The sequence below is a fragment of the Myxine glutinosa genome, chromosome 3, assembly GCF_964187855.1.
Source record: "Myxine glutinosa chromosome 3, kmMyxGlut1.1, whole genome shotgun sequence".
Classification (NCBI taxonomy): domain Eukaryota; kingdom Metazoa; phylum Chordata; class Myxini; order Myxiniformes; family Myxinidae; genus Myxine; species Myxine glutinosa.
This window is the reverse complement of record NC_136263.1, coordinates 112,272,068-112,416,246: the sequence shown is the minus strand read 5'-3', so window position 1 is coordinate 112,416,246 and position 144,179 is coordinate 112,272,068.

Genomic DNA, 144,179 nt, shown 5'->3' with positions numbered 1-144,179 from the left:
GGAGTGTGTGTCTTACTATAATTCTCCAAATGTCTGTCTGTCTGTCTGTCTGTCTGTCTGTCTGTTCGAAGGTACCGTAAAATCTGCCGAACCGATCGCAAAGATATTTTGGGTGGATAATCCTGGGATCTCCAGGAGTAAAATAGGCTGTTTAGTTTTCCCAATTTCAGCTTTAGTCTCCAGCATTCTCAGGTTTGGACTCCCACATAACATTCGCGTTCGCATAACGTTCAATGTTCTCATTGTGACGATGTTGCTTTCCCGGGTGCCACACAAACGGCTGCACCGATCACTGCATGGACTAGATCGAACTTGGTGACCTCGGACAAAGACCTTTTATAAGGACACGGGTTGAATCCCTGCTTGGGAGAATTCTAACCCATTTCAACTGAAGGAAACACGTATCGGGAGTACATACGACATAGCGATTGTGAACACGATTATCGATCACGATTCACGATCATCACGATCATAGTGTATTGATCAGTGTGGGACATTTGGTGAATTATAGTAAGATACTGTTTAGATTTTGATGATTTGCGTGTGATATGATTTAACGGATGTTTATATGAATCGTTTAAAATTTTAAAAAGCCTTCAATTTCTGATATTTTACCTTTTCATTTGGGCCTCCCAATTGAAGCCCCGCCCACAGGGCGGCGGGTACCATTGTGGGCGTTGAATCCCTGCTTGAGAGATTTCCACCCCCCTCGCTGCCATCACGGCCGTCTATCCAACTTACAATCCCACGAGATATGCGGAAAGGACGACTCAGAACCAATATAAACATCATTAAACATCATTCGTATATAAACATCATTAAAAGTAAATAATGACCTCGGGAAAAGTTCAAAGACATTTAATCTCTTCAAGAGAGAATTCCACATAGCTATTTGGGCGGTGAATATGCTAACAGATCGCTGTCTCCATCGATCTTGCAAAGGCCGTAACACCTAATGGCTCAAAATCCTTTTAATTGTTGACTTGGTAGTTTTTAGAATGAAGGAAACATTAACAATGTTGTTAAAAGTTTATTTTGTGATTATTTGGAGTTATGTTGTTTGGAATTTAAAAAGAGATATCGAGTTCACGTAAATGACGACATGCCGTGATGGTTTCTACTTTCTGAATGTGAACTTCGCGGATCGCCATATGCAGATTCGCCATGGACCCACGATCGATGTTTCTCTACGTGAACGTACTCGTTTGTTTGCGAACAGGTACGTTTTTCATGGAAGTCCTTCACGAACTTGCTGTCCATGTCTGACGTGCGACTGAAGATGCTACAGGAATGTGGAATTTATTGGTTTCATGCTTTCGCTTTCACCGTATCTGCATTGCCTGTTTGCTTCTGGCCTCCCACCCATGCGTAGCATCCACACACGGCACGTGTACGGCACACACACACACATAACATCCATACACGTGATTGTGTGGATGTGTGGATTGTGAGACATTTGGTGAATTATAGTAAGATACTGTTTAGATTTTTATGATTTGCGTGTGATATGATTTAACGGATGTTTATATGAATCGTTTAAAATAAAAAAATGCCTTCAATTTCTGATATTTTACCTTTTCATTTGGGCCTCCCAATTGAAGCCCCGCCTGCAGGGCGGGTACAGTTGCTAGTTGATATAAATGGGAATTCAGTGTAAATATCCAGTGAGCATATGTCGCAAATGGGTGCAGCTGTTAACCTCGACAACCTTGACCCATTCTATCAGCTATGATCTCCAATCGATGCTTGCTGTACCTCCAAAGTACTGCTCAGGGGTGAGGGTGATATTATGAAAGCTCAGCTGGGAAACAGCTTTAGGCATGTTTTGGGCCTACAGCCTGATGGATGATCACCGAAGTTATTTCCATACCAACCGACCACCTACAGGCACCTATCCCTCTCCACATCGTTTCTTAAGCAATGACCTTCCCCCTCTCTATATATTCCCCATAGCTTTGCTTTCAGGAATTTCCCATATAATTTCATTCTGTTTTCCCATTTTATAATCCATAAATCAGTAGTTTCACTTTCACGTTTCAACATCAGTTTCACTTTGAGATATCAGTTTAGATTCATCATCGCAACTTGTGATGCGATGCGAATAGTGCACTGAAAAGGTTGTCAAAACCAATTTTGGGAGGAAATTTTTTCGAATAATCTAAGTGGTCTAAAGTTTTTTTTCGGGTCATAAAGGAGTCTAAAGTGTTTAAAGAATCAAGGATCATAAAAGGGCCAAATTGGATCAAAGGGATACAAGGGGAGGATAGGGTCTATGCTATGGGGTGGAAAGGGTTTAAGGGGTGGAACAAGAAAAAAAAAAGAACCACTTTTAGAGGCCATTTTTCCCTGCAGAGCAGGGGTTGTCCTTTTTCGGGCACCTTGGCCCCCCTTTTGAAGCAATGTTTTATGGCCGGATGCCCTTCCTGCCGCCAAACCTGTTTGTCGCCTCTTGCGACACACAGGGAATTACCAGTGAACTGATACTCATTTGCCGACCTCGGAAGGTATGACAGTCTGAGTCAACCCCCTTGGCGTTTGGGTCAGCGATCAACCGGGATTCAAACCCAGGAACCTAGTATCCCAAGCCGGCGCCCTAACTGCTCAGCCAACACCAGGCTGAAGAGGTGGAAAGGGTCAAAAGTGTGTAAAGGAGTGAAGGTGTCGTAAATAACTTACTTCGGGTTCGTAAATATAATTAACTCGGGAGTGCAACACGACAATAACGGGCCAATGACCTCCTCATCACCGTCACTCTGTAAAACCCATTTTCAGGTATATCGTGTTCAAAAATCTGACGGTAGAAAGTTTCGTTGTGATTAACCTAGCGAGCTCAACGCAGTATGATCCCAAACAAAGCAAAACAACAACTCACCTTGTTGTGAGGATGAGGTAATCATTGGAGGCCTGGCAGAGTTCACCCGTTGGGAAGTTGACACCCGGCAGAGTTCACCCGTTGACAAGTGGCGGTTTGTAATTGTCATCATGTGGGTCCTTTTTCGTACAAACTTTTTTCACCCACCTTTGAGGCTGATGTTGTTAGATGGGCAGTAAAATTACTTTTGAAACAAGGTATAGGTTGTGTTTGTACTATTTTTGGTTCTTGAATAATTCGCGCATTTGAGAGGTCACATGACTCCTTCTTTGCCGAACTTACCGATCATGGTAACGTCTTAATTAAGAGTTGTTTCTCACATCTAATGACATATTTGATGATCAGAGCTCACCATAAAACTAATTATATCGATATCCGTGTTTTTGAAATCCGATAAAAATTGGCTTTTTATAAAGATTTGTGTATGTGGATCGACCCTCGTAGAGCATGGGGACATGTGGCGGCTCGGATGGTTTTAAATTATGAATGGTTTGAAAATAACTGTTTTAAAACCCCTATTTAGGTGCAGGGTGGTGAAATATGTTATCCTATTAAAATTCGTGCCGCTTAACCTTGGAAGCTCAGAGGAGTAGGTTCACAAACAAACAAACGGACATTTCGCTTTTATATATGTAGATATTAAGCCTGGTGTTGGCTTAACAGTTAAGGTGGCTGGCTTAAGATGTTAGCCTCTTGACTTTGAGTCCCTATCGTGCGGTTGAAATAACATCAGGTGGGTTGACTGACTCAGCCTGTCATCCTTCGGAGGTCGGAAAAATGAGTACGGTACCAACTCACTGGCAGCAGATGCACTGCATCAGCAGCATAGCATACCAAACAACAAAGCCACAACATACAACATAGCCACAGGCTACATACGAAACAACAGCAACATTCATTTCTTTATTTGCAAACAAAGTCGAGGCTTGGGGAAGAGCTAGAACACAGAACAGACCAGGACGCACCAGAACAAAGGGAACAAAGAACATGTGGGACAAAACAGACAGAGATGGACAAACAAGGGATGCAGTTGAGAATGAGGAGTAAGGGAGGATGCAGGGTGTGGATAAGATGGCGACTGGATATCAAAAAAAACTCGGGAAGGAAAAACAGGAAAAGCTTTGGGGAGAGTGGGGTCTTTAACGGGGGTATAAATCAATGATCATGGTTTTGGATGGGGTTGATCTGAGATGGCGATTAACTGTCTTGAGGATCTGGAGGGAAGAGTGAGATTGAAGAGGATGTGGAAGTTGGTTCCACAAGTGGGGAAAAAGAGAAACGAATGAGTGAAGGTGAGCAGTAATTCTGGATTTTGGTTGTTTTACCAGAAGGGGGCTGCTGGTGGACCACGTGCACCCTACAGAAACCGGGGGGAGTGGGGGAGGGAGCGGGCAGGCTGCTGGCCACTGAGCCAGTAGGTTTTGACTCTGTGAAGGGAGTCGAAGTTGAGGTTCCCCTGCAAACCTCACCTTGGGAGAAGGACTCTTGAGGTTCCAGCAACAGAGACAGTTGCCTGCCTCCTACATGAGAAGGCGGGGTGACCAGTTGTCCAATATTCCCAAAATTATTTTTGTTAAAATGGGAATCATTTCGGCAATTTGCAAGAGCTGATTGGTCTTACCTAAAATCTCCTCTCTCCAGTCTCCTAAAACCACCTTTACTGGTCCACAACGACATCATCTGCTAATATTGACTGCTCCTGTAATTTTTTAAAAACAAACTAATTTATATTCACAAATTAATTAAATCCCACATTCAACCTTTGTGGTTATCATCTTAAACCAAGTAACGAATGCATATGGTGAGACCATCGGAAGAAAACTGCCTGCATTCTCCTAATGGAAGACATAGCCTACCAATGGCAAACTGTACTCTCTCTTCATAGCTTAGAACTATTGGCTCTCTGTCCTACAAAGAGCCAGGATGTAACACCAGGCTCACCTGTGATCCAAATTCTGCAGTATTTCACTAACCTCCAAAGCCTGGTGGGAGATAGTCAGGTCTGTGACGCAAACACATTCCTCTTTGATTCCTTCCCACCTAAAGTACATTGTCATGCTGGACACGGCTGGAGAAAAGAAACAAACTTCATTAACTCTGACTTCTCTCAAAACGCCAAGGTTCCAAATACAGACTTGGCATTTAATATGGAATATATTTTTGTGGGGGTGAACTTACTTTTCAAGATGTCTTAGAACCAAAAGTTCATTGGAATTATGTTGAAATTATTCTAGATTTTGTTAATGTGACCTTTAAAAGAAACAAAAACCACATTTGACATTTCGAAACAAATAAATTGATCCTTGAAAATGATGTAAACTGATATCGAACTCAATTCACGGACAGTACAGTGTTAAACTTCTGTACGTTTTCCAGAAGTATCTCTTTATTTTGCACATTAGCCCAAAAAAAATTCAACAAAAACAAAAGCCAAATTATGACTGGGATTACGGACAGTAAAATTACAGATCAGTACTTCGGGTAACCCCCACGAGCAGTCAGGAGAGCACGTACACGTCGAGGCATGCTGTTCACGAGATTTGCCAAGGTTTGGACAGGAATCGCTTGCCAGGCAGTGACAATAGTCTGCTACAATTCACGCACAGAGGTAGGCTGCTGGTCCAAGTTGTCGATTTGACGCGTTAATTCTGCCCACAAGTTCTCTATCGGATTCATATCCGGGGACATGGCAGGCCACTCCATATGCTCTACACCACGGTCAGCAGGAAATTTTGGATCATGCGAGCACGATGAGGCCGTGCATTGTCATCTTGGAAGACAAAGTTTCCTCGAAAGGCTGCACGAGAAAATGGAAGCAATGTTTCTTCCAGAATGACCCTGTACTTGAGCTGGTTCAGGTTTACAGTCAGAACAACCAGGTCAGTTTTGCCCCCTGCATGAAAAGCAGCCCAAACGGTCACCCCACCACCTCCAGCTTGGACTCTTGGCACTATACAATCTTCGTTGTGGGCTTCATGCACTTGTCTGCGCACTCGGACACGGCCATCTTGATGATAGACCAGAAATCTAGACTCGTCACTGAAGGTCACGTGATTCCAGTGTCCTGGCTGCCATTGACGGTGCTCTCTGGCCCACTGCAATCGGCGCTGGCTGTGTTGTCTGGTCAGGCGTGGCTTTCTCAGAGGACGCCTGGCACGATAGCCTGCTTGAACCAGTCATTAGTTGACTAGCCTTCTGGATACAGGCAAATTTGTCAGTTGCTGCCACTCAGCCCTAAGCCGATTAGCTGACTTGGTACGGCCATTGCAGACTAACCAGTGCAGCTGGCTATTATCTCTCTCCTAGAATCTCTAGAATCTTCGCTAGAATCGCTAGAATCTCTCCTTGTGGTTCTGCGTGGACATCCTGGCCTCGGTATTGGAGTAGGGACACCCCTCTGAGCATTTCGTTTCAGGATCATTGACACCTGACCTTGAGTGATGCCATACTGCCGAGCAATAGCACACCGTTTCATGCCAGAATTTCGTAAAGCCACCACTCCATGACAAACAGCATTGTCAAGTTGATGGACCATCTCCAGAGGAAGCGGCAATAACTTTTGTAGACGTGCGGCAGTTGTTTTCCACTAATACAGAACGCAACAACCCTTATATACCTGATTGTGAAGCCAATCGTCAAATGTACCTGTCCTTACATTTTGTCACGCCACCTGTGATATAATCCTGTTATTGACTTCTTGCTGCGAAAGACAATCAGTGACATGGTTCTTTCAACAAAGACATCACCGAAGGGTAAAAGAAACTCACCAGATTGATATACTGAGTTCAGAGAGTAAACCCAAGTCAAGAAAAAAAAAAATTCCATATTAAATGCCAAGTCTGTATATTCCTTTCTGTACCCATACCTTTTCCCCACAAAATAATGTTCCCAACATCATGTGGACCTTTCTGCCAGAGTGAAGTTCTTTCCAGCTCAACAACTCCTCCCTAACCGGTCCTGATGGCATAAGTGCTCTACTCTACTCCCGAGCAAAATAATGCTAATTATTTTAAATAGGACTATTCCTCTGCTAGTGGGTGGAAATATGCTGAGTTTTCTATTGTATACAACCTTACATATGGACTTGTTCCTCCTGTCGTGTCCAGCCTCTTCCCTTCTCAAGATACTCCGGGGAATGCTTTCCCCAAGAAGCTCTTACATGCTCATCCTCGCAAAGACCAGGCCGGTTTATCACCTGCATTCGTGCATCCCCTTATTTCTCTTCAGCTGGTTTACCACCTGAATGTGGAATGGTCTCCGTGTCCACTGCCTCCTCTTGCTCAATCCAGTCTTTAAAATCACTACCTTAAGCACTCGCCCTTGTAAATTGAAGGTCTCTTCTAAACACCGATTATTTCCCCTTCAGTTCCTTTATGGGCCACTGTGACTTGCTTTTGTGTTATTACTTCTTTCCTAATTGTCTACGTTGAGTCACACATGGCGTAAAGTACTTTGTGAATCTGATAACCTTTCTAGCTCACCTGCAACATAGTTCTGGTGAGGTATTAGCATCGTAATGTGTCGTCCATCATTTAGTTCCTGTGAGCCTTGCCTGTTGTATAAAGCAGAGTATTCCTTTCCTCAAGTTCAAAAATTGCTGTGTTTTTTTTTCAGGTTCCAATCTCCATTTGCAGTGAGCCATGCAAACCCGGTACTCGAAAATCAGCTCTTGTTGGAGAACCTTTCTGCTGCTTTGATTGCATTCCTTGTAACGAGGGAGAATATTCCAATACAACTGGTAAGAATTGTGGCATGGGAGAATTGTATTTCAAGTGGATACATGGCCACTTCAATGTTACTTTTGGATTATAGAAACAGGCGATAAAATCCAATATGTTAATTCGATAAAACCAAATTCACATTGCCTCATGTGTGAAACTACTGGGAAGATAATTTTTTCCTCCATAAATGTTTTTTTTTTCATTTTAACTCAAAATCGTTTGTTGTTGTAGATACACATATCAGTATTGTGTAGTACAAAAATGACAGCTTGTTGAATCATCATGCTGACAGTTGAGTGTTGAGGAATACACAAGCATTAGGAGTGCAACAAGTTGAGCTTGAGAATCAAACAAAGGCGCAAAGCGCCCCTCCCTTTGTACAAGGGATCATTTCTCTGTGTGCATCTTTAACATGGGGACTGAAAATTCGTTTCTCGGCTTCTACTGGACGAAATCGGCTGCAAATTGCAGAAGTATGCTTTTTACATCGAGGCAATATGCTCCAATTTTCAGCAACGTCGTTTTCTGCATTCTTGAGTTTTATTTAGAAAACCCTCGAATTAACTTGGTGTCTGTCTGTCCATCCTTCCGTCCATCGTCCACCCATAATGTGTTGGCGCTCGTATCTCAAAGGCTATACAATGAAACGAGCTGAAACTTGGAATATACATCGACCAGTAGGTCTAGATAATGGCTTTCAAAACAAATTCAAAATCTGCGCTCATCAATGGGATCTACGGGGTTGGAGGGGGGAAACTCAACAATGCGCAACCCACTCCCAAAACAAAAAAAATTCGGTATTTGCTCTCTTCTCTGAAACTACACACACAATGTTGATGAAACTTCATATTTTTCTTAATTTTCCTATTGACCAGAACACAGTGATCTCATTCTCTGACAGTTCATTTTCCTTTTTACCCCCTTGGATCCACCCAATTTATACAATAAATGGTCTGTAAATTTACCTTTATATCTCCAGTTCGGGCTACGTCCAGCAGGAAAGTCAGACCAGACCACCAGATAATAGCAAGGTACTTTGTCAATAGATTTTAAAAAGGGTATCTCACATTCTGGATGACTTTGGCCGGCCAAGTGTTTTGCGATTCACCTGGTGGCGAGTTCACCTTCCCTCATCCTGATCTCGTAGACCCTGCTCGCTACGCTAATCTTGTGGAAGCAATACATTTACTTCAACAAATTAAATGAGCTTCACTTTACTTCAAACGACCATTTATTGTGAATTACATGTGTGAAAAGGGTTGCTTGTCAAACACCAAGCTCGCCTCTGGTCCAGCGAGGTTCAATCCAAATATTTATGCAAAAGCTCTGAGGTAGGATTACAAATCCCTCAGTTATCAGCACATAGCAGCTTCTGGTTGTATCTTCACCACTCTTGGTTTCAGCTGAATGTCAAGCCACAGAATCTGATAATAATGCATTGGTTGCAGCAAGCTAAGCAAAAATCTTGGTCAAAAGATAAATTTTGAAATGTACATACAAGCTGATTTTTGAGAAGAATATGTGGCAAGGCTTGCCCACTCCACGCATGGCTTGCCAACTTTCTCTCTGGTCGCAGTCAACGTGTGGCCCTGTATGGAATTCTCTCATCTCCCCTTTCTGTTCAGGTTGGAGTTCCCCAAGGCAGTGTTCTGGGCCCTATGCTATTTTTGGTATTCATTAATGATCACTCCAACTCTCTGAAAAATCCTTTCTCTTTGCTGATGACTCCACTCTCTGCCGCTCCATATCTCAACCCTCAGATCGGCAGTCTGCAGCCTCCTCACTCTCTGCAGACCTGGACAAAATCACAGACTGGTCAAACAAGTGGAACACGTCTTTCAATCCTGACAAATCTCACACTCTTACTATGTCTCTCCGAAAAGACCGACTGGAAAACCCTCCCATCTACTTTCTCATCAATCCTCTCCAAGAAGTTCTGTCACTCAAGCTTTTGGGTCTCACGATCTGCCATGATCTTTCTTGGGAAAACCACATTTCCAAGCTGGCCTCCAAAGCCAGTCGCTGACTGGGCATTCTCCGTCGTGCAAGGTTCTTCCTTGGCACACCTGAGCTCTTCACCACATACAAGGCTTTCATCCGCAGCTCAATGGCATACTGTCCCCCCCCCCCCCCCCCCCCCAGGCCGGTGCTCCTGCCTCACACCTAGCTCGGCTTCATGCTGTTGAAGCCAACGCTTTCAGAATCATTGGAATCTCCTGCGATGACGCTAACTCCGAGGGCCTTTCACTCACTCACTCACCGCAGGCAGGTTGGTGGTCTTTCTGTCTTCTACCGACTCCTCTCCGGCCTTGCTCCCCCAGCTCTCTCTGTGCTCTGTCCCCCAAATATTCCTACAGGTTGCACAAGATCTGCCAGCAACCCTCTTATGGTTAAACTGCCAAAATCTAGGCTCTCTGCTCACCTTCACTCTTTCATTCCCCTTTTCTCCCACCTCTGGAACAAACTCCCCCACTCCCTTAAATCCCACTCCTCCCTCCAGGTCTTTAAAACAGCTGTTCACCACCATCTCTTATCTTCCCCCATCCAAAACCTTGATCTTTTCTACCCCCGCTAATTCACCCCAGATACACTTTTTCGAAATTCCAACTTCTTTCCTGGAAGTCTTTGCAGTGTCCATATGTTTTGTACCTCTCCCATTTCCCCCCAAGCCCTCTCCCTCCCACAGTTCTCTCGATGTCCCTGCTCTCAAATGTTGTGTTTGTGTGCTTCCCCCTCTCTCCCCATCTTGTCTACCGCACCCCTTATTTTGTGTTTTATGTGTCGGTTTGTGTCGGTTTGACTTTTTGTGTGATTAATGTTAGCTCTTTCACGAGCCTCGATCTTGTATACAAAAAAAAAACAAAAAAAAAAACACATCGAATATTGGAGAGCCCATTGCCCAAACGATTTGTTTTCTCTGGTACGTTTATCAAGTATTCACATGTACATACACGTTAATCTTACAGCCGCCATGTTGGTGCTCGTCGTCACTGCGATGCGAAGCGAATGTTATGCGGGAGTCCAAATCTGAAAATGCTGGAGGCCAAAACTGAAATTATAAAAACAATATGGCCTATTTTACTCCAGGAGATCCCAGGATTACCCACTGTTGAAGATATTTTTAGATAGTATGTAATTGATGAATCAAGAATTCAATGTCCAAAAACTTTTGTCAGAAGAAGAATCACAAATTTTAATTCCCGACGAGGATATCACTTTTTGTTTACAAGGAAATACACAGCAAGGAACATCAAACCATTGTCAAACCAAGAAGAACATACTGCAATTCACGAAAAGGCACATTGCAAGATGCACTACAAAATCCTAAATCAAAGTCCGAAGTGAAAATCCTGGTACAGTAGAGATGTACAAAGGAAACGTCTCACCAAAACACCAGCATGCATAGTATACAATATCAACATACAGTCTCGACAAACCAAGTGAGCAATATCAACATACTGTATTTACAAACCAGGTGCAATCCTAAGTACAATATCAACATACAAAATAAGTGAAATCCTAAGTACAACATCAACATTCAGTATTTACAACCCAAGTGAAAATCCTAGCATTTGATGTTGTCCACATGTCCTTTATACTGGCTGGAATTGGGAGGAGCAAGTGAAAAGTGAGGAGCGAAGATGGGATTGGTCGCATGAAGAAAATGGGAGGAGAGCAGTAGGATTGGTTGAGCAAAGTGTCGGTGGGAGGGATGAGGGCAGTGGGGATTGGTCGAATGAAATATTGGGGTGGGAGGGAGCAGAGATCGAGGGATACAATGTGATTGGTCGAATGAAATATTGGGGTGAGAGGGATATCCTGCTGAGTGGGTAGAGATTGAGGAATGCATATTAAAATATCCTTAATGAGGAAGATACTCGTATGTCCTTCCTTTGTTCGCACCAGGCTCTGCGGAGCCAAGATTCTCCCAATTCTGCTGGAGATTTCAAGGACATGTAAAAGTCATTCACTTTATGTGAATGTAACTACAAAAAAAACTTTATATATTTACTGATTCAACTTTAAATATCAAATTCCAAACCTGCATGTTATCCGTAATTCATTCATCTTTAACATTATTGTTTTTTACAGGACCTGAGTATTCTGCTAAGGGTTATCATATTGTATTGCAAATTTACACAATAGTAACATGAGAACTTATTGAAGCATAGTTTGTCAAGATTTTAAAACTCAGAAGTCCAATTGTTGCATGTGGAAAACTGCAAACTAATCTTTTCCTCAGTAGTCAAAAGATCATTATAATATATATATATATATATATATATATATATATATATATATATATATATATATATATAAATATTAAAAAACCTATGTATATATTTTGCAGTGTTGACGTTCCAAAAAAACCAGGACGTTCTCAGTAAATCTTTTATAACGGTATAAACTCATATATATTGTTACGGATCTCAGAGACGGCACTCTCCTTAGCAAGGGGGGGTTAATCCCCTTGGCTTGTTAAGCTGGCCGTCTCTGGTCCTGGTACCTGTAACGCTCTTTTGCGGGGTGGAATTGATCAGGGTTATTGGTCAAGGTGTTCTCCCGAATACCTTTACCAATCCCTCCGCAAAACAGGGAGACAAGTACCGCTCGAACCACGGACAAGATGGTATTTGCCGAGCGGTTTAGCAATCCCCGGTTCGAGCCGTTATCAAGAGACTAAACCCGATTATAAAGCGTTGGCCAAATCGTGCCACAGGTACTCAATCAAAAGAAATCACGAAAGCGAACGGACGAGAAAGAAGAAACCAAAGGTAAGAAATAAGACATTTATTAATTATGTACAAAAAAAACCAAAGGAAGAGGAAACGAAAGTAATATACAGGACGAAGAAGAAGAAGATACACAGGGCAAGCTTTAAAACAGTCTTATATTATACCCCAGACAACACGAACAGACTTACACGACAGGCAGAATGGCAATGGGAGGGATGCGCCAGGGAGAGAAGGGCCCAGGCAGATGGTAAGGATGCGCCAGGGAGAGAAGGGCCCAGGCAGATGGTAAGGATGCGCCAGGGAGAGAAGGGTGCAGGCAGCGGCACAGCGTTGAGGTTCACTCCAGGTTCACGCTCCGGGCTCAAGGCGAACAGCGGCCGGCAGCTTCGCGTCTCAACAACCGGCGACAATAGGGCCCTAGAGGGTCTCGAACTATTTCCGCAATGCCAGCACCCCCACGTCTCTCTCTCTCTCTCTCTCTCTCTTCTCGGTTCGGCTGGATCACTCATCTGCCAAAGCAGTCCCCTGCCCCCGCCTTTATTGCTGTGTTGGAAATCAAGCCGCCGGCTCTGATGACCCGCATACCGGTTGGCTCACCGCGGTGATGGTTGGCCGGTAATGGCTTGCAGACTCCACCTCTACCGATGCATCGATGTGCCACGCCCGTGATCTGGCGGCTCCTCCCCCTTCTTCTCCGAGATGGAGCACATGGGCAATGGCGTCTTGTGGGGAGATAGCAAACTACTCGCACCGCTTTTGAAGGGAACGTTGGAGCCTACTCTTATTTCATTAATGCAATGCAGATTCAACTACTGGGAACAGATCCTTAACTGAAACACATAATAATGAAATAACTATGAAGAGGTCCTATGGGTCGCTACGTGTTGTTCATGGACTAACTAGGGTGTGATCTTTAACAAGCCAATTGATGGGAATATTTACAGGGGGACATTTATAAGGGATACATTTACAAAAATTTACTAGTGAAGGTTCTAAAAACCATAACACAGCACGTGTTTTTCCTCTAGGGTCGTCTCGACCCGAACTAACTGTACTTAATGTGACACTCAGGTGTAATAGCCCTCTACTATTAACCTTACCCTTGAGTGCGACAGTTTTAAAACAACTACGTATGTCCCGGCTGCTACGTTGCAGCCTACCTAACAGACTCACGCCCACAGAATAACCGAATTGCGGAATTATTCTCAAACTATACATACATCCGGTGGGGAGCATTATTTACAAAACACTAATTTGTATTTACACGGCAAACCCTGGACCTGTCATTTTGGGAGACAAAAGATGTTTCTGAAAAAGAGGAAGAGCATGCATTGCACTGCACCGATACACCATACTCAAGTGCCCGGGGATGCACAATTGATATTGAGGTGCACCCCCGAGCACAAGAGCACCACAAAGCACCAAAGCACCATCAGCACCAATAAGCACCAGAAAACACCCAAAGCACCATCCAGTGCTCATTGCACACATTTCAAATAAAAAACAAACAAACTGTTGACCGGGTTCCTCTTTCTGCTCCTGCTCTGCTGGCCGATGTTTCTTCCAGATGTTGTCTTTCTTGATCTTGTGGCTTTCTGCCTAGTTGCAATAATAAAAAGGCACACAACGCGTCCATTTTTATTTATGGCCAACAGGGGCCAACCATGGGTGGTCCACCTGTATGGCAAAAAGGGGCCACCTTACCATGGTCCGCAAGCCAACTCCTCTCTGGCCATCATGGCTGGTCCCAGCAGAGGGGCCAGGCCCCAACACGTGGGGTCCATCAGTGTGTGGTGCTTAGCCACAGAAACGTGTGGTCCATATGGTGGTGCCATGCCGCAAGTCGTGCGGTCCATCTGGTGGTGTATCGATTCAGGCAGGCTGTGCAGCGGCGGCTCGGGCACACAAGTGCGGCTCCTGCACGCTTTCCCCTCAGTGCCCAGAGAGCACCGTCCATAGGTGGGAAAGGAGGACAAAGCAAAGTTAGCGGGGTGCAAGGGCGCAAGGGTACACATCAATACAAGGCAATGCAGAGGTGAGGTGTGCATGGCAGCGAGCGGAGAAATATCATCCCTATCGTACTTCACCCCCCCTGTCACCTAATCTACCCTTGCCCCTTACCCCATATTTACACAACTCTACACATTTACAAATTCCGTCACTACTGTCTCGTCTTCCCCATATCTCCCCTAATTCCAAATTCCTCAACAATCCCTCTACCAAATTTGCCATCAATTCCAATTTCTCATCAATTCCTCATAAGGAGGAAGAGATGGAACAACCAAGCACAATGTCACCCCCACGTCATAATGCGTCTCACCATTCCCAAAACATTTGCAAGAATCACAAAACAACCATGGTGTGGAGTCATGTCATCACCTCAGGTGAGTGGCTGCAGATGGTGCGAAGGGATTTCCATCCTAACTATCCTCTAAATGACTTTAACACTTTTACTCTACCGGGGTCTTTCCCTGCAAAACCATTGGCCACCTTACTCTATGCGGTTCTAAAAACCAATTCCCACTGACCATCTGTGGCGCTCACCAATTTGGGGTCTCACTCCCCCGATTCAACTCCCTGTGCCTTCGCACAATTTCCGGGCTGGGTCGTGTGGCTCACCAGCAGGTCTACTCACCTGCACCCCTCCGCCACTGTAGTTGCCTCCGAGCTTACCTGCTCCTTACCCTAACCTATCTACCTGGGGAAGGCCCTCTGGCGCTCTCCCCACTCAGTGCCCTCTCTGGCACTGGGCTACCCGGGTCCATCCTCCGGATCCTCGAGCCCCACTGAACAACTCTACTGGCTCCCAGAGCCCACCTACGGCCTCACCTGGCCGACATCCTGACAGTGGCGGAGTGCCCATTCAAGTACACTCACTAACAGGCCACACGCCCAGCCATTTCCACTTCACTAATGCACCCATCCAACCACCATTCTACCACACGCACCACAGATGCCAATATCCACCACAATTTACCTATACCCTCTACCTACTCTTAAACTACCCTCCCCGGGTATTCGTGAAAGGGGTCCATCTTCCCCATCCACTCCTTTCGCACCAACCACTCCACTCCACATATTCCACACCACCCACTCCACACCATCCATTCCATACTCCATTCCATACTCCATTCCATACTCCATTTATTCCATGCTCCATTCACTCCAGACCATCTATTCCATACTCCATTCCATCTATTCCACACAACCATGCTCCATACACCTGTGCTTCACCTGCACTTTCTCACTCACCTGATGCTCACACACACCTGGTGGCTCTTGCACCCATCTCTCCTCCAGGACCATTCATTCAATACTACGCACTCAACTCACACTTTTCACAATACGCTGCTCAATCACCTCCTTCACACACACTGCATCTCTAAGCTGACTACCCCCCTTCTGAAACTCGCGCTTCCAGTCGCCCCTTATACTATTGCGCTCCCTCGTCGTTATAATCCATCTAATCTATTATATGTCCCCACTACAGGTATCATGTCGATACTTAACCCTACAGTTACCTATGGTCATCTTTCTAACTCCTATCAATTAATATAACCCTCCCTGGCTAGGTTTTCACCGCCATAACCCCATAAACTATAGCTCATGTGCCCGGGTGGATGTGAGGGATGGTGGATTCACCATCCCTCTACATCAGGCATCTCTCACTATTAATTTTGCCCATCCAATTTTTTTGCCAATCAAAATTGCCAATCTCCGCCAATCAAATTTACCAATCCAATTTGCCAATCATATTCCCTATCCCTACTATCGTCCATTAAACTTCGAGCCTCGGTGCGTCATTACATGTTCAAAGCTCGGCTTCGCAAAGCCCAGCAATGCATACGGGTGGTTTGGTCGCCTGCAGGTTGGGTCCGTCCGGCATTCGGTTTAGGGGAGGAGGTTCGGTTGGGCCGAGATTCCAAGGTCCACCTCGGTGCGGAGCCTTTCGGTCTCCCGCCCGATGGCCCAATCTTGCCCGGCCGGCATGCCGCAACCACAAGGGGGCGCCCGCCCGACCCTTCCTACCTTCCCTCGCACCAGGCCGCTCGCTCCGCTTAGCAGAGCGCGGACGCGATCGTGCAGGGCGAGGCCCGGCGCGGATCGCGCACGGCGGTTCTTTTGAAACCGCCGTGATTACGACCCTCGCCGGTTCCCGCAGTACTCAAAGCCCGGCACGGATCGAGGGCTCGCGTCGGCCAAACGTCGGTCTAACCGCTGCTCCGTTTAACGTCGATGCCTTACTCGCATGCTCACACACATACGCGACCCCTTTCACACTCACCAAGCCCGGTGCTCCAACGCCGCTCGAACAACCCATGTACTTTGTTATTGCACTTCCTCTCACACACCACCCAGGTACACTCATTCCACTCACAGACTTCGTTACACACCAGACCACCTCACACCTTGGCACACACTCGTCGTTCGCACACTTCATCAACATACCTTGCGCCCACTCCTCGGTCACATCCTCTGTGACAACCATGTGCGTGCACTCTTTTGCACACCCAATCACGTGCTTCGCCCCCAATTCAGGTGTGCAATCCCACACGCACTCAACCATTCCAGGTGTGCATTCTTCCATTCCAGGTGTGCATGCTTTCTCACTTGCCACAACCAACTCGCACTCCATGTCACTCTCACCACCACACTGTCGTGCATTCACTCTCACTCTCGACAGCACACTCGCTCCTCGGCGCACACTTTTTCCTCACACACACCTTTGTTCCACACCTTTCTCACACACATTCTTGCGCACCCTCTCCCGGTACATCCTCCGTACCACTCATGGGGGTGCATTCTTGCACACACCCTCTTTCCACACACTCTGCACCAGTCGCACACCTCACCAGCAGCCTCTCATGAACGCCCGGGTCTGGACCAACACCCAAGCTCGCCGAATCTCCCCTCACACCATATACATTACCGAGCATATCGCCACTCACCTCGGCGCCTCTTCTCCTTCACTCCACACGCACCTGCAAATCTTTATAAGGATTAACAAGCACGTCATCACGCTCTGAATTTGATTGCCCACGTCCTCCAATTGGCCCCCTAATTTGCCTTCGAGCCACCCTATTTGGTTCAACGGGTTCCGTTCCCATTCCGTTCCCATCCCTTCGTTGACCTCCACACCCCTTCTGACCTCACTGACTACTACAACCACACTCTCTCCTCCTGCCTTGACCAGCTTGCGCCTATGAAAACCAAAACAGTTTCTTTCACCCAGTTCTGCTCCCTGGTTTACCCCTGAACTCCGCCTGATGAAAACTCGTGCTCGCCAACTTGAAAGACTCCGCAATAAAACAGGTCTCACAGTTCACTCCCAGGCCCACAAGGACCACCTACAACACTATAAAGATGCCCTCTCCCGTGCCCGCTCCGCCTACTACTCTCAAATTATCCACTCTGGCTCCGGAAACCCAAAAGCACTCTTCTCTACAATAAACAAACTCCTCAGCCCCCTGAACACCACCACCCAGTCATTCACAGCAGACAACTGCATCTCCTTCCTTTCATTCTTCCAACGCAAAATTGAAAACATCTACAACAGCTTGACCACCGCCGCACCCGCTCCCCTCAAACCACCTGCCCCCCCTTATCCTGCCATCCCCTGTCTCAATTCTCCCCAGTCTCCCCTACTGACCTCTCTGAACTTCTCATAGGAATGAAAACTGCCACCTGCACTCTTGACCCCATCCCCTCCATTTTTGTCAAGGCCTCCCTTCCTGCTCTCTCTCCACTTATCATTGCAACAATAAACTCCTCCCTGTTTACAGGCATTGTCCCACCGTCCCTCAAAATTGCTGCTGTTACCCCCATTCTGAAAAAACCTGGACTAAACCCTGACACCCTAAATAACCTCAGACCTATCTCCAACCTACCCTTTCTGTAAAAAGTTTTGGAACGCGCTGTAGCCACTCAACTCAAACATCACCTCTCTGCCAATAACCTGTATGAAACATTCCAATCCGGAATCCGCTCCAACCACAGTACTGAAACTGCTCTCCTCAAAATCACCAACGACCTTCTCCTCTCCTCTGACGCTGGCAACCTCAACATTCTCATCCTCCTCGACCTCAGCACCGCCTTTGATACCATCGATCACACCATCCTCCTCACCCGACTTGAAACCACCTTTAACATTACCGGCACTGCCCTCTCTTGGATTAAATCATACCTCTCTGACAGACGCCAGTTCATCTCCATCAATAACTGCAAATCCCCCACTGCTCCCCTCCCCCAAGGTGTCCCCCAAGGTTAAGTTATTGGCCCCCTCCTCTTCATCCTTTACCTGTCCCCCCTTGGTCACTTAATCTGCCGTCATGGTCTCCAATTCCACTGCTTCGCCGATGACATCCAGCTTTTCATCTCCACCAAGTCCATCTCCACCGCCAACCACTCTATCCTGACAAACTGCATCACTAAAATAAAATCCTGGCTTCAAATCAACTTCCTCAAACTTAACTATGATAAATCTGAAATAATCATCATTGGCCCAAAAACGCTCATAAAATCCACCCATAACTTTGCCCTCAACATCAACGGTATCCCAGTATCCACCTCCCCTCACATCCGGAATCTTGGCATCGTCTTTGACCAAACCCTCTCCTTCGACAAATACACTAAACAGATTACAAAGACAGCCTTCTTTCACCTGAAAAACATCGCCCGTCTCTGTCCATCCCTCTCCTCCGTGGCTGCAGAAACCCTCATCCATGCCTTCATCACTTCCCGTCTGGACTACTGCAATAGCCTCCTTTATGGTTCACCCTCAACAATCACCAATAAACTCCAATACATTCAGAACTCCGCTGCCCGTATACTCACCCATTCCCGGACCCGTGACCACATCACCCCCGTCCTTTACAAGCTTCACTGGCTCCCCATCTCCCAGAGAATCCAGTACAAAATCCTCCTCTTGACCTACAAAGCCCTCCATAACCTGGCCCCATCCTACCTGGCTGACCTCTTCTCCAGACACACTCCCACCCGCAACCTCCGCTCTGCTGGTACCAACCTCCTGCCCCGCCCCCCCCCCCCCCCCCATCTGGACCAAATTCAGATCCTGGGGGGACAGGTCCTTCTCCATCGCTGCTCCCACCCTCTGGAACTCACTACCTCACACCATCAGATACTCCTCCTCACTCACCACATTCAAAACATCACTCAAGACCCACCTGTTCAACACTGCATTCAACATTTAACCCACAGCATCTAACCCCTGACTATCTCCTCTCCTTCTCCCTCCTTTGTGCTTTGAATATTTCCCTATTGATTCTTCTTTTTTTTGCAAATTGTTTTTATGTTTTGCTATGCATTATGTTTTGCACTCTGTCAAAGCGTCTTTGGGCTTCCTGAAAAGCGCTATATAAAATAAATGCATTATTATTATTATTATTATTATTTGGCTTCCCATGTCATTTCTCAATTCCCCAATTTGATTTTCAAATCCCTCAAATTTGTCCCCTAATTCTTCCAATCGACCGCCCATTGCATCCATCCTCCAATTTATTGTCCCCCGTCGCACAGCGGAGCGAAAGGGCGACTATAGTTTTCCCGTCCGTCCGTCTGTCCGTCCGTCCGTCCGTCCGTTCGTGCGGGTGTGCGTGCATGCGTGCGTAAGCGAAGGACCGCATTCGAATTGGGTGTGTGGGTGCAACCCACGTCAAAATCCATGATGGCCGCCGCCATGTATGTCTGATGCCATGTATGTCTGAACCTTGTGAGCTGAATATCTTGAAATATAAGCGAAGTACTAACTTATAATTTGGTGTGTGGGTGTATCTCGGCATAAGGAAGAACGCTATTGAAAATTGGGTCGCCACGTCAAAATCCAAGATGGCCGCCGCCATGTATGTCTGAACGTTGTGAGATGAATATCCTGAAAAATAAGCGAAGTACCAACTTCTAATTTGGTGTGTGGGTGTATCTCGGCACAAGCAAGAACGCTGTTTAAAATTGGGGCGCCACGTCAAAATCCAAGATGGCCGCCGCCATGTATGTCTGAACCTTGTGAGATGAATATCTTGAAAAATAAGCGAAGTACCAACTTCTAATTTGGTGTGTCGGTGTATCTCGGCATAAGGAAGAACGCTATTGAAAATTGGGTCGCCACGTCCAAATCCAAGATGGCCGCCGCCATGTATGTCTGAACCTTGTGAGATGGCTATCTTGAAAAATAAGCGACGTACCAACTTCTAATTTGGTGTGTGGGTGTACCTCGGCATAAGGTAGAACGCTGTTGAAAATTACGTCGCCACGTCAAAACCCAAGATGGCCGCCGCCATGTATGTCTGAACTTTGTGAGATGAATATCTTGGAAAATAAGCGAAGTACCAAATTCTAATTTGGTGTGTGGGTGTATCTCGGCATAAGGAAGAAAATTTTTGAAAATTGGGTCGCCCTGTCAAAATCCAAGATGGCCGCCACCATATATATGTCTGAATATTGTGAGCGAAATATCTTGAAAAATAAGCAAAGTACCAACTTTAATCTGGTGTGTGGGTGTATCTACGCATAAGGAAGAACCCTATTGAAAATTGGGTTGCCACGTCAAAATCCAAGATGGCCGCCGCCATGTATGCCTGAACCTTGTGAGCGGAATATCTTGAAAAATAAGCCAAGTACCAACTTCTAATCTGGTGTGTGGGTGTATCTACGCATAAGGAAGAACGCTCTTGAAAATTGGGTCGCCACGTCAAAATCCAAGATGGCCGCCTTACGTCTTCCACTTTGTCAATTCGCATCACTTCACCGACGGGGGACCTCGGCGTAACGCTTGTCTCCACTTGCACCCCATGCAAGTCAATTCACGCAACACAAATCCATTCGTCCTCAATACACCACTCATGACACCACCTCTGGTCATCCACGACCAATGCCTCATTTGCTCAAGCCCATGCACACTGTGATTCCCATTCAATTCCTCATTTGCTCAAGCCCAAGACACACCCAATTCCTCCACACTACTACACACACACAGCATCATCTAACTAACTACTTCCCTCTAATACTCGTGCTTTCCCATCTTCCTTTACACTAAGCACTCCCTCATCATTAACATCCTTCTAATCTGACTACGTCCCCTCTACCTGTACAAATGTCACGACTTAAATCTCGTCCCTACTGTCATTTCTAAATCCCTAACATTATCCCAGCCCGCCCTCGGCTAGCTTTCTCTGCCATCCCCATAATCTATTGCTCATGTGCCCCCAATGAGGGATGGTAAAACGACCATCCCTCCACACCGGGCACCATCCTCCAACACTATCACCCCCCAGTCCTCTGCACTATGAGTCCCCGTTATTCGAGGTACTGGGTCCTGCCTCGGCCTCTAAAGCCGAGGCGATCCAGGAGGGCGCCTGCTCGCCGGTGTAGGGTCTTACCTGTTCGGCATGGACGATCCGAGGGAGGGCTCGTGGCCTCATCTTGATCTTAATGACGTCACAAATTTGCGCCAGGACGACCCCCGGCCTTGCCAGGGTGAGTTGAGTTTGGGACACCTGCCCTTCCGCCTCCGGGGATTGAAAAACCAAATCTTCATCCCCGGAGAATACTGACTCCCCTGGCTCCGGTGGTCGTACCTGCGCTTCATTTTGGCACCCGCCAGCTGAAGCTGGCGGCGTGTGAAGGCATCGACCCTCTCAATGCCTTCCTCTAGGTGACGTGCATAGCCCTCCCCCGGCAGTCTATTAGAGGTCTCTGGCACGGGACCGCATAGCAGGTCTGCAGGAGCCCGCAACTCCTGCCCGTACATAAGCAACGCTGGACTGCATGCGGTGGCCCCGTCCTGGCTGTATCGGGAGGCCATTAACAAATACGGGAGATGTTCCTCCCAGTCGTCCTGACGGGTGGTGGTAAATAACACCACATATTGAACCAAGGTTCGATTGAACCTTTCCACCATCCCGTCAGATTGAGGTCTTAAGGGCGTTGTTCTAGTTTTCCTAATTGACTGGAGCCTGCACACATCTTTTAGTAATTGACTCTCAAAATTTCGACCCTGGTCCCTGTGCAGCTCCTCAGGAATCCCATGCCTACATACAAATCCTTCCACGAAGGCCTGTGCTACCACCCCAGCTTCTTGGTTGGGGAGGGCATAGTCCTCCGGCCACTTGGTGAAATAGTCCATTACAACGAGGATGTACTTATTGTCCCCCGTCGCACCGCGGAGCGAAAGGGGGACTATGGTTTTCCCCTCCGTCCGTGTGTCCGGCCGTCCGTGCGTGCGGGTGTGTGTGTGGGCGTGTGTGCATGTGTAAGCGAAGGACCGCATTCGAATTTGGTGTGTGGGTGCAACCACGTCAAAATCCAAGATGGCCGCCGCCATGCATGTCTGATGCCATGTATGTCTGAACCTTGTGAGCTGAATATCTTAGACAAGTAAAAATTTGAGAATTTTCGAATAGTGTAGGCATTTTGTGTTAAAAGTGATTAAACACGTTTTTAAGGATAATTCGAGGGTGCTGAATTCAAAAATGCTGTTTAACCGGTTCAATTTTGGAGTCTTAACCTTCAAATTGTAAAAAACAAAATGCCCGCCATTTTCAGCATATTTTTTGCCATAACTTGAATTTTAAGCAACATAGAAGGCTCAAAATAGTGGCAATACCCATGTTTGTGATACTGAGGATTCCAAATTTACTGTTACCTAAGTTGTAACTAGTTTGCTTTCGCCGCCATGTTGAATTCCAAGATGGCCGCCATATTTTTGGTAATTTCTGGGGTGTATTTTTTTATGTACATCACTTTCACTGGTCAAATGCGCTTTTAATTTCTTTAGAACAACAAAAATGATATTAAATCATTTCTAAAGTGCATTTAAAAAAGGGGTAAAGTTCCAAAATGGCTGCCTTTTAGTAATTATACTTTATATATACCGTATAGCTCAATATTGGCATTCTCAAATGTTTACCTGTCTATCTTAGTCTGTTCTGTTTCTGCATTCTAGTTGTCTGTTGTATGCACATGCACATCCTCCTGTGCATGTTAGCCCAGCTTTTCTGCAGCTGCAACGGCCATTTATACATCTTTTGGTACATCCGCATGTTACTATCTCGCGACACGCCTTAGGAATTGGAGATAGCGTCATCAACTTCGGCACCAATTTCCCATCGATGTATGTCCATCCCATGTCTGTTACTTGGGGGAGTACTGGAGTAGCGATGGTTGCGCGCTTCCAAATAAAAGCCTGGTAATGTGCGCGCCTTATGTGTAATCTCACTGCATCTGATGTTGGTGGCAGAGTCTCCTGTGGACAACCCTTAGAGAAGAGTATTACACGTGCCTTGTCGCATCTGTCCACATCATCGGGTACCTTGTAAAGACGGCATATGAACTTTTCTGCATCGTTGATTACTTCTTCAGTGATATCTTCTGTGCCTAGATCTGTCAACAATTGGCTGTGTGTTTGAAACACCTTCCAGGCTGTCTTTTTGCCGTGGCCAGCAAGCTGTGACACACTGTCACAACCAGTAATTGCATGGAATGGCAGCAACGCTTCCACTTGGCAAGGTGGCAGTTTCTGGTGGAGTTTGTGGATGGGAATGTATTTTGGTTTCTTAAGAGTTCCTGCCTTCATCCACAGCTGAGTGCATGGCATCTTATCAAAATGAGCAGCTAACAAGACCAGCACGTCAGTGTCACGCACTAAAACCACCACTGTTTCAGCATTTGTGTCGACGCAATGAAGAACAAGTCGTGTGTCCGCCTCCTCATGGTTGGCCTGTAGGGATGATGTGTCCATCTCTGGATCTGAAGATTTCACGTCTGTGATCTGTGCAAATCCTCCAGCCACTACAAGTGTTGTGGGTGCAATAGACACCGCATTTGTCATGAGCTGCTGAGAAAGAAACTCTGCTAGATTTGCCTTATCCTCTCCAAGTGAGAGAAAGTTGGTCCATTTGTCTGGTAGAGGAACGTTTTGGTTTTCTATTACCCGACGTATTGGTCGAGAGGCCCGGGTACGTTTCATTCTGGTTCCAGTCTTGATGGAATCCTGCTGGTATCGGTCGAAAGTTACGTCAACTCTCTCAAAATTTTTCCCCATGGCAAACACTGAATTCACAAACGCATCTGCATATTCACCAAATGTGGTTAATCCGCTGGGCTTTCCAAGAGCCATCACCAGTGCTTGACCCTCAATTACTAAGCAAGTACTTCCAGTTAATGTCACTTGTTCTGGGGTTGAGACATTTTGAATCAACTCATTTGCCAGTCGAGATTTACCGCTACTGCCTGTATGTAGACTCCCATTCATGGCAGCAAGTGAAATTGGCACAGGCAGAAGCTCATGCTGCAGAATCAGGTCCAGGTTTATCACACGCCCTGCTTTGGAAGCTGTCACAAGTCGCTGTAGAATGTTTCTATCTGCCTTGATGGTCGTTTCTTTGCCTTTGCTTTCTTTGCAGTCTACAGCATACAGAGACGAGAAAGTCTGTGCTTTGTTCCTATGTAAAGCGGCATTGAAATTGATATGACATGTGCCATCAGGAGGCTGAAGAAGGCGCTGATCAACAAACTCATCCAGCTGCACTTGTCCAAGTTTTTCTGCATTAAGCAAAGAATGTTGAATGCTCTCCGATGCCAAATCCTTGGTAGCAATATTCTGCAGTACAGAAGATGACATTCCCTCGCTGAATACATCGAATCGTCGGAAAGCTGAGACGACTTTCTCCTCATCAAGGTTGTCACGCCCTTTCCTGGAAGGTGTAAGCTCGTTGTACACATACTCACTTTCCTCCCCTTCGATCATCAGCATTTGTCTAGTTTTACTCGATATGCAAGTTCTCAAGTTATATGTTAGTGCCCATCTGCCTAATGGAGAGATACTTCTTGTGATGCCCACAATGCCACCGCTCTTCTTTCCAGTGCCATTCAGCCATTCTTGGCTATGATCAGGTGATACTTGATTGAATTTCCGGCCGGACTCCTTTACAACAAAATTTCCTGCCTGGAATTCCTGAAGGACTTCTGGTGGAAGGCAGTTCATTTCTGCCAGGTAAATGGTTCCCCATCTAGCATAATGAGTGTGGTCATACCTAAAGAAGAAAGGTAGCATCCTCCTGAAGGCATACATGTGGAGGTCCCAGACACCACCACGCTGTGCTCTGATGAAAAGGTGTACTATATTTCAATTTGTTTCTTTGTATTTAAATCCAACATTGTGGCCATCTTGATGATCAATATGGCGGCCATCTTGGAATTCAACATGGCGGCGAAACCAAACTAGTTACAACTTAGGTAACAGTAAATTTGGAATCCTCAGTATCACAAACATGGGTATTGCCACTATTTTGAGCCTTCTATGTTGCTTAAAATACAAGGTATGGCACAAAATATGCTGAAAATGGCGGGCATTTTGTTTTTTACAATTTGAAGGTTAAGACTCCAAAATTGAACCGGTTAAACAGCATTTTTGAATTCAGCACCCTCGAATTATCCTAAAAAACTTGTTTAACCACCTTTAACACGAAATGCTTCCAACATTTTATATAAGCACAAATTCTCAAAGTTTTACTTGTATATCTTGAAAAATAAGCGAAGTACCAACTTATAATCTGGTGTGTGGTGTGTATCTCGGCACAAGGAAGAAAGCTATTGAAAATTGGCTCGCCACGTCAAAATCCAAGATGGCCGCCACCATATATATGTCTGAACCTTGTGAGCGAAATATCTTGAAGCGTAAGCGAAGTACCAACTTATAATCTGGTGTGTAGTGTGTATCTCAGCACAAGGAAGAACGCTGTTGAAAATTGGGTCGCCACGTCAAAATCCAAGATGGCCGCCGCCATGTATGTCTGAACCTTGTGAGATGAATATCTTGAAAAATAAGCGAAGCACCAACTTATAATCTGGTGTGTAGTGTGTATCTCAGCACAAGGAAGAACGCTGTTGAAAATTGGGTCGCCACGTCAAAATCCAAGATGGCCGCCGCCATGTATGTCTGAACCTTGTGAGATGAATATCTTGAAAAATAAGCGAAGTACCAACTTCTAATCTGGTGTGTGGGTGTATCTAGGCATAAGGAAGAACGCTATTGAAAATTGGGTCGCCACGTCAAAATCCAAGATGGCCGCCTTGCGTCTTCCACTTTGTCAACTCGCATCACTTCACCGACTGGGGCCCTAGACGTAAGGCTTGTTACCTTGGCGGGTGCGGGGTCGTGGTCCTAGAATATCCATAGCCACCTGCTCAAGGGGGGCCCCAACCTGGTGTAATTGAAGGGGGGCCCTCGCCCTCATCCTCCATGCTGGTCTCTTTTTAGCAGTACAGGCGTCGCATCTCCGACACCAGTCCTGTTTATCGCGCCCCATATTTACCCAATAGAACCTCCGGTGGACCCGAGATGTTGTCTTTGTCCTGCCCAAATGGCCGCCGGGGCGGGTACCATGCACCTGCTGTAATATGGTGTTTTTGAATTTGTCTGGGACTATCACCAGCCAAGAAGTTCTCTCAGAGGGAATCTCTACCCATTTGCGGTACAAGATGTTACCTTTCAATTCCAGGGTTTGCCACTAAGCCCAATATGCCTTTGTTGGCGCCATGAGGGGGGTGACCTCTTCCCCATTAGGTTTTTTCCCTAATCGAACCCATTCGTACACCGGTCCCAGTACGGGATCCTCCCGCTGGGCCGTGCTCCAAGCCAAAGTTCCAAATTCTTCATCGACGGTTAGTGGCAAGATTGGCCCTCTCACCCGGGTTGCACGGACTACAAGGGTAGCGGCGGAGTCTGCCAATTGCTCCCTCTCCTCGTGTCTCGCACAAAATTTACAGTTTTCCCCCAAACAAGGATGTCGAGATAGTGCGTCGGCATTCCCATGAGCCTTGCCGGCCCTCTGGGTCACACTGAAATCGTACTGCTGCAACTTTCCCAACTACCTTGCAATTTGGCCCTCAGGTTCCTTGAACCAGAGGAGCCATTGCAGGGAGGAATGGTCAGTTCGAACCAGAAATTTCTGCCCGTACAAGTCCGGGTGGAAATGGCTCATGGCAGCCAGCATAGCCAATAACTCTTTAAGAGTGACGCAATAATTTCGCTCCGGCCGACTCATGTTCCGATTATAATACGCGATCACTCTCTCCACGCCCCCCTGTGTCTGGGACAAAACCGCGCCCAATCCTTCCTGGCTTGCATCCGTGTCCAGCGTAAATGTCCCGTCACTAGTTGGGTTAAGCTTGAATGGGTGCGGATGTCAAACACCCCTTCAATGCTAGGAAGGCCTCCTGGCACTCCCTTGTCCAATTAAATCTCGTCCCCTTCTCCGTAAGCCGATGAAGGGGCCGGGCCAACTCTGCAAAATTTGCCACAAAACGCCGGTAGTAGGAGCAGAGTCCCAAAAATCGCCACACCTCCTTGATGGTACGTGGTGCGGGCCACTCCTCTACCGCTGCCATTTTGCCTTGGTCTGTTTTTGCCCCCTCGCGACCAATGACATGACCTAGATAGGCCACCTCTTTAGCAAACAAAGTGCACTTACCCGGGCTCAATTTTAACCCTGCCTGTCTGAGGCACCCAAACACCTGGTCCAAATTAGCTATTGCTTGGGGGAATGTTTTCGCATGCACTAGGACGTCATCCAGGTACACCAGGCATGACTGCCATGGCATGCCGCCCAGTACATGCTCCATCAATCGTTCAAAGGTGGCGGGGGCGTTACACAAACCAAACGGCATCACAGTGAACTGATACAGCCCCTTCCCTGTGGAAAATGCCGTTTTCTCCTTCCCTGCCCTATCCATCTCCACCTGTCAATACCCACTCTTGAAGTCCAAGGTTGAGAACCAATTTGAGCCCGCAACGGCATCGAGGGTATCGTCAATTCTTGGCAGGGGATATGAGTCTTTGAGTGTCACATTGTTTAGTTGGCGATAGTCCACGCAGAAACGCATGGTCCCATCTTTCTTTTTGATCAACACAACAGGTGACATCCAAGGACGTCCCGAGGGCTCAATGATACCTGCATCGAGCATATTTTCGACCTGCTCATCAGCCTCCTCCCTCTTGCTCCAAGGGAGCCGTCGGGCGGGCTGACGAATAGGCCGGGCCTCACCGGTGTGGATCTGATGTTTCACCAGGCCCGTATGTCTAATATCCTCGGAGGACAAGGAGAAGATGTCCAAATGGGTCTCAATTAATTTGTGCAAGGCCTCCCTCTGGGTTTCCTCCAACTCTACGCTACTCCGATTTACCATCTCACAAATGGGATCGGGCCAATTCCTAGTACTTTATAAAGACTCCCTCCGGGGCCGGCTCGGCTGGACGTTCTCGTCCCTCACTGGCGCGACTTCATCAACTGGGGTGCAGCCGGCTATCTTTGTGCCCCATCCTATAGTGCGTGATTCTGTAGTAATATTAATTACTCGGACGGCCACCACCGGCCCGTCCGTTTTTACGAGGGTGCGGCCCATGACTAAACCTGGGATGGACTGCGCTGCCACCGGTTCGACTAGGCTGCAGGACTTCTGCAATGTTGGGCGAGCTGGCCATCGGGCCGGCACTATGGCCTCGGCCCTTGGGGGAATGGTCATGGCCTCAGAAGCCTCCAGCTCCGTCCTCTCGGCCGTGCTCACCCCGCCCAATGGCAGCTCATCTATTCCCACTTGCAGGGTCCCCCGGCACAAATCGATTTTACAACCGCTGGCAGTCAACAGATCCAGCCCGATTAGGCATGGGTCGCACACTTCCTCCACCCAAGCTTCTATCCCCCTCTTTACTGACCCTAACTTGAGGGTTACAAAACCACGCCCTATGATGGGGGTCGTTACCCTGGTAGCCAACTGCAAACTATAATTTTCCAGATGCTGGATTTTATCCCAGCCGTCTGCACTCGAATTCAGGATCACAGGGCTGATGATCCTGGCGCTAGCTCCTGTGTCCACTATGGCATCTACCCCCATGCGGGCAATTTTGCACCAAATTGTCAAACTACCAGTACCAATTTGGCCACAATAGATGACCTGTCGTGTCAATGAGGTCTCTTCACCATCCCCGACTACCGAACACGGCCCTGCATGCTCGGCACATATTAGTTTCCCGGGCCCTGGCGGGGGGGGGGTGTCTGGCATCGGCTCGGCCGACCCGTTCGAGGCGGAGTTGATGGTTCTGGCTGCCGGAGTCCGTCCCGGCACAGGGCTCGACAATCCCACACACCGTGAACCACCCGGCTACAATTAAAGCACCTCACCTGGTAAGGTGCTTGCCTCCGGAATGCAAAATTGCCCCCCCCCCCTGTATGTCCTAATTGGGGCATTTGTCCGTGGCCTGCCGTGCGCCACCTCTGGAGCCGCCTGCCATGGTCCAGATCCCGCCAGGCGCTGGTCCACCAGCCTTCGGACCATGTCCTCCAGGTCAGGGTCCCTTTTGGGGGCGGACCCTCTCAGGGGCCCGCCACCAGCCACGTGCCCCACCTGTCTCACTGCCACTGTGTGGTGCTCGCTCCCCCGGACCAGGGGCCTCGCTGCTTCCCAACGGGCTGCAGGGTCGGCCGCCTGGCTCAAGGTCCACGGGCGCCACATGGTGAGCTGTTGCCGAAGCTCGGGGTCCGGGAAGGCCTGGATGAAATGGTCCAGCGCCAAGCTTTCCTGGGAGGTCATGGCCATGTCCGCATGCGCTATCCCCACTGCACAGCGAATGTCATAAACCAGCTCCCCGATGGTCTCCTGGGGTTTTCTCTTTCGCACTGCGAGCTGATAGCTGATTTTGCACCGCACCGCTTTAGCAAGCTCGCTCTGTTGTTCAACACCAAATCAATTAATTAGGGCTGCACAGAGATCTGGCAGGGTGATAGCACCCGGTGGTAAGGCCATCAGAACCTCCGCCGCCGCACCGCGCAGTGCTCCCAAAAGGTGTACCCCACCTTCGTCCGGGTTCCAACCGTTTCCCCTACACACGTGGTCAAATTGCGCCAGGTACGCCCTCAAATCACTCTTGCCGTCATACGGCGCGAGTGGAACCTTATGGCCGCCCGAAGGCCGGACCCCGGGCGCCGCTCCCTGCGGAATTAACGTGGGGCCGAACCGTTCGGGCCCTCACAGTACACTACTCCCTGGGGGCTCGCGTGTGTCCCCCGTCCTTCTCAAGACTACCCCGGTCAGTGTCGATGCTTGGGTCGCCTCGTCGCAACCCGCTACCCATTCCATACTCGCACACCCCGGCTCACCAACACCTCTCGCACTCCCCATGGTCGGACATCCCTGCGTACACTCTCTCTCCATGCACTCCAGAACAGTCGCATACCTTACCATCAGCCTCTCACGAACGCCCGGGTCTATGCCAACTCCCAAGCTCGTCGAACCTCCCCTCACACCATACACATTTCCGACATTGTCATTACTCACCTCGGCGCTTCTTCCTCTTCGCTTATCCTCCGCCACCTGCAAACTCTTTATTTGGTTAGCAAGCACGTCATCACGATGTGAACACAGACCTTGCACATACTCCATCACCTCCTCCTTTAATTCATTTTTAGTCTCCTTCCATCTCTTTTTTATTTCACTCACCCCTTCTTCTACTTCCTCCAACTTTTGTTTCACCTCTTCTATTTCCCGGTGCGCCCCCACAATTTCTTCTTCTAGAGCCACCCTGGTCGTCTCTATATGGGTCCTAACCTCTCATTCCCTTGTCCCCAACGTCTGTACCACGTCATCTAACCTCTTTGTCAGCCCTTCGTGTACCACCTGACACTCCTTCTTCGTCGCTATTCCCTCCCTTCTTATTTCCTTTTGTGCTGCTTTCAGCCCCCCTATCACGTCCGTGTTCTTACCCACTTGCTCCCTTAACTCCTGCTGTCCCACCGTCAGCTTCTCTATTTCCCACGTCAATTCCTCTATGCCCCCATGTAACCAAGCCGTGCTCTTCCTCAACTCCTTCTCCACGCGCTCCTCGCCCTGCTTTACCTCATCGCGTACCAATGCGACCTCTTCGCTCAACTCGCGCCTTATGTCCTCCCCCATCTCTTCTATTTCCCTTTTAGATGCCACCCTCATTTTTTTCATTTCGTTCTTTTGGACGTCCATTTTGCTTTCCAGCCCCTTTTTATACCTCTTCCAATTCCCGGGTGGATTTGTCCCCCATTCCTTTCAATTGGTCGCCCATTTCCTTCAATTGGCCACTCATTTTGCTTTCCAATTCGTTTTTTACTTCTTTCAATCCCGGGGTGGATTTGTCCCCCAATTCTTTTATTTCCCGGGTGGTTTTGTCACTTTGGGTGTCCATCTTTTTTTCTTGGATGTCCATTTTCCCATTTAATTTATTTATGTCATTCTTTTGGGCAACCATTTTCGCATTCATCTCTTTCTTGTTACTCCTTGCTTCATCCCTTATTTCTTTCATCCTATCCTCTTGGTTGTTCATTTTTTCCATTAGTTGACTTAGGGCTCGGCTGCCATGGACACGTGCGAGGCGCCGCCATTTTCTACCCCTGCTGCCGGCTCCTCATTAATGCCCTCTTCCATTTCTCCCAATTCTTCCCGGGGGTCCTGGGTTATTAATTCTATCTCCTCTACCTCATCATTTAACCCCACTGGCATCCGATCGCTTTGGCTAGCCATGGCACGAATTAAATTTGGATCTTAAAACTAAATTTCGGCCGCTCGTAATTTGGAGTGCGTTAAGCGCACTTCGGGTCCTATCCCACTCCTGACACCAATTGTTGCGGATCCGCCGCCGGCCTTCTCCCTTTACCAAGGGGGGATTAGTCCCCTTGTCTTTGACTGGCCTGGCGGGACCCGGGACCTATGACGTCCCTCCCGGACAGTGTGAAATAGGGTTTTAGGACTAAAATTGACTATTACCTAATTACTCGCGCTGCCCTGAAACGAGGAAATAAGCCCCGCACGAACCACGCATGTTGAGACGCCGAGCGGTGCATACACGCAATCCGTGCCGTTTAGATGGTGAACCCGGTTCTAGCGGTCTTATTCGTGCCACGCCTACCTCGTGTTAGTCGACTAGTAAGCGAGCAAAGGGCAGCAAACTGAGCGTGCAGCCAAAGCGTAACAAACTGAGCGGGCAGCCAAATGGGGCACGGGATGGATTCTGCCCATCCAGGTGGAATTGGAGGGTGGACACAAAATGAACGGGACCTAATCTCATGTCTTTACACAACGCAAATATTAATAGGGGAAATGGCCTATACTTACACATACTATGACATAACTAATACTACAAGTGGGCCTACGTGTTGCTCATGGAACTAACTATGGGGGGCAACCCTTTAACCTTTAATGATCAATATGTGCAAATCTCAAAACCGTAGCAATATATATATATATATATATATATATACAGTATATATATATATATACACTCAACCCTCGGCTGTCGCGCCTAATTGGTGCCGCCATCGGTGCGCGTTAGCCGAAATCGCGATAGCCGAACTGAAGAGCGTATGGTAATAATTCTAATTGGTGCCAGGACCCCCAAGTTGAACACATATTTACCCTATTTTTGCCACTTTTTTTACCAAGTGTTTCTACCATATAAAGAAACATTAACATATAAAGAAACATTAAAACAAGAATCACAATATGTAAATAAAAATAAAATGATAAAAAAACGTACTTTCTTTAACCATTTTATTTACTTTTTGGGGACGATGAGGGGCTTAGATGGTTGGGTAGGTTCCGAGGCTTGGGTGGAGTCTTATTGACCACCCCTATGTGCCTCTAACTCATCCAGGATTGCGTCAGCTGTAGCACCAGAGAAGCCCTCAACGTCAGAGGGCTCGTCAAAGACAGAGGGCTGTGCCCCGTTGCGACGCTGTAAGAATTCGGTGATCTGGCATTGGCGGAGGGAGTTGATGTGGGCGTGATACTGCTCCTCGTAACCTGCCAGTGCCTTATTAATAAAGGAGCACCTTGCTTCGCTGTTGATTGTTAAATCTTGTTCAAGGAGGTGGCGAAGCTGGCAACCCAAGTCTATCATCTTCTTGATGTCGGCCATGGATAATCCCTCACGCCTCACATTTGCACCTTCCTCATCCTCTCCTGAACTGTCCTCTTCTTGTTCCACATCATCTTCCTCAATTATTTCGTCGACAGTAACTGCAGCAGGCTGTATCATTTCTCGGATGTCCTCACCATTCGTCTCAGCAAAACCAGCTCCAGGGATTTGGCGTGCCACTTCCGCTGCTGCCTCTACTTCTGCCTCAACAGTCTGTGGCGTACCTGGCACAGCCACCTGGCGGTCCTCAGGGAGACCTTCCAAAATGATACGCCAGGCATGATTGATAGTGGCTGGGGTAACATTGTTCCAGCAGTCTACCATTAAGTCGATAGCCTGTTTCACATTGTAGTTTTTCCAATCCCGAATCACTTTTTGTTCTGCCTCAGTATCCCATTGAACCATGTCATCCTCATCCTCACTGTCGAGCAATTGCTGGATAACGGCGGTGTCTTTAGTTGCCTGCCGCATCTTCCTAAATTGTCGTGTGGAATAGGACGCCTTCACAACTGATATGACCTCCTGATCGAGGGGCTGGATCAAGGAAGTCGTGTTTGGTGGCAAAAACTCGACCTTCACATTAGGATGCTCGGCCCTTAGAAGTGGCGCATGTCCAGGCGCATTGTCGAGGAGCAGGAGAATGTTCAACCTTATGTTTTGGGACTTGCAAAAATCCTCAACCTCGGGAATGAATGCCTCCTTGAGCCAGTCCTGGGAAAGTTTGGCCGACATATACCCCTTCTTTGATGTCAACCAGTGCACATTTAATTTGTTCATGTTGCATCCTTTGTAGGCCCTGGGTCGTTTAGCTCGATGCACAACTGTGGGTTTAAGGCGGCACGTTCCTGACACATTCATAGCGAACAGCAGGGTGAAACGCTCCTTTATGGCCTTCCTTCCACGAACTTTGGCTGACTTGGTCGTGATAAATGTTCGCCGAGGCATTGCTTTCCAATAGAAATTGGTTTCGTCCATATTAAAAATTTGATCGGGAGTGTACTGGCCTTCATCAATAATATTTTTTAGAGATTCAGGGTACTCACGGGCTGCAGACTTGTCCCCACTTGCTGCCTCGCCAGATATCTTAACACTTTTCACTTTATGACGGGACATGAACTTATCTACCCACCCTTTGGATGCAAGAAAGACTGGAGGTTGTTGCACACCCATCTTACGAGCCACAGCAGCATAAATGTCCTTGGCAGTGTACATAATTTCACGAGTATCAATCGCCAAGTTTCGCTTTGCTTGCCTCTCCAGATATCGTCCGAGTAATTGTTCTGTCTTGAGGAGCAATTGATTACGGCTTCGCATAGCTTGGGCACCTGCATCTGATGAGGCAAGATTCATATGGGCCTTGATATGGTCACGGTTTTGGTAAATACCTCGCACTGTTGACTCATTTATCCCAAATTTCTTTCCAACACTTCGCTTTGTTTCACCATTGTCGATCAACTGCACAATTTCGCATTTCTGAGCGTATGTTAAGTTCTTCCTCTTCTTGATTTCCCTTGCAGGTGCCGCTGCATTACGCTGGGCAATGGTGGGGGGTCGGGGTCAGGGTATATCGGCCATTGTTATATCACAAAAAAAGGTTTAGACACTGCTATTACAGTACATACAGTATTCACTCTGAGGCGACGCGCACTTGAATGGTGCCGGGCAGACAATCACAGTGCCCCTGACGTCCTGACGTCACAACCAATCAGCACGTGAATCACCCCATGCTCGGTGATGACGCAGCACCCGGACTGTTTGAATTTCTTTTTTCCCACCATTTCCGGTGCGCTATAGCGCGTATTTGGGGCGGGATAGTCGTGTTTGTGCAGTTTTTTAGGTAGCCGCGATAGCAGATAAAAACGCGATAGCTGAGTTCGCGATAGCAAAGGGTTGAGTGTGTATATATATATATATATATATATATATATATATATATATACATATATACATATATATATATATATACATATATATATATATATATACATATATATATATATATATACATATATATATATATATACATATATATATATATATATATATACATATATATATATATACATATATATATATATATATATACATATATATATATATATATATATATATATATATATATATATATATATATATATATATATATATATATATATATATATATATATACATATATATATATATATAGATATATATATATATATATATAGATTATATATATATATATATATATATATATATATATATATATATATATATATATATATATATATATATATATATATATATATATCTCAGGGATCGCTCCCTAGAACTCAAGAAGAAGCACCTTGAAGCAGCAAAATGTGGTTTAATACAAAATCGAGCAAACACAATATAGACCATGCAAGTCCAAGCCACACTCCAAATTCAGCAAAATACAATTTGTTATATACATGTAATAACAGAAAAAACGCTGTGCTGCAGTGTGACCTCAGACAAGAGAGATTAAGTTTAAAGGCACAGATGTGTGAAAATACGATAGTTCTCAGGCTATTCCTCCCAACAACCTGGGCTTTCAAGGACCAGGGATGCATTCCCATAATAAAGTTCAATGGTATTTACTTTTGGCAGTAAAACACATACAAATCAAAGGAACAAATCAAAGGATACATCTTACATCATCCCGTTGTTCGAGGTTAACTTACAACTATTCCCACAACTTTCTTCCTTTAGAAGATGCTGAAAAAACGTCTCTCCAGGCTGGATCTGACCGAGCCATGGACAACATGTTTTGCAATTGAATCTAGCTTTTTTGAAGCAAGTAAAAGGAAGACACAATTAAATATATATTTTTCAGGTGCCCTGGGTCACGTGGTGCCCCCCATGGCCCCCCATGCCCTGCCCCCGACATATTTTTCCCTTTTGTCTTTACGACAACTCTTCGGAAAGACAACGTATTACCCCAGTGGGTCAGCATCCCCCTCAGTCACATGCCAGGCACGCCATGCGTCACGCATGCTCAGAGAGGGATACCGGCCCCTAATTGTGGCCGTCTGACATTTGACGCATAAATTGTTAGCCATAATTCGCGACGACGACGCCTGGTTAGGAGATAGCTGCCGCCCGGCCGGGTTCTGAATCCACCCTCGCTGCAGCGTAGGCGTGACCCAGTCGCCGGCCTGATGAGGGGCCCCCCTTATGCAGGTGCAATCCTCGCGAATCAGGGCAAACAATCGACGTCCAATGCCATCAAGCCTTGTACATGTGATTGCTCTGTGGGAGAGAAGGTGACACATCCATCATCACAAATCTCCATCTCCTCATAGTCACAAATCTCCATCTCCTCATAGTCTGCATCAACGTCAGTATTCATAGTGTCGGGTGCCTTAAGCTGAAACGACCCCAAATTGCTTACTACAGGTGGTGTAAGTGGTGGTGAAAGTGGTTCTCCCGGATATCCCAGATATTTGTTTGCCATCCGCTCCTCACTACTTGCATAATAGCAATAGCTCTTAAAGGAACCTACACTACTTAAATCACGGGTAAAAGAATCCCAATCCCAATGAAGTGAACTAAAATCATAATCGTCATCAGAATCCCACGCATCAGCAGGTTCGTTGATTTCAAGCCAGGAATCGTAGACCTCTAAAGCCACATCCTCTTGCCACGAAACGTCTAGGCCGTCGACAATCCAGTCGTGGGTGTCCGAATCTTGCCATGAGACGATAGAGTTGGCCGGTTATCCTGTGAAACATTTTCTCACACACACCATGATCAAATTCCTAGCCCCCCAATTATGATCAGTCAATGGAGAAACTCACTACATTTTCTCCATCCTGCTTTGTTGTCTTCCTATGTGCAACCGTCATTTTTTGTAAACACATATTTGTAAACATCATCTCGTATTGCTTCCATCCCAGAAGTGTCTCAAAATCTGAAGCACAATTTTCCTATACATCTCATCTCACCTGTGTAAGAAAATTATTTACATTGACCCATATCACTATTTACATTATTAGCAGCTCGTAGTTAAATATCAAAATACATCAACTGGTATTCTTCCTTTGATAACCTCTCCCTTATGAGCAATAATTCAATTGCCCAATGTACCTGGTGGAGTTTTGTTCACCTGGTCTGCAGAGCTGTGATCCAATCTGCACCAGCACCCAATGACCTCTTCGATTGGGGTCATCCTGCCTGTAGCAATCTAACGCAACGTTATTAAACGAAATTCACAACTTTACATTCATTGGTCCCCCCAGTGCAAGCCAACCCCTTGTATCACCTTCTTATCACAAAAACAACAGTCCATAACTAACCACTTTCCTTTATTTCCTGCCTTTACCATCAACTTTTTCCATCCTTCTCCCTTTTCTCAGCAAATCCTGCAGATTCACTTGTCATTGACAAATAATTCATCTGATCCGACTTTCCTATATCATCTTTGCATTTCCAACAACCTTCTTCAACACTTCCTCCCGAACTCTTTTCTTCAGACTCAACCCACATCAATACAATGTCCTCTTCCAGGCGCGTCTGTCTAGCCACTCACAAATTGTCCACAAGACAAAATCACCATATTTCACACTTCAGCTCCCGAGAGCTCAATTTTGAACAGGGGTAAAACCAGCAATACTCAATTACCTTCTGCCAAGCAAGAGGCCAGAGCAGTATCACTCCCTCTTCCCTCTGCCCATCATAACTGGCAGACAGACAATGGCGAGCCACAAGCCCCAACCCTACTAGGCTCCAGCTCCCATCCAAAGGATACAAACTCCCTCAGACGAGGAGTCACGGCGAGGTCACGTCTTTTCGAAGCTGCTCCATGCGCTCACGCTCTCGAAGCTAAGTGATCCATCACAATCGTGTTTTTGTCGAGACTGTATCTATCTTTCGGTGTGTGTACCTATAGTGTATCTTTTGGAAAATTTTCGGTGCTAATTTTTCGTACATGTATACACAATCGTCGGTTAATGGTATCGAGTATTCTGCGGCCTAGTACTCGTAGGCTTAGACTACCGTACCGTCTCCGACCTTGTGGTTTCGTTTTTCTCTCAGCGATTCGTCGAATGCACTGAAATTATTTTTCGTTCTCTGTTTCATACCAGTCGTTCACCCCGTACCTCCTTGTTTAATATCTGTACTCACAAAAAAAAAAAAAAAACCCCAAAAAAAATATTTCCTTCCCAGGTCTTATTCGTTTATTTGTTGTTCTTTTTGTTCGTTCGTTCTTCGTTCGCGATCACGCGGTTAGAAATGTATAATCTCTCCCCTGAACAACTATTTTATCTCATATATTATAACACCCTTTTCTTCTTTTCCTACAAAAGGATGCTTTCGTCTTGCTCACCAAATCTATTCATTCCAAAAAATATATATAATACCATCTCTTACAGTTCCTCCTTTCTCCATTCCCTAAACTATCCAGAACTCCACCCCTCCTCCAGTGTCCTCAAACGTATTTTTGACTCGAAGGTCTCAAACTCATTTTGCAAAAAATGTTTGTTTCCCATGAATCGTACACTTTTCAAAATCCAATCTCACCCCTCCCCTCCAAATCCTCCCCATCACCCATCCCTTTCAAATCTCCCCCCTTGCCCCTTCCCTCCCCTCCCTCCTAAACTCCCCCCACACCCCTCCCCTCCGAGACTCTCCCTCGCTCCTCCCCTCCTAGACTCCCCTCTCACCCCTCCTCCTCAAAGCATCCTCCCTGCTTCTTCCCCCTTCCAACTTTCACCTTCATCTCCCCAAACCTTCTGCCTCGCTCTTCCCCCTCCTCAAATAACACCTCACTGTGCCTCACCCAAACCTTTTGTCCGCCCCATTCTTCCCTTTCTCCAAGCTATTCTGAAATCTCTGAAATCTCTGACACACCTTCAACAGCTCTCCCTACCTCTTCCTCCTCTTCCACATCTTACCCTACCCCTCCCCCCCCCTGTTCTGGACCCGATGCTCCCCCTTCCTCTTCATTAACGGTATGGACCTCAAACATCCGGGGCCTTCGCTCAAACTTGACTGACCTCTCCATACAGGTTGCTTCTGACAAACCAGATGTGATCTGCTTAACAGAAACTTTCCTCCTTCATGATGTCTCTGATGCCTTGGTATCTCTCCCAGGTTACTCCCTCCTCCGGTATGATAGACCTGAGCCTCGTCCTGGAGGTGGGGTTGCTATCTTTATAAAAAACTCTCTTGCTCACTCGCCCTCCACTGCCCTCTCTCCACCTCACCCCCAGGAATACCTTTGGCTACGGCTTCCCCTTCGCTCCCACCTTTTGTTCATATGTGTGTTGTACCGTCCACCAAACAGCGATGGCTCCATCTACATCTCACTGTCTGATAATATGGACCAACTTCTATCTACCCATCCCAACTCTCTCTTCCTCATATGTGGTGATTTCAATTGTCACCATGCCAGTTGGCTGGGTGTGGGTACCTCTCTCACCAGCCATGGCTCTTCAGCAATGGACTTCTGCGACTCACTGGGACTGACACAATCTGTCAATTTCCCGACCCGGATCTCAGTCAACGGAGCATCTTCTCTTCTGGATTTGGTTATGACAAACTTCCCTGAAAATGTCTGCTGCTCTTCTTCTGCTCCAATCGGCTCATCTGATCATGTACTTGTCAAAGTGGACATCTCTCTGACCATTCTCAGAGAGCCTCCTCAGCGTCGACGAGTCTGGCATTTCACTCAGGCCAACTGGCACGGTCTTCAAGCAGCCATCAATCATCTGGGCTGGTCTCCCATCACTACCGCCTCTGACATCAACTCATCCTGGGAATTCTTTCAAAGTAAATTGCTCTCTCTCATGCACAGATTTATACCATCTGGTCTTCAGTTGTCATACCCTTCCTCCCGTCCATGGTACACGGAATCTTGTGGTGAGGCTGTTGCCCTGAAACAACTTGCTTTCGTCTCCTGGAAAGCAAATCCAACGGAAGGAAATCTCATTTCCTTTCACAAAGGCTGAAACAAGTGTGTGTCCACCCTCAGGAGAGCCAGGAAACAATATCTCACCATTCTCAAGACCGAACTCTCTTATCTGTCTCCCTCTTCCAAATCCTGGTGGCGTCTGGTCAAATCTGTTTCTGGTGTTTGTTCCCCCTCCATCCCCTCCCTCACCTCAAACGGCTTAACGGCTGCCTCTGCATGTGAAAAAGCTGAATGCCTCAACTCTGTGTTTGCCTCTAAATCTTGTGTCCCAAACCCATCCCTCTCTGTACCCACCGTACCCAGTCGTACCCAGCTGCTCCTGGACTCTGTGTCCTTTCCTCCTGACAAGGTGGAAAAGTTTCTGTCAACCCTCGACTCTGATTCTGCAACTGGTCCTGACGGCATCAGCCCCCGGGTTCTAAAATCATGTTCTTCTGCTCTTTCACTCCCTCTTTCTGTTCTCTTCACCCTCTCTTTTGCTCAAGGTCATCTGCCATCTGCTTGGAAATCAGCCAACATCACCGGTTTGCACAAAAAAGGTGCAAAAACAGATCCCAGCAACTACAGACCAATCAGCCTTCTCCCAATTATCAGCAAAGTCATGGAATCCATCATTGCTTCAGATATTAAATCTTTCCTCTTCTCCAATGGCTTGATCTCTGATCATCAATTTGGTTTCAGACCTGGTCACTCTACTCTGGACATGCTGCTTCTGCTTTCTCAACAATGGATGGAGGTCCTCAACGCCAAACAGGAAATTAGAGCTGTCTCCCTTGACATTTCACATGCCTTCGATACGGTCTGGCACCCTGCTCTGCTCACCAAACTCTCCTCCTTTGGTATCCATGGAAATCTCCACGCATGGCTGGCGGACTTCCTCTCTGGTCGTAGTCAACGTGTGGCCCTGAATGGGTTTCTCTCATCTCCTCCTCCTGTTCAGGCTGGAGTTCCCCAAGGTAGTGTTCTGGGCCCTGTGCTTTTTCTGGTCTTCATCAATGATCTCTCTGACTCTCTTGAAAATCCTCTCTATATCTTTGCTGACGACTCTACTCTCTGTCGCTCCATTCCTCATCCCTCAGATCGGCAGTCTGCAGCCTCCTCACTCTCTGCAGACCTGGACAAAATCACAGACTGGTCAAACAAGTGGAACATGTCTTTCAATCCTGACAAATCTCACACTCTTACAATGTCTCTCCGAAAGGACCGACTGGACAACCCTCCCATCTACTTTCTCAACAATCCTCTCCAAGAAGTTCTGTCGCTCAAGCTTTTGGGTCTCACTATCTGCCATGATCTTTCTTGGGAAAACCACATTTCCAAGCTGGCCTCCAAAGCCAGTCGCCGACTGGGCATCCTCCGTCGTGCGAAGTCCTTCCTTGGCACACCTGAGCTCCTCACCACATACAAGGCTTTCATCCGCAGCTCAATGGAATACTGTTCCCCCCTCTGGGCTGGTGCTCCTGCCTCACACCTTGCTCGTCTTCACGCTGTTGAGGCCAAAGCTTTCAAAATCATTGGAATCTCCTGCGATGTAGTCAACACCGAGGGCCTTTCACTCACTCACCGCAGGCAGGTTGGTGGTCTTTCTGTCTTCTACCGACTCCTCTCCGGCCTTGCTCCCCCAGCTCTCTCTGTGCTCTGTCCCCCCAATATTCCTTCAGGTCGCACAAGATCTGCCTGCAACCCTCTTATGGTTAAACTGCCAAAGTCTAGGCTCTCTGCTCACCTTCACTCTTTCATTCCCCTTTTCTCCCGCCTCTGGAACAAACTCCCCCACTCCTTTCAATCCCACTCCTCCCTCCAGGTCTTTAAAACAGCTGTTCACCACCATCTCTTATCTTCCCCCATCGAAAACCTTGATCTTTTCTACCCCCGGTAATTCACCCCAGAGTCCTTGCAGTGTTCATATGTTTTATTCACCTCCCACCTCCCCCCAAGTCCTCCCGATGTCCCTGCTCTCAAATGTTGTGTTTGTGTCCTTCCCCCTCTTCCCCCTCTCTTTTGTGTCCTTCCCCCTCTCTCCCCATCTTGTCTGCCGCTCCCCTTGTTTTTTGTGTTTTGTGTGTCGGTTTGTCTTTTTGTGTGATTAATGTTAGCTCTTTCACGAGCCTCGATCTTGTATACAAAAAAAAAAAAAAAAAAAAAAAAAGACTGGCATAATCTCTTTGCCAGCTTATGTACGAACCAAGACTGCAAACAAATAGTTTTCCAATAAAAATCAATTGTCACCCTATTGCACCATATTGGCAGAATTCACTTCAGCTCTCCACCACTCTTGTGTCGAGTGGTGCCCCAAAATGATATTGCACGAACCCTTTCAATACCTGTCTAAACCTACTGCCATTATTCCTATGATTATTCTAATAAACCCATTTGCCTAATCCACCTTTTCAATTTTCATTTCAATTTAAAGTCAATCCAATGTCCTCTAATACCTCTCTTAGCATCCCATGCACCTGTTGCAGGCACCTGTTTTAGCCTCTGGCCCAATAGCTGCCCAATATTATGAATATTCCCAATATTCCCATAAACAAATAAAAAGAAAATAACCTGATCTATTTATTGAAATAAAAAATAGTTCTCATATGTCTTACTGTCTGGCCAATTTTTCTCACCCACTGTGACTCACTCAAAATAGATTCTCACTGTTGTTATGTCTGAAATTCGTCTCATGAAAACCCATCCAAGAGTCCAGTGTAACAGACAGACAAACACATAGACACACTGAAGATCCCAGGGTCCCATCGAACCAGCTTGTCCCCAGATCCACAAACAAAACATGTAACTTATGTCAACAACTGAACTCCCAAGACAACAACGATAAAACATCCATCCACCTCAATGGCTCGCCAAGTAGCTCATTGTGTCCCTGTCTCTCTTCTTGCATCTACACTGTTCACAATCACCATTACTCACTCATACACTGCTCCATCACCTCCTTCCCTACACCCCAAATCTCCACTTGCATCCTATGCAAATCATTCACTCAACACCATTACACTCATCCACAATACCCTCACAGTACATCACTTCTCCAAACCATTGCCTCATTCGCTCAGATTTTCCCACGCTCCAATTCCTCATTTCAACATGCTCACCAGCAAGACTCATTCAATTCCTCATTTAATAAACTACACCACAAACACACTGCATCATCTAACTAACTACTGCCCCTTTAAAACTCGTGCTTTCCCTGTCATCCCTTTATACTACTGCACATCCCTCGTCATTATCATCCATCTAATCTTTCTACGTCCCCTACTACAGGTAACTTTCCCTCGGCGAGCTCACACTGCCATATTTCCCAACCACATTTCCAGCGAAGATGACGTCACTATTTCACACCTTTCCTCCATGGAACAGCTGGTGGTCCTCCAAGAGATGCATTCCGATGTAAATCACTTCAAAGTGCCTAATTGGCCCTCCCTGGAATCGCACCTTTAACATTACCGGCACTGCCCTTTCTTGGTTCAAATCTTACCTATGACAGACACCAAGTCATCCCCATCAACAACTGCAAATCCTCCAGTGCTCCCCTCTATCCTGACAATCTGCATCACTGAAATAAATCCTGGCTTCAAATCAACTTTCTCAAACTTAACTATGATAAATCTGAAATAATCGCATCATCTTCCTTCAAACTCAGAGCACACCGACACAGTATACATCAAACATTGGATTCATATTTCCACCGAACTCCACCACTCTGTTAAATTTAAACATGCCCAATGGGCAATCCACTCTGCTCAGGGCTGCAAAATGCTGGATTCTAACCTTCCCAAACACAGCTCTTGTCCACCAGGCTGCAAAAATCAAAGCATTTTCAGTCCCCCTTTTTCCCATACACTAGCCAGTGTAAGCCAGCCAAACATAAACAAAGAGGTTCCAGCGAGCTGTGACCTCCATAACTCTAAACAAATCCACTGGCACTTTTAAAACAAACTTTCCCAGTCACTTACTAAAATAAAGTGCAGCTCTTGTCCGTAGATATACGTTAACCAAGATCACATGAGACTTGACAACAATAGTACTGCCCCGTGGAGCAAGGCACCAGAGACAACTCCCCTCTCCTTCGACAAATACACTAGACAGATCACAAAGACACTAAACAGCCTTCTTTCACCTGAAAAACATCGCCCGTCTCCGTCAATCCCTCTCCTCCTGTGAAACTGTAACCTTCAACCACACGTGCCAGCCACACCTCCACCATGCGTGCAGCCACCCAGATCCCTAGCAACACGCCATACCTTTAACACAAGGCCTCCACCACGAACAACACCGTTCACACCACCTTCCAACCACTGCAGGTGCACCTGAGCTCCGTGGCACACCCGCAACTCCCTCAAAATCAGTGTTCAGAAACATGACTCCATGGACGGCCAGAAAATCAGACAGACACACACACACACCCACACACAGGGATAGACACAGGTGGGTTATCGCCTGCATTCTGTACAAATTCCCTATTCCTGCCCATAAATCGGCCCATCAAGTGGAACCCCTTTCACGAAACCGTTTCCTCCGATCTGGTTACTCAGAATTAATTTTTACCTTACATCATATAAATAATATCATTCCAATACTCATATATACACAAGTGGCCAGTTCTCAACCGCATTGGCTAACGCCTGCAGGCAATGTAGGAAACCCCTTGTCAACTGTCAATCACACATCCATCCGCATTGCCTAACGCCTGCAGGCAATGTAGGGAACCCCTTGTCAATCATTCACACGTCAATGCGTCGGCCAAATACATACGATAAACACAGATACACACATCAATGACAGAAAAATTCGATTTAAATGCAGATATGAGATCGTCATGCCATTCTTTGATTCGGTGCGCACTTTCACCGTCACTCCCATTCCCACCTACCTGTGAACTTACCTGGCCCCTTGCTGTGAGCCTATCTATCCCCTTCAGGCTCACCTGTTGGTTTCTACCTGGATTTCTTTCTTCCTGTGCTTTATCTGCTTCTTCCTCTGCTCTTGAAGTCTCAGCACTTCTACTGCCTTTCTCCTATCTGGTACCTGCGCTCTTCTTCCAGTTTAATTTAGCCTTCTCCAAAAATCACATAAACATTTCCTATTTCCAAATATAAGAAATCACCGATATCTCCCTCGAAATGCAAAACAAAAACGCTTCCAACTCTGGCATTCCACAGTCCTCCTTGGAAGCATGCTTCACAATGCAGCACCACTTCCACTCAGCGCACAACATACATGTGCTCACCACAACACATCACTTCAAGCCACCTCATCACTCGCATTGTTCACAAATGTGCAACCACAACGCCTAGCTGCATCATTTTCTTTTATATCTCACTGTTTTCAATCATAGACTCTGGCTTGTTATAATCCTCCCACGCCTGCCTCGGCCACGCGAATGCGTCCCATGCTGTGCACAGCATGGGATATCGGCATTCCTGTCTCGATTCCGTCCCGCGAGGGTTGTTACCACATCACCATGGCAACCTGCCTGCACGTCTCGGCTCGCGTGATTCCACGCGCCTCGTGCATTATAATCCTCCCTGTTACTTCTACAGATCTAACCTCATCTCTTGTCCAGAAAGAGCTAATTCCTGCTGCCTGTAGCATATATTGTCAGAACCACTGGATGTGCATGCCTTAAATCCTGAGACAGGACGAAGAGGCCTTGGGGGGGGGGGGGGGGGGGGGAGGGTTTATCAGATACACACATCCAGTGCGTAGCTTAACTTACTTTTCCAAGCCCTCGCCGGGGGTCTAGTCTTTATACCTATGACCTATTCTTATCCTTATTCTTATCCTTATCCACCCAAGGCCTGGGTCTAGTCTTCTTCCCACGCCGGGGTCTAGTTACCTACTCCCACGCCGGAGGTATCTTAACCTGAGGGCTATCCCTTGAGGGCTATCCCTCCTAACCTAGGGCGCCCTCCTTGCTCGATTCATTAATCCACTGGTTGCTGCTTCAATTTGGTTCGAGATACATGCTCAGGTACAGTCGACAATAGCTCGCCCTATCCAAGGGGAAGGAAGAGGCATTAAATTTAGGTGCAAATATGCTTACCCCAGCCTTATTATTGCCAGCGCTGGCCTTGTGCCTCCTCCCGACCTGAGGAGCGAGCCCTTCTCGACCTGTAGCTGGATGATCCCACCGCTGCCACCAAAATCTCGGGGATTGCTCCCTAGAACTCAAGAAGAAGCACCTTGAAGCAGCAAAATGTGGTTTAATACAAAATCGAGCAAACACAATATTGTGGAGCACGTCTTGAAATCGCAAGGCCTTGCCACACCAGACCATGCAAGTCCAAGCCGCACTCCAAACTCAGCAAAATACAATTTGTTATATACATGTAATAACAGAAAAAACGCTGCGCTGCAGTGTGACCTCAGGCAAGAGAGATTAAGTTTAAAGGCACAGATGTGTGAAAATACGATAGTTCTCAGGCTATTCCTCCCAATAACCTGGGCTTTCAAGGACAAGTGATGCATTCCCATAATAAAGTTCAATGGTATTTACTTTTGGCAGTAAAACACATACAAATCAAAGGAACAAATCAAAGGATACATCTTACATCATCCCCTGTTCGAGGTTAACTTACAACTATTCCCATAACTTTCTTCCTTTAGAAGATGCTGAAAAAACATCTCTCCAGGCTGGATCTGACCGAGCCATGGACAACATGTTTTGCAATTGAATCTAGCTTTTTTGAAGCAAGTAACTGTAGCTGGATGATCCATCCGCATCCGATGCGGATGATCCATCCGATGATCCATCTGATGATGATCATCCGATGACATCCGATGATGATCCATCCGATGATCCATCCGATGATCCAGATGATCCATCCGATGATCCATCCGCATCACCAAACTCTCCTCCTATGGTATCCATGGAAATCTCCATGCATGGCTTGCGGACTTCCTCTCTGGTCGTAGTCAACGTGTGGCCCTGAATGGATTTCTCTCATCTCCCCTTCCCATTCAGGCTGGAGTTCCCCAAGGCAGTGTGCTGGGCCCTGTGCTTTTTCTGGTCTTTATCAATGATCTCTCCGACTCTCTGGAAAATCCTCTGTATCTCTTTGCTGATGACTCCACTCTCTGCCGCTCCATTCCTCTTCCCTCAGATCGGCAGTCTGCAGCCTCCTCACTCTCTGAAGACCTGGACAAAATCACAGACTGGTCAAACATGTGGAACATGTCTTTCAATCCTGACAAATCTCACACTCTTACTATGTCTCTCCGAAAAGATCGACTGGACAACCCTCCCATCTACTTTCTCAACAATCCTCTCCAAGAAGTTCTGTCGCTCAAGCTTTTGGGTCTCACCATCTGCCATGATCTTTCTTGGGAAAACCACATTTCCAAGCTGGCCTCCAAAGCCAGTCGCCGACTGGGCATCCTCCGTCGTGCGAAGTCCTTCCTAGGCACACCTGAGCTCCTCACCACATACAAGGCTTTCATCCGCAGCTCAATGGAATACTGTTCTCCCCTATGGGCTGGTGCTCCTGCCTCACACCTGGCTCGGCTTCACGCTGTTAAATCCAAAGCTTTCAGAATCATTGGAATCTCCCGCGATGAAGCTATCTCTGAGGGCCTTTCACTCACTCACCGCAGGCAGGTAGGTGGTCTTTCTGTCTTCTACCGACTCCTCTCCGGCCTTGCTCCCCCAGCTCTCTCTGTGCTCTGTCCCCCAAATATTCCTACAGGTCGCACAAGATCTGCCAGCCACCCTCTGATGGTTAAACTGCCGAAATCTCGGCTCTCTGCTCACTTTCACTCTTTCATTCCTCTTTTCTCCCGCCTCTGGAACAAACTCCCACACTCACTTCAATCACACTCCTCCCTCCAGGTCTTCAAAACAGCTGTTCACCACCATCTCTTATCTTCCCCCATCCAAAACCTTGATCTTTTCTACCCCCACTAATTCACCCCAGATCCACCTTGTTTGAAATTCCAACTTCTTTCCTGGAAGTCTTGGCAGTGTCCATATGTTTTATACCTCTCCCACCCCCCCCCCCTTTCCCATGCCTCCCCCCAAAGCCCTCTCCCTCCCACAGTTCTCTCGATGTCTCCATGTCTCTCGGTCCCTGCTCTCAAATGTTGTGTTTGTGTCCTTCCCCCTCTCTCCCCATCTTGTCTACCGCTCCCGATGTTATTTGTTTTGTGTGTCTGTTTGTCTTTCTGTGTGATTAATGTTCGCTCTTTCACGAGCCTCGATCTTGTATACAAAAAAAAAGTAAAAAAAAAAAAAGTAAAAGGAAGACACAATTAAATATATATTTCTCAGGTGCCCTGGGTCACGTGGTGCCCCCCATGGCCCCCCATGCCCTGCCCCCGACATATATATATATATATATATATATATATATATATATATTATATATATATATATTGTTACGGATCTCAACATCGGCCTTTTCCCCTTACCAAGGGGGGGTTAGCCCCTTGTCTATAACTGACCGACGTGAGTCCTGGAAATCCCAAAGCTCCCCCCCGGTCGGGAGCAGCCAGGGTAATTGGTCAATGAAAACTCCCAAGGACCTGAGTGCCACTCCTGACCACGATGCAGGGAAGGGATACCGTTCGAAACCGCAGACAAGATGGTATTTTGCCGAGCGGTTTTAGCAGCCCGCGGTTCGAACCATTAACAAGGACTAAACCCGAGCTCCAAGCGCGCGCTCCGATCCACGCTTTGTGGTCGAGGCGAAAACCCGGCAAACACAGCTTCGCGTTTCACCGACCGGCAATAGGGCCTAGACGTTCTCGGCCTATTGCTGCAATATCAGCTCCCCCTCACGTCTCTTTCTCTCTTGTCTCCTTCAGCTGGATCATGCATCTCCTTCGAAAAGGCTTGTGTGCGCGCTTATATTGCGCATGGCGCGATGATCCGCCAACTCCTATGCCACGCCTCCGGTTTTTGCTCACCTCGGCGCTGATTGGTGGGCGAGGGCTCTTTGGCTCCACCTTTGATGACGAGGTGGTGCCACGCCCATGATCCGGCGGCTCCTGCCCCTTGCTTGGCCTCATATGCGATGGAGTCTTGGGGTGAAAATGATGGCAATGAAAACCGCCCAATGCAACGGCGGCCAACGCCGCCGAAAACAGCCCAACTGTCACTTGCACTTTGAGGAGACGATTTGGGGGAAACTTGAAAGGGGAACTATCTTATTTAATTTGGTGCAATGCAATGTCAACTAGTGGAAAACAGATCCTTAACTGATACACATAATAAAGAAATAACTACAGAGAGGTTCTATGATTGGCTACGTGCTTGTACATGGACTAGCTAAGGGGACGACCTTTGACCTTTATGCAAATGGGGGTATTTACAAAGAATCATTACATTTACACAGGGTGATATTTACAACAACTACCAATGTGCAGGATTCTCAAATCCGCAACACGGCACCCTCATCCCCCAGGCACGTCCCGGGCCTATAAAACTTCACTTAATGTGGCACGTAGGTGTAATTCCCTCTACAATTACTCTGACCCTGAGTGTGACAGTTTTAAAACACAAATAAGTATGTCCCGCTGTTGCATTGCACCCTGCCTAAAAGGTTCACGCCCACAGGATAACCGAATTGTGGAATTAATTCGCAAACTAAACATTGACGGTGGGGAGCATTATTTACAAGTGATGCTATTTCGACTATTTACAAAACTGCAACCCAGGACCTGTGATTTTCCTCTTAAGGGAAACAAAAAGAAAATCCTGTGGGAGGGGAGGAGACAGCATGCACTGCATTGACGCACCAGCACCAATAATCACCAAAGCACCATAAAGCACCAGTCAGTGCACAGTCATCATAGTTATACAAAAAAACAACAGCTGGTGGTCTTGCTCTTCTGCTCCCTCTGCTGGCCGTTGTCGTACTTGATGTTATTTTTCTTCCTTCATCTTCTTTGCTTGCGGCCTATTTGGACATAATAATAAAAAGCACAAAACGTGTTCACTTTTTTTAATTTAGAGCCCACAGGGGCCAACTGGTGGTGGTTCACCTGTATGGCATAGGTGCCACGTTACCGAGGTCCGCAAGCAAGATCTTCCTCTGGCCAACCTGGCCGGTCCCAGCAGAGGGGCCATGCCACAAAGCTTGTGGTCCATAAGTGGTGCTTGGCCACAGACTGTGGTCCATAAGTGGTGCATGTATGCAGGCAGTTGGTTGCAGAAATTTCTGTTTCACAGACGCAGCCTCCCGCACGCTCCCCTCAGTGCCCAGAGAGCACGATCCATGGGTCGGGGAAGGAAGACAGAGAAGACAGGTGAGTCATGGGTCAGGGTGCAAGGGTACACATCAAACAAGGCAATGCAGAATGAGGGGCGCATGGGAGCGAGCTGAGAAAGGTTCGTCACTACGTACGCCCCCCACATGTAACCTACACTGCCCCCCTTGCCCCTCCCCGTATTTACGAAAACCTACACATTTACAAATTCGTCACTATGTCTCGTCCTCCCCATATCTCCCCTACTACCAAATTCATCCACAATCCCAATTTCTAACCAAATTTGCCATCACCAATTCATCATCAATCCCTCTTAAGGAGGAAGAGATGGAACATCAACACAATGTCTCACCCACGTCGTGATGTGTCTCACAATCCAAACATTTGCACAAAATAAAACAACATACCATGGCACGGTGTGGAGTCCTGTCACCTCAGGTGAGTGGATGTAAATGGTGCGAGGAGATTTCAATCATAACTACTTCCTAAATGACATTAACACTCTTTACACTACCCGGGGTCTTTCCCTGCCAATCCATTGGCCATCTTACTCTCTATGCGGTTTTAAGAACCAAATTCCCATTGACCAAACTGTTGTGCTTCATCGATTTGGGGTCTCACTCTCCCGGTTCAACTCCCTGTGCCTTTGCACAATTTCAGGACTGGGTCATGTGGCTCTCCCAGCAGGTCTACTCACCTGCACACCTGTGCCACTGCAGTTGCCTCCGAGCTTACCTGCTCCTTACCCTAACCTATCTACCTGGGGAAGGCCCTCTGGCGCTCTCCCCACTCGGTGCCCTCTCTGGCACTGGGCTACCCGGGTCTGTCCTCCGGATCCTCGGGCCCCATCCACAACTCTAACGGCTCCCAGAGCCCACCTGCGGCCTCACCTGGCCAACATCCTCACAGTGGCGGAGTGCCCATTTAACTACAAACACAAACAGGCCACACGCCCAGCCATTTCCTCATCACTAATGCACCCATCCAAACACCATTCTTCCACATGCACCACAGATGCCAAAATCCAACCACAATTTACCTATATCCTCTACCTAACTCTTAAGCTACCCTCCCCGGGTATTCGTGATGGGGTCCATCCTTCCCATACTCACTCCACACCATTCATTCCATACTCCATGTATTCCAGACCATTTACTCCACACAACCATGCTCACCTGTCTTTGCACACCTGTGCAATCACTCCTACACCTGTTGCTTCCTGCACCCTCCTACCTCCAGGACCATCTGCTCAACCCAACACACAATCACCATTACTCACTCATACATTGCTCCATACACTTCCGATTCTCAAAACCATTGCCTCAGGCACAGATTTTCCCACGCTCACACACACATCCTTCCCGAGCATTGCCTAGCAATTCCTCATTTGCTCAATACTAAGACTCTCACACACACGGCATCATCTGATCTACCTGGTGCCCTGCTAAAACTCACGCTTCCCCATCGCCCCTTATATTATTGCACTCCCTCGTCGTTATCATCCAAACTAATCTACCTACGTCCCCGACTACAGGTATCATGTCGCTACTTAACCCTACAGTTACCTTTGGTCATTCTTCTCTAGATCCCTATACAATTATCCAAACCCTCCCTGGCTTGGTTTTCACCGCCATAACCCCATAACTAGTGCTCATGTGCCCCGGTGGATGTGAGGGATGGCAGAGTTGCCATCCCACCACCTCGGGCATCTCTCATTATCAATTTTGCCGATCAAATTCCAATTCTTGCCAATCCAAAATTTGTCAATCACTGCCAATCAAATTTTTGCTCATCAATTTTTTCCAATTACCAATTCCCTATCCCTACCAAATGTCCATTAACTTGAGCCTTGGTGCGTCTTTACATGCTCAAAGCTCGGCTTTGCAAAGCCGAGCAATGAATTTGGGTTGTTCGTCTACCTGCAGGTTGGGTCCGTCCGGCATTCACAATTCTGGGGAGGAGGCATGCTCGGGCCGAGGTTCCACGGCCCATCGCGACGCGGAGCCTTCTGGTCTCCGGCCCGATGGCTCGATCCCGCCCGGCCGGAGCACCACAACCACAAGGCGGCGCCGCTCCGGTCCCTCCTACCTGCCCTTGAACCGGACCGGTCGCTTTGCCCGGCAAAGCCCGGACTCGACCGTGCGGGGCCAGGCCCGAATCGTGCACGACGCTTCGAAGAGAAGCGACGCAGCACCGATCCGTGCCGAGCCTCGCATCCAACAAAGCGCACCGCGCACCGAGTGCTCGCGTCAGCTATCCGTCGCCCTAAACGGTGCCCCGTTTAATGTCGATGCCTTACTCGCCTGCTCACACGCATACGCGACCCGTTTTACACTCACCAAGCCCGGCGTTGCAACGCCGCCAGTACATTCCACACACTCCGTCCATTCCACCACCGCACTCCCTGTTACACACTACACCTCTCACGCACACTTGTCGTTCGCACACTTTGTTCCACACCTCTCCTCCGTTACATCCTCCGTAACACTCACCATGGGCGTGCACTCTCGCATCCACCCACTCACGCGCTTCAATGTGCTCTCCCGCACCCGCGCCACAACCAACTCAGGTGTGCGTTCTCGCACACTCTCGCCGTCCATCCCAAGCATGCATCCTCACACCCGCTCCTCCACCAACTCACTCTCCTGGTCACTCTCACCCTCGCACATACACTCCGTATCGCTCTCACTCTCTGTGTCACACTCCGTACACTATGACGTGCATTCCCGCTCGCACTCGGTTTTACTCCCACACTTTATAACACACTCACTCGCCGACGCACACTTTTTCCTCACACGAGTGCCATTCTTTCTTACACCACACACCACGGACCTCCCACAAACGCCTGGGTGCCATATCGACCCCAATCGCGCGACAATTCTTTTCGCGCCAAACACTTTGCTGAAAAACCTCTTAGCACCATACACAGCCCTTCTCACCTTCGGAGTTCTTCTTGCTCCCTGCTCCAACACCTGCAAATCTTTATAAGGATTAGCAAGTATGGCATCAGGATGTGAACACGGACTTTGCACATAATCCATTTCTCCCTTCAATTCCCGGGCTACCTCCGTCGTCTTTTCAATTTCAACTATACCCATTATTTCTTTGTTCACCTCGACGACCGTTGGCTTTAATAAAATTTTCTCTCCTACCTCAGCGGTCGCCGGCTTCCCTAAACCCCGGGTCGCGATCTCTATACCCGTCATTTTACCCATGCTTTGCTCCGCCTCGCTCCCTGCGCGCTCCTCAAGTCGCGCTACCTCGTCGCGTACCCTTGGGACGTGCTCGCCCGACTTGCGCCTCATGTCCTCCATCATTTTTTTATTATCCCTTCTTGCCTCTGCTATCCGTTTTTCCACTTCACACCTGGATTCCTCCCTCAATTTTTCCCGATCACACCCAGATTCGTCTGACATGGCGTCCCTCTTCCAATTATACATTGACTCTTCCATAGACGCCCTCATTTGTGCCAGAAAATGGACCCAGCCCATTGGTGCTGCGGGCGTGGCCGCCGCAGCCATGTGCGAACCGCCGCCATTTTGTGCCTCTGCAACCACGTGCGCAAGGCCGCCATCTTGTGTGCCTGCAACCCCCACTACCGAATGCGCATTGCCTTCCTCCATTACTCCCACTGCCTCCCGGGGTCCTGGGTCGACTCTACCCCCCTTCTAGCTCCCCTACCGGCATCCGGTCGCCTTGATTATCCATGGCATGATTTTAAATTTGGATGTTAAATAAAATTTCGACCACTCGTAATTTTGAGTGCGTTAAGCGCACTTCGGGTCCGAATCTCGCTCCTGACACCAATTGTTACGGCCAATAGCACAATTGGTGTCCAGAATTTGGGCTAAATAAATTTAATCCCAGGTTCCAGATCCCACTCCTGACACCAATTGTTACGGATGTCAACGTCGGCCTTTTCCCCTTACCAAGGGGGGGTTAGCCCCTTGTCTATAACTGACCGACGTGAGTCCTGGAAATCCCAACGCCCCCCCCCCCCCCGGTCGGGAGCAGCCAGGGTAATTGGTCAATGAAAACTCCCAAGGACCTGAGTGCCACTCCTGACCGCGACGCAGGGAAGGGACTCCCGTTCGAAACCGCGAACAAGATGGTATTTTGCTGAGCGGTTTTAGCAGCCCGCGGTTCGAACCGCTAACAAGGACTAAACCCGATTCATAAAGCGTTGGCCAAATCGTGCCACAGGTACTCAATGGGGGAAATCACAAAGACGATCAGATGTGGAAGAAGAAGCCTAAGTAAGGGGGAACAGATTTTTATTAACCAATTATGTGCACAATCAAAGAAACCAAGGGAGAAGGAAAGATACGAAAATAATTACAGAAGGAAAATAGAAGAAGAAGAAGAAGACAGTGCAATTCTTAGCTTATCTATGCAGGCTTAACTTGTTCCCCAGACAGAACAAACAAGACAAACTCAGGTACACAAAACGAGAATGAAGCATGGTATGGGCAGGCAGGGAAGGGTCCAGGCAGATGGTAGGCATCGAGGTCCGGCTTCAAGCGCCCGCTCCGATCCACGCTTTGGGGTCGAGGCGAAAACCCGGCAAACACAGCTTCGCGTTTCACCGACCGGCAATAGGGCCTAGAGGATCTCGGCCTATTGCTGCAATATGAGCACCCCCTCACGTCTCTTTCTCTCTTGTCTCCTTCAGCTGGGTCATGCATCTCCTGCGAAAAGGCTTGTGTGCACGCTTATATCGCGCATGGCGTGATGATCCGCCAACTCCTATGCCACGCCTCCGGTTTTTGCTCACTCTCGGCGCTGATTTGGTGGGCAAGGGCTCTTTGGCTCCACCTTTGATGACGAGGTGGTGCCACGCCCATGATCCAGCGGCTCCTGCCCCTTCCTTGGCCTCGTGTGCGATGGAGTCTTGGGGTGAAAATGATGGCAATGAAAACCGCCCAACTGTCACTTGCACTTTGAGGAGACGATTTGGGGGAAACTTGAAAGGGGAACTATCATGATTTCATTTGGTGCAATGCAATGTCAACTAGTAGAAAACAGAGCCTTAACTGATACACATAATAAAGAAATAACTATAGAGAGGTTCCATGATTGGCTACGTGCTTGTACATGGACTAGCTAAGGGGACAACCTTTGACCTTTATGCAAATGGAGGTATTTACAAAGAATCATTACATTTACAGAGGGTGATATTCACAACAATTACGAACGTGCAGGATTCTCAAATCCGCAACAATATATATATATATATATATATATATATATATATATATATATATATATATATATATATATGTATGTATATATATATATATATATATATATATATATATATATATATATATATATATATATATATATATATAGTATATATGTTGGTCTTCACTTTAAAGGAAGGAGAGACAGGGATAAGCAACAGTGGTTTAATAAAGAATCAAGGCAATACACAATTGCGGAGTGAGACCGAACTGCAAAGCTTAACACATAAGCAATGCGAGTCGAGCCACACTGAAAATACTCTGAAACAAGATCCATTATATAGGCTGGACAAAGTATAAAAAATTCTCCGCTAGAGTAGAAAAACACTCTCCACTGAAATAATGACCTTCAGATAAGAACAATGGGCTGGCACAGCCCCTGTCGACATCCTTTCCTGTGCAAAGGCTAGGTCTAAGGCACAGATGTGAGTGTAAGATATTGCGACATTCTCAAGCTTATTATTCTAAACAAACCGGGCCGGCTTCAAGGACAGGAAATGTATGCCACAAGGGAGTTTACAGTTTCCAAGCCTTGTTATAATTGGGCGGTAAAGCAAGCTGAGCAAAATGCAAACAATGAATATACGTGCAGGCAAGTTAAAGGATAATAAATCATGGTCCCAACCAAGCTTCCAAGGTGGGCTTTTAAAGCGAGCAAAAGTTCAACATATTTTGCAACATCCTTTAAGTTCTTATCTCCCTATGGCAGCTGTTTGGGGACTGGGATTATAAACGTTTATTTCCAGGGGCAGCTTGACCAGAAGCAAAGGGCATAAGTAGTTCAAAGCAGTCTTTGTAACTATGTGAAAAGTGGCAAGCAAGCATTCTTTATTAAATGCAGTAAGCAAGTGTTCGGACCGTGCCATGGCCTGTGGTCACCGATGCCGAGATAATTGCATGTCCCATCTGGTAATTTGCTCCAGGCTAGCTCAAGGAGCAAGATTTAACAACCTATCCACATTATATATCCATGCTGTATATGCCTTACAAGTCTTACCCCCCACATATATATATATATATATATATATATATATATATATATATATATATATATATATATATATATATATATATATATATATATATATATATATATATATTAATATATATACCGTTACAAAAGATTTACTGAGAACGTCTTGGTTTTTTTTTAAACTCAGAATCCGGCGATAGCCATCCTGCCGGAGAAAACCTGCATGCAACTGTTTGAATCACTGGTATTTAGTTTCCGAATTGTTGCCTTATGGTTTTTTAAATTAAAAACAAGACTGCGTTGACCATTCCCTACGAAATTTCAAAACTTTAATACCCATTATATGAAGCGAGAAGGAAGAAAGCAAGGTACATGTGAACCCATCCCCCACAGGCCAACGCAAGGCAAACCATCCACTTCTATTGTTCAACGGGAACTCCTCCTCCATTTTGCCTAATAATTTACAAGTATTTTGCATTTCACTTATCAAACAATGTTAGCTTCAGACCTCGTACTGAGCTGATTATCACAGCCACAATGGCATCAAGTTTGCCGAGCCAATGAGCATTGATGACAATTAGTTTTACCAAACAATGAAATGGTCAACAAGTTTCATGGCGCCAGCTGTCTCTTTGCCTTGAAAACAATATCTTTCAACTATCTTTCTTCAACCTATTCATTGAACTCAGTACAAAACACATTTTATAATCTATATTTGAGTGCATTAAAACATAACGCAACAAGATTTTCGGAATCATTATTTGATAGCCAGCGAAGCCGGTGTTGTGAATGAACGCGTGCATATTATGTTGAAAAGGCAGATTATGCTGGATCCTTTGAGAATTTCGAAGCTTTTACGCACCAAATCGCTCAATGGAGGCCGCCATCTTGCGGATGCAGAAGTATGCATAAAAAATTGCGAAAAAGTTCAATAGGAGTTTATTTCACCCGTCTTTTTTTGATCCACAATCTTATGCACCTCTAATTTGTAATTAAAATACTTTAAGACCAATCTCGTTCCCCGGGCCCGCACGGGCCCTGGTTATCCTCAACGAAAATCTTCACCAAACACCGGAACCAATGAGATTCGAGCATTTGAAAAAATATTTCTAAAACCAAATTGCTCCATGGAGGCCGCCATCTTGCGGATGCGGAAGTATGCATAAAAAATTGAGTAAAAGTTCAATAGGAGATTGTTTCACCCGTATTTTTTTGATTCACAATCTAATGCACCTCTAATTTGTAATTAAAATACTTTAAGACCAACCTCGTTCCCCAGGCCCGCACGGGCCCTGGTTATCTTCAACGAAAATCGTCACCGAACACCGGAACCAATGAGATTCGAGCATTTGAAAAAATATTTCAAAAAAGCTTATTACCACGTTTCGGAGGCTGAAAACGGCGTCAAATATTCTAAAATTGACGAAGAATAATTTTTTAGAAATCTTGCGGCCATAGGGGATAGTTTTTCACGGCCAGAAATATCCGAAGTTGAGACGGAATTCACCGAATTAATCAAGAAGTAAATTTTATAAATTTTAATCTCATCCAGAATGCAAATGGTGTCATTTTGAACTAGGTACGGTACCTACTACACCTACCTATTACCAACTACCTAACCTACTGATGCCATAGTGATGGGTAAAATAGTGGCAAGAGGCTTTGGCTTCGCCGGCTCATTGCGGCTTTGCAGTCGGGTACTAGTATTCTACAGAATCATCCATCATAAATGGGAAGACTCAATCCCACAATAACACTATTTTGAAAAACACCCTATCTATATTATAATAGGCTACGGTGATTCTGTCTGTCTGTCTGTCTGTCTGTCCGGGGGTGTGGCTTACTCCGTTTACAGAGTAGCTCCACCCATTCTGGGAGAGGCTTCATATAAACAAATATCCACCATTTTATTAACTCGAATAGCTTTGAGGCCTGTTTTGTTAGGCCCGTGCTGTCTTTCTCGCTCACACAGGTTTATTTCAACTCAAATTCGATATATCATTTCATTTTTAACAGTCGCTAACATAGTTTCAGCCTCGGTTGAAAAAAAACGGGAAAAATATCCCATGAAAGTTTCCATTTATAGAACAAAATGAATTCTCAAAGGCCTGTAAAATAAAGCCCATTCATTGAGTCACCCTCACGATTTTATCTCGAATTCACCATCTGATTTCAATTTATCGATGGTTTTAGATTCGATGTCAGAAATAATTGAGAACATTCACGCACACACGGGAAAATGCAGAGATAAATTTTTAAAAATCGCGCCACGATGGCACACAATAATACACCGCCTAAAATAACAGTCGGGGAAAATGTCGACGTATATTAAAAATTCACTTTTTCTTTTCCGTTAAGATATATTACTTTTACTTTTGATGACAGTCGGCACAAAGACGTCAACAATGATGCCGACATATATTTCTTCGTTCTTATTTCATTCAACATTATTATCCGGAAGTCAGGGTTCACGTGTTCATTTCACGTGTGAAAAAAACCAACTCCATTTCACGTGTGCATGGACGTGTAATTCACATATGTAAAATAAATAAATGAACAGACGGGAAATTATCGAGAGCTATTTCTTCGTTTTTATTTTATGAGTTACCAGCAGAAGTACCCCGCGTTGCCGGGCGGGGGAGGGAGGAGGGAGGGGGGAAGAGCACGTACACTTTAAACATGTATATACATGTGGGATGTGATATATATACATGTGGGACGTGTGTGTGTGTGTGTGTGTATGTGTGTGTGTGTGTGTGTGTGTGTGTGTGTGTGTGTGTCTGTGTGTGTGTGTTTGTGTGTATGAATGTGTCGGTGTACCGTGTGTGTGTGTGTGTGTGTGTGTGTGTGTGTGTGTGTGTGTATGTATATATATATATATATATATATTTGTATATATATATATATATATATATATATATATATATATAAAATATATACAGTGGAACCTTGACTTACGAGTTTAATTCGTTCTGTGACCGAGCTCGTAACTCAATTTGGAGTGTGAGGAGGTATTGGAGAGGAGTGTGAGGAGGTATTGGAGACGAGTGTGAGGTGGTATTGGAGAGGAATGTGAGGAGGTATTGGAGAGGTGTGTGAGGAGGCATTGGAGAGGAGTGTGAGGAGGTATTGGAGAGGAGTGTGAGGCAGAGTGGGATTGGAGAGGTGTGAGGGTGGAGAGAAGAGAATGTCAGGTGGAGAGGAGTGAGGGGTCACATATTATTTGAAATAAATAAATTGTGTTCATTACACCATTTATGGATCTGATGAATTGCCAGTAACCATTTTGTAAAATTCAATGTGCAGCATCGAAATCTAGATGTCCAAATGTCACACACGTCCATGCCCGTGGCATTCCCACGGGTGACTGTTGGAGAGTGAGGGGCTATGGGTTGGAGAGGAGTGAGGGATTGGAGAGTGAGGAGTGAGGGGGTGGAGAGTGAGGAGCGAGGGGTTGGAGAGGGGCGAGGGGTTGGAGAGGAGCTAGGGGTTGGAGAGGAGTGAGGCGTTGGAGAGGATCGAAGGGTTGGAGAGGATCGAGGGGTTGGAGAGGAGCGAGGGGTTTGAGAGGAGCAAGAGGTTGGATAGGAGCGAGGGGTTGGAGAGGAGCGAGGGGTTGGAGAGGAGCGAGGGGTTGGAGAGGAGCGAGGGGTTGGAGAGGAGCGAGGGGTTGGAGAGGAGTGGGGGTTGGAGAGGAGCGGGGGGTTGTAGAGGGGCGGGGGTTGGAGAGGTGCGAGGCGTTGGAGAGGGTGGGGGTTGGAGAGGAGCTAGGGGTTGGAGAGGAGCGAGGGGTTGGAGAGGAGCGAGGGGTTGGAGAGGAGCGAGGGGTTTGGAGAGGAGCGAGGGGTTTGGAGAGGAGCGATGGGTTGGAGAGGAGCGAGGAGTTGGGGAGGAGCGAGGGGTTGGGGAGAGCGAGGTGTTGGAGAGGAGTGTGAGGAGGTATTGGAGAGGAGTGAGGAGGTGTGAGGAGGTATTGGAGAGGAGTGAGGAGGTATTGGAGAGGAGTGTGAGGAGGTATTGGAGAGGAGTGTGAGGCGGAGTGGGATTGGAGAGGCATGAGGGTGGAGAGAGGAGAGTGTCAGGTGGAGAGGAGTGAGGATTCACATTATGTGAAATAAATAAATTGTGTTCATGACACCATTTCTGGATCTGATGAATTGCCAGTAACCATTTTGTAAAATTGAATGTGCAGCATCTAACTCAATATGTCGAAATGTCACACATGTCCATGCCTGTGGGATTCCCACGGGTGACCCCACTAGTCTTTAATTATATTACCCTTAGTCATAAATATTATAAAGAATATATATATAAATGATTTTACCATTCTGTGGTTCTCTACAAAATCATGACAAGATGTGGTCTGCCATTGCCTCGATTAATAATCCACTTTATCGAGCAAACAAATTAGGTAAGGGTGCCAGAGATAATTCACTTACTTGAGAAAATATCAACTTCTGTATGGAAATTACAAAATACCCTGCACTCGAGGTGAGTGAGTCCCAAACACATGATCTTGACAGGTTGTGGCTCATATAAATCACTCGATAAATTTTACACTTCCACACCACCCAAAATATCGTTGCGATCGGTTCAGCTGTTTTTATGGTACCTTTGGACAGACGGACGGACAGACAGACTGACAGACATTTGGTGAATTATAGTAAGACTAGTGGGGTCACCCATGGGAATGCCACGGGCATGGACATGTGTGACATTTCGACATATTGAGTTCGATGCTGCACCTGCACATACAGTTTCACAAAATGGTTACTGGCAATTTATCAGATGCACCAATGATGTAATCTACACAATGTATTTACTTCTGATAACATGTGAATGCATCTGCGTGCACACCCACACACACATACACACACACACACACACACACGTACTCCCACACACATATATACACACACATACATACACACACACACACACATACACACATGTACACCCACACACGTACACCCACACACACACACGTACACACACACACACACACACACATATATACACACACACATATATATACACACACATCCACACACACACATACATACATGCACACACACACACACACATATATACACACACATACATACATACACACACACACACACACACGCACGCACACACACACACACACACGCACACACACACACACACACACACACACACACATATATATATATATATATATATATATATATATATATATATATATTATTACGGATCGCGGTTTAGATGTTATGATCCGAGCGGATGGTCCAACCGCGACCGTTACAGGATCCCCAATTGGCCCGATTCCACCCGACATTGACCAGATCGCACCACAGATATTCAATCGGGAAACCTCTAAAGCGACCGAAAGAGAAGGAAAAAAGAGAAGAAGACAGAGTACGGAGGAAGAACAGATTTATTATACACACACAAGCAAAAAGGAGCAATCAAGTTTATTTACAACACATAAGACGCAGGTGACACAGTGCAAATACTAGCTTATCCAGACTTAATTAAATACCCAGGGACAAGACACACAGAACAAACTCACGTACACAAGAAGGGTGAGGAAAGGAATGAATGCTGGATGGAGGAATGGGAAGGTTCAGCTGGGGCAGATGGTTCGGGCTTGATCCCGCACGGGACGTCGGCTGGACCTCGACGGCCACCGATGCCACCGCTATCTGGTCCCCGCGGGGTAACGGGTTGAAGCTGCCTGGTGGAGTCAACGCTGCTTGTGGAGCCAAAGCTGCTTCTCTGGCTCACCTCAGGGCGCGTCTGCCGTCTCTGGCGCAACTGCTGGTACTTGACCTGGAACCTTCTCTCTCTTGGCCCTGGTGTCTCCTCACCATCGACAACTCAACGTCAACCAACGCAACCACTGACCACTCGACGCCACCACTTCTCACCACCGACTTCTTACCACCGCAACCAACGCAACCCCTGACCCTCCTCTGACGACCAACTCACGACTCACTCTCTTGCTTCTTGCGTGCGCGCCTTTTATAGCGCCTCCAGCGATCAAGCCGCCGGCCTTCAGGACACGCCCATCGGTGTGCTCACCTCGGCCCTGGTTGGTCACGCGACCCTCTCGCTCCGCCCTTGATGACGACGGGCGGGCACGCCCTCTTCCCCTCTATGACGAGGTGGAGACACGCCTTTCTTCTCCGACCCTGCCTCGTGGTCAATGGCGGTTATTGGAGGGGAGGTATTTGGCAATCGAGGCTCGGCAATCACGAGAGGGGATGTAAAAAGGGAATGGAGATTTTGGGATGGGAATGAAAGGGGATCTATTCTCTTTCACTGGTGCAATGGAGTACTTCAATTAATGGGAGACACAGCCTTACTCTAAAACACAGAATAAGAGATAACTATCAAACAGGGGTATTCTATTATTTGGCTGACGTGTATGCTTGTGGACTAATTATGGGATGCCCTTTCACCTTTACACAGCTCCGGAGGTAGGGGGCGCAGAATAAACAATAATAATAATAATAAAGCACACAATCAAAAAAAATACAGTCCTCATCTCCGCAACACTGCACCCTCCTCCTCTTAGACACGTCCCGGGCCTACAACTTTTATTTAGTGTGACACGTAGGTGTAGTTCCCTCTACTTTTAACCTGACCCTGAGTGCGACAGTTTTAAAACATAAATAAATGTGTCCCGCTGCTCCATTGCACCCTGCCTAACAGACTTACGCCCACAGTTAACCGAATTGCGGACTGGTCTTCAAACTATACACTGACGGTGGGAAGCATTATTTACAATGATGCTATTTTTTATTTACAAAACTAACCCAGGACCTGTGATTGTTCTTTCTGGGGGGGAGACAGTCTGCTCTGCATCGATGCACCATTAAAGCACCTAAAAACGCACCAATAAACACCCAAGCACCAATCGGTGCAGTCACCACAGTTCAACAATGTTCAATAAAAATAAATTCAACAACCCCTAACCCTGCAGGTGATCTCTTGCTCTTCAGCTCCCTCTGCTGGTTATTATTATTTGTTCTTCCAGATGTTGTCATTCTTTCATTTTCTTACTGGCGGCCTATTTGAACTGAAAAATGCACCCAATGTGTCCTTTTTATTTTATTTTATTTATGGCCCACAGGGCCGACAAGTGTGGTTCACCTGTGGGGCATCGGTGCCCTGTGGCCAAGGTCCGCCAGCAAGATTTCGGGCCCTCATGGCCGGTTCCAGCAGAGGGGCCATGCCCCAACCCATGGGGTCCATAAGTGGTGCTCGGCCACAGACATGTGGTCCATAATGTGGTGCATCGATGCAGACAGCTGGTTCTGGGAATTTCGGGCGCACAATGGCCGACCCACGCACGCTCCCCTCGGCGCCCAATGGCGCACAGGTCATGTGGGAGACAAAAAGAGACAATTGAGCGAGGGGTAAGGTCACAAGGGTACACATCAATAAGGCAATGCAAGGCGAAATGCGTACGGAGGGCGAAGTGAGAAAGCTCGTCCCTACCGTACGTCACCCCCCTGTCACCTACACTACCCTTGCCCTTACCCCATATTTACAAAAATCTACACATTACCAATCCGTCGCTACTGTCACGTCTCCCCATATTTCCTCTATACCAAATTCGTCTCCAATCCCTCTATCCAAAATTTGCCATCACCCAATTCGTCATCAATCCTCATAAGGAGGAAGAGATGGAACATCAAAGCACAATGTCACACCCACGTCATGATGCGTCTCACAATCCAAACATCTGCACAGTAAAATAACAAAACATGGCATGGTGTGGAGTACCTGTCACCTCAGGTGAGTGGATGCAGATGGTGCGAGGAGACTTCATCCTAACTACTTTCTAAATGACATTAACACACTTTACACTACCCGGGGTCTCTCCCTGCAAATCCATTGGCCAACTTACACTATGGGTTCTAAAAACCAATTCCCATTGACCAAACTGTGGTGCTTCTCAATTTGGGGTCTCACTCCCCCGATTCATCTCCCGGTGCCCTCGCACAATTTCTGGGCTGCGACGTGTAGCTCTCCCAGCAGGTCTACCCACCTGCACACCTCCACCACTGCAGTTGCCACCCAAGCTTACCTAGCTCCTCACCCTAACCTAACTAACTGGGGAAAGCCCCTCCTGGCTCTGTCACCCCACTCGGTGCCCTCTGGCACTGGGCTACCCGGGTCCGTCCTCCGGATCCTCGGGCCCCATCCACAACAACTACTACCGGCTCCCAGAGCCCACCTGCGGCCTCACCTGGCCGACATCCTCACAGTGGTGGAGCGCCCAACCAACTACACACACTAACAGGCTACACGCCCAGCCATTTCCACAACACTAATGCACCCATCCAAAGACCATTCTTTCACCCGCACCACAGATGCCAATATCCAACCACAATTTACCTATACCCTCTACCTAACACTTACACTACCCGCCCCGGGTATCCGTGATGGGGGTCCACTCTTCCCCCATTCACACCTTCGCACCATCCACTCCACTCCACAATTTCCACCATACTCACTCCACGACCATCCATTCCAATACTCCATTTATTCCACACTACCATTCCTTCATTCACCTGTCGTTGCACACCTGTGCAATCATACCTGGTGCCACCTGCACCCTCCTCCTCTTCCTAGACCATTTGGTCAGCACAATACACAATCACCTTCACTCACTCATACACTGCTCCACACACCTGGTCAGTTGCACACCTGTGCAATCACACCTGTTCAATCCTCACACACACGGCATCATCTCATCTAACTACTCCCCTCTGAAACTTGCGCTTCCCAGTCGCCCCTTTAAACTATTGCGCTCCCACGTCATTATCATCCACACTAATCTACCTGCGTCCCCACTACAGGTATCAGTCACTAACTAATCTTAACGTCACCTAATGTCATCTTCGCTAGATCCCTACACACAATATCCTAACCCACCCGGGCTAGTTTTCACTGCCATCAACCCCATAAACTATAGCGCATTTGCCCCCTCCTGTGAGGGATGGTGGATTGCCCATCCCACCACATCGGGGAGGTCCTACTATCAATTTTGCACACCAAATCCAACAAATCAAAAATTTTCTATTTACTGCCAATTCTATTCACTTTTCTAAATTTTGGATCAAAACCACTATCACTATTATCATCATCCGTCTACTTATTAGATCCTCTCGGTGCGCCAATTCCCTTCTAAAGCTCGGCTTCGTACAGCCGAGCAATGAACGCGGGTTCTTTGGTGCCGGCGGCTGGATGCGTCCGGCACTCGGTGCAGGGACGGGGGCTTACCCGTGCCGAAATCCCACGCACCACCTCGGCGCGGAGCCATCCAATTGCCCGATCTCGACCTGCCGGCATGTCTCAATAGAAAGTGGTCGCCATGATGACCCTTCCTATCGGGCTGCCCGCTCCGCCTAGTGGAGCCCGGACGCGGCCGTTCCAAGCGAGGCCCAGCGTGGATCGCGTACGGCGGTCCTTTCGAACCCGCCGTGGCTCGGATCCCCGCTGGTTCTCGCGGCACGCGAAGCCCGGCACGCACCGAGGGCCCGATTCGGCTAAAAGTCGCTCTAACCGCTAACCCGGTTACCGTCGATGCCTCACCTGGATGTTTACAAGCATACGCTACCCCTTTCTTGCTCATACCTCCAGCTGTTCCCATGCTCCTCGTACCTTTCCTTACACACCACGGTACACTCATTCCGCTCACAGACTTGGTCACACACCTGACCACCGAACACCTTGGCACACATTCGTCGCTCGCACACCTCACCAACACACCTCTTCGCGCCCCTTCCTCGGACACCTCCTCTGTGACCATCACAGGTGTGCTTTCACTCGCACACCCAACCACGTGCCTCACGACCAACTCAAGTGTGCATTCCCACACACGCTCTACCATTCCAGGTGTGCATCCTTCCATTCCAGGTGTACATCCTCGCTCACCTGTCACAACCAACTCACGCTCCGTGTCACTCTCACTACTTCCACCTCCATTCTTGACAGCGCACTCACCCTTACTCTCGACAGCACACTCTTTCCTCATGCACCTGTCCGTTACACACCTTTCTCGCGCACACTCTCGCGCACCCTCTTTCGTTATTCCTCTGTAACACTTACCACACCGCGCTTCCATGTACCCCCTCGCACACGCGCTTCGACCAACTCACTCTGGATGGCACACTCACTCCTCGGCGTGCACTTTTTCCTCACACACCCCATGGTCGGACATTCTCGCACACCTCGTTTTTCGCACACCTGACCTGTCACACACTTCACCAACGGCCTCTCACGAACACCCGGATCCAAACCAATCTCCAAGCCGACTGAAGCTTTCCTCACATCATGTACATTTCCGATTATATCGCCACTCACCTTGGCACCTCGTCTCCGCACCTCCTTTGCCACCTGCAAACTCTTTATTTGGTTAGTGAGCATCACATTATGAGTTGAGCACCGACCTTGCACATATTCCATCACCTCCTCCTGGATTTCTCCTTTAGTTTCTGTCCGTCTCTTCTTGATTTCACTCACCTCTTCTTCCACTTCCTCTAATTTTTGCTTCACCTCTTTTATTTCCCGGTGCGTCTCCTCAAGTTCGTCCTCTAAGGCTACCGTGACCGTCTCTATGTGCCTCCTCACCTCTCGGTCCTTCGTCTCCATTATCTCTGTCACCTCGTCCACCCTCATCGTCAGTCCCTCACGTACCATCTGACATTGCCTCTGCGTCGCTATTAATTCGTTTTTAATTTCTTTTTGTGTCGCCTTTAACCCTCCTAGTACCGCAGTGTTCTTTTGAACCTGCTCCACTAACTCCGTTTGTCCCTCTGTCAGCTGTTCCACCTCCTCCGTCAGATCTTCTATTCCCCCTTGTAACTTAGCCGTATTATTTCTCACCTCTTTCTCCATACGCTTCTCACCTCGCTTTACCTCCTCGCGTAGCCCCGAAACCTCCTCACTTACACCTCGTCGTATCTCCTCCATCTCTTTTGTAGATGCCACCCTCATCTGCCCCAATTCATCCCTCTGAGCATCCAATTTGGTTTCTACCCCGATTTTTACCTCCTCTATCTGCTCTCCCATTCGTTTGATTTCCCGGGCAGATTGTTCCCCTATTTCCCGCAATTTGTCCTCCATCCTATTTTCTAGCCCCATTAACCCATTTTTCACCTCTTTTATCTTCGATTGTCTAACCCCTCAAAATTATTGTCTAATTCTCACCGGTACCCCTCGCTTCGTCCCTCATTACCCCCATTTGGTTTCCCATTACCCCCAATTGCTCACTCTGCAGTTTGAGGGACGCCTGCATTTGCGCCATAAATTGCTCCATGAGGGCCTGCATTTGGGCCATCCCTCCCACTTGTGCAGCGGGTGCGGCCGCCGCAGCTATGTGCGAGGCGCCATTTTGCGCGCCCGCAACCTCGTGTGCGAGGACGCCATTTTGTGCGTCTGATACCCCCTCAACCGCCTCCTCATTGCTCTCCTCCTCCCTTTCTTCCCCTAAGTCCTGGGTTACCCCTAACCCGTCTATCTCCCCCACCGACATCCGATCGCCTTGATTGTCCATGGCGCGATCTCAAAATTCGGGTTTTATAAAACAACGCAATTTCGGCAGCTCGTAATTTTGACCAAAAATTTTTTTTTTACACGTTTTAAAAATTTGGTTCGGGCTTCGAATCCCACTCCCAGACACCAATTGTTACGGATCGCGGTTTAGATGTTATGATGGGCCGAGCGGATGGTCCAACCGCGACCGTTACAGGATCCCCAATTGGCCCGATTCCACCCGACGTTGACCAGATCGCACCACAGATATTCAATCGGGAAACCTCTAAAGCGACCGAAAGAGAAGGAAAAAAGAGAAGAAGACAGAGTACGGAGGAAGAACAGATTTATTATACACACACAAGCAAAAAGGAGCAATCAAGTTTATTTACAACACATAAGACGCAGGTGACACAGTGCAAATACTAGCTTATCCAGACTTAATTAAATACCCAGGGACAAGACACACAGAACAAACTCACGTACACAAGAAGGGTGGAGGAAAGGAATGAATGCTGGAAGGAGGAATGGGAAGGTTCAGCTGGGGCAGATGGTTCGGGCTTGATCCCGCATGGGACGTCGGCTGGACCTCGACGGCCACCGATGCCACCGCTATCTGGTCCCCGCGGGGTAACGGGTTGAAGCTGCCTGGTGGAGTCAACGCTGCTTGTGGAGCCAAAGCTGCTTCTCTGGCTCACCTCAGGGCGCATCTGCCGTCTCTGGCGCAACTGCTGGTACTTGACCTGGAACCTTCTCTCTCTTGGCCCTGGTGTCTCCTCACCATCGACAACTCAACATCAACCAACGCAACCACTGACCACTCGACGCCACCACTTCTCACCACCGACTTCTTACCACCGCAACCAACGCAACCCCTAACCCTCCTCTGACGACCAACTCACGACTCACTCTCTTGCTTCTTGCGTGCGCGCCTTTTATAGCGCCTCCAGCGATCAAGCCGCCGGCCTTCAGGACACGCCCATCGGTGTGCTCACCTCGGCCCTGGTTGGTCACGCGACCCTCTCGCTCCGCCCTTGATGACGACGGGCGGGCACGCCCCTCTTCCCCTCTATGACGAGGTGGAGACATGCCTTTCTTCTCCGACCCTGCCTCGTGGTCAATGGCGGTTATTGGAGGGGAGGTATTTGGCAATCGAGGCTCGGCAATCACGAGAGGGGATGTAAAAAGGGAATGGAGATTTTGGGGATGGGAATGAAAGGGGATCTATTCTCTTTCACTGGTGCAATGGAGTACTTCAATTAATGGGAGACACAGCCTTACTCTAAAACACAGAATAAGAGATAACTATCAAACAGGGGTATTCTATTATTTGGCTGACGTGTATGCTTGTGGACTAATTATGGGATGCCCTTTCACCTTTACACAGCTCCGGAGGTAGGGGGCGCAGAATAAACAATAATAATAATAATAAAGCACACAATCAAAAAAATACTGTCCTCATCTCCGCAACAATATATATATATATATATGTATATACATATATATATATATATATATATATATATATATATATATATATATATATATATATATATATATATATATATATATATGTTAGGGTGGTCCACAAATGTACACCAAAAAATAAAATTGGACCTTTTTCAGGTGCTTGTTGCTAAAATTGTTCCTTATTGTGACAAAATGAAATGTGCCAAAGATGGTTTCTATACGACTTTATTTACTACTGTCACACATGGGTTGAAAATTACAATGTTTCAGTATCGACACACAAAATTGTTTTTAATAAACTAACACTCAGATGTAATCCCAAATCAGTAAGAATGTATGACAATCATCATAAACACACAGAGTAAGAGTCCTCCAGACCATTAATTCCTCATTAATAAGTTCTGTGGTAAATTATTTCCTCCTTATCTTCTTTGCGTCGGGGAAGTCATGGCGATGCCACTCAACAACTTGTAAAAGGTACTGGCGCTGCTGTTCATCCTTTGTCAAGACTTGATTGTAGTCCTGTATTAATGCTACACCACGTTCTGCAAAGTCGTTGACAGTGGCAATACCACGCAAGATTTGCTGTGATGACTGAAATGATGGGTCATCGGCCCACTCACCAGGGTCCTTTTCTAGGAAGTCAGTATTGACTTTGAATGCAGTAAAAATTCGCAGTGAGGCAGAAGTAACAAAATCTGCAACAGTCTTGGCAGCGATGGCTTATTTTACTGTAAGATCCACATGTACCCATGGTTGAGGATTCTCTTGGCATTCTTCTTTAAGAGCAGCTACTATCATTCGCTTGACATCAAGCTCAACACTATCGTCAAACAGAGTAAGTCCTGCCAGTTCTTCGCTGAGGTACCACAAGTGATTGGAAAGCTTTTTGCTGGTGGCTTCAGCAATCACTGAATCAGGATAGAAAATGAGTGCTTTTAAGAGAGCTAGGTCTCCAGCGGGAGCACCAATGGCAGATGGAACGCTGAACCAGGCTTTGGTATACACTGCTCCAACAAATGCTGTAAAACGCTTTATGCCAGTGAGTTCCTTTGGGGTCAGTCGAAACTGATCACGGAACAAGTAGATCTTGATTCCATAAATCACACGGGCTATCCATCTTGCCCGATGCATGGCTCCTGGCTGCATGAACCTGAATCCTCTCGGAGGACGCTCACCAAACAGAATAATAGTCAACTCAAGAAGTTCACGGTAGTCATCTCGTAGTTGGCCCGATTCCAGTTTCTGGATTCAGAATGAAACAACATCTTCTTTGCAACTTAAAAATACACCTGAAACTACAGAGTCCAGGTCATCAGGCATCATTGGCTTAAACTTGCTTTGGTCAATGGAATTTCAGTTTGACTGGAAACGCTTGAAGACGGCTATCTCAGGTCCTTTTGATGGACCAAGAAATGGTTTGAATGCTGCCATTGCTGCCTCTACCACTAGTTCCAGAATGTGATGCCGGCATGCAAAATGTAATAGTGGTCGTCCAAGCTTTTGCTGCAAAATAGTGCACGCACCAAGTGCTGAACCAGTGTTGCTGGCTGCCGTGTCAAAGCTCGTACCTGCCACCATGCCTTGCAAATGCCATTCTTCGAGGCATTGCATAACAGCAGCAGCTGTTGCTAGTCCAGTTCCTGCTGGCAGCTTTGGCACACCCAGAAGCTTTCCAGTTCCTTGTGGGTCACTGACAATGACAGGAAGGCGATCAACTTTTTTTGTCCCATCCCCTGGAAGGAGCTTGCCATCCCAATGAACCACCAGACTTGTGTTTGGAGCATAGGATGCCTGGATGTCACCTGCAATTGTCTTCCGTTGGATCCGCCTGGATTTCCTGATCGATGTGCGGTTGATGGCCAACTCTGAAGGGTCGTGCCCAGAGCAGAGGCTGCTGCTGACAAGATGTGAACAGCTGATCGATCGCTAACCTTGGTGCGGTCGAGAGCTGCTGTTAGGTCCGGTGTAACAATGCTACTTGCACGCTTTCGGCTCTGCCTCTTTGAAGCAGATAGAACAGCAGAGTCATCATGATCACTTGCTTCAGCACTGCTGTCTGTTGATGATGCTGGCTCAAGAGTCTCCTCTCGGGCTGCTTGCTTCTCTTTTTCATGCTGCTCTATTTCAGTCAACACCTTGTCGCGTTGATGTGTCCGCTCCTCTTTTCCTGCTAGGACCTTGTCAACACCAACCATAAAGCCCCGTCGACCTGGCTCCCGTTGTGCCTTAAGGAATTCATGGTCCTCTGGTATTTTGATCAGATCAAGGACATCAACATGAGCAATGTCAAATAAGTCACGTAGACCGGTTTGAAACTGCTCTTCGTTCTTTATCTGAGGGACAGATCGCCGGCTCTTTACTTTCAGGATGGATCTGTATTGTTCTACTTTTCTCTCTAGTTTTGCAATGATATTCCGCTCATCTGCAGTGGGGATCCGTGCTTTCTCCCAGATGCATAATGTCTCACGAACAACAGTTGTTGCGGCACTGCTTATATCCAATTTCTCAGCATGATGTAGCTTAAAGTATCGCTGCAGAATCTCTTGCCAAGATGGGAGCCGAGTTTCTGGTAGTTTTTCAATATGGCAGCCTATCAGCCACACATGGTTCTTTTTCTGGTTGCTCTTCTTGAAGTACTTGCACTCGCCATCATAACTGAAACAAACCAAAATAATTTCTGTATAGTGCTGTTTGCAGATTAGCAGGGGCCATGTGACAGTGGTAAAAGTTTTCAAAATGAAATGAAATTTTACCCAATTTGTTCTCTCTACAGGTGTAATAAAAAATGGAAAAGCACTTTAGAAAAGTTAATGTTTACATTTGAGGACCACCCTAAATATATATATATATATATATATATATATATATATATATATATATATATATATATTGTTACGAACACGGCTTAAGATGTTGCTTGACCGAGCGGAATGGCCGCCGTGTTCGCACAGTTTACCCGATTACCCCCCAACTCACCCGATTCCACTCGAACGTTGGCCGAATTGCGCTACGCTAAATCAATGATGGAAAGGACACAACGGCTGGGATAAATGAAACGACGCAAGGGGTACAGTTCTCAAGACCTCCGGAGGAGGATATAATTGGTGGGGGAGAAAAGGGGTAGATTACAAGGTAATGAGGTAAAGACACAGAAGAGATAGGCACTTAGACACAATCTTATCAACCCAGACAGACCACAGACAAACGGAACAAGACTGACTTACACAGGGATTGATGGCAGGGAAGGACAGGCAGTCGATAGCACAAGGTGCACCTTGGCTCAGGGACAGGGTACAGCTCAGTCTTTGGGAGGTCTCTCGGCGCTCGGAGGGTGCGTCCTTTCTCTTCCCGCTCTGCCACATCTTACGTCACACCTCCCTCTTTCTGCGCATCCTCAGCAGGGAGTGACACGCCCTCGGCTCGTTGGCTCCGCCCCAGATGGGATCGGTCCGCCGCTTCTATTGGGTGCGGGGGTTACCGGGCTCCGCCCTTGACGAGGAGCTGACAGCGAGCCCCTACCTGGTAACCCCGTCGATCACATGCTCGATGGCGGCTCTTTGGAAAGGCATGGTGCACTCCCAACACCCCCTACCAACCAAGCCGGAGTGAGGACGCACACTCCCCGCGCCGCCGCCGTTGTTGTTGTTGTTGTTGTTGTTGTTGTTGTTGTTGTTGTTGTTGCTGAACCGTGAGGAAGAGCTGCGGGGAGGTATTGGGAGGTCCTAAACTTCCTAACGGTGCCATACAATCACATTCTGGTGCAACGAAGAGTCAGAATTAATGGAAACGAGTCCTTAACTGACATAAACTAAGAATAACTAGCAAGATGTCCTATAGTTGTCTACGTGAGATGCGGTGGACCTGGATGCGACCTTTAATGGGGGAAATAGGGGGAGGTCGGGTCTACAGAGTGTTGTTTACAGAAAATGGGACTAGGGAATGGGGGATTGGGGATAGTTGGGAAGTATTGAGGAAATAGGGGAATATTTACAAGCGGATATGGATGGATCCAAATCCCATATCCGCAACATTGCACCCTTCTCTACCTCGGGGCGTCCCGACCCGATAAATTTTTACCTACTTTAGTGTGGCACTCAGATGTAGTTCCCTCTACTATTAACTCAACCCTGAGTGCGACAGTTTTACAGATGTTCACAAATGAGTAAATATGTCCCCCTGCCACGTTGCACCCTTCTCCTAACAGAAACACACCCACAGGATAACCGAATCGCGGAAAGCATTCTCAAACTAAACATACAGCCGGTAGGGAGCATTATTTACACAAGACTACACTGATATTTACACTACGATCCAGGACCTGTTCTTTGAGGAACACATGCAGATGTTATACATAGAGAGAGAGCACGCATGCCAGCATCGATACACCAACCCACGAGTGCCCTGTGGCCCTACGGCCTTTAATAATGTGCAGAGCACCCCATCCAAGCACCAAAAGCACCACCCCATCATGTACAGTCAGCACCATCCGGTGCACCAATAAAATGTTCAGTAAAAGAAAAGGCACAATCAAGTGTCCATGGTCACCGGTGGTGTCGCAGCCGGCCGATGTTCTGCCGCTGGTCTTGCCTTCATGGATTGCACTTGGCCTTCTGGCTTCTTTAGAAATAAAGAAAGGCGCCAACCGCGTCCATTTCTAAATTGTGGCCGTCAGGGGGGCCAACTATAAGTGGTTCACCTGTATGGCATAGGTGCCACGTTGACCCAGAGGTCCATCAACGGGTGGTGCTTGCCCGCAAAAGAACTGCGGTCCATTGTGGGCGGCCACCAAAATTGCGGTCCATATGGTGTATCGATCCAGGCAGCAAGCAGCGGAAGTACAGGCCCACAACTGCAGAGCCAGCACCTCTCTCTCCTCTCTCTCTGCCCCAAAGCCAGATCCTCGGAGGTGGGAGACAAAAGAAAACAAGTGAGTAAGGTGGTAAGGGCGCAAAAGTGCATGCAATATAAGGTAATGCACACTGGGGGCACATGGGAACCAGGTGAGACAGGTACGTTCCTACCGTACGCCCCCCCCCCCCCAACCAGGTAACCTACATTATCCCTCCCTTACCCCTTACTGTATCCACAAAACACAACGCTACCCATAAACATCTACTTTACACATCAACAAACGTCCCTACTGTCTTCCCCATTCCTCCCATAAACCAAATTCGTCTTCTCTCCCTCCTAACCAATCAAATTTGCCATTTCCAACTCTCATCAAAATTTGCCATCTCCAACTCAACATCAAAATTTGCCATCACCAATTCATCATCAGTCCCTCCTAAGGAGGGAGAGATGGAATCACCCCAATGTCTCATCCACGTCGTGATGCGTCTCACAAATCCACACAGCAATTCTCATTTCCTGCAACACAGAACAAAGGAACACAGGTGTGGAGTCATCATCATCACCTCAGGTAAGTGGCTGCGTATGGTGCGACAGGTTCATCAATCCTAACTATTTCCTAAATGACTTTAACAACTTTACATTACCCAGGGTCTTTCCCTGCCAATCCATTGGCCAACTTACACTATGGGTTCTAAAAACCAATTCCCATTGATCAAACTGTGGTGCTTCTCAATTTGGGGTCTCACTCCCCCGATTCATCTCCCGGTGCCCTCACACAATTTCTGGGCTGTGACGTGTAGCTCTCCCAGCAGGTCTACCCACCTGCACACCTCCACCACTGTAGTTGCCACCCGAGCTTACCTGCTCCTCACCCTAACCTAACTAACTGGGGAAGGCCCTCTCGCACTCTCACCCCCTCAGTGCCCTCTCTGGCACGGGCTGCCCGATCCACACCCGGGATCCTCAGGCACCCACTGACACTAACGGCTCCCAGAGCCCACCTGCGGCCTGACCTGGCCGACATCCTCACAGTGGTGGAGTGCCCAAACCAACTACACACACTAACAGGCTACACGCCCAGCCATTTCCACAACACTAATGCACCCATCCACAATACCATTCTGCAACCGCACCACAAATGCCAATATCCAACCACAATTTACCTATACCTTCTAACTATTCTTTAAACTACCCTCCCCGGGTACTCGTGAAAAGGGGTCCACTCTTCCCCCATCCACACCTTTGCACCATGCACACCACTCCGTACCACTTACTCCAACTCTCTCCACACCACTCATTCCAATACCCCATGTATTCCACACACCTGTACTTGCACACCTGTGCTCTCATACTTGGTGCCGCCTGCACCCTTCTCTCCCCCAAGCGCATTCGCGCTGATCCACAACACTCACTACTCATACACTGCTCCACACACCTGTCCAGTTCTCACACAGCATCATCTCATCTAACTACTCCCCTCCGAAACTTGCGCTTCCCAGTCGTCCCTTTAAACTATTGTGCTCCCTCGTCATTATCATCCACTCTAATCTACCTGCGTCCCCACTACAGGTATCATTGTCACTAACTAATCTTAACGTTACCTAATGTCATCTTCGCTAGATCCCTACACACAATATCCTAACCCACCCGGGCTAGTTTTCACTGCCATACACCCCCTAATCTAGTGCGCATTTGCCCCCCCCCCTCCGTGAGGGATGGTGGATTTGCCATCCCACCACATCGGGGGTCTCTCACTATAAATTTTGTTCGTCCAAATTCAATAAATCAAAAATTTGCCAATCACTCTACCATCATCAAATTTTGCTTTTTTTCTAATTTCGGGGCCAAAACACTATCCTCATCACCCATCTACTTATTAGATCCTCTCGGTGCGCCAATTCCCTTCTAAAGCTCGGCTTCGTACAGCCGAGCAATGAATACGGGTTGTTTTGTGCCAGCGGCTGGATACGTCCCGCATTCGGGGCAGGGACGGGGGCTTACCCGGGCCGAGATCCCACGCACCACCTCGGCGTGGAGCCATCCAATGTCCCGATCTTGACCTGCCGGCACGTCTCAACAAAAAGTGGTCGCCATGACGACCCTTCCTATCGAGCTGCCCGCTCCGCCTAGTGGAGCACGGATGCGGCCGTTCCAAGCGAGGCCCAGCATGGATCGCGTACGGCGGTCCTTTCGAACCCGCCGTGGCTCGGATCCCCGCTGGTTCTCGCGGCACGCGAAGCCCGGCATGCACCGAGGGCCCGATTCGGCTAAAAGTCGCTCTAACCGCTAACCCGGTTACCGTCGATGCCTCACCTGCATGCTTACACGCATACGCTACCCCTTTCTTGCTACTACCTCCAGCTGTTCCCATGCTCCTCGTACCTTTCCTTACACACCTCGGTACACTCATTCCGCTCACCGACTTGGTCACACACCTGACCACCGAACACCTTGGCACACATTCGTCCTTCGCACACCTCACCAACACACCTCTTCGCGCCCCTTCCTCGGTCACCTCCTCTGTGACCATCACAGGTGTGCTTTCACTCGCACACCCAACCACGTGCCTCACGACCAACTCAAGTGTGCATTCCCACACACGCTCTACCATTCCAGGTGTGCATCCTTCCATTCCAGGTGTACATCCTCGCTCACCTGTCACAACCAACTCACGCTCCGTGTCACTCCCACTACTTTCACCTCCATTCTTGACAGCGCACTCACCCTTACTCTCGACAGCGCACTCTTTCCTCATGCCCCTGTCCGTTACACACCTTTCTCGCGCACACTCTTGCGCACACTCTCCCGTTACACCCTCTGTAACACTCACCACAGGTGTACACCCTCTCGTTACTTCCTCCGTAACACTCACCACAGGCGTGCATTCTCCCTTACTCTTGACAGCATGCGCTTTCCCCATGCACCCGTCCGTTACACACCTTTCTCACGCATCCTCTTGCGCACACTTTTTCGTTACTTCCTCCGTAACACTCCCCACACCGCGCTTCCATGTGCTCCCTCGCACATGCGCTACTACCGACTCACTCTCGACAGCACACTCACTGGTCGGCGCGCACTTTTTCCTCATGCACCCCATGGTCGGACATTCTCGCACACCTCTTTTTTCGCACACCTGACCTGTCACACACTTCACCAACGGCCTCTCACGAACACCCGGGTCTATCTCGACCCCCAAGCTTATTAAATCACCTGGCGCATCATACGCACGACCATATTGGTCACCACTTACACCGGGTCCTCTTTCTCTTCGCTTCTCCTCCATCACCTGCGAATCCCTCATCCGGTTAATGAGCACATCATCACGATCCGAACACAGACTTTGGACCAATTCTTTTACTTCCTCCTTTATCTCTTTCTTATCATCTCTCCGTCGCTTCTTAATTTCGCTCACCCCTTCTTCCACTTCTTCTAATTTCTGCTTCACCTCCTTCATCTCCTCGTGCGCCCCCTTAAGTTCTTCCTCTAACTCCACCTTATTTTTTTCTATGTGCTCCCGCACCTCCCGCTCTTTAACCTCCATCACCTCTACCACCTTGTTCATTTTCCTCGTCAGGTCCTCATGTACCGTGTGACACTCTTTTTTAATTACCCCTACGTCCTTTTTCATCTCCTTCTGTGTCGATTTTAAACCCTGTATTACCGCTGTGTTCTTCTTTACCTGGTCCCCCAACTCCTTTTGTCCCACTGTCAGTTGTTCTACTCCCAGCGTCAACTCCTCTATACCACCTTGCAATTTTACAGTCCCCTTTCTCACCTCCTTCTCCATGCGCTCCTTAGTGTCTCACCTCCTCGCGCACTCCTCCGACCTCCTCACTCACACCTCTTCTGATCTCCTCTCCCATCACTTGCATCTCCTGCCCAGATGCCACCCTCATCTGCTCCATTTCCTCCCTGTGAGCATCCAATTTAGTTTCTACCCCCATTCTGACCCCCTCTATCTGCTGCCCCATTATTTTAACTTCCCTTTCCGCTTGGTCCCTTATGTCCCTCAATTTGCCTTCCATACTGTTTTCTAACCCCTCTAACCCCTTTTTCATCCCTTCCATTTGATTCTCTTGAGCGGCCATTCTGTTTTCTACCCCCATTAACCCATGTTTCACCCCTTCTATCAAATTGTCTAACCCCTCTAATTTCTTGTCTAATCCCTCACCGGTACCCCTCGCTTCGTCCCTCATTACCCCCCAATTGCTCACTCTGAGCCCTCGCTTCGTCCCTCATTACCCCCATTTGGCCCTCCAATCGCTCACCCAATCGCTCACTATTAGCCCTCATATCGTCCTTCTGCAGGTTGACGGACGCCTGCATTTGTACCATAAATTGCTCCATGAGGGCCTGCATTTGGGCCATCCCTCCCACTTGTGCAGCGGGTGCGGCCGCCGTAGCCATGTGCGAGGCGCCATTTTGCGCGCCCGCAACCTCGTGCGCGAGGACGCCATTTTGCGAACCTGCCGCCCTCACTGCTTCGCTCTCCTCTTGTCCCTCAATTTGGTCCTGGATCGACCCTGCCTCACTCTCCTCTACCGGAACCCAGCCGTCTTGATCTGCCATAGCGCGACTTTCAAAATTCGGGTTTTTATTTTAAAACAAAACAAATTTCACCGTTAATAATTTCGAGCGCGTGAAGCGCGCTTCGGGTCCAATCCCACTTCCCGACACCAATTGTTACGAACACGGCTTAAGATGTTGCTTGACCGAGCGGAATGGCCGCCGTGTTCGCACAGTTTACCCGATTACCCCCAACTCACCCGATTCCACTCGAACGTTGGCCGAATCGCGCTACGCTAAATCAATGATGGAAAGGACACAACGGCTGGGATAAATGAAACGACGCAAGGGGTACAGTTCTCAAGACCTCCGGAGGAGGATATAATTGGTGGGGGAGAAAAGGGGTAGATTACAAGGTAATGAGGTAAAGACACAGAAGAGATAGGCACTTAGACACAATCTTATCAACCCAGACAGACCACAGACAAACGGAACAAGACTGACTTACACAGGGATTGATGGCAGGGAAGGACAGGCAGTCGATAGCACAAGGTGCACCTTGGCTCAGGGACAGGATACAGCTCAGTCTTTGGGAGGTCTCTCGGCGCTCGGAGGGTGCGTCCTTTCTCTTCCCGCTCTGCCGCATCTTACGTCACCTCCCTCTTTCTGCGCATCCTCAGCGGGGAGTGACACGCCCTCGGCTCGTTGGCTCTGCCCCAGATGGGATCGGTCCGCCGCTTCTATTGGGTGCGGGGGTTACCGGGCTCCGCCCTTGACGAGGAGCTGACAGCGAGCCCCTACCTGGTAACCCCGTCGAGCACATGCTCGATGGCGGCTCGTTGGAAAGGCATGGTGCACTCCCAACACCCCCTACCAACCAAGCCGGAGTGAGGACGCACACTCCCCGTGCCGCCGCCGTTGTTGTTGTTGTTGTTGTTGTTGTTGCTGAACCGTGAGGAAGAGCTGCGGGGAGGTATTGGGAGGTCCTAAACTTCCTAACGGTGCCATACAATCACATTCTGGTGCAACGAAGAGTCAGAATTAATGGAAACGAGTCCTTAACTGACATAAACTAAGAATAACTAGAACGGGCACTCGGTAGAGCGCATACCTTCGCCGCAGCTACTGTTCTTGGCATGGGAGTGTAGGGAACAGAACAACAAAAATACGATTTTGACCTTTTCGTGACCTTGACCTTGACCTTTGACCCGATTGCTCCCAAAATCTAATGAAATGTGTCCCGTATAATAACCAATCATCCCACCAAATTTCATGCAATTCGGTTGAATACTTTTTGAGTTATGCGAATAACATACACACACACACACAGACATACAAATAAATACACAGCGATCAAAACATAACCTTCCGCTTTTGCGAAGGTAACTAGCAAGATGTCCTATAGTTGTCTACGTGAGATGCGGTGGACCTGGATGCGACATTTAATGGGGGAAATAGGGGGAGGTCGGGTCTACAGAGTGTTGTTTACAGAAAATGGGACTAGGGAATGGGGGATTGGGGATAGTTGGGAAGTATTGAGGAAATAGGGGAATATTTACAAGCGGATATGGATGGATCCAAATCCCATATCCGCAACAATATATATATATATATATATATATATATATATATATATATATATATATACACAGGTATACACATATACACATATATACATACACACACACACACACACACACACACACACACACACACACACACACACACACACACACACACACACACACATATATATATATATATATATATATATATATATATATATATATATATATATATATATATACTATACTATACAGTCACGTGAAAAAGTAAGTACCCATGTAAAGTAAGTACCCAACCCCATGTAAAGTTTTTGCTTTTTCAACATACAGCTATTTGATCTTCATTTCAACAATTTTGATAGATAAAGGTGATATAATATAACAAATATCATGAAACATTTACATTTTGTAGTCCATTGTATAATTTAAATAAACATAAATGCAAATTTCACATGTGGAAAAAGTAAGTACACCCCTACATTTATCACTACTTCAAATACCTAAAATTTGAATCAGGTGCACCAGCTCAGGTGCAAATGATTAGAACATCGTTAGAGAGGATCTTGGAGGAACCTGTCTTATTTAAACCTCAGACATTGAGTTTGGTTTGCTCTTTGTTGTTGAAGTGTGCAGCGTCACCATGACTAGATCAAAAGAGCTCTCTGAGGCCTTCAGAAAGAAGGTTATAGATGCCTACGAGTCTGGGAAGGGATTTAAAAAGATATCCAAACAATTTGAAATCAATCATTCGACTGTGCGGAAGATCGTCTACAAGTGGAGAAGATTCCAAACAATTGCCATCTTGGTCAGGCCAGGCCACCCCAGTAACTTCAGCCCAATAGCAGACCGCAAGATGCTGAAAGAAGTCTCTACGAACCCCAGAATGTCATCACGGGACCTACAGGTAGCTCTTGCCACTGTCGATGTCAAAGTGCACGAGAAAGAGGCTGCATAAATTTGATCTACATGGGAGGTGTGCCAGGAGGAACCTTTGCTGTCCAGAAAGAACATCAGGGCAAGACTAAAATTTGCCAATGAACACGTAGGCAAAGACCAGCACTTCTGGAACAATGTGCTCTGGACAGATGAGTCAAAGGAAGAGTTATTTGGCCACAGTACCAAAAGACATGTTTGGCGAAAACCAAAGACAGCATTTGACCACAAGAACCTGATACCAACTGTAAAGCATGGTGGTGGAGATATAATGGTTTGGGGCGGCTTTGCTGCATCAGGGCCTGGGCAGCTCACCATCATAGAATCCACTATGAATTCTTCATTGTACCAGAGAGTGCTTGAGGATAATGTGAGGCCATCTGTCGGCAAGTTGAAGCTCAACCGAAGGTGAACCTTGCAACATGACAATGACCCGAAACATACCAGTAAATCCACCAAGGAATGGCTGAAAAGAAAGACATGGAGGATTCTGGAATGGCCAAGTCAAAGCCCGGATCTAAAAGGGCTTTGATAAAGCCCTTTTAGATCCGCCAGCATGTATAAAGCCCGGGGATTTGAAACGAGCTGTGCATGCAAGAAACCCCTCAAACATCGCACAGCGGAAAGAATTCTGCATGGAGGAGTGGGCAAAAATTTCTCCCAGTCAATGTCAGAGACTGGAAGACAGTTATAAGAAACTCCTACTTGAGGTTGTTTCTGCCAAAGGGGGCAATACCACCTAAAAGAGCCAAGGGTGTACTTACTTTTTCCACATGCGAAATTTGCATTTATGTTTATTTAAATTATACAATGGACTACAAAATGTAAATGTTTCATGATATTTGTTATATTATATCACCTTTATCTATCAAAATTGTTGAAATGAAGATCAAATAGCTGTATGTTGAAATATGTAGAAAAAGTCAAAACTTTACATGGGGTGTACTTACTTTTTCACATGACTGTGTATATACACATACACAAACACACACACACACAAACACACACACACACACACACACACACACACACACACACACACACACACACACACACACACACACACACACACACACACACACACACACACATAAACACACACATACACACACATGCACACATATATACACACACATACACATGCACACACATACACATACACACGTATACACACACACACATATACACACACACACACACACACACACACACACACACACACACACACACACACACACACACATATACACACACACACATATATAAACACATACTCACACACACCCAAACACACACACACACACACACACACACACACACACACACACACACACACACACACACACACACACACACACACACACACGTACACACACATGTACACCGACACACATGCATACACATACACACATGCATACACATACACACACACACACACACACACACACACACATACATACAAACACACACACACACACACACACACGTCCACCTACACATGTCCCACGGCACATGTATATATCCCACATCCCACATGTATATACATGTTTAAAGTGTACTTGCCCCTCCCTCCTCCTTCCCCTGCACAACAACGCCGGGTACTTCTGCTTTTAACTAATAAAATAAAAACTAAGAAATATCTCTCAGCAATTTCCCGTCTGTTAATTTATATATTTTACAAATGTGAATGACACGTCCATGCACACGTGAAATGGAGTTTGTTTTTTCACACGTGAAATGGACACGTGAACTACTTCCGGATAATAATGTTGAATGAAATAAGAACGAAGAAATATATGTCGGCATCATTGTTGACGTTTTTGTGACGACTGTCATCAAAAGGAAAAGTAATATATCTTAACGGAAAAGAAAAAGCGAATTTTTAATATATGTCGTCATTTTCCCCGACTGTTATTTTAGGCGGTGTATTTTCGTGCATCATCATGGCGCGATTTAAAAAATATATATCTCTGCATTTTCCCGTGTGTGCGTGAATGTCCTCAATTATTTCTGACACAGAGTCTAAAACCATCGATAAAAATTCAATCAGATGGTGAATTCGATATAAAGTCGTGAGGGTGACTCAATGAATGGGCTTTATTGTCCCCCGTCGCACCGCAGAGCGAAAGGGGGACTATGGTTTTCCCCTTCGTCCGTGTGTCCGTCCGTCCGTCCGTCCGTGCATGCAGGCATGCATAAGCGAAGGACCGCATTCGAATTTGGTGTGTGGGTGCAACCCACGTCAAAATCCAAGATGGCCGCCGCCATGTATGTCTGATGCCATGTATGTCTGAACCTTGTGAGCTGAATATCTTGAAAAATAAGCGAAGTACCAACTTCTAATCTGGTGTGTGGGTGTATCTAGGCAAAAGGAAGAACGCTATTTAAAATTGGGTCGCCACGTCAAAATCCAAGATGGCGGCCGCCATATATGTCTGAACCTTGTGAGATGAATATCTTGGAAAATAAGCGAAGTACCAACTTCTAATTTCGTGTGTGGGTGTATCGGCATAAGGAAGAACGCTATTGAAAATTGGGTCACCACGTCAAAATCCAAGATGGCCGCCACCATATATGTGTCTAACATTGTGAGCGAAATATCTTGAAAAATAAGCGAAGTACCAACTTCTAATCTGGTGTGTGGGTGTATCTAGGCAGAAGGAAGAACGCTATTGAAAATTGGGTCGCCACGTCAAAATCCAAGATGGCGGCCGCCATGTATGTCTGAACCTTGTGAGATGAATATCTTGAAAAATAAGCGAAGTACCAACATCTAATTTGGTGTGTGGGTGTACCTCGGCATAAGGAAGAAAGCTGTTGAAAATTGGGTCGCCACGTCAAAATCCAAGATGGCCGCCGCCATGTATGTCTGAACCTTGTGAGCGGAATATCTTGAAAAATAAGCGAAGTACCAACTTCTAATCTGGTGTGTGAGTGTATCTTGGCAAAAGGAAGAACGATATTGAAAATTGGGTCACCACGTCAAAATCCAAGATGGCCGCCTTGCGTCTTCCACTTTGTCAACTCGCATCACTTCACCGACGGGGGACCGAGGCGTAACGCTGTTTTACAGGCCTTTGAGAATTCATTTCGTTCTGTAAACGGAAACTTTCATCGGATTTTCTTCCCGTTTTTTTTTCAACCGAGTCTAAAACTATGTTAGCGACTGTTAAAAATGAAATGATATATCGAATTTGAGTTGAAATAAACCTGTGTGGGAGAGAAAGACAGCATGGGCGTAACTAAACAGGCCTCAAAGCTATTCGAGTTAATAAAATGGTGGATATTTGTTTACATGAAGCCTCTCCAAGAATGGGTGGAGCTATGGGTGGAACTACTCTGCAAACGGAGTAAGCCACACCCCGGATAGACAGACAGACAGACAGACAGAATCACCTTCGCCTATTATAATATAGATACTGCTATTTAATTAATCCCTGTTCATTTTGATTGTGAAAAATAATTATATAATTTGGATTAAAATATTGAGCTCGGTGGTGCATTTTGTGTCCACGCGGTTGGTCGAAGAGTTCTTTGTCCTACGCCATCTTCGAGTTTCAGGAACGCACGGGCCGGCCTTTGATTGTTCGGAACGTCCTGAGAGAGGAGTAATCTGTTTGAACTCTGATGGCTGTGTGAATTTAAAAGCTCTGTAAATCATCATCCTGGAAACCTATCCACTGCTTTTTCTGTTCTCTCAGTTATTAGAAATAAACTCGTTGTACATTGATGACGTGCTCCCGTCTTTAATTGAACCAACGGTTGCATTATCTGAGCTTTTTCATTTTGTTCAGACTCACAGGACTGTTTTCGATGCCAGAAATATTTTGGTTCCACTTCGCAACGGGATTATTGCATCACACTTCCTGAAGAGTTCCTTGCATTCTCTGACCCAATTGCTGTTCCCTTATTGGCTTTATGTGTGCTTGGAATTGTCTTCACACTATCCATTATGATTACATTGCTTTGGTCCCATAAAGAGCCAAATGACAATTCTTGGATGTATGGTGTCCTGTTGTTGGCTGTGTGTCTCTCCTTTTCCAGCTGTTTCACATTTGCTGGAAGGCCAATAAACCCAACATGTGAAACACAAAAAATATTGGCACCATTCAGTCTTACATTGATAGTTTCCTGTTTGATAAGCATCATCTTGCAGCTCTGCATTAAATCTGGAGGTAAGCAGAAAAAAAAAATTCGGAATGTTTAAGACAATCAATTGTTGTTTTACTAAACAATGTTAAACTATAAAATAGATATCTCAGGTTTAAAATAACAAAACTTTTAATTTAATTATTTGGAGTAAAACTTGCAACATATTGATTTTTCGATGAACACATTTTCATTGCCATTAATTCCAATTATGAGCATTGCCCGCATGGACATTGAGGAATGTTTTCCATGATATAAAATCATTGTTTTCAAAGACAATTCCACAAACCAAAATAAATATGATTATAACCTCAAAATTGGTTATTGTCCTCACCACAAAAAAGGAGGTCAGACAGCCGTTGCCGAGAAAATTGATTTTTAAAATGCAGACATGCAAGCCACACGTACGCACGTACTCAACCAAATATATATATACACACACATCTTTCAGACAGTCAGTTCAGCTATAAGCTCGCTATATTCTGAGTTCTCCTTAGAGTTATTAGCCTCTGGTGGACTTAGTCTGAAACTGGGGCTTATGGATTGGGACTCTTCTGTTCGTCCGACCATGCTTCAGTACCCGTATTTCGGAGTTATATTAACCGATTTTGTTCATACTTGGCACAAAGGCAACACATGATGGTATACATACGCACATCATTTTATTTGGTGAAGCGATCAAAGATGGCCGACTGGTGGCATTTTTAGTTGTAAAGAAACACAATATTGAACACATCCTCAACCTTTTCACAGACATGCATTTTACAGATCTTATTCAAACTTGGCACACAGATAAGAAATTATGGGTTACATATGCTCGTCACTTCTTTCGAGATCAGACCCAATATGGTCGACTGGCAGCCATTTTGTTACTTAAACGTGCCCCTAACCTTTTCTTGAACAAGCATGGGCCGCTTTTGTTGAAGCTTGGCACGAGTATAGTACTTGATGTCATACACATGCACCTCACTTTATTTTGTGATCTGATTAAAGGTGGCCGATTGGTAGACTGGTGGCCATTTTCGTTGTAAAATCCAGATATTTAACATGTCCTCAACCATTTTCAACACAAAGACACTACATGAGAGTATACATATGTGGAAGATTTTGTTTTATAATCCAACCAGAGATGGCCGACTGATGGTTTTAACTATGTACAGCATAATTACTAAAACCACGGAGTTTTGACATTTTAGTCTTTTTCTTCTTGAAGCAAATAAATCTTTATCTCAAGTGAGTGACATTACATCATAGATATTTCACATTGTACTAATGATCACAACAGCATTGATACTTTTCTTTTCTTGAACAGGCATGAGTGAGGACACTGTAAAACACAAGTTTGTATGTGTACAGAAACGTAGGCTCACAGAGGAGCATAAAGACAGAGTATCATGTTCAGAGATTGACAATGATCAAAGGGTAAAATATATACAAATACATCCCACACAAGGTGATGAAGAGAGCAGGTGCCAGTGTGGGAGCAAGCAGGAGATAATAATTGACATCACTCCTGAAGGGCTTTAAGGAGGGATACAAGAGAAAAGATGCAGAGTCCATTCCACAGGTGATATAATAGAGGGATGAAGGAACGAAGACGATCATTCAGCTTGGTATTGTGGAGGATAACGGGCAGTTAGGAATGTATAGGGTTGGGGAGGGTCGCCAGGAGTCTGCCTCTTTTCATGTACACAGTTAACCAGATGTCATGAATAAAACTGGAGTGTCCCAAGGCAGTGTTCTGGGCCCAGTCCTGTTCCTGATCTTCAGAAATTATCTCTGACCCTTTGGAAAATCCCCTTTGTCTATTTGCTGATTATTCTATCCTCTGCCATGACATTCGTTATCCTTCAGACAGGTAGGCTGCAGCCTCTTTTCTCTCTTCAGACCTTGACAAAATTATAAGCTGGTCAAACACTTGGAATATGTCTTTCCATCCAGACAAATAAGACAGGACCGTCTGGCAAATACTCCTATCTTGGGCAAACCCTCCTACTTTCTTAACATTCATCTTGAGGAATTTCAGCCATTCAAACTCATGTTTCTCACGATCAGCCACAATCTTTCTTGGGCAAAGCACATTTCAAAGTTGGCCTCCAAAGCCAGCTGCCCACTAGGAATCCTCCATTATACAAAGTCCTTCCTTGGCACACCTGAGCTCCTCACCAGATGCAAGGCTTTCATCCGCAGCTCATTGGAAATCTGTTGTCCCCTCTGGGCCGGTGCTCCTGCCTCACACAAAGCTCGGATTCACGCTATTGAAACCAAAGCCTTAATGATTATTGTCTGGAGAGGTCCAGTGTCTTCTTTCTACCACCTCCTTTGTTGTCTTGCCCCCTCTGCTCTTCCCGTGCCTTGTACCCCCAGGTTACTGCAGCGCACACACAGTCCACTATTAGCCCCCTTCTGGTGGAACTCCCTAAATCCAATATCACTGCTCACCTCTCCTCATTTGTTCCTCTTTTTCCCTGCCTATGGAACCAACTTCTACATTCTCTTCATTCTCATTCTTCCCTCCATGCCTCCAAGACGGCCGTTTTCAAGACCATAATATTTTCTGTTCTCGTTAACCTCTCGGTCCCCCAACCACCGCCCCAATCTTCCTTCAAAATTTCCAGTTTTCCATCCTGAGAGTTTCCTTCTGTATCCATTTTGTCCATCCTATGCATCCTCTCCTGCCCCTCATTCCTCCCCACTCCCATTGCTTGTCCAAGTGTGCCTCAAGTTAGCCTTTAAATTTCCTGTTGGTGTTTCCCTCTCTCTATTGTTCCTTTTGTCCTGTTTGGTCTTGATCCATTCAGTACATTAGTACGAGCTCTTGCACGAGCCTCAACAAAGTGTACATAAAACAAAAAAATAGTGATGTAAGTCAGGCTGCATCACAAAAGGCCTTGAATCGAATACCATGGAGGGTAGTTTGGGAATTGACTTCCAGTTAATTGGCATGGTAGTAATTGAAGTCAACACAGATGGTTTTAAAAAGTTTGATAAAACAGGGTTTTTGAAGTGATCAATTTATTGAAAACATTACATCAAATGTGCATTATTTTCTTCAACCTGTAAATTGCAATAATAACTGTTTCAAATGTTTTCAGACAATCTCTTCATTAAACCCCTAACATTTGTCAATGAAAACACTGTGATTTATTTTATTGTAACACCACAAATTGCTTTTGATGTTGTTTGGGCTCTGCTCGGATTTTCCCATGTAAATCACAACACAAATGATCGTCCAGGAAACGTTATTTTGGAATGTGTGGATTCATCAATTGCCTGGTCGATATGTGCTTTGGCCTACTTGGTGATTCTTTTCATCATTTGCTGCTGCCTGGCATCCAAAGCCCAAACTTATTTACCATCTCTTAGTGAACCAAAGTTCATCACTTTCTACATGTATTTCTGTATTTTAGTAACTGTTGCCTTTATTCCTGCCTACGTCACCACACAGGGAAAATTTACTGTGGCCACTGAAATATTTGCTATCCTTGTAATCAACTATGGTTTACTGGTATCTCTGTTTTTGCCAAAATGCTATAATGTCATTTTTAAGAAGAAATAAAGATTTATGTGAATGCACTTTTTTGCATTATCTCTGGTTCAGCCATATTGGATTTATGCAAATGAGGCTCTCCCTTTGTGTTCCTTACGTATGCACATGTATTGTTCATGCATAATAAAACGTTAATCTTTGAAATCACTCAAAAATGTTGATTAGAGGCATAATTATGGCAAAATAGTGAAAACCCAGTGAGATCAGATTTCGCTGGGTCAATCTTAGAAATATGCAAATTAGTAATGATGTACCCATGTGCCAGGGTGGCATCACGCATTTTCTCTATTGGGACCCTACTGATCACAAAAAATATACTTGGCAGCTTTTGTTACCACCAGTTGCTTCCATTATTTTTTTTGGGGTCTCATTTGCAGCACCACTATATGGCCCACTGCTATGATGGCCCATTTCCCCCATATCATTCATGCACCCTATTATGTCACATAGTTTATTGTCATGGGAGATGAACGTCATAAATTTAATTCTTCACTCATCGCGTCATACACCAGATAAATGAAGTTTTAGATTTTTCAGATGAAGATTTTGATTAAACCAATTATGGCTGGAATATCACTTCACCGATGATATAATCGTTATCACCCTATATACCCTATGGGGAGTTGATAACATATGCCAAGTTTCAATTTTTTCTGTTGAGCAGTTTTGGAGATTATGTCAACTTTTTTTCTTTTAATGCAATATGGCTGCCGTACCATGTGACCTATAACGTCATCTAGGTATGTGACTAGGTATGATCTGGCAAAAGAGCTCTGGCATCTAGGTATGCTCTGGCAAAAGCAGACACTTGGGAGGAAAAATCAAAATTGATATTTTGATATCATCTGATTCCCCATGCTTTTCGCTTTCATTTGACATATACATTATGTTAATTGGATGAAAATTAACGAAGTTATGGTATTTTAATGACAATTATATTTTCGTTAAATCAATGGAGATAATTAGGTTCAAAGTTCACAATACAGTTCACACGCATAAAAAATGTGCACACGTAGAGCTTTTCATTCATACCAAACATGTATGTCGGGGATCTCCTTCGAATTACAATGTACGGCTGGTAGTAAAACATCGAAATTTCGCGATCTTCGTGACTTTCCGAGCACATTTTGAGAACGACATTTTAGTTTATTTGTCAAATTTCACAACTTTTCTGTTGTTTCCTGGAAAAATGTTTTGGTGCATAATAATCGAGAGAGGTTACTCTTTCTATCCATATAAAAATCTCAATTTGGTCTCTGTGGTCATATTTTGACTCTCTTCGGCTTTTTCTCGCTAAGAGAAATGCCGACAAGTGTCTGGTTTTGACAGAGGGGGTCACATATAATGGAGCAAGTGTTCGTGTGTATGTATGTATGTCTGCCCTTCACCCATTGGTTGTAAAGCTGACCTGACTACACCCACAAATGTAACCTGAAATACTTAACCGAAAGTACCCAGAACTTCTCTTCTCACACCCAAAAGACCCTCCCTCCCGCACCCACACCCCTAAATACCTCAAGGAGTCTAAATACCCCAATATACCCCGGGGCCCCAAGGGACCCAGAGGAACCAAAATACCCCAATGACTAAAAAGACTGAAAAGACCCAATGCACCCCAAAGACACAAAATACCCCAAAGACCCCGGAGACCTAGAGGACCCAAAAGACTCTGAAGACCCAAAATACTCCATAGACCCAAATGACCCCACAGGCCTAAAGACCTAAAAGACCCAAATACCTAAAAGACCTGAAGACCTAAAAGACCCACTGGAACCCCCCCCCCCCTCCCTCCGAAAGACCCAAAATACCCTGAAGACCCTGTCGTGGAAGTGTGGTGGACTCAAGACTCCAATGACCGGACACATGTTTACAACAGGTCAACACTTTATTAACTAGTTTCAAATAGTAATAACTATCGTTAACTCAATCGACCAGGTAACTCTATCCGCATAGTCCCTCTTTCGTGGCTGCAGCGCCGAACCCGTGGTACGCGTTCATTCCGTCGGGCAGGGCTTCTCTTGGCAAGTGCCCCTTGACTCTAAGTCTCTTCCGCTTATATCGGCAAACTTCAGTTAATCCTCTGTCCGCTGAAATCGTAATCCCTTCTCCGCTAACGTTACTTGGTCGCCTCACTGGCACCAGCTCGCTCTCCTCCCTGCTGGGAATTTGCTTCATCCACTTTGCATCCCGATGAAAGACAATAGTACGGGCTTGGGAATGTGTGTTAGCCCGGGGTCGTGCTAAAGCTACACAACAGGACTCCCAGCTTCGACAGGGCGAGATGCATTCCTGACATTCTTACGACCACCTGCTCACCTGCTCGTACCTTGGTTCGTTACCAGTTCCAACCAATAAGTTACACTGAGTTACACTTCCACAATTCCCTCATCTTTTTGTTTTTGTTTATATTAACCATTAATCAAAACATCAATATAAGTAAACAATCAATCACTACAAGTAAACATCAATACAAGTATAAGTAAATAATCAATCACTGCAAGTAAACATCATTACAAGTATAAGTAAATAATCATAACTTTGGTAATCAAATTCCCTTAGGCATACACCGTCATCCTGCAAGAATCACAAAACATTTCGTTGGTCATTGACTCCTTCCATATTGTTCAATCTATTGCATTTGCATCACAAATATCTTTTCAAAACAACACTTCACCATCACCAAGATACAACAATTTCACTTCATTTTCAAGTTTTTTAAGCATCTGGAACATCTGGCAAAAACGTTTCCCTCCAAACAAATGTTGATTCTTTGTTTGAAAGGAAGGGCTGATCACTTGTGTTTGAATTCAGGTATGAAACATTTTCTTCTGTCTTTATGAACACCTGCACTACTTCGTGTAGGATTTCGCTGTTGTGGTAACGGTGCAGAGTCATAGACTGACCCTGCTCTCCATGTAGCATTCTTTCCACTCTTGCTGTGAACCATAATGATTCCTTGAACAAGGCCTTCGCCCAGTTGTAGTCGACTTGCCTCCTCCCTCATTATGAGTGGGCAGCAAGTGTTGGTGTAATGTTGATTGGCCAGCAAGATGTGGAACAGGGATGCCGGATGCATCCACAATGATGTTGGGACCATGGTGTTCAGGTCATTCATGGTCCTTACCAGGAGCAACCAGCAGAATCGTGCACAGCTGTTGTGACAAGGGCACAGCCGTTTTTTGCAGCTCCATGCTGGTTCCCCGGACGTTGGTGAAGTAATAACATATGTCCCCGCATTTCACAGGGGTTGCGGGTAAAATGTCGTTGTCCTGCAACTTCTGATGTGATGAATGTTCGAAGCCTTCGAACAAGAGTAAGCGATCGCCTTTCTTTCATATGTTGCAGTGTGATCCAGGCAAATGGTCACATAAATTTCCTTGGTGAAGGTAAGCATTCATCTCCAAGTTACACGGGAGAATGTCTTCATCATTCTTTGAGAAAGAGGGTGTATGCCACGATTAACTTCATTTTTTAGCCACAAATTTTCTTTCTCGAACTTCTTCCCAATTCCGTTAGCACTCCCTTCAAAATGTGATCTCGTCTTATCCTTATGCTCAGTCACATCTGAATCTGCTTTCCACACACACTGAATCAGATAGGGTACATCTTACCATGAAATCAGCATAATCATGTATATCTTCCGACAGTTTCACATTCCACAATTTGTTGTTTTCCCTTACAACATTCAAAAAGTTATATTCATTTATATGCGACACACAAATAATATTCAATCAGGTATGTATTTTATTACTAAACTAAGAATAGCATCCACAATTGCTTTCAGGTTAATATAGTTCAAAAATTAACTCATGCAGGTATTTTAGCACTACTCTACGAAAATAAATTGTATATGATTACAATCACAAACGGGAATATCTAATTCCCAACAACAATTTTCCCAAACCAACAAATTAAGCATAATGTATTATTATCATAATTCCTCTCCACTTTTTCTTTTCCTTTTTTTTTTTTTTTTTTTTTTTTTTCCTAACAGTATGTCACTCGTGGTGATATGAGTTCACTGATATTGTAATTGACACAACTCATAACATTGTCGTTATGCTATTATCTTAATTCTACTGTATTAATTTGCAACATCACTTGATTTAATCTTTTAATCTCAGTATTTATGTCGCCATAAAAGTCTTCCTTTTCTGGTTCCACATTTCTTTCCTCATTTGTCACTTCATGCGTTATCATCGTGTTGTTGGTTGCCTTATTCAGACACACCGTCACTAAGGCTTTCAAGCAAGCCACCACTAAAACAATTGCCAATATAACTACTAAACCAACAAACAAATATTGGAGTATCTTAGCTACCACCCCTCCAAATGTGTTTCCCAACCATGCAAAGGCACCCCCTTTTATATAATCGTGGTATCTTGCTCCCTCTTGTCTGATTGTATCGGCTATGTTATAAATTTCTTCTGACTCATCAGGTATGTACGTACAGCAATCTGTACCAATGACTGCACATGTACCTCCTTTTTCTGCTAACAGCATATCTAATGCCATACGATTTTGTAATGCCATCGTTCTTGTTGCTGCCAGCTCTCTTGTAAGTTTTTCCAATCCACTAGCTGTTTTATTTGCCAACTTCTCCATAGCCAATGCCATGTGCCTGAGTTCTCGCCCTGCCTTCCAGGTTCCATAAAATGGAAATATTACCATTCCAATCCATTCCCCCATGCTAACAGTTCTTTTCTGCCTAGAATGCAGGATATGCGTTGGTGACTTTGTTAACAGGCGCATGTGTGGAAGCACAAACCCCAGAAAACATGTTCCGAACCATCCCGAGGGAAGATACGGATATGCCTTGTGTCCACATATAAAATACGTATTATTATATGTCCATGTGTTGTCCATTCCCCACATGCCTTCCCAATATAAAGCTAAACCCTTTGTGCCATTTGGTCCTAGTGGGACAGGTGTTCTCATCCAGCCTTCTTCGTGACGATAATTGTGGCATTTAGAGGTTCCCATAGACCTGTTATGCGTAGGCGTTTGGGGTCTGGTGATACACATTAATCCTGTCATTTGCTGCTGGACGGTCATGTAAGAGGGCATTTTGTTCTTATCATATGTAGGTCTATAACTGTCCTTAAATTGGTTACAATTATATCCCCCTTTTTGCCATCCCACTTCCCCGGACAGTTGGCCGTTAAAATCTGATGCTATCAGGGTGTGAGGGAAGTGGCTACATAACTCCGCCCAACCAAAAGGAACTGCCTCCAATGGTACTCCGATCTCACTAGAATGCGGCATTTGTGTACATATCCAACAATTACTTTCATTTGCTATAGCAGCCCTTGTATGGGCTAAATGTAAAAAAGTATTAATCCCGTGTAATCCATCGGGTTCTAAAGGTGTGTCTTTATCCTTCATCAAACTTCTCTTCTGCTTTTGTCGTTCCGCATGATCATATATCTGTATATCATTTGCTGGTGTTGCGTTTTGTTCCCTCATTACCCCCAAAATAATCCATACAACACAGAGTCCCCACTACTAGAGAACCCATTCCTAGGATAAATATCACCATTTTCAAGGAGTATCTGAAGTAGAAGTCTCTGGTTTCCCTTGATTGGTCGGCTTGTCTTGATAAGGTGTTTCCCTTTGTCCCACCTGTATCCATCTGTAAAACATGTGAGCTACCCCTTGTATATGTCTGTACCTATAACATAATTACATGTCAATAAAATTCAACATCGTAACTAATAAACTTCCTAACAGGTTAATGAAAGAAAATCCCTAAAAATTCCTTATTATTTAACATCAATCTGATTATTTGCCTTTCCCTGATTCCCTTATATCCCGGGGTCCACCTAACTCCCTTGATCATGAGTGTAATTGTGCTACATTATCACTCATGCTGTACTAATATCAGTAGGTAATTGTATGTCATGTAGGCAAATAAATGTCGCTATCTCAAGTAGGACTACTACATGATGAAATAATCAATCACTACAAGGGGCGTTAAAATGTAATTCAAATGAATGTAAATCACGAGTATCATTTATCCGCCACTGAATGTTCTGCTGGGCTGCTGGGTGCAGCCTCATTTTCTGTGGGGCCATCCACTTTAGCACCATGTGCTCACTTGCAATGAGAGGCATGAATCCAACTTGGTCTACCTTGGCATTTTACTGCAGTATGCGTTGTCAACAGCACCTGATGTGGTCCTGACCATCGTGGTGTCAACGCAGTTTTTCGTTTGAAAATTTTGATGTACACATAATCTCCAGGTTGAAAAGAATGACACTCATTCTCTGCAGGTTCTGGTAAAGCTTCCTTCACCTGGGAATGAAACATCTTCACGATTTTGGTCAATTCAATACAGAAAGAGTACATCAAATCATCCATCTGGTGAATATCCATCTCCTTGATCATCAGGGGAGGTGAATGAGGTACCCGCATTGGTCTCCCCATCAAGATTTCATGCGGGGATAATCCCGTTCTCCTATTGGGAGTAGCCCTCATTGTGAGGAGTGCAAGTGGAATGGCATCTGGCCATTTCAAGTTGGTGTCCGCACAGATTTTGGCCAGCTTGTTCTTTATTACTCCGTTATGTCGTTCCACTGCTCCCGCTGATTGGGGGTGATAAGGACAGTGAAGATGAAGGTTTATCTGCATTGTCTTACACAATTCCTTAATAACATCTGCTGTGAAATGCGTACCCTGATCAGAAGAAATCCTGCAAGGAACTCCAAAGCGACATATGAAGTCCTTCAACAGAATCTTCACCACTGTTTTGGCATCTGCATGTCGACAAGGGTAAGCTTCTACCCATTTTGTAAACATGTCTACAATCACTAAGACAAACTGAAATCCAGCACACTTTTCCATTTGGATAAAATCCATCTGTAAATGTACAAACGGACCTGACGGTGCGGGATGAGCTCCTGGTGTAGTCTTTTCACCTTTGCCTGGATTATACGTCTGACACACCTGACATGTAGCACAACATTGCTCTGCCACAAGTGTAAACCCAGGTGCATACCATTGTTTTAACACTGATGCACACATTCCTCCTTTACCTGTATGACTCACTCCATGAGCCAGACGAGCAATCCATGGCAACAATTGGCGAGGGGCGACAACACGTCCATCGGGAGTAGTCCATAATTTAGATTCTTTGTCAAATGTGCATCCAGTCTGTACCCACACCTCTTTTTCCCGGTCTTCCACCACTTCTTGCATAGCGCTGATGTCTTGCAGCGTCGGGGTATTTTCAGGAACCCTTACAGGTCCCTGTATGATCACCGGGTCTTGTTCCAAATGTGCCGCAAGCTTCGCTGCTTCATCCGCCCTTGCATTTCCCTGTGAGACCTCATCTCTTCCTTGTGTTAGGGCCTCACATTTTACCACTGCAATGGCCGATGGTAGAAGGATTGCTTCCAAGAGGCTAGCAATCAACCTCCCGTTTTTTATTTGGCTTCCCGAAGATGTCAAAAATCCTCTCTGTTTCCAGAGAGCACCATAATCATGAACGACCCCATGCGCATACCTGGAGTCTGTATAAATGGTTACTCTCTGGCTTTCCGCTAAATGACAGGCTCTAGTTAATGCATACAGTTCTGCCTGTTGAGCCGAGTAAGTGTTTGGTAATTTCCCACTCTCCCATGTCTCAGCATCTGTGCATACTGCATATCCCGTCAGTAGTGTACCGTCCAATGCTCTTGATGATGATCCGTCAACATACAGTACCAGATCTGCGTCTGGGATGGGAATGTCCTTCAAGTCAATGCGAGGCACTAGTGCATGTGCCAATACCTCTGCACAATCATGGGGCTCACCATCTTCCTCTGTTGGCAACATAGATGCTGGGTTCAGCGTTGGGCAACGCTGAATGGTGAGGTTTGACGGTGCCAACAATCCTAGCTCATACGTTGTAGCCTTTGACGCTGAAAGGTGCTGTGTTCCTGCCTTCAGCAAAACCGTCGCCACGGCATGCTCAACAAGGAGAATTAAGGGGCACCCCAGGACTATTGTAGCTGTGGCTTCTACTGCATACGATGCTGCTGCCACTGCTCGCAAGCACTGTGGAAACCCTCGTGCTACTGGATCCAATCGAGTGCTGTGATACGCTATAGCGCGCAGTTTTCCCCCATGTTTTTGCGCCAACACCGATTGGACAAATCCTCCTTTCTCATGTGAGTAGAGAAAGAAATTTTTTCCATAATCCGGCAGTCCTAAAGCAGGAGCTGATGCTAAGGTATCTTTCAATGTCGTAAAAGCTCGTTCAGCCTCCGGGGTCCATTTCAAAGGAATTGGACTGTTTGGTAAGCTGATGTCCAGCAGAGGGTGAGTCAGTGATGCATAATCAGCAATCCACTGATGGCAAAACCCTGTTGTCCCCAGGAAAGATTTCATCTGCTTGACAGTTGTAGGTTTTGGGAGTGCCCTGATCGCCTTTACACGTTCAGGGCAAAGTCGTCTCGTATCTCCTTTCAGAATATGTCCTAAGTATTTCACCTCTTCCTTACAGAATTGCAACTTATCTCTCGAGGCCTTGTGGCCTTTGTCTGCTAATGCTGTCAGTAGCACAACAGTGTCCTGTTTACATGCTTCCTTTGAAGTCGAGCATATGAGAAGGTCGTCAACATATTGTACCATCACTGAGCCTCCAGGAAACTCAATGTCGCTGAGGTCTTCATGTAGAGCACGTGAAAACAAAGTTGGGCTCTCTGTGTACCCTTGTGGTAGAACAGTCCAAGTGAACTGTGAGCCTTCGTACGTGAACGCGAACAAATAACGCGAATCCTCATGAATGGGTACACTAAAGAACGCCGAACATAAGTCCACCACGGAGTAGAACTTTGTATTCTTGGAATACTTGACAGTACAGTGATGGGATTAGGGACCACCGGATAGGCTGGGATGACACAATCATTAATTGCTCGAAGATCCTGTACAAATCTCCAGGTAGTCTTGCCTGGCTTCTTCACAGGTAAAATAGGAGTGTTGCACATGCTCACGGTGCGAACTATAACTCCCTGATCCGCCAATGATCGAATCACTGGTGCAATACCAGCTTTTGCCTCTGGTCTCAATGGATATTGGCGCTTTCTAGGCAGTGGCTTAGAATTATCTACTGTGATCCTTACCGGTGCCACACTCTTGATCCGTCCCACATCATTCGGATGCGTTGTCCACAAGCATGTTGGTATTTGATCGAGTGGGTCCGGATCCCCGTTGGTGTCGGAGCTGAGTAGGTATAGCCCAACATTTTTAGTGTTAATTGGTTCATCAATCATGATGAAGGTTGAAGAAAGCGCCTGCTCTACAAGCTGCCAGCAAAATCCGTCTCCATCTAAGTCATAAAGTGGGGCTTGTTGAATTTCTCCCATGTATCTCATGTTTTTGCAATCTTTCAAAGTTGCAATCATTGTTCCAACATCTTTTGCTTCATATCCTTGTGCCACCGCTAAGGTGACGTGTGGGGTTGTTGTTTCTGGTTGATTCCACAGGAGTTGTTGATCTGGCGTCAAAGACACTGACATGCCAATTCCCTGTTCTCCTACCCACAGTGATGTTATATGTACATCATACCTTGTGTCCAGGTATCTAGAAACCTTCTCTGCATAGGACACCTCCTTCCCTATAGGGTCATGACATGTCGTACAGTGAAGATCAGTCTGCCATTTCAGAGAGTCCATCAAGTAGCTGTCTACCCACTCCTGTACTTCGGGCATTGCAACCTTCAATGTCATAAAACTATCGTACAAAAGTTCTGCCATTTGTGTATCATTGATTTCCCATCGATGTGTTCTTGGTTCTATTGCGCTTTGTAGCATATCAATGACGAAGTCGTGGGAATGTTCTGGCATTTCTAGATACACTCCGTTTTTCTTACATATGACAGTACAGTTCAATTTGCACAATAAATCTCTTCCCATCAAATTTACTGGAACGCCAGATGCCACAAGAAAGGCATGTTGTGCAGTCAACGGGCCAAGTTGGACACGTAATTCCTTTGTGACAGGCGTATGTATGGGAACCCCTGATACTCCTACCACCGTCGTATAGTGTTTTGACAATGGTATATTGGGAAAGTCTGCTCGTCACAACGTGGAACGCGTGGCCCCCGTATCGACTAAGAAAGGAGCCTTGCATCCGCCTACTGTCAGATTAACATTTGGTTCCTGTGCAGCCGACCTTGAAATTAAAGGAAGTGCTGCCACATGGTCATTCTGATCTAGTCAGAAGGGCGTTGCAGACCATTTATTCTGCTGAGGTCCTCCCTTAATTGGGGCGTTCCTCAATAGAGCCCTATCTGTTGGCTGAGGTGGTGGTAGTTGGTAGTATCCCTGTCCTTGGTTTCCCTGTCGAAATTGTTTTCTGTTGGGGTATGGGCATGCCCTTTTCCAATGTCCCCTCTTTCCACAATTGAAACACCGGTTTCTGTCGTTACCTGGTATGTCCACTTGTTGACTTGTCTTGCTGGGTTGCATATCTGGGTCTCTGGGTTGCCATTTTGACCTCTGGTTTTCTCCTGACTCATAGTTGTTGTCTGTTGCATTGTTGCGTTGTTGCATAGAAAACCTATTGCGTTGGTTCGTAGTCATCAGGGCTTGTGTCTGTAGTTGCATCAATTTTTCGGCATTTATAGCACTGTTCCTGGCCTGAATTCGCTGATGATGCAAAGCATAATTCAATATTTCTTGCATCGGCTTGCCTTCCCAAGCAATACACTGTCTTTCCACTTCACTCTTCAATTTCGGCAACAGACCATTAATAAAAAGGGGTTTTAGGGCATTGTCGATTTGTGCCCGGTCTATTCCCGAATATAGTCGAAAAACATCTCGCAATCTGTCTAAATAATCACTAGCATCCTCTCCTGTTCTCTGTTTGCACGTAACCACTTTATTCCAATCAGTCACGGGCAGCAATTTTTGTATGGCCTCTATTAATTTATTTATCTGTGCCATTTTAGCCTCCGCGGGTATGTCTAATTGTCCATTTACTGCATGTACCCAGTTTGCCTCACTCATTAATGTCTTCAAAGTGGTGGTATTAGGAATTACCCACTTTAAGAGTATTTCCATGTCTCTTATAGTCGGCAATTGCGTCTCCCCAATCAATCGTAGCTCTTCTGCGAATTGAAGTGGATCTGTTTTGATTGATGGCATACCGCTCTGTAATGCCTTCAATTGGTGTATTTGCCAAGGTCTATACATCAAATCTGGGCGTTCCTCATTTGCCCCTGGAAATTGCCGTTGCGGGAAATTCATAACGCCACATTGTTCAAAACCTCCCTGTGGGAGAGTCAAGTTTTGAATGTTCATTGGCAGATCATATTGATCGTTGGATAGATTGGCATTCATCACAGAACCCTTACTCCTTGTATGGTGCAATGGGAAGTATGTTGAAGTTGTTGCAGCTGGTTGTATTGCTTGCCCACTTTGAGTCGGTTCCTGTCCTCCAGTTGCCCCCTCTGGGGTAGTTACCTCAACTGGGGCACTGCTTTCACCTGTCTTCTGTCGACTAGAGCCAATCGTTTCACTCTGTACTGGCCCTTCGGCAGGTAGAGGTACAGGTACCTGTACTTCCTGTGGCTGATATACAATATTTCGCCGATAGGGTGGAGGAGTTTCCTCTTCTAGTTCATTTATCTCGTATGACCTTGCTTCTGGGTACACTCTGGACTGGGATCGCTTTCCATTGCTAACTTCAAGAGGCATTTGAGTGGATACCTTTTCCAATCTATGTTGTATCTGCTTCATTTCTTTCTTCACACCCCCCATTTTCGTTTTGGTCTCCCTGTCTCTAGACTCGATGTCCCAGTTATAAAATGGTTTCCAATCCACCTTCAACTTCTGTCTGTCTCTTGCTTCTAATTATTCTCTGAGTGTTTCCAATGTGTTCCTGTCAAACGTGCCATCCTTGGGGAATTCCTTCTTTCTCCCTTTTGTCCATTCATGCCAAGATTCCACATCTTTAAGTGAATGTGGACCATATTGCTGATACATGTGGTTGACGCAAGCACCTCTTTGGGACAAGTCCAGCTGACCTTGTTTACCCTTGCAGACTCCATTTCCCATTTTGCCTGTATGTGAATAACACTCAATATTCACTCAATGTACCAGGTAGATTACTAGGATCTGCGCTTTGGAATGCACCTGTACACACCTGTACTATATGTCCTATCAATAAAATCTACTGGAGTTTGTTCCACCTTTTATCAAAGTAGCGTTGGATGTGTTGTAGCTTGCTCCAGGTTCCTCTAAAGCTTCACTCGTACTTCCAGGAAGGATCTCTCCACCTGTTCACACGGTGATTTCCAGAGAATCTCTCTCACCTGTGGCTTTTGCACAATCCAATCTCACAGATCAGTATTTGCAGATGAGCCAAAGGGTCAGTATGAAATGGGTGAATCCTCAGGTGTCCGCTCTGTTGAAGGGGAAATCATACAATGGTAACCGCACATATATATCTATATATAAACTCACCACCTTGCTCAATTTTCCAAGGTTGTCTTCACATTGATAATATCTCACAAAGATATTAAAGCTTCTTTCTTGAGACCGCATTTTCATCAATCAAACAATCAAACGATCAATATATTCAATTTAATTTATTCAATTCAATTTATCCAGTTAAATTTATTCAATTAAATTCAATCAATTAGATTCAATCAATCAACAATTCAATCAATTATTCAATTTCAATTAATTCATCAATATTCATCAATAAATCAAATTAATCATTTTGGATGACTCCTTGCATAAGCCCTTTCCCCAATGATGTCAGGACAGGTCCATCCATTGACTGAGATCGAATCTCATCGGTCGTCACCTCTGGTTGATACCTCATGTCAATTGATGAATCACCGTCCTGTCCTAGGGTCATATCTGACATATTTCCCCATTTTGCCTGGTCTCCACAAATTTTCTTTGCAACCACTAAAGGCAAGTCATCCTTCATTCGTGAGACAGCCAAAATGGATGGCAGATATTAAAGTTCATTGGGAAAAATATCTCATCATTTTGTCTTTTAATAGTACCCAAAATCTCTTGGCAATATAAATTTCGTAAAACTCCTGAAATAATACTGTAAAATTCCTTCAATCATGCTAAATTTTGAAACTCCATCGCTTGTAACACCCAATTTATCCCATAGGGCTTGAAAGTTCTTTCCCAAGTTCATGCAATCATTCTGCATTTGAACCCTATGATATCATTCATAATAATCATCATGATTTTATAGTCATGGTCCTATCATAATCATCTATTTAAAACGAACATTTCCTTTATCACCACAGCTATGTGGTATAATCAGCAATAGAATAAAACTGTACATAGCAACAGGCTACCTCATGGCCACTTAGTATACCTATTGACAATAAGTCATAACAATATCGAATAATCATTGAACAATTCAAAAAATCGCTTCCACTGCTCCAGCCGCAGCATTCGTCATTTTGTCTGACCATCCGCGTGACCAAAACGAAATCAAGGGAGCTCAACCATTACACAGCGCTTTTAATGGCGCATGCCATAGGAACTCAACGCAATTTCGACTCGGCCAGAAAAACGAGCAAATTTTGCAGGATGTTAACTGGAATTAGCCGTGAAAATATATACAAAATACACAAAAATACACACCCACAAAAATAAACAACAAAACCCAAACAGACCCAAGGTCGACCCTCTTACACAGTAAATTACATCATTTCAGCATCGTATTGATTGCTGAAATATTCCAGGGTTTATACACACCTTAAAAGAGGTATGCGTGGTGTTGCCCCCTCCCATGTTTATTCCAGGGTTTATACACACCTTAAAAGAGGTATGCGTGGTGTTGCCCCCTCCCACTTTTAATTCCTCATTAAATTCCTCATTAAATTACTCATTAAATTGCTCATTAAATTACTCATTAAATTACTCATTAAATTACTCATTAAATTACTCATTAAATTACTTATTAAATTACTCATTAAATTACTCATTAAGTTACTCATTAAATTACTCATTAAATTACTCATTAAATTACTTATTAAATTACTCATTAAATTACTCATTAAATTACTCATTAAATTACTCATTAAATTACTCATTAAATTACTCATTAAGTTACTCATTAAATTACTCATTAACTTAACTTACATAGTTTCAGCATTGTATTGATTGCTGAAATATTCCAGGGTTTATACACACCTTAAAAGAGGTATGCGTGGTGTTGCCCCCTCCCACGTTTATTCCAGGGTTCATACACACCTTAAAAGAGGTATGCGTGGTGTTGCCCCCTCCCACTTTTAATTACTCATTACATCGTTTCAATTAAAAACATCGCTTCTACTGCTCCAGCCGCAGCATTCGTCATTTTGTCTGCTCATCCGCGTGACCAAAACGAAATAAAGGGAGCTCAACCATTACACAGCGCTTTTAATGGCGCATGCCATAGGAACTCAACACAATTTCGACTCGGCCAGCAAACGAGCAAATTTGCAGGATGTTAACTGGAATTAGTCGTGAAAATATATCCAAAATACACAAAAAATACACACCCACACAAATAAACAACATTTATTCCGTTCAACAGAACAAACATTTCCTATATCATGACATGCATGTCTTCCAAATTATATGACCAAGAGAAAAAGTAAAACTAATTAAAACTGCGGGCAGTGATAATCCGGGGACCATACCGCTCCATCCTGATTGGACGGGTGCGTGCTAGAGTTGTTAATAACGACAGTCCAGATCCGATTGTTCAAAATTTCAACTCAATCGATCGAAAAATGAATGCAGGGATGCATTTTAAAGGTGCAGTGGCACTAACTGAGTTGCCACGAATATGGCCACGAGATTGCCAATATGGCCATCACAAAATATTTTCCTTAATCAATTGGCTCATAGCATAACCAATCTGCAAGTATCTCATCCGAAGATGTATCTCTGAGGAATTGTAATTAAATAAGTCATTTATAAATCAACGAGTTAATTTATTAAATGATTAATCAATAAATCAAAATTTTCCTTGACAGCCACATCACTTGGTCAGTGTCATGTCCAAATATCAGCTTCCTTACTCAAAAGGTGCCTGAGTTAATGTAATGTAATTACTGTAATAAGATTACTGCAATTACTGTAATGATTACTGTAATTACTGTAATTACCGGAACTGTAATTACTGTAATTACCTCAGGTAATTACTGTAATGTAATTACTGTAATGTAATAAGAAATGTTATTAATTAAATAAGTACTTCATTAATCGCTAATAATTAAATAACTCGTGAATTCTTATCCGATTTACTTAACATTTGAGTGTCCCCAAAACGTTGGAGCAAAACGTCGCAACAACGAAAGTGAAACGTTGTAGCGACGTTGTGGACACGTCAGCAAAACCCAACATTTGAATGTTCCCAAAACATTGGAGCAAAACGTTGCAACAACGAAAGTGAAACGTTGTAGCGACGTTGTGGACACATCAGCAAAACGCAACATTTGAATGTTCCCAAAACGTTGGAGCAAAACGTTGCAACAACGAAAGTGAAACGTTGTGGCGATGTTGTGGAAACGTTAGCAAAACCCAACATTTGAATGTTCCCAAAACGTTCCAACAACAAGTTCCAACAACAAGTTCCAACAACAAGTTCCAACAAAAAGTTCCAACAACAAGTTCCAACAAGTTCCAACAACAAGTTCCAACAGCAAGTTCCAACAACAAGTTCCAACAACAAGTTCCAACAACAAGTTCCAACAGCAAGTTCCAACAACAAGTTCCAACAATAAGTTCCAACAACAAGTTCCAACAACAAGTTCCAACAACAAGTTCCAACAACAAGTTCCAACAGCAAGTTCCAACAACAAGTTCCAACAACAAGTTCCAACAACAAGTTCCAACAACAAGTTCCAACAACAAGTTCCAACAACAAGTTCCAACAAGTTCCAACAACAAGTTCCAACAACAAGTTCCAACAACAAGTTCCAACAACAAGTTCCAACAACAAGTTCCAACACCAATTCCAACAAGTTCCAACAACAAGTTCCAACAGCAAGTTTCAACAACAAGTTCCAACAACAAGTTCCAACAACAAGTTCCAACAGCAAGTTCCAACAACAAGTTCCAACAATAAGTTCCAAAAACAAGTTCCAACAACAAGTTCCAACAACAAGTTCCAACAACAAGTTCCAACAGCAAGTTCCAACAACAAGTTCCAACAACAAGTTCCAACAACAAGTTCCAACAAGTTCCAACAACAAGTTCCAACAACAAGTTCCAACAACAAGTTCCAACAACAAGTTCCAACAACAAGTTCCAACAAGTTCCAACAACAAGTTCCAACAACAAGTTCCAACAACAAATTCCAACAACAAGTTCCAACAACAAGTTCCAACAACAAGTTCCAACAACAAGTTCCAACAACAAGTTCAAACAACAAGTTCCAACAACAAGTTCCAACAACAAGTTCCAACAACAAGTTCCAACAACAAGTTCCAACAAGTTCCAACAACAAGTTCCAACAGCAAGTTCCAACAACAAGTTCCAACAACAAGTTCCAACAAGTTCCAACAACAAGTTCCAACAACAAGTTCAAACAACAAGTTCCAACAACAAGTTCCAACAACAAGTTCCAACAACAAGTTCCAACAACAAGTTCCAACAACAAGTTCCAACAAGTTCCAACAACAAGTTCAAACAACAAGTTCCAACAACAAGTTCCAACAACAAGTTCCAAAACAAGTTCCAACAACAAGTTCCAACAACAAGTTCCAACAAGTTCCAACAACAAGTTCCAACAACAAGTTCCAACAACAAATTCCAACAACAAGTTCCAACAACAAGTTCCAACAACAAGTTCCAACAACAAGTTCCAACAACAAGTTCCAACAACAAGTTCCAACAGCAAGTTCCAACAACAAGTTCCAACAATAAGTTCCAACAACAAGTTCCAACAACAAGTTCCAACAACAAGTTCCAACAACAAGTTCCAACAAAAAGTTCCAACAACAAGTTCCAACAACAAGTTCCAACAACAAGTTCCAACAACAAGTTCCAACAACAAGTTCCAACAAGTTCCAACAACAAGTTCCAACAACAAGTTCCAACAACAAGTTCCAACAACAAGTTCCAACAACAAGTTCCAACACCAATTCCAACAAGTTCCAACAACAAGTTCCAACAGCAAGTTCCAACAACAAGTTCCAACAACAAGTTCCAACAACAAGTTCCAACAGCAAGTTCCAACAACAAGTTCCAACAATAAGTTCCAAAAACAAGTTCCAACAACAAGTTCCAACAACAAGTTCCAACAACAAGTTCCAACAGCAAGTTCCAACAACAAGTTCCAACAACAAGTTCCAACAACAAGTTCCAACAAGTTCCAACAACAAGTTCCAACAACAAGTTCCAACAACAAGTTCCAACAACAAGTTCCAACAACAAGTTCCAACAAGTTCCAACAACAAGTTCCAACAACAAGTTCCAACAACAAATTCCAACAACAAGTTCCAACAACAAGTTCCAACAACAAGTTCCAACAACAAGTTCCAACAACAAGTTCAAACAACAAGTTCCAACAACAAGTTCCAACAACAAGTTCCAACAACAAGTTCCAACAACAAGTTCCAACAAGTTCCAACAACAAGTTCCAACAGCAAGTTCCAACAACAAGTTCCAACAACAAGTTCCAACAAGTTCCAACAACAAGTTCCAACAACAAGTTCAAACAACAAGGTCCAACAACAAGTTCCAACAACAAGTTCCAACAACAAGTTCCAACAACAAGTTCCAACAACAAGTTCCAACAAGTTCCAACAACAAGTTCCAACAACAAGTTCAAACAACAAGTTCCAACAACAAGTTCCAACAACAAGTTCCAAAACAAGTTCCAACAACAAGTTCCAACAACAAGTTCCAACAAGTTCCAACAACAAGTTCCAACAGCAAGTTCCAACAACAAGTTCCAACAACAAATTCCAACAACAAGTTCCAACAACAAGTTCCAACAACAAGTTCCAACAACAAGTTCCAGCAAGTTCCAACAACAAGTTCCAACAGCAAGTTCCAACAACAAGTTCCAACAAGTTCCAACAACAAGTTCCAACAACAAGTTCAAACAACAAGTTCCAACAACAAGTTCAAACAACAAGTTCCAACAACAAGTTCAAACAACAAGTTCCAACAACAAGTTCCAACAACACGTTCCAACAAGTTCCAACAACAAGTTCAAACAACAAGTTCCAACAACAAGTTCCAACAACAAGTTCCAACAACAAGTTCCAGCAAGTTCCAACAACAAGTTCCAACAGCAAGTTCCAACAACAAGTTCCAACAAGTTCCAACAACAAGTTCCAACAACAAGTTCAAACAACAAGTTCCAACAGCAAGTTCCAACAACAAGTTCCAACAAGTTCCAACAACAAGTTCAAACAACAAGTTCCAACAACAAGTTCCAACAACAAGTTCCAACAACAAGTTCCAGCAAGTTCCAACAACAAGTTCCAACAGCAAGTTCCAACAACAAGTTCCAACAAGTTCCAACAACAAGTTCCAACAACAAGTTCAAACAACAAGTTCCAACAACAAGTTCCAACAACACGTTCCAACAAGTTCCAACAACAAGTTCCAACAGCAAGTTCCAACAACAAGTTCCAACAACAAGTTCCAACAACAAGTTCCAACAACAAGTTCCAACAAGTTCCAACAACAAGTTCCAACAGCAAGTTCCAACAACAAGTTCCAACAACAAGTTCCAACAACAAGTTCCAACAAGTTCCAACAACAAGTTCCAACAACAAGTTCCAACAACAAGTTCCAACAACAAGTTCCAACAGCAAGTTCCAACAACAAGTTCCAACAACAAGTTCCAACAACAAGTTCCAACAACAAGTTCCAACAAGTTCCAACAACAATTTCCAACAGCAAGTTCCAACAACAAGTTCCAACAACAAGTTCCAACAACAAGTTCCAACAACAAGTTCAAACAACAAGTTCCAACAACAAGTTCCAACAACAAGTTCCAACAACAAGTTCCAACAACAAGTTCCAACAGCAAGTTCCAACAACAAGTTCCAACAACAAGTTCCAACAAGTTCCAACAACAAGTTCCAACAACAAGTTCAAACAAAAGTTCCAACAACAAGTTCCAACAACAAGTTCCAACAACAAATTCCAACAACAAGTTCCAACAACAAGTTCCAACAAGTTCCAACAACAAGTTCCAACAACAAGTTCCAACAACAAGTTCCAACAACAAGTTCCAACAACAAGTTCCAACAACAAGTTCCAACAAGTTCCAACAACAAGTTCCAACAGCAAGTTCCAACAACAAGTTCCAACAACAAGTTCCAACAACAAGTTCCAACAACAAGTTCCAACAACAAGTTCAAACAACAAGTTCCAACAACAAGTTCCAACAACAAGTTCCAACAACAAGTTCCAACAACAAGTTCCAACAACAAGTTCCAACAGCAAGTTCCAACAACAAGTTCCAACAAGTTCCAACAACAAGTTCCAACAACAAGTTCCAACAACAAGTTCCAACAACAAGTTCCAACAACAAGTTCCAACAACAAATTCCAACAACAAGTTCCAACAACAAGTTCCAACAACAAGTTCCAACAACAAGTTCCAACAACAAGTTCCAACAACAAGTTCAAACAACAAGTTCCAACAACAAGTTCCAACAACAAGTTCCAACAACAAGTTCCAACAACAAGTTCCAACAACAAGTTCAAACAACAAGTTCCAACAACAAGTTCCAACAACAAGTTCCAACAACAAGTTCCAACAACAAGTTCCAACAGCAAGTTCCAACAACAAGTTCCAACAAGTTCCAACAACAAGTTCCAACAACAAGTTCAAACAACAAGTTGCAACAACAAGTTCCAACAACAAGTTCCAACAACAAGTTCCAACAACACGTTCCAACAAGTTCCAACAACAAGTTCCAACAACAAGTTCCAACAGCAAGTTCCAACAACAAGTTCCAACAACAAGTTCCAACAACAAGTTCCAACAACAAGTTCCAACAACACGTTCCAACAAGTTCCAACAACAAGTTCCAACAACAAGTTCCAACAGCAAGTTCCAACAAGTTCCAACAAGTTCCAACAACAAGTTCCAACAACAAGTTCCAACAAGTTCCAACAACAAGTTCCAACAGCAAGTTCCAACAACAAGATCCAACAACAAGTTCCAACAACAAGTTCCAACAAGTTCCAACAACAAGTTCCAACAACAAGTTCCAACAACAAGTTCCAACAACAAGTTCCAACAACAAGTTCCAACAACAAGTTCCAACAACAAGTTCCAACAAGTTCCAACAACAAGTTCCAACAGCAAGTTCCAACAACAAGTTCCAACAACAAGTTCCAACAACAAGTTCAAACAACAAGTTCCAACAACAAGTTCCAACAACAAGTTCCAACAACAAGTTCCAACAACAAGTTCCAACAACAAGTTCCAACAGCAAGTTCCAACAACAAGTTCCAACAACAAGTTCCAACAACAAGTTCCAACAAGTTCCAACAACAAGTTCAAACAACAAGTTCCAACAACAAGTTCCAACAACAAGTTCCAACAACAAGTTCCAACAACAAGTTCCAACAACAAGTTCCAACAACAAGTTCCAACAACAAGTTCCAACAAGTTCCAACAACAAGTTCCAACAAGTTCCAACAACAAGTTCCAACAACAAGTTCCAACAACAAGTTCAAACAACAAGTTCCAACAACAAGTTCCAACAACAAGTTCCAACAACAAGTTCCAACAAGTTCCAACAACAAGTTCCAACAACAAGTTCCAACAACAAGTTCCAACAACAAGTTCCAACAACAAGTTCCAACAAGTTCCAACAACAAGTTCCAACAGCAAGTTCCAACAACAAGTTCCAACAGAAAGTTCCAACAACAAGTTCCAGCAACAAGTTCCAACAACAAATTCCAACAACAAGTTCCAACAACAAGTTCCAACAACAAGTTCCAACAACAAGTTCAAACAACAAGTTCAAACAACAAGTTCCAACAACAAGTTCCAACAACAAGTTCCAACAACAAGTTCCAACAGCAAGTTCCAACAACAAGTTCCAACAACAAGTTCCAACAACAAGTTCCAACAACAAGTTCAAACAACAAGTTCCAACAACAAGTTCCAACAACAAGTTCCAACAACACGTTCCAACAAGTTCCAACAACACGTTCCAACAAGTTCCAACAACAAGTTCCAACAACAAGTTCCAACAGCAAGTTCCAACAACAAGTTCCAACAACAAGTTCCAACAACAAGTTCCAACAACACGTTCCAACAAGTTCCAACAACAAGTTCCAACAACAAGTTCCAACAACAAGTTCCAACAGCAAGTTCCAACAACAAGTTCCAACAACAAGTTCCAACAACAAGTTCCAACAACAAGTTCCAACAACAAGTTCCAACAAGTTCCAACAACAAGTTCCAACAGCAAGTTCCAACAACAAGTTCCAACAACAAGTTCCAACAACAAGTTCAAACAACAAGTTCCAACAACAAGTTCCAACAACAAGTTCCAACAACATGTTCCAACAAGTTCCAACAACACGTTCCAACAAGTTCCAACAACAAGTTCCAACAACAAGTTCCAACAGCAAGTTCCAACAACAAGTTCCAACAACAAGTTCCAACAACAAGTTCCAACAACACGTTCCAACAAGTTCCAACAACAAGTTCCAACAGCAAGTTCCAACAACAAGTTCCAACAACAAGTTCCAACAACAAGTTCCAACAACAAGTTCCAACAACAAGTTCCAACAAGTTCCAACAACAAGTTCCAACAGCAAGTTCCAACAACAAGTTCCAACAACAAGTTCCAACAACAAGTTCCAACGAGTTCCAACAACAAGGTCCAACAACAAGTTCCAACAACAAGTTCCAACAACAAGTTCCAACAGCAAGTTCCAACAACAAGTTCCAACAACAAGTTCCAACAACAAGTTCCAACAACAAGTTCCAACAAGTTCCAACAACAAGTTCCAACAACAAGTTCCAACAACAAGTTCCAACAACAAGTTCAAACAACAAGTTCCAACAACAAGTTCCAACAACAAGTTCCAACAACAAGTTCAAACAACAAGTTCCAACAACAAGTTCCAACAACAAGTTCCAACAACAAGTTCCAACAACAAGTTCCAACAAGTTCCAACAACAAGTTCCAACAAGTTCCAACAACAAGTTCCAACAACAAGTTCAAACAACAAGTTGCAACAACAAGTTCCAACAACAAGTTCCAACAACAAGTTCCAACAACAAGTTCCAACAAGTTCCAACAACAAGTTCCAACAACAAGTTCCAACAACAAGTTCCAACAACAAGTTCCAACAGCAAGTTCCAACAACAAGTTCCAACAACAAGTTCCAACAACGAGTTCCAACAACAAGTTCCAACAACAAGTTCCAACAGCAAGTTCCAACAACAAGTTCCAACAACAAGTTCCAACAAGTTCCAACAACAAGTTCCAACAGCAAGTTCCAACAACAAGTTCCAACAACAAGTTCCAACAACAAGTTCCAACAAGTTCCAACAACAAGTTCCAACAACAAGTTCCAACAACAAGTTCCAACAACAAGTTCCAACAGCAAGTTCCAACAACAAGTTCCAACAACAAGTTCCTCCAACAAGTTCCAACAGCAAGTTCCAACAACAAGTTCCAACAACAAGTTCCAACAACAAGTTCCAACAACAAATTCCAACAACAAGTTCCAACAACAAGTTCCAACAACAAGTTCCAACAACAAGTTCCAACAAGTTCCAACAACAAGTTCCAACAGCAAGTTCCAACAACAAGTTCCAACAACAAGTTCCAACAGCGAGTTCCAACAACAAGTTCAAACAACAAGTTCCAACAGCAAGTTCCAACAGCAAGTTCCAACAACAAGTTCCAACAACAAGTTCCAACAAGTTCCAACAACAAGTTCCAACAACAAGTTCCAACAACAAGTTCCAACAGCAAGTTCCAACAGCGAGTTCCACATAGGCCAAAAGTCAACAACAATTTCAAAATCCTCAATTTCCATCCGATTTACTTGACATTCGAATGGGATTTAAATATCAAGCACAGGGAGCAGCGGAAAAACACGAAAAAGCAACAGCCCTGGCTTTGCTTCCTGGAAGCTTCCTGGAAGCTTCCTGCAAAACGCTTTGCTTCTCGCAAAACGTCCGCCAATGGGAACTAGAGGGAGGGGAGGGAGAAGGAGCGGGAGCAAGAGACAGGTAGCCGAAATGGAAATGAGGGACAATGAGGGACAGTGAGGGAGTGTCGGTATGCAATTTTCATCCAATCGCCATCTTTCACAATAATTCTGGACCGGCATGAGATGGCGTTGTCTGTCATTAATTTATATTGTAATCAAACGAGTTTTAGACATGGCGGGAAAACTGAAAAAAAAATTATTTATTTATTTATTTAAAACGGGTGTACACGATTGTACACGTGTACGGACCTTACCGAACCTTACCGAACCGGCAAACAAATCGCCTCATGGTGCACTTCATGAGCCGATTCGCCTCCAGAACAGAGTAAGGCTTTTAATACCCAGCGTATAATGTACATATCCTCGCAAGCACACGAATAATAGAATCATTTAAAACGTTCCATCCGTGACTTTTACCTCGGACGGTCGTGACAAAAAATACGTTTACACTCCTTGGATTACCTATGGAATGCAAGCCCCACACACACATCCTCTTTTCCATGTTTCGAAGAATTAACTTCAAGTTCGTATTTCGTAATGGACCCTCCCCAAGAATCATGCTTACCTTGGCGACGTCCACTCGAAATCCCAGCGGTGCCTCCAGATTGTCGTGGAAGTGTGGTGGACTCAAGACTCCAATGACCGGACACAGGTTTACAACAGGTCAACACTTTATTAACTAGTTTCAAATAGTAATAACTATCGTTAACTCAATCGACCAGGTAACTCTATCCGCATAGTCCCTCTTTCGTGGCTGCAGCGCTGAACCAGTGGTACGCGTTCATTCCGTCGGGCAGGGCTTCTCGTGGCAAGTGCCCCTTGACTCTAAGTCTCTTCCGCTTATATCGGCAAACTTCAGTTAATCCTCTGTCCGCTGAAATCGTAATCCCTTCTCCGCTAACGTTACTTGGTCGCCTCACTGGCACCAGCTCGCTCTCCTCCCTGCTGGGAATTTGCTTCATCCACTTTGCATCCCGATGAAAGACAATAGTACGGGCTTGGGAATGTGTGTTAGCCCGGGGTCGTGCTAAAGCTACACAACAGGACTCCCAGCTTCGACAGGGCGAGATGCATTCCTGACATTCTTACGACCACCTGCTCACCTGCTCGTACCTTCGTTCGTTACCAGTTCCAACCAATAAGTTACACTGAGTTACACTTCCACAACCCAAAAGACTTTGACTTCCATTTCCGGTCACTCGAGCAAGGAAGTGTCTTCGACCTCTGCATGGCATCAAAGTTAAAGTATTGCTGCCGATGCCGGGTTCGTCAACGTACTAAGGGGGGTTTATACCCCGTTCCCCCTCGAACTCCGGTTCCACTGAGGCTGCCATCCATGACTACTAAACTCGTGGTTGACGGACTGCAAAGCAATTCCGATCGCCAATCTCCCAGTCACGCGCCGAAGAGTTTGCTGGTCAAATATCCCAAATACCTTCAAGACACGTGACCGAAGAAACCGGGGATCGAACCCTCGCTTTCACACACCTTATTCAATTGCGTGCCGAGCGGATTTGCATGGTGTGGAAAGCGTCGTACTTAACGTGATTTATGAACCCGGTTTGAGCCAAATTGGGTCTCGGATGATGCTAGGCCAATGGAGAAAGGACGTACCGAACTGTTTGGAAAGTAACCAAATGTAAAACCTTTTATTTTGAAGGCACAGATAATAGACAAAAGATACAGCTTATCAAGTGTTACCTACTATAAACCCGACTTGGCGCCTTCACACTCACTCTCACACAGGGGAAGACATGCTGGTTAAGGGCGTACCGATGTACGTGCTTGCTAGGATTGCCTCAATGGCCACGTGGTGTCCGCTGGTATCCTCGATCCGGACGTGCAGTTCAATGTGGTGATGACCGAAGGACGAACCACCGCCTTGAAGTCAGCACGGACAACTTAGTACAGGTTGGACAAGCTGCCACGCAGGCAGATAACTTCAGCTCAGGTGAGTCTGGTAGAAAGCCAATGCTTGCAGGTCAGCCGGATGGCACAAGAGATTGGCGAAGAAGCGATGGGTGTCCGTGAAAACACAAAGTCCAAACACGTGTCGTGGGAGAATCGAAAAGGCAAGCAAGGTCTCGTCATGGGCGTGGCGAAAAGGCAAGAGCTCAGGTGTGTCCTCGGCGCTGCAAAATCCAAGAGATGTCGTACCGTGGGCGCAGCTTAAAAGCAAGAGAATCAAAATGCGCTGGACGGGGGTTTTATCAAACCCGCCCACCCCCTTCAAAATGTTCCACAGCCTCCCATTGGCTGAGGTTTGCCGCATCCTGGCGACGTGTTCCCGCCTCCTCGCTGGTCACGTGGGCCTGTGCTTCTGGCCAAGCCTTTCTGCACATTAGTAATGGCTTCCCCCAGCCACAAGAAGGCTTGACATCCTGCCTAATATCAAGACATATTTGGTCTTTATGACAACACAATGGGAAACGGCTAATCTTTACATTCTATGAGAAATAACTAACTTCTGCAAGTTACATATTGTTGTGCAATTGACTATAGGGGTTTTGCCTCTATGGCAAAACCGCAACACTACCCCCTCCTCTCACCGAGACTCGACCCGAGTTGTCCACATGGAGCGGCTGGGGTGAGCTGGCATTCATTTAATATTACTATTAGTGTGACACGTAGATGTGATTTCCCTAACATTTTTAACTCAAGTCCCAATGTGTGCGACTTTTTCTTCTTTTTTTACATTTAAATGTACATTTTTAAAGTAAATATGTTGCTCCTAATGCGTTGAGAAACTACCTAACAGATTCACACCCACAACCCTATACTGTTCACGTATTGCCGAAATTTTGCAACTAAACACATAACCGGTGGGCAACATTTTTACATTTTACACTAAACACAATTTATTTACAAAAACTATGGCCAGGACCTGGACTTGAGGAATAAAACTCGGAGCACTTGTTGCTGGAGTCATCTCTCATGTTGCTGGAGTGGCTTCTTGCCTTGGTCGGCTGGCTAACAAAACCGGCTGGCCCTGACCGGCATACAGGCCATTTGAAGATCAGGCCCATCTAAATCTTCATACTTGCACACATGGATCATTTTTTTTATTCATGAGCAGGGCCACTCGAAATGTGGTCCAAATGTGTGGTGTCAGTGCCACTTGTGGAATTGTAAAGATATAGGGAGGCAAGTTATTGCCCACTGTTAAAACTAGTATTAAAAGCAGAATGTGCTTTCAAAGCTCGCAGCGTGAGCAATGCATTGGGAATGGAACCAAAATGATAAGGGGCCATCTGGAAGATAGAACCTTTGTCCTTTAGCGAAAGGCTCAGGGCAAAGTGTTGACTCAGCCCGGGTTTGAATGCAAGAAGTCAACTGACAGAGATTAAATTGTCAGAAAGGGTTGAACTTTTCGGCCCAAACAGTGACCCTGTTCTCTTCTTTCCGTGATAGCCATCTTTTGTAAAGCTTTTAGTGGCTCCATAATAGAAACCAGATGTGCTTTGGTGCCAAAAAGACTGGAGTCAACCAAGCTCTGTGTTGACCTCGGAATTCCATTCGACCGACATCAAAGCAGCTGAGATCTACTTAAGAGAATGCTCCAAGGCTGCGAGTAGGAGAGAAGGAGAGAAAGAAGTCTTCAACCATACGACACGTCATATCTTGGTTATATTTTGTGTAAAAGTTCTCTCTGCAATTCGGAATAAATCTCGATCTGAATTGAACGAGTCGGAGTTCCTTTGAGTCTGAGCCTCATCTTGCGAAATCTCTTTTAAGGGTTCAGTTAAAAGTTCCCTATCAGTTGGTGGCTTCCGTTGACAGGCAGACAGCGCAGGTGTACAAGGTAAGTTTGTGTCTGTCTCTTGTCGATCTTTACAGTACGATGCAATACAAGAACCTGCTCAATTATTGTTTCAGGTATTAGAAATGTGGTCGGTGGGCAACTCCACAAGGCATACCTTGTGGGCAACTCCACTTAAGGTATGTAGAAAGCCCTGGATGAAGCACATTTTTGTAAAGGTGCGATGGATTTATTCACAAGATCCACTATGAGATCCATTTTGGTCTCTTAGTAACGGTGCTGTGTATCCATGAAAATCCACAAAAATGGTGTACTATATACTTATGTAAATATGGTCGACCTTACGTGTATATTTGTGTATATGTATCATGATTGATTCAAGCTGTACGTTGTTTGAGGTAATGTCCTGAGATGTCTGTTGGTACCTTCTTTTTTTGCCGTTCGCAATTGGGTTGAATTCCCATTACATGTGTATTTATATGCGCTGTTTATGGTTGAAATCCCCTTATTTTGATTTGGTGATGACGAAGGAGCGAATAGGGATGTATGCTACATTTTTTTGCGATTTTTTTTTAGCGATTATTTGAGTTTTTTGAGGGTTTTTTTTAGCCATTATTTGAGTTTTTTTGCGATTTTTAGCGATTATTCCAGGGTTTTTTGCGATTTTCTGTAAATATGTAGTCTAGTGCGCTGTGTAAATCAATTACATGCGACAGGCACGCGCTGTGGACGTGCGTGGGTTTGCTAAGGGGTTTTCCGCGGGTGGATCTGACCCGCGGGCTGTTATGACATGCGCGTTTGCATTTTGCGCACGTTCGCGGAGGAACGGTGAGTAGAGGGTCTTTGAGTGAAGGATCGTGTGACTGACATGGGTCTTGCACTATTTATATGCGTGCTCGCATGAACACAGAACTATTGAAATTTCTGGAATGGTTGGTTGGATTTATTTTTTACAAATGAAAGTCTTACGATGCACTGGAAAGGAATGTATTGATGTGTGCACTCTAAATCCATTTTTTTAAAGTCATGTCAGTCTCGCACATAGGGACCGATATGTACCGATATGCTTAGTCACCGCTTCGTGAGTCAAACCGTGGGTGGACGCTGAGCACACGTACATGTACACATACATGGTATTTTGCATGATTGTTCAAATGCCCGTTCAGTGTACACGAAACGCGCGACACCTACATACATATAGATTTTTTTTTTAGTTTCCAAGATTTGAGATGGCACAGTCAGTAAATGCGGATGCACAATAATTTTTCGTTGGGTTCGAATCCCGTGGGTGTTCCAATTTTTTGGGGGGGTAGTATTGATTGATTTTTACCATATGGCACATTTCTGTTTGGATAACACTGTGGGTTGGTTTTAGGAAAGGATTGTGAACATTTTTAAACGTTCTATAGGCTGTGAGATTCCTTTGTTGTTCGCGTTGCGTCTACTGCTGACATTGTTTTTGTGAAAAATCTAGACGGTGTTTGTCAACCATGACGGGGTATTGAACGATGTTTTTTTTTTGAAATACCAAAATTGAAATGGCAGAAATTGTCCGTTTCGCGGTTCATATATTACGTACGGGATTGGAAGCGATTTTTTTTTTTTCTTAATGCAACCTCTGCCTCTCCCCTCCTTTCGCCCCATCTTTCTGAAGGAGCTGCACTCCAACGCGAGTCGAAAGAATTGACGCGACCAAAGACGGAATTCGTCCGAGTTGCTTTATTGAAACAAAACAGCTCAGGTATTCTGACAAGCCCGTTTATCGGGCAGAAATATATATACACATTTATGCCGGGGCGTTTGCCCGGGAAAACCGAGACCGGGCATGCCCGGGTGTCAAGGGCGAGTCCTGGAAAGGCGAGTCTGGACATGCCCGGGCGTCCTGGACACGGCCTGGCAAGTCGAGGCTGGGCGTGCCCGAGCACTCTGGGCGAGCCCTGGAAAGGCGAGAGCGGGCATGCCCGGACGCTCTGGGCGAGCCCTGGAAAGGCGAGTCTGGACATGCCCGGGCGTCCTGGACGCGGCCTGGCAAGTCGAGGCTGGGCGTGCCCGGGCGCTCTGGGCGAGCCCTGGAAAGGCGAGAGCGGGCATGCCTGGGAAAGACGAGACCGGGCGTGCCCGGGAGGTTCGGGTGTGCCCGGGAACAGCGAGTCCGGGCATGCCCAGGAGAGGCGCGTCTGGGCCCGTCCGGACGAGCCCGGCATGGCGATCGCGCTCTGGCCACGTCATGGCAGGTGCAAGGCGATTGTGTACATTCAGCGGGAACCGCTACACACGCCCCTCCAGAATCGACCTGCACCGGCAGGGTCAATTTAAGGGGGGTCCGGATGACCCGGCCAAAGCGACCCCTGGAGGGTCGTGGGGGGGGGGTCCGATCCGGTGGTGGGTGGTCGAGCGGGGGGAACTGTAGACGGGGGGCGGCCTCGCCGCGGAGGAAGGGCCAACCGTGGTGGTCGGTCGACGTCCACGTGCGCCGGTTTGAGGCGGTCCACAGAGATCCGGTCTGACCGGCCGCCGACGTCGACGACGAAGGACTTGTCGCCCGCAGGACCCGGAATGGCCCGTCGTACGGCGGCCGGAGTGGCCCCCGGTGCGCGTCATGACACACAAAGACGTACTCCGCTGTGCGAAGCGCCGGGGGGACGTAGGACTGGGGGCCACCGTGGCGGGACGTTGGCACGGGGGCAAATCGTCGGGCGGCCTCCTGGAGGTCCGAACGCTGGTGTGCGGCGGACCAGGGACTGGTAGCGTCGGGCACGAACTCGCCCGGGACGTGGAGCGGCTGGCCGTAGACGAGCTCGGCGGCGGACGCCCGGAGGTCCTCGTTGGGGCCCGTGCGGAGGCCCAAAAGGACCCCCGGCAGCCGGTCGGTCCAACCGTCGTCCTGAAGGCCGGCCATGAGTGCGGCCTTCATGGAGCGGTGAAACCGCTCACACAACCCGTTGGCTTGGGGGTGGTAGGCCGTGGTGCGGTGCAGCGTGACCCCCAACGAGCGGGCGACCACGCCCCAAAGTTCGGACGTGAACTGTGGGCCGCGGTCGGACGAGATGTCCACCGGTGCGCCGAAGCGCGCGACCCAGGTGGCGATGAAAGCCTGCGCCATGTCGGCGGTGGTGGTGGAGGTGAGGGGCACGGCCTCCGGCCACCTGGTGGTCCTGTCCACCATGGTGAGCAGGTGGGTGAACCCCCGCGATGGGGGCAGGGGACCCACCAGGTCCACGTGGACGTGGTCGAAACGCCGTGCAGGCATGGTGAAAGGTGCTAGCGGGGCCTGGGTGTGGCGGTGGACCTTGGCCCGCTGGCAGGCCGTGCAGGCGTTGGCCCAGTCGCGGACGTTCCGTCGAAGGCCGTGCCAGACGAAATGCGCCGACACCAGCTTCTGAGAAGCTTTCCGGCCCGGGTGAGAAAGGCCGTGGATGGAGGCGAAGATGCGGCGCTGCCAGGAAACGGGCACGATGGGGCGAGGCTGGCCCTGGGAGACGTCGCAGAGCAGGACGGTGCCCGCGAAGGGGATGTCGGCCAGGCGGAGGCCCGTGTCCGCCGCCCGGAGGGCCTGCACCGAGGTGTCGGTGGTCTGGTCAGCCGCCATGAGCGCGAAGTCCACGCCGAGGTGGACCGCATTCGCGCTGGCCCGAGAAAGACAGTCGGCCACGGCGTTGTCTTTGCCGGCGACGTGCCGGATGTCCGTGGTGAATTCCGACACGGTGGAGAGGTGGCGCTGCTGGCGGGCCGATCACGGCTCTGTGACTTTGGCCATTGCGTAGACCAACGGCTTGTGGTCGACGAAAGCCGTGAACGGGCGGCCCTCCAGGAGGTGTCAGAAATGGCGAACGGCCAGGAATAGACCGAGCAGCTCGCGGTCGAACGTGCTGTATTTTAACTTGTTCAGCCAGAGCTGCCGGCTGAAAAAAGCGAGTGGCTGCCAAACCCCGTCCACCCATTGTTCATGGACGGCGCCCACCGCGTAGTTGGAGGCATCCGTAGTGAGGGCATGGGCGCGTTGAGCACCTGGTGAGCCAGCAGCGTTGCGTCGGCGAGGGCCCGTTTTGCGCTCGCGAAGGCCGCGTCCATGGCCCCGGACCAAACAATGTCATGCTTGGCCGGCTTGCCCCGGAGGGCCTCGTAAAGGGGCCGCATGAGCTGAGCAGCGCGGGGCACGAATCGGTGATAAAAATTCACCATGCCGAGGAACTCTTGTAGGGCCTTGATGGAACGGGGACGCGGGAACTTGGTGATGGCCTCGACCTTGGTCGGCAGCGGCACGGCCCCGGTCTTGGTGATGCGGTGGCCCAAAAAGTCAACGGTCGTCGTGCCGAAGTGGCATTTGGCCGGGTTGACAATTAAGCCATGCTCGCTGAGGCGACCGAACAGTGTTCGGAGGTGGAGGAGGTGCTCGGCACGGGACGTGCTGGCGACGAGGATGTCGTCCAGATAGATGAAAAGAAATGGCAGGTCGCGCAGCACGCCGTCCATTAAGCGCTGGAACGCCTGGGCCGCGTTCTTGAGGCCAAACGGCATCCTCAAAAATTCGAACAGGCCGAACGGCGTGATGACGGCCGTCTTCGGGACGTCGGCCGCCCGGACAGGTACCTGGTGGTATCCCCGTATCAGGTCAATTTTGGAAAATATGACCCGTCCCGCCAAACGGGTGGAAAAGTCCTGGATGTGCGGGATCGGGTACCTGTCGGGGGTGGTTGCGTCATTGAGGCGGCGGTAGTCGCCACATGGGCGCCATCCGCCCCCCGGCTTTGGCACGATGTGCAGTGGTGAGGCCCACGCGCTATTGGAGCGCCGCACGATGCCGAGGTGCTCCAACGCGTCGAACTCGGCCTTTGCCACGGCGAGCTTGGCCGGGTCGAGGCGGCGGGCCCTGGCGTAGACCGGCGGGCCCGTAGTGGGTATGTGGTGCTCGATCCCATGCCGCACTGCGACGGCCGAAAACGACGGCCGCGTGAGGGCCGGGAATTCCGCGAGCAGGTGAGCGAACTCGTTCGCCGTCGGGAGGGCGCACGCCAGTTCGGTCGGCGCGGAGCTGCTCATCGTGCACGCCAGGGAGCTGAAGGTCTCGGCGTTGACAAGGCGACGACGTTTGACGTCAACCAGCAGCCTCTGCGCGCAGAGGAAGTCGGCGCCCAGCAAAGCCATGGGGACGCAGGCGGTCACAAAGGTCCACAGAAAGCGCTGGCTTCCAAAGCAGAGGGTGACGTCGCGCGGGCCGAAAGTGCGTATGGCCGAGCCATTAGCAGCGACCAAAGAGGGGCCACAAACGGCGTCCCGCCTGTCCTGCTCGGAGGCGGGTATGACGCTCAGTTGGGCGCCGGTGTCACAAAGGAAACGCCGCCCGGACGCTTTGTCCCGAATAAAAAGCAAGTTGCCCGAGTGGCCGGCGCTCATGGCTGGGAATGAACGCCGGCCCCGCCGTTTCCCGACTTGCCGAAAGTGCATGGGGGTCGGCACGTCCGAGCCTCGTGTCCGAACCTGGCGTGGTAATAACACCATGCCTGGTCAGGTGGAGGCCCCGGCCGTCGTGTCGGAAGCGGTCGGCATGGCGTGGCGGCCGCCAGTTGCACCGGCAGTTCGGCCTCCAACCGCGCAGGGCGCTCGGGCGTCGTGGGCGTCGCCTTGGACGGCGGCAGGCTCCAGGTAGCCACGCCGATGTGTTGGCCCGCCGAGGAGATCTTATCGGCTTCCCTGGCGAGGGCGTGGGGATCGGTGATCGACGTGCCAGCCAGGGCGAGGCATACCGGGTGAGGCAGCTGGCGAAGAAACAGCTCGTGGAACAGAAATCCGGAGAGTGCTCACCGAGCAACGAGAGCATATAGTCCATGCGCTCGGACGGGCACGTGTCGCCGAGCTCGGGCAGGTCGAGCAGGCGCCGTGGGCGTGCCGCCGGTGAGAGGGCGAAAGCGTCGAGGAGGAGCGTCTTCAGCGCATCATACTTGTCGGCAGCCGGCGGGTGCTCGAGGAGGCTCAGGGCGCGGGCCGCGGTGGTGGAACCGAGCGCTGCCATGATGTGGTGGAAGCGGGTGTCATCCGCGGTGATGCCTCGCAGGGCGAACTGGGAGTCCGCCTGGGCGAACCAAACAGCCGCGTGAGCCTCCCAGAAGGTAGGCAGTTTAAGAGTCACTGCTGTGTCCATGTCGGTAGGTCACCAGTGAAGGAGCTGCGCTCCAACGCGAGTCGAAAGAATTGACGCGACCAAAGACGGAATTCGTCCGAGTTGCTTTATTGAAACAAAACAGCTCAGGTATTCTGACAAGCCCGTTTATCGGGCAGCAATATATATACACATTTATGCCGGGGCGTTTGCCCGGGAAAACCGAGACCGTTTGCCCGTTCTATTCACATTCCGGAAGCGGCGTTGCTTTGAGCGGCAAATCCATAGAAAGCACGTAATGGTACAAAACCCGTTTGCCCTTTTGGGGTGAATGAGCAGCAATGGTGGCCCTGCATGTTGGCGCAATTGTGCATGACGCAACGGTGGAAAACGTGCAACCGAGATTGCTTTTCGTAAAATACTTTTTTTCGTAAATGTATTGGAAAATTGACTTGTTTTGAAGCCGACTTTTTTTCTATCCCCATGTATAGTACGCACCCCCAACTTTTGACTTTTTTCCGATAAAAAAAGTGCGTCTTATACACCGGTATATATGGTAATCAACTATTCCTTCATGTTTCCTCTGCTGAGTAGTGCATTTCACAGCAAAGACTCAACCATGTGCACCAAGGAGCTTTCAAAAGAAATCCGGGATAAAGTTGTGGAAAGTCACAGTTCAGGGGATGATTATAAAATATTTCAAATGCCTTGAATATCACTTGGATCACACTCAAGACAATCATTAAGTGGAAGGTGTATGGCACCACCAATATCCTGCCTAGATCAGGCTGTCCCTCCAAACAGGATGACCAAGCAACGAGGAGACTGATCAGAGAGGCCACCAAAAGGCCAATGGCAACTTTGAAAGAGCTACAGGCCTTTATGGCAAAGACTGGTCACTGTTTGCATTGACAAAAATATCCTAAGCACTTCACAAGTTTGGCTTGTATGTCAGGCAGGCTGACGTACAGCTGCCTGACGTATAGGCGTACAGCTGCCTGACTTCTTGCCACCCTACTACACGGTAGGGTGGCAAGAAGGAAGCCATTACTCAAAAAAGCCCACCTTGAGTTCCCTTTGAGGTATGCAAAAAAAAACCACTCCGGAGATTCTGAAGCCATGTGGCAAAAGGTTTTGTAGTCTGACGAAACATTTTGGACTAAATGCAAAACGTTGTTTGGTGCAAGCCCAACACAACACTTCAGCCAAAGAACACCATCTCTACTGTGAAGCATGGTGGTTGCAGCATCATGTTATGGGGATGTTTCTCAACAGCAGGGATCAGGGCACTTGTCAGGATAGAAGGGAAAATGGATAGAGCAAAATACCGAAAACAATCCCCAAGGGAAACCTGCTCCCTCTGCAAGAAAGCTGAAATTGGGATGGAAGTTCAGCTTTCAGCATGACAACGACCCAAAGCACACAGCCAAAGCCACACTGGAGTGGCTAAGGAACAAAAAGATAAATGCCCTTGAGTGGCCCTTGAGTCAGAGCCCCGATCTAAAAGCAAATTGAAAATCTCTGGCATGACTTGAAGATTGCTGTCCATCAAAGCTCCCCACACAAATTCACTGAGCTTGAACAGTTTTGTACGAAGAATAGGCAAATATTGACCAATCAATGTGTGCAAAGTTGGTAAAGGCATATCCCAAGAGACTCACAGCTGTAATTGCTGCGAAAGGTACTCCAACCAAGTGTTAACTCAGGGGGGTGGACACTTATCCAACCAAGATATTGTCGTGCAACTCCAATTAACATCAAAGTTGCGGATAGCCTAAACGGTCTTATTCGGAGGCAACTATCCAAACACGGATTCGGCTATGGCGCGCGGGAGGAAGAAGAGAAATGGAGGCTGCAACGAAAGCACTTAACTGCAGCACGCCGGTGTAGCTCCGGTCCTGTGAGAGGAAATTAACTGAAGCGGCACAGGTTTGAATGGGAAAGGAAAATAATACAAGGGTTTATTCGGGAAAAGCAAAGACAGTGAAAAAGCACGCGCCGGTAATAAAATAAGGTAGCTAAATCAGGATCCCGCACTCCAGACCTCAAATACAAGACGGGGGATTAGGAATTAAAGAAAAGAACACGTCACGTCGTGTACAGTGTATGCAGAGCTCGGCCTTATCTTGTCTTTGTCGTCTTGGTGGCTGCCGTCCAACACCGCTCCTTCCGGCCCGATCGCACACCACAAGGTCCCTCGCTCCCAGTCCCACAAGGCCTCGCTCCAAGCGCCACACGTCCCACGCAGGCTAGCGGCTCCACACGAGGTCGACTCGGACCAATGTCCTGACGCGTCTCAAACCCAACTGCTCAAAACGGACTCGGGCTCTGCACTCAAACTGCGCACTGCTTGGGCTCTCTGCGCTCAAGTTGTACTATTGATCCAACTGCCAGCAAAAGTGTCCGATGCTCACTCAGCTCGTGCTGAACTCTCTACTCCTGGATCATCCCAACTCTTGACTTGGGTCAGCACACCTCCAAACTGCACTTAACTGCAGAACTCTTCTCAACTCTACTTGACTGCCGTCTCATCTCAACTGCCGAAAATGACGTCCTGCCCTCGGTAATATCTCCGGCCTATAACGTCACATTAGCACACTGCTCTGCCAATCAGAGCCTCCCACGACTCCCCGGCTCGTCCAGGTCACGCCCACTGCGTCGCTCCAACTCTCCCCACTCCTGCTCCTCGGTCATAGCACGTGCTATGCGAGGTGGGTAGGCCTTTCGGAGGTGTAAATGGTGGCGGCCAATTGTGGCGGTGTTCCAGCCCGATTTCTTCCTAAGTCATGTCAGGGGGAAGGGCGTCATTTAGTGTTGTACTAAAGGTCCTAACTAATGTTTATGTGGTTTGCAGTGCCATAATGGACAAAGGTTTGATGACCAGGTTGGACTCACCGGGGCGTTATCTTTAATCCCTAACTACTTAACACTCGAATCTCCTGGTAGATCCACAATCATACATATTATCCCGACAAACGCCTAAACATGAAGAACTTATTACAGTTAGATTCCCTATTGCGACAGTCGAATACTTACCTATACAGATCTACCTGGCTCTAGATATTGCTTTACCCCCCAGACATACAAAAATTCTAGTTTTGTATTTTTTTATTAATTTCCTGAAATTTGTAGAATTTGTTTTTCACTTCGAAGTTGTGGGTTACGATGTGTAAATAAAGGTGGGAAAAGTCTGATTTAATGCATTTTAATTCCAGGCTACAGGGCAGCAAAATGTGAAAAATTTGAAAGGGGTTGTAGACTTTTTATAAGCACTGTATATATGCAAAAAGGCACCTCCTGGCATTAATGGTGAGCACCAGCCACAGATTACGTCTCACATGGTATAAACTGCATAATCCTCATTATGGGGTATTATTTGTAGATTTGTTGAAAGAAATATAAGCCAAAACCAAAAATTTAAGCCATTTTAAATTCAGGTTGTAAAACAACAAAATGTGAAAAAGTCAAAGGGTATGAATACTTTCTGAAGGCACTGTATGTGTATATATACTGTTCCGATTTTATTTTTAGGAGGACTTTTGCTCTGCTTTTTATCATTGGAGTCCATCCACCTTAAATACTGTCGTGTGACTACACTTTGTGGTGAACACCGTAGGGTAGCACGGATGACTAAACAAGCTTTAACATGCCGAGGCGTTCAGTTCAATGGCGTAGTTAATACGCGTGGGGAGCAAACGGGGGGGGGGGGGGGGGGAGAGAAACCGGAGCCTTACCTTCACTGATCCCCCGATGTCATTGACCCTGTAATAAATAACCTCACACAAAACGGAATTAAAATGCACAAAAATAAACAGGGTTATTAAATAAAATTCCGGTAACAAGGGAAATGCACGATCAATAAAAGTAAAATCCTAAATGAGACGCCCCACATACAGACCCAAAGACAGACGAAAGGGAAGGATAACTGCAAATAACTATGCGTCTGTGTGTACTAAACTCTGAAATCTCCTTAATCTCGTCAGGATCGTCCAGCCCCCGCCCTCCCCCCCTGAGCGTGCAGTCCGGACACGGCTCTTGTGTTGGTGGGAAAAAGGCCTCTACGCCCTCGTTCACTAGGCCACGCTCGCTGGTGCTAAACAGGCCTTACGCGCAAAGCGATCGGCAGGTGTGCAGCCTGCTCTTCCACGCCGTGCTCGTCCACCTGTCCTCTGCACAGAGACCCGCAGTTCCTGGGCTGTGGCTCTTCCTCCGCACAACCATCAGCAAGATTCCGGAACACGGCCGTCCGCAATAAAGCTTCCACGATGAGAGAAGCAGGAGTGAGCAAGGGGGAAGGAAGAGAATACGCCGGCACACAACCGTTCACTGCCAGACCAAAACCGAGAAGGAAAATGCACAACCGTTTACTATAGTCAGGCCCTTAGGGATATTTTGGGGTCGTTTGGTTCAAATTCTTCCAAAAGCACCAAATTTGGCCCAGATGTTGCCCATGCCATACTCTTTAGATTTTTGACGGGCGCCAAGACGGGCGCCCCCCCCCCCCCCCGGGGGCCCCATATTGGCGAAATACTAAATGGCCGCCACCCGGATTAGAGGAAAATCAGTTAAATAACCAAAAGGGTTGGAATCATGTATGATACCACTTTTCAGGGGTTTTCGAGGTCGAGGAATCCAATTATGATGTTATTTTGATGATTCGAGGTCAAGGTCAACCCTCAAGGTCATCTTAAAGGTCATTTTTGTGTCAAACATGTCGGTTTTTGAGTTTTTTGTCAAGATTTACGCGAGGTTCACCATTTTATGTTTCTGGGTTGGGTAATCGAACTCTGACCTTATTTTTGACAATTAGAGGAAATATTTACATGTCTATTTCCTAATTTTCAGGCATATGCAGTTCATCAGTCTAATTACAAAGGTACGGATTTTGATGTTTTATGAACTGTATGCCATATCCTTGTGTTTAATTTTTGTGCGATCATGATCCGGGTTCATGTATACATGATTGTATACATGTCATAAATATGACGTCATAGGTCATGTGACCTGGCGGCCATATTGGATTTTATGAAAACCTTAAAAATGGATCCCTGCCTTCATTTTTCGATCGATTCATTTTGAACTTTGACCACTTATAGTACGTCATGTGATTGGATGCATATCCTAATTATGACGTCATAGGTCAGGTGACATGGCGGGATGGACCGGTATGGTCCCTGGATCATACCGCCCTTGGCGCCCGTCAAAAATCGAAAGAGTATGGCATGGGCAACATCTGCGCCAAATTTGATGCTTTTGGAAGAATTTGAACCAAAATATCCCTAAGGGCCCTGACTACTATGACATCCAGAATGATAGAGAAAAATGTCCGCCGCTCCAACTCTTTTTACACGTGGCTCTGACGTCATCCGTGCCTGCTTCACCAATCAGCGAGTGCCACCTCTTTGTAGTCCATCTCTGCTCCTATCAGCAAGTCCCATCTTACCCGGGCTTGTGCCAATCAAATCCCCCCGCCAAATCACCGCTCCTCCGGGTGTGGCCTCATGGATCTTTCACCCTGTGTGCTGCCAAAGTCAGGGTAATCCACGGTTGGGTTTGTTCTGGGTTTCCTGTTAGTTTTATTATTAGTGGTGTTTAATGGACGATTTTGGCTAGTGTAAAGTGCGGTGTCATAAGGAACAAAGGTATAGATTACAGAGGTATTTACAAATGGAATTAATTTACCCATAATCCCTGAGCTAATTAACAAGCCCCACCCCTCGTGATGGGGCTGAATATACAAACTTAACCCGACAGTCCGGTCTAATACAAAGTCCCTACTTATTACATAGGGTGGTTCTTCTTCTTTATCACGACATACGAAGCATGCTAGTTTATGCAAATCTACCTGGTTCTAAGTTATCACTACTCCCTACAAACATAACAATACTTCAACTACAGTATAACGGGGTAGAATTTCATTTGACCGGCTCCTTCCTTGCATGTTATTGCAGAAGCACAATCGTCTCCAGTTGTTTTGACGCCTTTTTTTTTTAAGAACCGCCCCCTGTGATTGCTCTGGTTGGCTGCAGTCTTAGTTCCTCTGCTGATCTTTCCTGTCCACAAGAAAATATTTTACACCTCACTTTTTATGTGAATAATCTGAGTGGACTTGGGCACAGAAACAAAATGTCAGAATATCTCTTACCCAATTTTACAGCAACAATGTTACCGATGTTTGGCCACCCAAATAACCTTGAAAATAGTGACTGATGAAAGAAAGCTATATATACCCACCTCCCAACTGAAGCATCTATACACCTTTTGTTTCCACACAGAATTTGTATTTGGCTCTTGATGTTAGGTAGTTATGATTTGGTGATGTGCTCAAAGCAATTCTATGATGGCCTGTTCTTCTGCAAATCCAACTCTGACCTTATCATGAGAGAGGAAGTATTATCTCACATTGACAAATAAAGTTTTGTTTTGAAACAAAAATGAAAAAGTTAAGTGACAGGATGTTGGTCTGGCATGATGGTACCGAGATGGCACGTTTACCTTAGAGTTGTTTGATCAGGCGTATGGGTCTTGACCAGACTACTGTAGTCAGATTTGTGGTTCATAAACAGGACCTTGAACAACAAAGTGTGCCAACCTACAGGGGACATTAAACTTGGCACCTGTCCACTAGCTTTCAGTGCTGGACACTTAAGATGCCATAGAAACTTTCAACATAGACTGGCCAATATCCAGAAATTTCTGCTATAATCGAACCTACAAGGGGCACTGGAGCCACTGCACAGGCATGCTCCATTGCAATTATTCTAACCAGTAGCCGAGTTATGCACATGAGAGAAGACAGAGACAAAAACTTTTGTTTCTTTGCTGATCAGTCCATGTGAGATTTAATCCTCTCGTTCACAAAAAAAAAAAAATAAACTTTTGTGGGGAATAGGTTTTCTTGCAATGGTTGGTGACAAATTAGAAAACATTGTGTAAAGGTAACCAGTGTGTCTAATAAGTGAAAACGATAAATTTGTCAACAGTTATGATTCTACCTTTTGCTTGTGAGTTCATGCTTTGGTTGTGTTTGATGGATACAGGTAAGCTATGCATCATCTTGCAAATGCTTAAGTGATAAATCACAGTTCCCATCCTTTTTACGCACTCTCCCAAATGCTAAAAATGAAGCCACAGCACTGGCATTTCTCGTGCAACATTTCACTTGGCTCTATGTTGGTGTAATAGCAGTTGATGATGATTATGGACGTCCCGCTGCTGCTCAGTTTGTGGAGGAAGCAGAACAAAATGGTGTTTGCATTGCATTCCGGGAAGTTCTTCCTCAGGTTAAAGATCCAGAAGCAATTTTTCTCCTTGGTAAGATTTGTATTAACTACAGAACCAATATTAAGTTGATTATATGCGCTATTGTAAATGTATGAGTTTGTTGTGTGTTTACAACTGGATCCTCGTCTTCACCAATGCATAGCACCAAACCGTCCCTTGAGATCTGTCTGCTTTAGGGAAAACTAGTTAAGGTTAGTCATTGAGAATCTGCTACTGGATGATAGAGAATGTCTGAGTCCTTAAAATACATATAAGCTGTTCTGGCTTCTGGGGCAGATGAGTAGATTTGATATTTTATTCTGCAAGGAAAGCAGGTTTGCACAGCCTCATTGAGGGCTCTCAGCACTGGTTTTATGCGCACTGAATACATTGCCGGATTAACCATTAGGCAGACAAGGCATGGGCCTTAGGGCCAGCCAAAAATTCGGACCACAAAAATGGACAAGCAGTTTTCGTCAATTTTTATTATTTTAAACAAATTATTTCTAATTTCTGTCCCTGCCAGGGTAAGTCCCTGCCACCAATTGCTCAGGAGAACGCTCATTTTCGCAGCTAAAGAGAATCAAAGATGTGAAGCGTTCTACCATGCATCAACAGCGTCTTGGTGCGTTGGCTCTTTTGTGCATTGAAAGTGATTTGCTCCGAGAACTGGACTTCAGTTCCGTAATTGAAGAGTTTGCAGTTGTAAATGCACGCAAGGTTACAATCTAAGGTCTAGTAAACTGTAAAGCAAAGTGCCAAATCTGTGCGTGTTTTGTCATGCACATATTCATACACTGCAAATTGTATAGACTAAACTACAGACTTGGCATTTAATATGGAATATTTTTTTGTGGGGGTTAACTTACTTTTCAAGATGTCTTAGAACCAAAAGTTCATTGGAATTATGTTGAAATTATTCTCGATTTTGTTAATGTGACCTTTAAAAGAAACAAAAACCACATTTGACATAAAGAAACAAAAACCACATTTGACATTTCGAAACAAATAAATTGATCCTTGAAAGTGATGTAAACTGATATCGAACTCAATTCATGGACAGTACTGTGTTAAACTTCTGTACGTTTTCCAGAAGTATCTCTTTATTTTGCACATTAGCCAAAAATTTATTTAACAAAAACAAAAGTTAAAATACGACTGGGATTACGGACAGTAAAATTACAGTTCAGTACTTCGCGTAACCCCCACGAGCATTCAGGAGAGCACGTACACGTTGAGGCATGCTGTTCACGAGATTTGCCAAGGTTTGGACAGGAATCGCTTGCCATGCAGTGACAATAGCCTGCTGCAATTCACGCACAGAGGTCGGCTGCTGGTCCAAGTGGTCGATTTGACGCGTTAATTCTGCCCACAAGTTCTCTATCGGATTCATATCTGGGGACATGGCAGGCCACTCCATATGCTCTACACCACGGTCAGCAAGAAAGTGTTGGATCATGCGAGCACGATGGGGCCGTGCATTGTCCTCTTGGAAGACAAAGTTTCCTCGAAAGGCTGCACGAGCAAATGGAAGCAATGTTTCTTCAAGAATGGCCCTGTACTTGAACTGGTTCAGGTTTCCATTCAGAACAACCAGGTCAGTTTTGCCCCCTGCATGAAAAGCAGCCCAAACGGTCACCCCACCACCTCCGGCTTGGACTCTTGGCACTATACAATCTTTGTTGTAGGCTTCATGCACTTGTCTGCGCACTCGGACGTGGCCATCTTGACGATAGACCAGAAATTTAGACTTGTCACTGAAGATCACGTGATTCCAGTGTCCTAGCTGCCATTGACGGTGCTCTCTGGCCCACTGCAATCGACGCTGGCGGTGTTGTCTGGTCAGGCATGGCTTTCTCAGGGGACGCCTGGCACGATAGCCTGCTTGAACCAGTCGTTGGTTGACTAGCCTTCTGGATACAGGCACATTTTTCAGTTGCTGACACTCAGCCCTAAGCCGATTAGCTGACTTTGTACGGCCATTGCGGACTAACCGGTGCAGCTGGCGATCATCCCTCCTTGTGGTTCTGTGGGGACGTCCTGACCTTGGTATTGGAGTAGGGACACCCCTCTGAGCATTTCGTTTCAGGATCTTTGACACCTGACCTTGAGTGATGCCATACTGCTGAGCAATTGCACGCTGTTTCATGCCGTAATTTCGTAAAGCCACCACTCCATGACAAACAGCATTGTCTAGTTGACGGACCATTTCCAGAGGAAGCGGCAATAACTTTTGGAGACGTGCAGCAGTTGTTTTCCACTAATACAGAACGCAACAACCCTTGTATACCCGACTGTGAAGCCAATCATCAAATGCACCTGTCCGTACATTTTGCCACGCCACCTGTGATATAATCCTGTTGTTGACTTCTTGCTGCGACAGACAATCAGTGACATGGTTCTTTTAACAAATAAATCACCAAAGTGTAAAAGAAACTCACCAGATTGATATACTGAGTTAAGAAAGTATACCCAAGTCAAGAAAAAAAAAATATTCCATATTAAATGCCAAGTCTGTAGTTTGAAAGTAGTTTCTTTTCACATTAAATATTTGTCTTTTTTTGTATTAAATATTTTGTTCATGAATCAGTACATCTTTTGTCTGGGGTCCATTTCCATGAGCCCGAGATCTAATTTAAATTGTTTTGGCCATTCTCTAAAATTTCAAAATGTGCCTTAGGGCCAGCCGAGGCTTAATCCAGCACTGACTGAATAGCTATGGATTGCCGGCTTAATGCGAGTTTGGAGGTGATAAGGTTGGAAGACTCGAGCAAATGGGCCATGTGATTCTAATTTCATGATACTTAGCATGCTACACTCATCCAAATGATGAGTATTCTTAATTTGTCCCACACTAGTTTAACAATTTCACCCAGGAATAACCCATTTTTTTGTAAAAGAGTCAAGGTTGATGGAGGAGCTGGAACACTGAACAGATCAGGACACAACAGAACAAAACAAACTGTGGAGAGAGGGTGGAAACAGCAATACCAGAGTTGAAGGACAAAATCGAGGGGTACATAGACAAGCAATGGGCATGGGGAGGAATGAAAATGATGGGTAGGGGAGGACGCATGGGGTGGACAAGATGGATATTTGGAAGGAGGTGAGCTTGGGGATTGGATGGGCTAAAGGTTGTAGAAAATATCATGATTTTTGGCAGGCATCACCTCTGGATTACTCAGAGGATGGCGTGTCATTGAGAGACAATGATCGCCAGTCGCTCCAGAACGTCCTACAGGATCCCACGCCCAGATTCGTGTTACCATATGCAAAAGCCTAAGTGGGAGTGGGTACCATGCCCCCTCGGTTACGTAAAATAACAGTCAGTTGACCAAGCGGAACAAATGTTATGTATCCACATCTGAGATTGAACTTTGATAACAACTCCGAGCTGGCTAAATGCCTCATCAGTCTTATGTAACCATCAGAACAGACAGAATAAGTCAAGGCACTGTTTATTAAAGAAATGACGGTTGCTGGCAGTAACAAAATTCATGTATTTACAATGGCAGGAAAAACAGGTATTCACAGGCAGAGAAAATGATGCAATGGCATATATGTTCAACAATTACACGTGTATTCATCAGAAACAAAACATTCACTCATCCTCTACGAAACAGACCCACCCTTGGAATCTTATCTTCAATGACAACACAATACAGTACATATGCTGGTATCATGCATCCGATGTGAAAGGGAAAGATGGATGATTGGCAAAGAATGATGGGACAAATGATTGGCGATGAAGATGAGTTGGGATTGAAGAGAAATAGATGGGGACAGATGGATACCAATCACACATTACACTTAATGACTCTGGCTCCCATGTCCTGATTGAAATTGGGACCCTCCATGCTCACTTCCCTCCTGTACCCTGTATCGCCGCGGCACTGGTGTTTCCCTGTGTAGTGACGTAACTCACGGCATGTATCTTATGTGTCTCCTGACAGTGTGCTAGTGTTTCTCGGTGGTGCAGTGATATCACTCGCGGTACGTATATAATGCGTCTTTTGAAAAAGCGCCGGTACGTCGTATATGGGGCATAAGGTCCAGTGACGGAATGATCGGACGAACATGAAAGTGAAGGTGTGCATGAGCATAAGGTGAAGAGGTCAGGAAAAAAAATAAAGGACGGAGATGGAAAACGTAGGAAAGAACGAACGCTGAAGACAAATCGTGTGACAAGAAATGAATGGCAAAGCGCAAAGGAAAGTGAAATAAATAATGCGAGCGAACAAGCAAAGCAAAAGGAAAAAGGATAAATAAACAAGTACAAAAAGTTTTAATTAAAACAAAAGCCGCGTCGATGTTACACAATGCCTAGATGCAGCTGTGCCTATAACGTCGATGTTATAGGCACAGGACATTCCTATTGATTCGATTACTTGATGTTATTTTTGTGCAAAGTGAAAATATATCTCGGCAATTTCCCATGTGTGGCGACGAATTTTTTATATATCTCGGCATTTTCCCGTCTGTTATTTCAGGCGGTGTATGACTGACCAGGCCGCGATTTAAAAAATATATATCTCGGCAATTTCCCGTGTGTGGCCACATGTGAACGAAGCTATGCTCCTCTCTCCACATTATTGTGACGACGTATAAATTAAATATTTCATCGTGACGATTGTCATCAAATGGACGAATTTTAAATATATCTCGGCATTTTCCCGTCTGTTATTTGGGGCAGTGTATGACTGACCATGCCGCGATTTAAACAAAATATATATATCTCGGCATTTTCCCGTCTCTTATTTCTGGCGGTGTATGACTGACCATGCCGCGATTAAAAAAAAAAAATCTCAATGGACTTGAAGTTACAGGCCTTTGAGAATTCATTTCGTTCTATAAAGGGCAACTTTCATCGGATTTTCTTCCCGATTTTTTTCAACCGAGTCTAAAACTATGTTAGCGACTGTGAAAAATGAAATGATATATCGAATTTGATTTGAAATAAAACTGTGTGAGAGAGGAAGACACCTCGGGCCTACAAAACAGGCCTCAAAGCTATGCGAGTTAATAAAATGGTGGATATTTGTTTATATGAAGGCTCTCCCAGAATGGGTGGAGCTATGGTTCCCAGAATGGGTGGAGCTTTGAGGTTTTGTCTTCTCTGCAAGAACAAGAGGAAGAAGAAGAAGAAGAAGAAGAACAACAACAACAACAACAACAACAACAGCAGAGGGCACTCTATGAGCAGCGTCTGCGACGCGGCTAAAAAGGGAAGTAGATTTGATTACAGGGACTGCGAGGATAATGCATTCATTGGTAAGAAAAATATGAGGCAGACGGTCTGCAGAAAGGAATGTGAACTGACGAAAAATGATATTTGGGGTTTCTCATTAAACAATCACAATGCAGATCTATCAACAAGGACTTCAGACAGTTAAACTAAACAATATAACAATGAAATAACTCCTTTAACTATTGGAAGATTTATATGGAACTCAACCACAATAATGTCATTGTTTGGGATAGGGGATGATCTGAGATGGTGGTGAACAGCTGTATTGCTATACTGGAGAAAATAATGAGATTGAAGAGAAATTGGAAGTTGGTTGAACAGGTGATTTAAAAAAAAGAAGACAAATGAGTGGAAGTCAGCACTGAATCTGGATTTTTGGAGTTTCATCAGAAGGAGATGATGGTGGACCATGTGCGCCCTGCACAAAACCGGGGGGGGGGGGGCAAAGCATGGAAAGAGCACAGGGTACAAGACCAGAAAAGAGGTGGTAGAAGACCAGAAAAGAGGTGGTAGAAGACAGATAGACAACTGCCTTGTCTGCGATGTGAAATTGATGGGCGCATAGACACCAGCTTCATTGCTGGAGATTCCATGAAACTCCCACAATGTCCAGGAGTGGTTGCGTGTGACTGGGTAGGTTAGGTACAGATAGTGAGGGGCTGGGGAGACTTATTTGGAGGTAAACACAGAATTGAGGCATTTCAATGATTCTTTTCGATTACACAAACGATTTCAATGAAACTTGACCACAACCTTCATCTCTCCTGATAGACTAAAGTTTGTTCTTGGCATTAAAATATCCAGGTCAAAGATTGTCTTAATTATTGTGATCCGTTGGACCACGCTATTCGTGGGGGATACGTTCCTGGAAAATCACGCAAATTGCGAAACTGTGAATGGCGGGGAATGGTTTCAAAGGAAAAAGGGGGGGGGGATAGGTTCTCGAGTAGCGAAAATTCGTGAATGGAGAGGACTAATCTGCGAATGGCGAGGCAAAAGCTGCGAATGGTGAGAGAAATCCCTAGAATGTCGACGATAATCCGCGAAGGTCGATGAAAATCCTGCGAATGTATGCCACAGCATTATTTCAATGGGGGAAATGGGGATAGGTTATAGGTTCCCGGCAGTTTCTGATTCGCAGAGGAAAAAATTGAAAGTTAAAAAAGACTGCAAATGCACAGGATTCGTTTCACAAAAAATGCTTACAAATAAAATAAAAATGACAACACCAAGTACCATGTTCAATTTATTGAAGGGATGTGAGTGGTAGGGAAATGTGGGTTCTGAAACACACCTAATTTTCCATTGAAGTGAATGGGAAAAAAGGGAAAAACTATTTGACCAACACCCTATAATCCTTTAAAAATCTGTCTATTTCTCCCTTCCCCAACTAAGCCATTAACAAAGGTTAAATCCTCAATAGACCCCCAAACCATTTGTTGATTCTAAAACACCCATTTTTTTTTCCTTGAAGTCATATAGAGAGCCAATGAATATCTGACGATGTTTTATTTTAGGGAATAGCTTAACTTTCTTATGGCACTCATCGCCATCAAGTATAGTGATGAATAGCAAGTTTGAACTTGGTTCTTGGTTTAAATATCTTTGTTTATAGACCTTCAATATATTTTCCTCAATAAATGAGTCATTATTCATTTGCAGATTTGGAGGGTAATCATAGTGATGAAAGTATCTCTATTGAAACAGAATACATTTATACTGAGAGTTTGTGTTCAAATGATAGTTATGAAAGTAGTGTTACGGGAAACGGGGATGAGGACCAGAGTCACAAACGACACTCCCGACTAAGTGTGTTACAGGGTGACTAATGTCAGCGACCCTTGATCCTATTCCAACCCACTGGGCCGAGGCCCGCAAGCTGGCCGAGCGGTTTTTGGAAGCTTGAATTTTGGTTTAATGCAAGGAGTAGAAGCTCCAGAGTTTAAACTGCCACACTGGCGGCTCAGGGGAGCTTGCAACCCGATCCGAAAAATGTCAATCAAACAAAATGAAATACAATCAATTTACTTCAAATAATGCAAAACGATACAATAAGCAAATCTTATAAGTACACAACTGGTCAAAAGTTTTTGAACACCTCAATTTTTTCAGTTTTTATTGAAATTTAAGCAATTCAAGTCGAGTGAATAACCTGAAATGGTACAAAGGTGAGCAGTAAACTGCTCGAGATAAAAAAAATATTTTAGGTTAGCAAAAACGGGAAACTAATGTAAATTGCACAGTTATATTGTTTAAAAAAAAAAGGCCTTCTTCAGGGAACAAGTAATGGGTTAACAACTTACAGCTGTTCTGCAGCAATGTAAGTAAATTAAGCCTTCAAAGTTGATGCAAACAATTCCTACAAGTGTCCCAACCTCTGCTGATGACTTGATTACAAACCCCCTGTCTGTATGAAAGCAGTATTGGAACAGACTGTTATTACACCCTCTGAAGCATTATTTGGACAATATTGCACTGCAGGAAGTAGTATATTGCTATCATAATGGCGAGAAAAAGGCAATGAAAAAAGGAAGGCAGACAGACCATTATAACCCTTAAAAGTGTAGGCCTTTCCTTCAGAGAAATTGCAAAGAAAGCCAAGGTGTCAGTGAGTACAGTTTCCTACACCATCAAAAGGCACTTGGAAACTGGAGGAAACTCTGACAGTGAGAGGTCTGGCAGACCAAAGCCACAACAGAATCAGACGACAAGTTTCTGAGAGTCAACAGCATGCGTGATATGCGGCTCACAGGACAACAGCTTCAAGCACAGCAGCTTAACACTGGTCGAAGTAACCAAGTCTCAGTTTCAACTGTGAAGAGAAGACTTTGAGCTGCAGGTTTGACAGGTCGAGTGGCAGTCAGAAAGCCATTGCTAAGATGGCAAAATAATAAAAAGAGGCTTGCCTGGGCCATGAAACACCACCAGTGGGCCAATGAAGACTGGAAGAAGGTCTTATGGACCGATGAAACCAAATTGGAAATCTTTGGTTCATCACGCAGGGTTTTTGTACGTCGTCGAGTAGGCGAAACGATGGTTACTCAATGTGTGACACAAACTGTCAAACATGGAGGAGGAATCGTGATGGCCTGGGGCTCTTTTGCTGGATCCAGAGTGGCGACTTGCACAGAGTCACTGGCACCCTGAACCAAAAGGGCTACCACAGCATTTTGCAGCGCCATGCAATACCCTCTGGTATACGCCTAGTTGGTCAGGGGTTCATCCTACAGCAAGATAATGACCCTAAACACACCTCCTGGCTATGTCAAAACTACCTTCGAGGAAAACAACAAGACGGTAGGCTTCCAATCATGGAATGGCCAGCACAGTCTCCAGACTTAAACCCCATCTAGCTGGTTTGGGATGAACTGGACAGAAGGGGGAAAGTAAAGCAACCTACAAGTGCAACACATTTGTGGGAACTTCTGCACCAGTGTTGGAAAGAACCTCCCGAACAATATTTGATTTCCATTGTAGAAAGAATGGAATACTGTTCAATGGAATACTGTTCTCCCCTATGGGCCGGTGCTCCTGCCTCACACCTAGCTCGGCTTCACGCTGTTGAAACCAAAGCTTTCAGAATTATTGGAATCTCCCGCGATGAAGCTATCTCTGAGGGCCTTTCACTCACTCACCGCAGGCAGGTAGGTGGTCTTTCTGTCTTCTACCGACTCCTCTCCGGCCTTGCACCCCCAGCTCTCTCTGTGCTCTGTCCCCCAAATATTCCTACAGGTCGCACAAGATCTGCCAGCAACCCTCTGATGGTTAAACTGCCGAAATCTCGGCTCTCCGCTCACCTTCACTCTTTCATTCCTCTTTTCTCCCGCCTCTGGAACAAACTACCTCACTCCCTTCAATCCCACTCCTCCCTCCAGGTCTTTAAAACAGCTGTTCACCACCATCTCTTATCTTCCCCCATCCAAAACCTTGATCTTTTCTACCCCCGCTAATTCACCCCAGATCCACCTTGTTTGAAATTCCAACTTCTTTCCTGGAAGTCCTGGCAGTGTCCATATGTTTTATACCTCTCCCACTGCCCCCTTCCCACGCCCCCCCCCCCCCCCCCCAAAGCCCTCGCCCTCTCTCAGATCTCTCGATGTCTCCATGTCTCTCGGTCCCTGCTCTCAAATGTTGTGTTTGTGTCCTTCCCCCTCTCTCCCCATATTGTCTACCGCTCCCTATGTTATATGTTTTATGTGTCGGTTTGTCTTTCTGTGTGATTAATGTTCGCTCTTTCACGAGCCTCGATCTTGTATACAAAAAAAAAAAAAAAAAAAAAAAATGCCATGAGTGTCTTCGGCGGTTATGTCTGCAAAAGGTGGCTACTTTGCTGAGTCAAAAATTTAAATTACATTTTGTCAAACAAAATGATTCTATGATTTCTTTTTTATCTCCAATTGTTTATTTGTTTTATGCTTAATTTCAGAATACATTGAGAGATTAAACTGCAAAAATTTTAATAAAAACTAGAAAAATTGAGGCGTTCTAAAACATTTGACCGGCAGTGAATATATACAGTGCGTATCAAAAAAAAAGTAATCCGAATTCAATGGGTTAATATGTAAAGGTTATTTAGTTTGACAATTTACATGTGGTTTACCAATTATGAGGAGATCCTCAGCTTTCCATTGATGCCTTTCATGCATTATTGCTGTCACACATGAGCGAGTACATGTTCATTGAAAATGACAAGTTCAAATCGCATTTTTACAAGTTTGGCTAATCGATGCAAGTCAGGATAATTGGTGCAAAATGAACGTCAGATGTGAACTTTTCTCAGGGATGATTGGCCTTTATGCACCCACACCTTCAACATGTCCATCCCCCCTTTCAACACAAAGCTCACAGTGGCGGAGCATGCCCTGAACTGCTCATCTCACCATAGCCGGGTCATTGCGCAAAGCATCCACTTCATGTCGAATACGGCACTGCAATTCGTCAAGATCATGGGGAGGAGTTAAGAACACCTTGTTCTTTAAATGTCCTCAAAGGAAATAATCACATCGTGTGAGGTCAGGTGATCTTGGCGGCCATTCCACTGCATGGTTGAGGGCAATGACTCGGTCTCCAAAGAGTTCCCTCAGTCGATCTTGGACAGCAATAAGACGATGTGCTGGGGCGCCGTCTTGGGCCCACCAGAGATATCTGAAGACACCACGAACCTGTCGTTCAAAGTTCTCCTCCAGCTGCGGTAAAACTTCATCATTGATCATCTGCAGATACCTGTTACCATTGACATTCCTTTGAAAGAAAAATGGTCCGATCACCTGACCACTTCCACAAAGTCCCAACCAAACAGTCCACTTTTGACGATTCTTGTTGGTGTCAAAATTAAATTCCGGGGGTTGTCCTGTCGGTGCATATTCAAGAACATTATGGGTATTGACCTTGCCATCCATGGTGAAAGCAGCTTTGTCGCCGATAACGAGATACTGCAGGAAATTGACGTCTGCTTCGCAACGTGCTATCAACCATCTCGCAAACATGGTGAACCGAGTCACCAAAAAACACTATGTATATATATGTATGTATATGTGTCTTGACCCCTGACCCCCAAAATAGGTACTGCATTTTGTGGTGTATTAACCGCACCCCTGTTTTTCACCCCCCCCCAAAAAAACGCCCCCAGTCAAGCCCGCTTGGAGTTTGCAAAGAAGCACCTAAAGGACTCTCAGACTGTGAGAAACAAGTTTCTGTGGGCTTTCATGTGTCTTTCACTGAGGAGAGTCTTCCGTCTGGCCACTCTGCCATAAAGCCCAGATCGGTGGAGTGTTGCAATGATGGTTGTTCTTCTGGAAGTTTCTCCCATCTCCACACAGGATCTCCGGAGCTCAGCCAGAGTGACCATCGGGTTCTTGGTCATCTCTCTTACCAAGGCCCTTCTACCCTGATTGCTCAGTTTGGCCGTGCGGCCAGCTCTTCAAAGAGTCCTGGTTGTTCCAAACTTCTTCCATTTAAGAATTATGGAGGCCACTGTGCTCTTGGGAACGTTCAATGCAGCATAATTTTTTTTTTCTTGGCTTTCCCAAATCTGTGCCTCGACACAATCCTGTCTCTGAGCTCTGCAGTAGGCTGGGCCAAATCGGAGGTGATTTTCCTAATTCAATGTAATTTACCTAAAAGTTGTGAGTGAGTATCAGGAACAACATCATGAAAAAAAAATTCAAAAATATTGACGTTTTACGGTCAGACAGCCCGTTACCATAGCAACAGTTACAGACGACTCAAAAAATGCCTAAATTGACGATTTCTCAAGCTGTGTTTGACCCCCAGAGTTGATTCTGGTACCAAAAGATGCAGAATTGAAAGCCAAGGATGATTGGATAGCTTAACAATGTCTGTGACACAATTCAATACCACTTTTATCCAAAAAACTGATTTTTGTCTGAAATTTCAAGCATATTTATGGAAAAAAATTGAAAATTTTGCTTTTTAATCATAGGATAACCATTAATCAGATTAAATTTACTTTAAATTGTCTTTTACAACCTTGTATTGACCAGTTTTTATAACTGTTATAACGTTGTTTAAATTTGGCCATCTTCATTTCAATAAAAAAAAGTTAACAAAAGCAGCTTACAATCATTAATTTTAATGCCTGCTTTCGGTTGTTACTGTAACCATTCATCAGGGCGTTCAAGGCGCTCTTGCACACATCAAGGATAGGCGCTCTTGTCTTCGATACAACGGCAGTGAACTCTGGGGTCAAGAGTGGAGTCGTAGTAAGACTGGAGACTGAGTTTGGCAGGAGTCTTCTGCAACTGGCGTGTCGGCACCACATCCACGAATTGGTTGGAAGGGCGTCTTGCTCAATAGTGTATGGCCCCACCACAGGACCTAATGAACAGCTGTTCAAGCGACTGCTCAACACTTGGAGTGAATTGGAGCAGGGCAACTACACATTGGTTGAGGTGTCTGCTCAACAGAGAGAGCTGGCTGGCCATGTACATGCCACCATCACCTTCCTTCAGACGTGGATGGACAATAGCACAAAGGAGACTCTTCGACACGACGACCTGGAGCTGGCACACCTCACACTGCTGTTTCTTGGAGGGACTGTCCCTGATGGTATGAGGACCATCACTATCAAAGCTCCTGGGGCATTTCACCACGCCCGTTGGATGAGCAAGACTTTATACACTATAAAGGTGGCACTCTTCCGTTGGCAGCTGGGAGATATCTACACACCCGAAGAGCTGGAAGACATAACCAGTCTCGCTGCATTCATGTCAGTCTTCTACACTAAAGCGTGGTTGACATGTACCAGTGCTGCAGATGCACCATCTAACGACATGTACCTGATGAAGAACCTCCTCAAGGCTGAGGCCAGTATCGCAAAGAATCCAACAAAGTGGCCTGCCAAATTTCTGTCCTTTGTGACTGTGGCCCGAGAGAAGCTACAAAACCATTTGTGGTACCTCTCAGAGAGATTGGTCTCTTTGGCACTCTTCTCGGACAGAACGTCATCTGACAAGCAGACTATGAGAAGGGCTATGCTCAGGTACCATGGGACTGCACATAACATGATACAGGAGATGCCAGCCTCACAGCAATTGGGGAGTAAAGCCCTCAAAGACTTTGTTGGTTACGACTCTTGGAGCATGTTTGAACTCTTGGGTATTGACTCCAGTTTTGTCAAGCTCCCCGTTGCACAGTGGCCCACCTCAGACAGCTATCGTCATGGCAAGGAAGTTGTGGCCAAACTCCCAGTTGTCAATGACGCAGCAGAGCGGACACTTGGACTCACCACAGATTTGAACACTAACAAGGCCCCCAAATCTGAGGCGCAGCTCCAGGCTCTATACAGGGTTGTGAAGGGCGTCAGGGAGAAGCTGCATGGACTGGCAACATCCACTGAGGTTGTGACTAAGAAGTCATTGGCCTCTATTGATTACAATTGGGACTAGGTTTTTTATTTTGTTATCAATGTTCAATGTCAGACCTTAAATTTGAGACAAAAAAGCTTAATCAATGACAAAAGTTAATTTAAAGTACATTTAATTTGACTATAGCTCTGATTAATGATTATCCTATGATTAAAAAGCAAAATTTTCATTTTTTTTTCAAACAAATGCCTTAAATTTGAGATAAAAATGAGTTTTTGGGATAGAAGTTGTATTGAATTGTGTCACAGACATTGTTAAGCTATCCAATCATCCTTGGCTTTCAATTCTGAATCTTTTGGTACCAGAATCAACTCTGGGGGTCACACACAGCCTGAGAAATCATCGATTTTAAGAATTTTTTGAGTCGTCTGTAACGGTTGCTATGGTAACGGGCTGTTTTACCGTAAGACGTCAATATTTTTGAAAAACAATTTCATGGTTTTGTTTCTGTTACCCAGCCACAACTTTTAGGTAAATTACAACCTTGTAGTATGAAAAATTGAAAATCACCCCTGATTTGGCCCAGCCTACTCTGCAGGCAGTTCCTTCGACCTCATGGCTTGGTATTTGCTCTGATATGCATTGTCAGCTGTGAGACCTTATATAAACAGGTTTGTGCCTTTCCAAATCATCTCCAATCAATTGAATTTACCACAGATGGACTCCAATCAAGGTGTCGAAACATCTCAAAGATGATCAAGAGAAATGGGAGGCACCTGAGCTAAATTTCAATTGTCATAGCAAATGGCATGAATACTTATGTAAATGTGATATTTCAGTTTTTTCTTTTTAATAAGAAAGTTTGATCTCTGATTGGCTGCTCACCACTTACCGGCCACTCCCCTGCAGCTCCTCCCTCCGGCTTGCCAGACTTGTTCCAGGCCTAGCACATGGCATTCGAGCCCAAAGAATACCTAACTCACTGGCCTGCTCAACGCATACTAACACAGGAAAGGAGACTACGCTTACATTTATGAACAACTAACTGAACTAAAGCGAGGCTACATGTTGGGGTGCAACTACCTACGAGGGGGGTCATTCTTTATTCACAAAACCGCATCACTACCCCTAGTCTGGAGGCATATCCCCAAAAGTGGCCTAGAAAAGGTGGTAGGGGTACACTCATGTTACAAGCTGGCAACAATGTTTTTCTGAAAGCCCAGACCTCTAGGAACCCAAAAAGTCTTGTTGCCAGCTTGGGAAATGGTTTGGACCAGATTTGTGGCCATTTTTCAAAATGGCCGCCTACATTTTTGGTGTTTTCTAATATTTGAGCTCTAGAACTTATATCTGGCTGTCTTAAAGGTCTCTAGGGTTATGACCTTATAACATATAGTCATACAACAATCCTCACCCAAATTGGGGTGCATGGCATATCTATAAGTGGTTTTATTGAAGCAAAAAGGCAAAAATATGCCTGAAAAACGCCTTCATTTTGATTTTTCCAAATCACTAAATTGCATACTGTGAAGTTGTTCTTTGGTCAATTTCTTTCAAAATAGTTTTAAAATTTGCCCAGATCCCTCCTCTTCATTAGCAAATCTTCAGGAATATACCCAAGTTCTCAGAA